The sequence below is a fragment of the Cavia porcellus genome, unplaced genomic scaffold (assembly GCF_034190915.1).
Source record: "Cavia porcellus strain 051 isolate PalLab524CR breed Dunkin Hartley unplaced genomic scaffold, mCavPor4.1 scaffold_23, whole genome shotgun sequence".
In the NCBI taxonomy this organism is placed as follows: domain Eukaryota; kingdom Metazoa; phylum Chordata; class Mammalia; order Rodentia; family Caviidae; genus Cavia; species Cavia porcellus.
Window position 1 is genome coordinate 28887323 of NW_026947506.1, and position 131425 is coordinate 29018747.

The window sequence follows — 131425 nt, forward strand, 5'->3', positions numbered from 1 at the left end:
CTTTGAATTGTTCACATGGAAAAGAGATCCTGAAGTTATTTTTCCTCGTTACGAACAACTCTAACGTTCTCCATCAGAGCCCTAATTTTGGCATCAAGGAGTTGGATCATTTGGGTTCAAACATCTGTTGTTTCTGGATGACTTTAAAATTCCATTGCAAGCTCAAATATGCTCAAATTGCAAAGCATGTCCTTATGCGGAGTATCTATTCTGTGTGCACTTGCCCTTCTCTCATGAATCTTTCTGGAACTCTCCATTTGGGCCTACAAATTCTGCTCTGTTTCTCTTTATGTAGAAATAACATAGCACATTTCTTCCACTCAGATCCCAGTTTCAAAGACACAATTTTGGGCATGGTATGCCTTTCTCCACGAAGTTTATTCTATATAAGTTTGGAATGCTCTGGAATGTATGTAAATACTTTTCAAAGTCAGGACTGGCTGTTTTAGCCCCTCTAGTACTTAACCATCGCTTGATTGCTCCATACAAATTCTGCTAAAACTCTGCAAGTTCTGGCAAGATATTTTGGAACAAGATCATTGCAGTCAGATAAACCATGAAAGGGAAAATATAGTACAAATGAACTTGTTTTTCTGAGAGCTATTTGCATTATAGCTGTTACTCATTTTACAGACAGCACCTCAGCGAAGAGACAAGGTTACATGTAGCAAATGAATTATCAGAACACATTCCTGACCGTAAACTGTGTTTGGTAGCCTATGTCTTTAATCCCAGCACTCTGGAGGGCTGAGGCAGGGGGATCAAAAGTTTGAGCTATGCCTAAGCAAATTAGCAAGACCTTGTGTCAAAATAAACTTTAAAAAACTAAAACAGGGCTAGGGATATAGATCAGTGTTATCCCAGTGTGAAAAAACTTATTTAGTTTGAAAAAAAATAGTCTTTGATGAGTAAACAGAGAGATCAAATCCTTACAACTCTTCCATCAAACTCTTGAATTTCTTAGCTCTGCATTCTTCCAAAGTTTTTGAATAGATTTAAAAGTAAAGACAAGTAGGCATTTTTGTAAAATAGAATTTGATGAAGGGCACCAGCGCATCGACAAGTCGACTGGAGTTTGGAGTCATTTAAAAGCCAATGGGATTTAGATAATGGTATAGTTATTTCCTCCTTTCAAAAATAAACCATGGATTTTTCTCACATAGGTATCTAAAGAAATTACTGGGGAGAGTTTTTGTTTTTTTTCAGAGCAGGAAAATTTATTGGAGAAATAGATTTGGGAACAGGAATAGCTTCTGAGAGATAGGAGGGATCCCAAATGAGGGACTTTTTGTATACCAAACTTTGTGTTTTCTCTCTCAATCCAGTAGCGATCATAGATTAATAGAGCATGTACTGTACTAAAAACTACAGCGTATTAAGTACATGCTTTTCAGCCAAGCAAAACAAACCACAGAAAGGTCTTGGCCTCTGAGGCCTGCAGCACGCATGGTTAATTCTTAGATTCCCAGTGTCTGCGCTGTTCAGATAGCAGCCGCCCTCTGGTCTCTGGGGCTCCAGCCCAAGGGTATCCAGGGCTGTGGGCCATGAGCGCTAATCTTCCCGCGGCCCTTCTGACCCCTTTATCTCCAGATGCTCCCACTGGCTTCTGGACACCCTCCTCCATCTCGGCTCTGCTTTTCCCCAGCAGTAATTGCCCTGTTTGGAAGGCTGCCCATCTTGGAATATGCTCTATAGTTTCCTCTTTTCTTCAAGTTATTTTAGAAAGCATCACTCACCAATTAGACGTTTGTTCTTTTAAATAAATCATTACCAGTCTTTCCTTATCTATTTAGCTGAGAGGGCCCTATTAGGTTGCACCCTGCCTTTTAGTATTACAATTGAGAAACTTTTTAAGAAAATTGTTACTGTTGAATTCCACGTCCCCTGGCAAAGCTGCATCTCATCATCATGCTGTCTCCTATGGGGATGGCCAAGTCTGTCACCAAACAAAGACCTCGAGCGTGATCTGTTCTGGGTAGCTGACTGTGCTGCTGACCAGGACGTGATAATTGGGCTGGTGCATGAACCCTGTAAACCTTGGTTAAATAAGATAATGTTTGTAAACCACTGAGCACATGTGTATTGTGGCGCCACTACTTAAAATGTTACTTAACTATGACAAATTTGTCTCTCTGTGTCATACTAAAAGCATGAGGGGTAATCGTGACCTGGGTAGTGTTCGTGTCTTCATCATTTCTGGAATATGAAATATTTTTCTACAAAAGAACCTAAGCAAATCTGTGATGCAAAATATTATATTGATAGCATGTGTTTATACAAACTACTGACCAAAAATTAAGTGGCAGCCCTTTCTAAACTTCTTTTTTAAAATTAATAATTGCTTGCTGAGTGTGATGGTACATAGCTATAATCCTGGTACTCTGGGAGGTTGAGACAAGAGAATTAATCTCACATTCAAGCCCAACCTGAGCAAATTAGGGAGACTCTGTCTCAAAATAAAAAAATATATATATAAATATGGTATACTGCAAAAATATATCCATTTTAAAAAGAGAAATCTAAATTTAAAAAGACTAGAGATATAGCTTAGTGTGAAAGTCCTAGTTTCAACCTGTGGCACCTAAAATAATAATAAGTAATCATAATAATGATAATTAATAATTGTCATTTTCCCATCCAAATGACAGTCCCAGATTAGGCAGAGTCTAAGAATTTGGGATGTGCACAACCACTGCATAGAGTGATCTGGTCGCTAGAACATCAGGCTTTGTGTTTGCTCTTCACGTGTAGAACCTGCAGATCTGTCTAGCAACAGAAATTTGCTGGATCATGGAAACCTTGGAGAATGTGAAGAAAGCTATGCTTCCATGAGAGAGAGAGAGAGAGAGAGAGAGAGAGAGAGAGAGAGAGAGAGAGAGAGAGCAGAATCCCTCCCTAAAGAAGTCCATAATTTGGGCAGGATAAGTTTCATCTGCTGTGCTGAGAGGGAAGGCTGGATTCATAAGTTGTTTTAGTCAAAGAAGGCTAAGGAGACCCAAAGGAAGTCCAGTAGATTCTGGGCAGTATTTATGCTCTTCTGTGCCAGCCTAACATCAACTTTGACTCTAAAACAGGCTGATACTGGGCTCATATCAAGAAAATGGGGCAGTAACAATTGTCCTTTCCCTTCCTTCAGCCATTGTTAAAACTTGCAAATATTACCAAGTTATACTGGGCAAGAATTCTAGCCTCATAAATGAGAAGCAGAGAAATGACTCAGTATAGTTTATGTATTTATTGCTTTTGACAGTTCTGTAATATTTTTTCAAAATGGTACAGATGTTTGCATTTTAATAATTCAACCCAACTTCATCTGAGCACTCCTTACCAAATAAATAAATAATAAAGGATAGAAGCATAAATAAGATTCGATCTGTGTCCCTCAGCTGTTAAGTTCAATTGCTTTGGCTTCTACTTGAGTACCTCCAGATGGACCCCAATAGAACATGTACATTAACATTTGTATTACTGGTGGATCCTGTGTTGGTTTAGATCTAGATGTCCCCCCAAAGCCTCATGTGGTCATAGTTGAGACTTTTGGGAGATGACAGGGTATAGTAGTTTATATATCACCTGCTGGTAGGTAGGATCTGATCAGAAGGGACGGGTCACTGTAAGTGTGGCCTGGGAGAGTTTTATCTCCCTCCTTAGCTCCTCCCTCAAAAGCCTTCTTCTGGGGCTGGGGATTTAGCTCAGCGGCATAAGCGCCTGCCTTGCAAGCAGGCAGTCGTGAGTTTGATCCCGGTACGGATAAGAAGGAAAAAGACAAAAAAAAAAAAAAAAAAAAAAAAAACCAGTCTGCTTCCCACTACAATGAAGCAAGTGGTCTTTTCTCTACTATGCCTCCCTGCTTTTCCTCTGTTAAGTTGTGTCCCAGCAACAAGAAAGTGAAGACAGATCCTTCCCTATTCTTGCATATATAGCCCACAGATACATCAGAAAGAAATTTGATTCTTTAGCATCTGACAGTTTTAATAAAGTTGAGATTTCTGTATACAAGTCCTATCAAACAAGGAGAAAAATGTTTATTCATCCTTTCTGCTAGTTTATAAATAGGCAAAATAGTAGAGGGAGGATATAGGGAGAGCTATCTATGGATGCTTAGAAACCTACTGTCATCAGTAGAAAGAACTCAGTCATTTCTAAGGTCCCTCTCCTCCTATAATGGCCCACTCGGGAGCTGGGATTTGAAACTTTTTCAAACACTTAAAATCAAGATGGGATATTTACTTTCAGCCTTAGTCTCTGTATTGGTCAGTTGTCTGTCACTATGATAAAATGCTTGAGACAAACAACTTAATTAGGAAAGATTTATCCTGGTGCATGATTTCAGAGGTCTCAGTCTATGTTCACTTGGCCCTGTTACTTGGCCTGTGACATGCTGGGGATTGCATAGCAGAGGAGGTATGTTTCACTCATGGTTGTGGGGAAACAAAGGGATAAGTGAGGAGAGGGCTGGTATTCCAATACTCAAAGGCAAGCTTCCCAGTGACCTGACTGCCTCCCAATGGCCCCACTCAATAATAGCTTTTCCACCTCTCAGTAGAGCGAAGTGAAGACTAAGCCATTAACATATGGGTTTTTAGGAGACATTCCTGTTGCAAACTATAGCAGTTTCTATTGGGGTTTAAACCATTGAACTTGTGAGAGTCTCCAATTTCCCAATTAGAGAAACCCTCTCAATGTTTCTCTAATATACGCCAGTTCTCCATAAGGGGTTACAGACCTGTTTTAGCTGGTTCCTGTTTTTCTAGGTCACATCAAGCTGAGATTGCAACATCAGAAGCTGTTCAACCAATCATTATACATAAGCCTCAGCCCATTTGTATAATGTAGTCGTTTGGTAATAAGGATATCAAAGATATCAACAGGGAGGATCCTTAGCCTGATGATATTCCAGGACATTTGGGACTTCAAGGGCAACAGGGCCACAGAAGATAATCACCCACATCATGCTGGGAACACACATACAAGCTGAGCACTTGTAGATCATGCAACAAACCTCAAGACATGCAGTAAGTGTCCAGGGCCTGGGATCCTTCATCCTGGTCATGAGATAGCACAGCCCACGTGTAGAAAGGACTGGCTAGTTTTCCGGCATACTATGGTGTTTTATTTCACCATAGTACACTACTGGGAAATCTCTGGAGGCCCTGGCAGCTGTGTCTTGTCTTTAGTATGAAGCCTGGGAGTGGGACGGGGAACTCATAATTCACAAGAGGCACAGCCCTGAGAGAGCCACTCTGAGTCTCTGAATCAGATGCTGAGGGGGAGCAGCTATTCCATTCCTAAGTCAAGAATGCTTTTTGTCTTTCCTTCCCTCCTTATCGGCTGTGTCCTCATGAAAAGATCGTTTATGGATGGTGGAATGACTGCATCCCAGCCAGCTTCTGTTTCTCTTTCTTCCCCAATGGCTGCTGTCCTATAAAAAGATCCTTTGTGAAACACTGAAATAGCAGATGCTGCTCAGATAATATCTTAAATAATTTTCAAGGAGGGAGTAATTTACCCTGAACTGGTAACACTATTTTTCGGTGGAAGTGGTTCTACTGTTATTTTAAATAATACAGAAATTTGAGAGACCCTTATGGCAAAGAGGTGTTTTGTTCAATCTCTTTAAATCAACAGAGGGAATGGGAGGAACTCGTAATGCCGATGGGGTGCAAGGGACACAGAGTCAGGGTTAACAAGGGAATAGATTTAATACAGGACACATAATGTATAGTGTTATTTTATAATAAAAGTCAAATTCAGAAGAGTACAGGAGATTGTCCACACACGAGAGATCCAAAGAATCCAGCTGAGGGCCTGGCAATGTTCTGCACGAGTCCAGTTGGAGGTCTAAAGCCCCCAACAATGTCTCCTGCAAGTCTGATCAAGAATCTGAACTGGGAAGGCCCGAAGGTCAGTGGTGGAAGCTAGGATGTCTGCTAAGAGGATGAAGGATCTGTGCCAGTAGGCTGAGGGATCTGCACTGGAGCCAGGAAGTGACACTCAAGATAAGAGGGCTCCTCCAAAGAGAACCGCAGCCATCCTCAATGACAGCGAGGACCCGAGCTCCTCTGACAGTGAGAATAGCTGAGTGCATATCAGGAAAGCCATCTTGATAAGTGTCTCCAGAAAATCAACAACACCAGCATCTTCCCCGCCAGTTCTGCCTTTCTGCTGTTGGCAACAGTCATCAGGGGGGCCTTCTCCCCTCAGAACCGCACTGATTTATTTCAGCTGGGTGTTACAAACTGACTATTAGTTAATCCACCATAGACACCAAGTGGCATCATGGACAGAGTGGGTCTGGGGAGCCTGGAAGAAAGGCAGAGGAACAGAAAGGGCTAGGATAGGTGTAAGTCATGGTAGGGATGGGCTTTGTGGGTGCAAAAGTGAGTTTTGCTTACTGGGCACATAGAGTTTGATTAGGGTTAGTAAAAAACACATTGCTATGAATCTCGCTCAAAATCCTCCTCCTCGCTTCAAAAACAATTCCGTCCTTCTTGCCACTTTCCGAAGCAGTTCTATAAGTCTTCTTCCGTGTGTTCCTCATCGATCCAAAACATTGACTTTTCATGGTCATTTTGACTTTGGAGAAAAGTCAGAAGTCACATGTTTCCAGATCCAGTGAATACAGTAGATGAGGCCATACCATAATGCATTCATTAGACAGAGATGGCTGTAAACATTTGATCAATGAAAGGTGATCAAAACATACAGTGAAGCCTGACATGGTAGCTCATGCCTGTAATCCCAGCACTAGGGAGGCTGAGACAGGAGGATTGCCATGAGTTCAAGGCCAACCTGGACTACATAGAGAGTTCAAGGCCAGCCTGAACTACATAGTGAGACCCCATCCCAAAAATCAAAACAAGAACCTACCAAATATATATATGTATAAAATTAATATTTAAATTAAAATTTAATATAGTAAAATACTTTCAATACTCTTCCTTACTTTGAAAACATTACCCCATCATTCTTGACAGTAAGTCTTTTACTGTAACATTTTAATTTAAACCCTCAACATATATCTTAATCACCCCCTTATACTTCCATGGTGAAAATGTTTTGAGCTCAGATAACAAAGAGGAAAACAGCTTAAATCCACCAGTCATAGAATGGTGATAGTGGACGTTCTGCTGCCGAGCCTCTCTCAAATTTTCTTTACGAATCCATTGTCCTGGTTTGGGTTCTCAGAGGCCCAATCTGAGCGGAGGATTCAAGAGTAAGTAGTTTACTCAGGAGGTAACTGCAGGAAGGATGGTAAGACAGGAAGAGAAAGGGGCACATTCTGGAGTGGAGGTGTCAGTTGGGGTAAGGTCAGTCTGGGTACTGTGCAAGAGCCTCCAGAAGTCTCTGAGGCACCCACTGTGGATGAGGAAGCTGGACTATTTCCTGACTCCTGAGAGTTAAGATCCACGGAACATTAACCTTCCACATGGCTCTCCCTATGCCAGAAAAAGACCCTAAGCAGGGAGTGATAGGTATTTGCAAGAAACAGACCTCAGTGTGTAGTGGGACGTGGCTGTTCTATGAATACACAGACTGTTTTTATTTATCAAATAACTTTCCGTGCATCACGCTTTGTACTATGCCTCTTATATGCATTTTTCATATAGTTTTTACACAAGCCCAGTGAGCTTGGTGAACTCACCCCCTAAGGGTTTGAGGTTGTGACAGTCAGACTCCTAGAGATTAAATTCCTGGAGGCACGGAGACATGATACATTCATCTGTGGAATTCTGATGACAAACTCTTCACTCAGTGCTTTTCTTCTGTGCCCTTTCTCTGCTTTCTGTCAGCAAGAAGTTTTTCCTTCGAGATGGTAAATGTACTCTCTGTTTTCTGAGACTCTTGTTGGAAACCTTGGGACAAAAAGGATCAGTAAGAGGCACCTGCCAGTTGCATCTGCTCAGCTCCCCTCCCTACCTCCTTCTGGTGCACTGAAGGACTTACTCCATTGAAGAGTGATCCATCCCTTGTCCTTGTGACTTTAGTGGGCTCTACACCAGTAGGTAGCCCAAGTTTCTGTTTCTTGCAACCACAACATCTTGACAAATTCAGGGCCGACTGGTTTCTGACCCTGAAGTGCATTTGTGGCCCATAAAATTTAATCTGGAGCAAGAGAATGGAATAGGGGAGAGACTCAAATTATGACAGGACCAGAGTGACCTTTTCCTATGCTCCACAACTCTATTTGCCTCCATAATTCCCCAGTCAATTCCAGCTCTCTGAGGCATGAAGAACCATAAAGGAGGCATCTGCCTTTGGGAAATACTGAATAGCAATAACAGCGTCAGACTGATTTCCTATCTACTTCTGCCTCCTGCCTGCAGCTAATGATGGCATTTGTCAATTGGAAGTGGACTAATTGGGACTATCAGGTTTTACACGCCTGTTATTGCAATCCAAGGACACGGAAAACTCTTGATTGTAGGGGCTGTGTACTGATGGTTCTGTGAATTCTAACTTCTAGCATAACCAACCAGACTTGTGTGAGCTTCCAAAAATTCAGTGGACCCAAGATATCACCATGATTGTATTAACTGGGAAGATATCTTTGAACTAATGGCTATCGCTTATTAAGTACTTCCTTCCTATTGTCTGGCACTATGTACTTGGACTTTGTGTTTGCTTTTGTCCTGTAATATAGAATCCTGCAAAGTGGGTGTTATCCATTTCTTTTAGGGATGAATAAACCAAATTGTAGAGAGGTTAACAGCCAATATCTTTCTCTCCACCTATGCCTATAAGACTGAAGTCCCCCCCTACGCCCCTCCTGCTTCTGCTGCCTAAGTCCTGAGGGAAAGCAGTAATATCCCCTCTTAGCTGCTGAGGTTTAGTGTTAACATGTTCACTCTTAAGAATATGCAACAAGGCTATAAATCTAACCCAGAACTCCCAAGCACAACTTTCAGAGAGGCTCCCTGGCCCTCTGCTATCCCGACAATCGGTGGGCCTTAAGCTGCATATGAAGGCCCTTTCTGGGTTGGTTTGGGTGCCAGTTCAGCAAAGCTATAGATAGAATATCAAGAATTCTCTGCATAGCTCTGGGCTGTGGGAGATTCAGGAAGCTGGTGTAAAGCGGAGGAATAGCACCTACAGCCTTTTCCCACTTGGAGGCCTGGGGCAGGACACATACTGTACTGTTGCAGCCCATGCCACTGTCATTCACCTCTGGCCCTCCTGAAACCCCAGCCAAACCTGCAGCCTCCCCATCATTTCCCACACTCTGCCAAGCAAGTCTTTTTCATATTTCCCCTAGTTTATCATCTCACTATGAAAATACTGCCCCCCATGTAGATATCTACATATTGTACATATATGTGTGCTTTGTACACAGAAAGAGTAGGATTTTTTTCATGGACAACAAATCACTTTTTGCTCCTTTAGGGACAATATCACCTCCAGTAGGAACGTATGTTCTAGATTAAAAAGGACGTAGGACATAAAAACCAAATGCAGTCGATAGCTCAGGATTGGATCTTGGCTTAGGAAAACCAGTCAAAAAGGGCATTTGGGGGACAGGAGAGATTTCATATGGACTGAATATTTTTGTTAGGTGTGACTGTGTTATTTTAGGAAAGGGCTTCTATTTTTTTTATAGATGCATATAAACGTAAAAAAACGGAAGACATTTTAGTTTGGGGAAGACATTTTTACTTACTATACATTGATCGCCTGGCACCTGTGGGCTTCCCTCATTTGTCTATGGAACATTTATTTCTGTGAAGGATGAAACTGAGCATTGCAGGTAGACAGTTGCTTTTGGGGGAAACTCTGGGCTCAGCACAGCTGAACTGTAAGTTAGCTGTAAGTTAGCCATGCTTTCTCTTAAAGTGTAGTACAGGGTCTTGGAGGACAGACAGTTTGGAGAAACACCGAATAAAACTGACTCATAAAATGGTAACATTTTTTTTCAAGTCTGGGATGTTTTATTCCCTAGGAAGTTAAAACCTGTTTTTAACCAAGAAGTACCATGAAATATTTATCCCAATTATAGTGTGTCATCATCTTATTTTATCTTATGATGAAAAATTTTAGATGTCAGCTTAAAATATGCAAGGAGTTACATGGCTTTAAAAATTCTTTTGGGAGTTATGTAAGCAAAATGTTTGAAGATCTGTGGGCTAAGATAATGTTTTTCAAGTAGAAGTCTTTCATCTGTCTCCTCTGTCTCTGTCTCCTCTTTCTTTCTTTCTGTGTGTGTGTGTGTGTCTGTCTTCTGTCTCTCCCTCCCCCATCTTTCTTCCTCTCTTTCTTCTCCTTCTTCCTCTCCCTCTATTTCCTATATGATTTCTGTCTCTCCAATCAAGAGGACTGAACTTAAGAGCCGTCTACCACTGATCTACATTTAAAGCTCTATTTATTTATTTTTTTCTTTATTTTCTTTCCTCTCCTGCAGCCAATAGCTAGCTGTAAGCACATAATGCACCTGGCTGGAATTCTAGGTAAAACAGCAGATTTTGCTTCTGTCAGTGAGAACTAAGTTCATTCCATGACATTTCTTTTTCTCTTTTCTCAGCGGTAGATTTCCACTGTCACACAGCCACAAGCACTTTAGTCGGGCTTGTGCATCTTATATAAAGATGCGACTGCTTCCTGTCTTTCCCCATCATCTCTCCCCATGTTTTACAAACCCCTGTCATTGGTTCTGCGCCACTCACAGTCCCCACCCCTCCTTTCAACTTGCTGGAGGGTAAATGAGAACTCATTCCAAATGTCAAAGGGAGAATTTTGTTCCTTGCCTGATCTTTCCAATCAGTGCTAGATTGAAAAGTCGAATGTGAGGGGCTGTATGTTTTTTGGACAGGATGAATTATTGGCATGCTGCTTGCTGAAGGATGTCTAAATCATTTCATGTAGTGCAGTTCTGAGCAAAACTCTCCCATAAGGTAGAAGCATCTGGCAGGACGCAGGCCCTTGCAGATTTTTCCTTGGTTGGAGCCCCCACAGGCACATTGTACCTCACTTTTCAGGGACCTTTTGCTACAAGGCCTGACTTTACCGCCTATCTCCCTGCCTCCCGGTCCTGCATATCATTCTCATTACTGCTGACTGTGGTTGTCTAGTCTTGGCGTAAGCTTGGAAAATTCCAAAGAGGAATGCTGTACCAGTTCTTAGGCCAGAAGTGAAATTCTAACAAGGTCTGTTTGTTGCTCGCAGAGTCTGCAGCTCTAGAAAGATGATTATATAACCGTCTGGATTTAGATGAGCTACACCCTCAAGTCATAAGCCCTGTTCTCTCTTAACTGTTTTTCCAGGCAAGTTCTGTTTGTTCACCGACCATGATATCAAACTCAAGATTTCTCACATGGAACTGCCGTCTTTTCCATTTCATGCTCCCCGACTGGGCCAACATTCTCTTATTCTCCTGGAGGAAGCTTCCTGTCACACCCACCTCCTCCCAAGCCTGCAGTGTTTTCCCACTATCACAAGGAGAAAGGCAGCTTCTCCCCCAGACCACCTAAGACCTGACCCTCCGGCTTCCTCTTCCACATAACACTGCCCTTGCCAGCCTTCCAAACTCCATCAGGATTTTGGTGACATGTTCCCACCTTCCAGAATGTTCTGCTTACTTTTTTTTGCATTCCTATTTCCCACAAATACTGAAATTGCTCTTCATATTTAACTTGGTTGTCTGTATGGTTTTCTCTTCGTTTCCTTGGAGTCTCTTCTCAAACATTACCACAGGAGCGAGGCTTTTAATCCAAATTACTTTTGCAACAAGTCACCCCTGGCTGCCCCTCACACTTCCCTATTTTATTTAGCACTTAATGTCATGCATTATATATTCATGCACGTCTTGTTCATTTTTTTCCCTAAAGGCAGAGGTTCTTTTTTTTCTTTTGCAGTGCTGGGGATGGAACTCGAGATTGTACATATTAAGCAGGTATGGGCCATGGGGTTACCTTCCCAATCCAAGGGCAGAGATCTTTGTTACTATTATTTATTTCCATACCTTCAGTGATCAGAAAGTCCTGGCTTGTGGCAGCACACGGTAAATATGTGTGGATTTAATCAGTGAATGAATGAATCTTGAAAATGTTTCAGGGCCCTTAAAATGTGTCAAGTATTCTCCTGAGGTCCCGAGAGGTGTATATAAACCAAACAGAGCCTTTTTCACTTCTTTTAAGGTTGCAATCTCTTGGGAGGAAAGTGTGAAAAAGAAGTGTTTACCAAGCTCAAGTGTTGGAGGGAGAGCAAGGCGACTGTGCCACTGAGGCCTTCCTGTGTGCCAGGAAGCTGGTGTCACTTCCTCCATAAGGACACAGCCTAATGGGTTCTGCTGTTCCCAATGGCTCAGGAAAGTTACTTTTTCTCCCAGAGTTTTATGCTAGGGAAATAACCCAGGTCCTTCAATACAAGTCCCTGAATGCTTTGTACTAAATTGTTTGGCTTAACCTGGAAGCCATGGAAGACACCATGAATGTTTGAGTCCTCTACGAGAATTTGTCACAGTAGAGAAAAGGACAAGAGAGTCATCTTGTCTAAACTTCCCAACCCATTACAACCCACAGGGTTCTTTCCCTTCTGACCTCTCCTCCACTTATATAATATGCCCACCCATTCAAGCTTCACCCATTAAGTAGCTCCTATATGCCGTGCAATTCTTTGTACTTTGGTGCCTCAGCAAGGCACCAAAACAAAGCTCTGTTTCCGTGCAGTTTTCATTCTACAAATTTTGTTTTGTCTTTCCAAGACAGAGTCTTGCTATGCAGTTCAGGCTGGCCTTGAACTCACTTTGTAGCCCAGGCTGGCCTTGAACTCAGGAAATCCGAGTGCTTCCCGAGTGCTGGGATTGCAGGTATGCACCACCACCCCTGGTCTTTTCTATACATGTTTTGTGTGATATTGGGAGAAAAGCAGTATATTTATATTAGAGTTATAGCCTCATCACATTCTAGTGAGGATTTTGGAGTGATATCACTTATCCTCCCTGAATTCCAATTTTTATATTTGGAACACGAATAATTACCCATATCACCAAAATACGATATTGTAAGGCTCAAATAAGATGCATAGACTTTGAACTGCAAAGTACTAGAAATTGTCTTTTAATATATCCAAGATGCCTGCCAACATGGCGACTCAAGATTTAATGCCAGCACTGGGGAGGCTGAAGCAGATGGGTGCGAGTTCAAGGCTAGGTTGGGGTACATAAAGAGCTCAAGTCCAGCCTGGACTGCAGTATAGTAGGGCCCTGTCTCAAACACACACGTGTGCGTGCACACCCGCGCACACACACACACACACACCTCATTAAGATCCCATCTTTTAATGTACCATTAAGAAAAAAATTTTTAACCAGTTATAACACGCCATGAATTATAATACCTATCCCAGTTTTGGAAATGTCAAAATGTGCAAAAAACATGCATCTTAGAATTGTTGAAAGATGGTATAAGAAAGCTATTATTATCATTCCCTTTGGTACCAAGCATATGGTACATATTCAGAGAAGACTGAATTTAGCAGGGTATCTCTAAGTAGATGAATGAGCTAAACTCTAGAATCTATTTCTAAGAGGTTTTCAAGCTTCTTTCTATCTTTGATGTAAGTTTTTTTCCCTGGCTAAAGCATTGCAGCCATTGTCTGTGTTGTAGAACTTTGGCTTCCCAATCACCTACTGTTCCTAGTTGCTCACTTGAACTGAGTGGCCACATCAGACCCAAAGCATTAGCTGTGGTCTATGATGTGTGGGAGAAAAATGAGCACCCTGCTTATTTAATAAGGAAAGGCTCTGTGCCGTGCCTGTGTCTTAAGACAACCTCCCTCCAGAAGTAGTGCTTTCCAAAACACACGCTGAATCTGGTCCCAGCTCCTCAGAAGGCTGAGACAGGAGGCTACTTGAGCCCAGGAGTTATAGGCCAGCCTAAGCAACATTGTGAGAGACTGCCCACCTCCAAAAGAGGATGCTTTTCTAGATTTATTTTTAATCACACAGGCATTACTAAACTTATAACTGAGATTCTCTCTCTCTCCCTCTCTCTCTCTCTCTCTCTCTCTCAGTCTCTCTCTCTCTCCCCTTTCATTTCTTTCTCCCTACTTCTTTCCCTCTATTTGTCCATATTCCCAGCCCCTTTTTGCTTTGACTCTTAAGAAACTCAAAAACAGATCTGTGATTCCTTATAATACTGTACTCTAACATTAGCTTCATTCTTTTTGTCTGACCTCTATTTTTTCTCCTAAATTACAACCTATTTTTCCAGCATTGCATTATAACAATTTTCAAATATCCAGACACCATGAAAAATTTTTTAGCTAACACTCATATACCTACCCTCTAGCTTCTAAAATTAACTTTTGCTTTACATACTTTACCACAAATCTGTGTAGTCATCCCCCTATTCATTCATCAATCCATCTTTTTCTCTTTTCTTTTTTGTTATATGTCAAAAGTCTATACACTTTTCCTCTAAAGATTTTATTCTGTGTATCATCACCAAACTCCAATATTCGGTTACACACAGTTTTTTTTATTACTGTTTCTTTTTTTTTTTTTTTTTTTTGCAGTACCGAGGATTGAACTCACAACCTCGTGCTTGCCAGGCAAGCGCTTATGCCGCTGAGCTAAATCCCTGGCTATTACTAGTTTTTAGTGAGATAAAACTTAAATACAATGAAGCATATATACCTTGTTACTTTTGACAAACAGAAACATTTACATAACACAAAGCCTGATCAGGATACAAAATACTAGCGTCATTCCAGAGAGTTCTTTCCTGTCCCTTCCTCAGCTCCAGAACCTCAGAGACAACTGCTGTTCCTAGTTTTTCTTATAGCACTTCACATAATTGCAATCACGCAGTGTTTTCTTTCTTTTTCTTTTTCTTTTTTTTTTTTTTTTGGTACTGAGGATTGAGCTACATTCTTGGCCCCTTTTAGTTTTTGAGACATGATCTTCCTGAGTTGCTAAGTTGCCCAGACTACACTCTAACTTGTGGTCCTCTGGCCTCAGACCCGCAGGCTGCCAAACCTAACAACCGTGCATCTCCACTTCGGGCTGACACACAGAATATTCTTTTCTATGTCTTTTTTTTTCCCTCAGCACGATGTTTTGCAGACTTACCCGCATGATCAGCCGTGTCAGAGTTTGTCTCTCCAGAATTCTGAGTAGTATTCCCTGGTGTGGATACCCATCAGTTGGTTCGGCAATTAAATCTGCTAGGAACATTTTGGTGTGAGCCTCTCTGCGGAACTATTTTCATAACTCTTGGCTAACTTAAAAGTGGATTTGCAGGGCCATAGCATAAGTGTTGATCTAGTTTCATAAGAAACTGTCAGATGTTTCCTGAGGCAGACATGCTACCCACAGTGTGTGGGAGGTCAGGCTGGCCTGTGTTTTGTGTGACCTGCCCCCTTCCCTAGCTGTTCACGTGGGTAGCAGTATTGTGTTGTGGATTTCATTTACATTTCCCTGATGATTAATGACACTGAGCATCTTTTAAAGTGCTTATTGGCCATTTATGTGTCTGCCTTTATGAAATGTCTGTTCAAGGCAGTCCAAGCTGGTTTTTCTTTTCCTTTTGACTTTTGATATGTAGAACACTTTACATAATCTAGATAATAATTCTTTGTCAGATGTATGAGTTAAAAGCATTTTGTCTCAGCTCATTAGTTGCTTTTGTGTTCAAGTCTGACCTGTGTTCTGGCCTGGGTTCTCTTAGCTCTTTGGTCCATGGTGCTCTTTGCTGCCACTCCAAAAACAGTGAGAGGCTGACATGTACCTGCCTTCCCTCTGGGATGACGAGTTTGTTCCTGCCTGGTCTTCTGGAGAAGGCAGAAAGACACTCAGGAGTGGCTGAGGTCTGGAGCCATCTCTGTGTGTATCACACGCCTCCAGCCCTGTGGAAGGACACTGGGGCCGGAGACCTTTCTGAAGGTGAAGAGGCTGCCCTGTGACTACAGCTGGAGAGATCAGGACAGCGATGTGCATCCTGCTGTTAACCTCACTCTGATTTCTTGCTTTGAAGGGAGCCAGGTGCTAAGAGATGTTTTTCTTTTATCCCCTTCTAAACCATTTCCCCTACCTTCCCCCTTGGCTCTGTAGAGAGTACAGGTTTTGGAATCAGCCTTTGTCCATGTGTACGGAGTATGTATTCATCTATTTAATCATAAAAAGTAGTTTTTCTGTTTATGTCAGCTCATCGTCACACAAATAAATACAGACAAAAGAACAGGTCAGCTGTAGTCTAACACTCAGACATAAACCACGTGCGACATCATTGTCAGTTGTGATTTTAACTCTCTGCACTGTAGCTCATCAGCAAGTTTCATCTCTAACTTTTCTTTCTTTCTTTTTTTGGGGTCTTTTTGAGACAGGGTTCCACTTTGCAATTCAGGCTGGCCTTGAATTCACTTTGTAGCCCAGGCTGGCTTTGAATTCACAGCAATCCTCCTGCCTCAGTCTCCCTGGTGTTACAGGTGCACGCCACCACGTCCAGCTTTTTTATTTCCTCTTATTTGAGAGATGGGGACAATATACCCTTCGTGGACAAACTGTAAAAGTGAACAGTATTATCTGAAAAATCTTCAGCAAATAATAGATCCTTAATACATGTAAATTCACTGAATGATGTTTTAGTAGGAATTAGGGGGGGGATCTTAGTCTCTTTCTCACTTTAAATTGTTCCTCAATTCTTTTTTTGTGTGTATGTGCCAGATAGATGCTTATGCCACTGAGCTATATTCCTGGCCCTGTTATTTATTCTTATTCTTAGTGTTGTTATTATTAGGTGCTGAGAATTGAACCCAGGGCCTCATGCATGCTATACAAGTGCCCACTATGGAGCTGCACCCTCAACCCCTTGAATCTCGTTAGAGCAGGCAGCCCTAGAGGGATGCAAGATAGATCAGGATGATTAGGAGCAAAGAGGGAGGGAGCAGAGGGGCAAGAGAGTTTTGCAATAATTAAAGGGTTTCATATCTTGGTAGTGATGGTAATGACCCATCTGCGTGTGATAATTACACTCTACACCAAAAGGGCAGTTTTATTGTATGTAAATGATACTACCATAAGCCTTACTATTAAAAAACTCCTTTAAAATGAAATCTTAAATTCTTTCATTGATTTTAAATTGATCCTTCCAGCTCCTCTTCATTTCCCCCTCCAGTTTATCTCTTCTACATTCTCGAGGCTTTTTACCTTCTTGATGCTATTTGGAGTGCTTATTTAGCTCTCCTGTAAAGTGTCATACTGGAGTCTTTGTTCCTGGTCTCCTCACTTGGTGCATATTCTATTTCCCCTTTGAATCGAAGCTCTGTTGAGCTGGACCCGGCTGGGCTTCACAAACAAAATGTATGGCTGTCTTTGTGCCCAAAGAGATCTGATGAAGGCAACTAATTCTAGTGAATAAGATAAGAGAAAAGCTGAGCCTGAGTCCTTGTGTGAGTGGGGAGACAGCCTTTTAATGTCTTCTAGCTTGTTCCTTTTCTGTGAACAGAAGATGCACAACTTTTATTTCCCCCTGTACTGGGAATTGAACCCAGAACCTTCACACTGAGTGATATTCCCAGCCCTTCTGTATGTTTCATTTTGAGACTGGGTCTCATTGGTTAAATTGCCCAGGCTGTGCTCAAACTTGTGATCCTCCCTACTCAGCCTCCCAGAGTGCCAGCATTCAGGCACATGGCATCACGCCTCGTGACTTGGAACAAGCTTTATGCTTTATGCACAAGAGTAAGTGTCACACGAGCCCACAGTGAAGCTTGTTGTAATTACTTGTGTTTCTCTTTGAAAGAAACCGAGCTATTTAAGAATATATGCGATGATCATATATCCTGAAAACTTCCAGCAAAGTCTGGCTTTCAAATACTCCATGTCAAATTCTCTTGAAGATACTCCTATTCTGTAGAAGAGACAATATATCTTGATATGATTTGTAAAATATAATTACTAGACTCCTAAGTTAAATGCACGCATTCATTTTTTATTTATTTTTCCATCCTGCAAGTATTTATTGAGCACCTAGCACCTAGTACCAGGCTATCCAGGAAGCTCTGGAGAGGAGAAGAAATAAAATTATTCTCAAGACGCTGATGTCATTTCATCTAGGGGATAACAAACAGGTAAATAAATGGGTTCAGTTTCTCCAGGGAACAACTACATACAGGAAAAAAGCCAATACAAGGCAACTCCCATAAATTTACTGAGAAAACTTTAAAAAAATTTTATTGTATGTCCATGTATATTTTAATCACAGCCGTAATATAAACCTGTTTTCCAATACCAGTATTAGGAAGAGCTCATTAGACAGGCATCTGTGGAAATATGTAGTGCTCACATGTACACTGCATATTAAAATTCTCTCTCTGCCTTGTTTGACAGCACCGCGATGGCTGCCAATCACAGCTGGTACTCGTGGAGTTCTGCCAAAGCCGAGTAATGGGCCCACACCCTTCCTATTGCTCACCAACTTGGTGGAGCAGGCATTGTTCTCCCCGTTTTATGAAGGGAGGGCTCAGGAGAGGACAAGTGACCTGTCCAGAGCCACCGGCCCTGAGAAGGGAGAGAGGACGGAGCTGCATCAAGCTGTGGGCTCTTCCTCGAGTCCCGCTGGCCCTCATTGCTGGCATACTGTCTGCTGTGTATCTGGCAAGCATTTGTTTAAATCTCTGAGGTCACCGGAAAGGAAAGCGAGAAAGAGGAAAGGAATTAGGATGCAGTTCCTGCCAAAGTAACCCTGTAATCCAATATTCACACGGCAGCTAGAGCGGTTCAGATGCCAGCTGGGCAAGTCTCTCCCTGGGGATTCAGGCCCATTCACCCATCCCAGGGGCACAGCCTCTCCTGCCCTCTTCCCTGGGCCTCTCTCAGGCGGCCACACTGCAGCCTTTCTGTCTTATTCTCCCTCTCGTGTGCTCCCTCCCGTCCTCGGGCCTTTGCTCCCAAGGTTCCTTTGATCTATAATGCCCCAAGAAACCTTCCTACCTCTGCTTCTTGGTGCATCTGGCTCATTCAGGAAGCCCATGGCAGCAGGTAGCCTAGCTGGTCCACCTCCACATCCGCATTGCCCTCTGAGAAGGCATGACTGGTTGCAACCCATAGACAGGTGCACCTGCCTTGGCCATCTGGAAGGGCAGCACTGAAGGTCTGCTCGACATCTGCCTGGCCCTTGGCCCCAGGCAGGCAGAGAGCAGATGCTCAATAGCTATTGTTGAGGACTGGGGATGCTGCTCAGTGGCGGAGCAACAGCTTGACTTGGGTTAGATCCCCAGGGCTCTCAGGCTTCCTTTCTCCCTTCTCAGGAGGAATCTGAACTTTTTCTCTCTCAGACTGTAACTGTAGACCCTGTCTCTGTGTCTCCTGACCTGTGGCCCCTTAAATAAAGGCTCTGCATGTGCTTTTCTCACTATGTGAGCTTAGCACAGCGCAAGGATCCTCAGTGAATGTTTGTTGAATGAATGAGTGTGGGATCTCTGATTTAAAAGGGAGTGATTCCAAAGTTGGAATGTAAAAGCTACCCAAAGTGGTGCATTCTCTGCTAATTCAAATTTATATTAATTTAATAAACCATCTAGTCATGCTAATAGCAGGTCTACATTGAGTGAAATATTATCACTATGAGCAATACTCAGAGAAATCCTCTGTGCTTGCCTGCTGTCCATCCTGCAGTAGAACGAACTTTCTGGAGTAGGTGACAGGAAGTTAACTTACAGGACTCCTCCCTGAGGACTCTGCCTGAAGCCCTTGTGCTGTGTGCATGGGGACAAATGTTTTTGTAAAAGTGGTAAATGGTACATATTTGAAATCACACTTAGTTAAGGCTGCTATCTCCCCCCATTCAGATTCTATTTCTTTGCCCTGTTTGGGAGACTTAGGGTGATCTTGGGTGTCTTGGAGTCTGGCTAAGGGGAAGCTGAGACAGGCAACACAAGTAGATTGATTTTATTTATGTGATTTGGAGACATTTTTTTCATGACTGGAGACTAAACCAGAACTTTGCACTGAGCCACATCTCCAACCCCTTTTTATTTTTTATTAGATAGCATCTTACTAAAGTGCCAGGCTGGACTTGAATTTGTAATCCTCATGGCTTACCCCAGAGTGCTGGGATCACAGGCTTGCATCACTGGGCCAGGTTTGGGGACCCTTCTATGTGCTGCTGAGTCATTGCTCATAGTCCCTGTGTCAAGATGGCTCCTAGGAACACCCCTGTCACCCACTGTGATGGCTCATCAGGTGTGTGACACCAGCGTGGTGGCTACAACCAGCCAGGACCCTTCTGAACCATATGCTTCAGTGCCCGCATTGTGCAGTGATGGGTGGCAGCCTCTCTACCTCTCTGGCATTTCCTGATTTCCTGAATGTGACCTTTGGCTCTTCTCTCTCCCTCATCCATACAAGGTGGCATCTGCCTTTGGCTTCCCACATGATCACCCTTCCGGGTTTCCCCTGAAATACAACCACATGCTGTATAACAATGTCTCAGTCATTGATGGACTAACTATATAATGAGCCGGAGCCTGAGAAGTTCCTGCCACCCAGTAATGTCATGGTTGTAGTGCAACACATTTTGCATGAGTTGGTGGAGATACTGACGTTAATGAAAAAGTCATATGAAAGCATTGCTCTTACGGCATAGTGCTTAATAACCATGATGAACAGCTATTTGGCCATTTACCTGATCACTGTATTTCTTCCTTCTTTTAGAGTATGCACTTATTTTTTTGAGAGGCATAAAAAAATACACACTCAGAGAGCAGCACAGAGCTTCAAGACAGAGAGGCTTGGGGCTGAGCAAAAGAAAATCAGAAACACAAACAAACAACCCAGTGTCTTTTTTTTTTTTTAAATTTTATTTAAGGAGAAAAGAAAAAAAAAAGCAGGGAAAGGGTACAAGTTATACAGATTTACAGAAAAAAAATGAACAGTAGGAAATCACTAGTTAATGGATTACATATTGTCATCTTAGAAATAATTGTTCAAGTCACAAAATTAAAGCTTGTAAAGTGGACATTCCATCAATGATACTGCAAACAGTTCTGTTCATTGATCCAATAAAACTCTGTGATATCATTTTCTATCTTATACACTTAAATATACATGCAGTTATATAGTTTAGAGTACTTTCTTTTCCTCTCTTTTGTACCATGACTATTACACATTTTGGGTTTCATTGCTCCCACGGTTCTTATTACTTTTTTGGAAGAGAGTAAAACCAAATGTGACATAACAGAACAGAATCGGTCAAGTCAAAAGGGTGGACATAATAGATAATGTAAAAACATAATACAGGTGATCAACAATGGTTACCATAATGTCTCCCGCTATCTCTAATAGAATTGCCTATATCATTAGTTATAATACAATTGAACAAAACAGTAAAGAATAAAACCGACAAAACCAAAACATTGGAGACATTGTAGGTCTTCAAAAGTAGCTAAAAGTCAACAAGAATGGGCGTCATAATGAATCTCATTATCTTCACAGCTGATGCCTAAACTTTCGAACCTGATACTATCCAGCAAAACAGAATAGGGGAACATCAGTTAAAAACCAGATGGTGAGAGTAATACAGGGCTTTAAATCAAGGTAATGAAAAGTCAAAATGGGTTACTATAATATATCCTGCTATTTTTTTCCTTTAATTAAAAGGATAAAGATAAAAAAGTAAATAATGGAGTGGAGATTGAGATAAAAGAGGGCATAACAACGAAACAGCGCAGATCAAAACATAACCATTTAAGCAGAATAGTGTTTCACCACCAGATAATCCTAACCTAAAAGTAGTTACCATATTGTTTCTTTCTTTGAAATCCTTGAGTACAACTTCGTATACTGTAGCATTAAGTATATCAAAACAATGTAAAACCATTCAAGAGAATGACAGCATTACAGAGTATTTAGAATCGACTAACAGAAAATGAACAATGGTTTCTGTACAATCTCCTTGTCTTTAAAAGGTTTTTGCTTATACTATCGTACATAATAAAATCCAATAAGATACAGCCTATTTAGACCATTGGAGACAGAAGGACAAAAGCTAGATGAAACTTCAAAACAAGATGATACTAAATCAGTATTACCTATTAAGATGTCATTTTCTCCAAAATAGCTGTTCCTATCATCCAATCTTCTCTGTCTCATTTCTGTTAAGCTCTTTTTCTGTCAGTAGCTGTCAGTTTGTCTTCTTCATTTTGTTCTCTGCTCCATTTGTTGTGGCCTCCCCGCCACTATTTCTGGGTTCTTTGTATTTTTCTTTTTTTAGAATATCCTGCAATACTTTCTGTAGAGTTGAATTGGTGGTTGCAAATTCCCCCAGTTCCTCTTTATCCTGGAAGCACCTTGTTTTTCCATCAATTTCCAGGGACAGTTGTGCAGGATATCTCAATCTTGGCTGGAGATTATTATCTTTCAATGCTTGAATTATTTCCCCCCACGCTCTTCGTGATTTGATGGTTTGTGCAGAGAAATCTGCTGTAATTCTGATGGGTGTTCCCTTGTAAGTGGTCTGTTTCTTGTCTCTTACAGCTTTTAATATTCTGTTCTTGTATTGAATTTCTGGAATTTTTATTATTATATGCCTGGGTGTTGCTCTGTTTGGGTTGTAGGTAGCTGGGGTCCTGTATGCCTCATACATCTGAGTATCTTTACCTTTTGCTAAATTAGGAAAATTCTCCTGGATTATTTCTGTGAGTAGCTTTTGTAGTTCACTTGTTTGCATCCCTACTTCTTCTTTTATGTTCTTAATCCTTAAGTTATGGATCCTCTTATCATCTTCTTGTCTTTGTATTATTGCTGTTTGTTTCTTTGTTATTTTTAAGAAGTTTTTCATTTCATTCTCCCATATTACAAGTCTGCCCTCCAGTTCAGATAGTCTGTCCTTAGTTTCTTTCAAGCTGTTATGCCAGTCTTCGATAGACTTCTTAGTATCTTGGTAGTCCCTTTGAACTTGCTTCATGTATTCTATGCTTTCTCTGTTTTCTCCATCAAACAATTCTCCCCTTTTTTTCTGTTCTTCCATTCCATCACCTGTTTTTTCTTGGGTGGTGCTTAGCATTTCTCTAACTATTCTGCATACTTCTAGCTTCAGGTCGTTGATAACTTCATTCCTGAATTGGTCTATGAGGCTCTCTATATGGTGCCTTATGTGTATTGGTGCGGTGTCTGCTATTGCCTGTTTCTCAGAATTGGGGGCCGAGGAGACTTTCTTGTTGCTGCCTCTTCCCATGCTGCCTCTTCTTCTCTGTTCCTTATATATGCAAGCTTATATAAGAGGCCCAGCTTCTCTCCCAGTCAGCCACAGCCTGATCGAATTGCGCCAGTTAGGTGTTCCCGCTCACCGCTGCGCACCAGGGAGTTACGGACCAGGCAGCCTACGAGTCTCCCCTCCTGGCCACCGTCAGGCTCTGGGATCTGACAACCCAGTGTCTTAGTTACTTTTCTCTTATTGCTAAGACAAAATACCCAACCCCAAAGTTAAAGGGGAAAAGGTTTATTTAGCTCACAGTTTGAACAGGTTTCTGTCTGTAATCAGCTGACTCTCAGGCAGGTGGCATGGCTGAGGGGCAACCATTCATAGCAGGAGACAGAAAAAGCAACAAGAGCAAAAGGGAGGAGCACAGGAGAAGATTCTTTCTGTCCCTTATATTATACGTAGGCCACATACCCTCAGATGGGTGTAACACTCACATGCATAATCCCAGCATTCGGCCATAAACCAATCACAAACCCTAGAAGCCTGCCCCCATGACTGTATGAGCCTTTGGTGAGACATCCAGCCACAAACCATAACAAATGCTGTCTGGTGGCCCTAGCAACCCAAGAAAAGAAGCTGCAGCAGGAGAGAATAAGGCCCTTGAGGAAATAGTCCACAACAGACACTGCCATCACAAAAGGTGACAATGCCATGGGTGTCATTACCCCCGAAGATCTTCCAGACACGGAGGTGGAGGACAGTGACATTGAGGGCCCTGACCTGGGGCTGGCCTGGCTACTATGTGTGTTGGATCTTAGGTTTGTGTTTTTGTGATGATGGTAATGAATGGAATCCAAGGCTTTGTGCTCAAGAAGCAAGCCTCATACCCATGAGCCATACCCCAGGCCCTCTGTCTTAGTTTGTAATAAAAAAAAAGTTTAAAAAGTAAAAATATAAAATTTAAACACACTCCTTACCACACAGGCTACTGTGTAGTATATGTACTTTGGAATGGAATCAGCTAGGGATGTGTCCCCTCTGTGCCCCAGAACCACTGCCTGGGAGGCCTTCTCCATCCTTCCTGGACTCTGGGGCAGTACCAGAGGCCCTCCATGGCATTGGCAGTGCCTTTGCTGTGCCAGTTCCTCCTCTGCTTCCTTGCCTTTCCTGTGGGCCCTGTGGAAAAGCAGTTGGAACCAACAGCCCCAGAGACTTGCTGCTTCCTCCTCAGGATTCAGAACAAGCCCCCAAGTCCTTCCCTGGAAAAACAGAATATTCCCAAGAGTATAAAAAAGCTAAAAGAGCCAAGCTTAGTGGCACACTCCTAAAATTTCAGGAGTTGGGAGGCTGAGGCAGGAGGAACAAAACTCTAGCCCAGCCTGGTCAACTTGATGAGATTGTCTCAAAGTAAAAAATAAAATGGGTTCAGAGAGGTAGCCTGGGCTCCTGGATGCCTCGCTCTAACAGGGACTTCATCTTGCTCCAAGCTACTGGGCTCAGCCTGGGGAAGTTGCTTCTCATACCTACCTTTGTTTGTGGTGACCCAGACTCCTGGGTCTTCCTGAGTTGCAAACTGTGTCCAGTGGCAGAGAGGGATAAAGAACAGAGTCCTAATGCGGGTACCATGTGGGGAAGCGAGAGAAAAGGTGGAAGTGTGTTTGGTTAAGAATGTGAGCATGAACTTGGGCCCAGCCTCAGCCAGGGCTTTGGTGGGTGAGGGGAAGGGTCTGCATCTTTGGTGCCTGACACCCATGGCAGGCTATGTATCTGTGGGGCACCTGTGAGGCAGGTCCCCCAGTACCCAGAAGGACATTTTAAGAGTAAGAGCTGGCTCTCTGATATTTCCTTTTTTTTTTTTTCTATCGGTATCAGGGATCGAACTCACGACCACCTGCTTACAAGGCAGGTGCTTATGCTGCTGAGCTAAATCCCCAGCCCCTCTCTGATATTTTTAAACATAACCTTCCTTCTTATTCCTGGAGTGGAAGGGTGGGTAATAGGGGGATGGATGTGAGCCAAATACTTTACACGCATTGAACCCTCCCAGTGCAAAACAGGACAAAAGGTAAGACCCAGGAGCAAACATGATCAATGCGTGTTATGTGCATGTGCCAATCTGCCTGAGGGAAACCTGTGAATCTGTGTGGCCAGCTTGAAAAACAGAGCAGAAAAAACATACAAAGCATCAGTGCAGGACAGATAAGAACTTTGCTGGGCTTCCTTACAGCCATTTGACTGATGGCATCGTCTAGTATTAAATCCTGGGCGGAGCCTCAAACATTCTCAGAAGCTCTGAAAGTCTCAGTCTGGCCCTGTCCACTCTGACCGATGAGGTGGTGGATTCAGCTTCTCCATCACAAATGGGGCATGTGCGCATGTGCGTGGGCGTGGGTGAGTGGGGTCTTCCGTTATGTAATGAAGGTTAGTGAGGGCGAGAATGACCTCTCTGCAAATCTTCAAGCAATAATAGTGATGATTGGGGGAAGACTGGTCTAATTGCATTATTTTAATATTGGACCTGGGAATCAAAAATGTTCCTATTCCTCTTGCAAGCCTTCTCTGATGTCACCTTTGGAAGTCTTCTCTGTCCACCTTCCTGTGCTTTCCTCCCCCAAACTCACTGTCTCTCTTGGGCTATGGATATTATTACTGTATCAATTTGCCCTGGAGGAATATGCTTTCATTTCCGATTTCCTGTAAGGCTCCTGGAGGGACATGGCCTATGCATTATTGTGACTGATTCCTCTGGGCATCTAGCACAGTACCTGGGACATATGGAAGCCTCCAAAGATGTTCACCAGCAGCAGGAGGTGAGGGCAGTATCTAAGGAGGAGAGGTGCATTCATAAGACGGGCTAGGCATCTGAGCAGAGCAGGACATTCTGGAACCATTGCTTCCAGACTGTCTCGTTCCTCACCACACCTTCTCTGCTTGGTGACTCACAGCAGGAAGAGGAAGGACTGTGCTAAACTGTCCCTGAACACCTCCCTTGCTTTGTCCTCAAAAAGGAGGAAAAAACCAAAACCACAGATAATGAAGTGGCTTAAGGTCTGTCTGGCTTCCTGGCCCTTTGCTTTGCTGGGTTTCAGTTCCTCATGATGTAGAAGTTCTGAGTCAGAATGGGAGCCTTGGTTCCCTAGGGCTCGGAAAGTTCTGAGTCTTTGGTCCCTGTGTTCCTTCCACTCTGCAGCAGGGCAGGATCTGCAGCCGTGGCCCCGGCTGCTGTGCTGCGATGAGTCTGTCCTTTTGTTGTGAGTGCATTTCTCCCACAAAATGCCTGCCTTCTGCTGCCCACCTGTGCCACCTGCTGTCCCTTGATTCTGTGGACAGGGCTGCACTCAAAGGACTGTTTAGACAGATTTCATCTCTATAAAAATGGCAGATGATAAATTTAGAGCCCTACGTATGCCACGGAGCTATTTATGTTTTATTTTAAACGACATAGGCTGTCCTTTGTCTGTATGCACTCATGTCTGTTCCAAAGCATCTTCTTCCTGGGTTTTGCACCACAAAAAAACCCCACATTATCCAGGCTCATTTGAAGACTTGGCCAAAGAAAGCCAGAGGTGTGGGAGAAGGTGGGGGAAGCCAGGTTAGTGCTCCCCTCTCCCCTGCTCGGTGGCTTTCAGCTGTTTGCTTTCAGCTGTAGTCTGGAGGGGGTTACGGGGATATGGATGCTTCCAGATGTCCCCAGCTCCTGGGTTCTAGTGACCTCCCACTATCCCTCCAGCCTCAAGGCTATTGTGGCTTATGTCATTCTCCGTTTGGCCTCTTAAATCTTCCATTACCTGTGTTCAGTTCCCTCTGCAGTATCTCACATGCTTCTGCCTTTACACTGAACCCAAATTAAAACATTCTGGATATAGCTATACACCACGTATGTGTTGGACAGCATAAATATGTGAATAGTTATCTAGATACACATGCACAAAGATCTTTCTACAGTCTGTCAGTCTACCTAATTATAAAACACACAGAAAAAGATCTGAAAGTTTACATCTGAAACTAAAGAGTGGTTTTGCACCTAGGAGAAAGAATGGGGGACTCAGTTGGGGTGGAGCCATGAAAGCAGATTGTAGATTTTTAAAAAATATTTTGGACCAGGGATATAGCTCAGTGGCACAGCACTTGCCTGGCAAATGCAAGGTCCTGAGTTCGATTCCTGATACAAAAAAATTGTCTTTACTGTGCCCGAATTTAAATATATAAGACCATAACTTTAATATGTGTACCTGGGTGTTTGACCTTTTTATTTTTACAATGAGTGTATATTCATGTATTGATTATCTAATATTGAAAATAGTTAAAAATACGAATAGTACGAGTGGGTAACAGATTGGTGCTTTAGCCTGAGTTTTGAGCCAAGTAGGGAAAATCTGCAGAGATGCTAATGTTCATTCATTCACCTACTGGGCAAATGTTATTGCATACGGTGTGCCAGGCCCTGTGTTAGGTCCTGAGGGGTCACGGGTGAAGAGCATGGATACGATCCTTGCCTGTATTATCTCAAGTAGTTAAAGCACAGTCAGGTCAATATTTATTATTTATGTGTAAATAAGTCACATACGAAGAGGACAAGGAAAGGCTTACACAAGTCAGAGAAGGGTTTACCACTGGTGGGAAATGGACAGACAGAAGGGGAAGACCAAAGGCCACTGGTCTCAGCTCTAACAGGGAAGTCCACAGGAGTGTTTTTAACTGTTTTCTATAGATTGGTGCCAGTGTGAGAGGCAGGTGCTGAGATTCTGTGGGACTGGTCTTCAGTGCTGTAGCCTTGTGGCCCACAGGGCTGGGCCCACTGTCTGTACCCTAAGCTTGTGAGCATTTGTGTGTGTGTGTATACATTTGTGTAAGTGTGTGTACATTTGTGTGTGTACACAGTGCTGGGGCCAAATCCCAGAGCTCTACCATTGAACTGTGTACTCAGTCCCAGTGCTGTATGTCTGATAGTAATTTACAAGGCTGGTTTGGAGGTGTCTCAAAATATCAGAATATCCTTGGATTAGGAGTACAATAGCAGTACCTAGGCTGGGCTGGAGCTTGGTGGCAGAGCGCTTGCCTACCATGCTTGAGGCCCTGGGTTTGAGACCCAGCACTGCAGAAAACCAAATCCTCAAACTCAGTCGGACCAAAGATGTTCATGTCCATCCACCCCCTCATCCTTTGATAAGGTCAATTCCTATTGTCTCAGTAATTAGTAAGGCAAGATCAAACATTTAAGACAAGTCTTTGGTCCTTCTTTCATCTATCTTTCCACTCTTGAAGTCTCCTTGAAAACAAATGACTTGTGATGAAAGATTCCCTACAGGCAAGTTCCAGTCTTTCCAAGCTTTGTCATTTTCTGTTTTCACATAATCTAATTCCAAAAAAAAATTGTTTTTGCCTCTCAATTCTTCCAATTCGTAAACATTTTGGCAGTGGCTCTCATCTCATTTTATTGTAAGCTACCAAATTTTTTCCTCTGAAATTAGGTTTGCATATAAAGTAGCCCATTAATTGCAATTATAATTTAGTGACTCTGTATCTAATTCTCTCCAAACATAGAGGCAAGTTTCATTTCCTTTTGATGTCCAAATTACAAAGGTAGACAGGCTCTTAGTTTGACCTCATGTCCTCCAGCTATTTCTAGGCGTCCCCAACTAGACATGTCATTCATTCTTACAAAACAGCTGCTGTAACTACACAGAGCCACTCAGTCCTTGCTCTCCTGCTTGGCTCCTCCAAGTCTGCATCCTGCAGGGCCTCCTTTGAAGCCCTTGGTGCCACCACTGCCTTCATAAAAGGACCTCAGCTTAAGCCAGGGACCTGGTTCCTGCCAGCATCACCAGGCCTGCCAGGCCTTGGGCAGTCAAAGCAGAATGAGGTGTGGTGTGGAAGCCATGGAAACCCCTCTTCCTTCCAGCTCTGAGCTCCTCCTTGTCACCTGTGATCTGCAGCAATGGTTCAGATGGAGCCTCAAAAAGGTTTCTTGTCAGCTGGCTATGGTGACTGTGATCCCAGCACTCTGAGAGGCTGGAAAGGTAGAGGGTCACAAGTTCTAACCCAGGATGGGCAACTTAGTAACTTAGTGTGTTGAGCTCCTGTCTCAGAAGGGTTGGGGAATGCAAATTCCATGCAAAGGCCTTGGGTTCTAGCCTCAGTTTTACAAAAATGCTTCTTGCCAGTTTTCCCCCACCTCTCTACCGTCTGGCTCACACTCATGCAGGCATTTGGGTTTAAACAAGTCCAAAGAACTGTACGGGAAGAGAATTCATACCCTTCTTCAAACCTCCTCTTCTTGGTTCTCAGCCATTCCAGCTGGTATCCCCAACTCTGTCCTTAGAGCCACAGAACTCCCCAGTCCTTTCAGCAGGGTACACAGACCGTGAGTGTGTGTGTGTGTGTGTGTGTGTTGGGATGGGGGTAAGTTGAATCTCTATGGCTCTGTCTAAATTCAAGCTTGTTTTCAAACTAGGCTCAGCCAGTCAAAATGTTTTCCATTGTTCTTAATAATCTACACTCATTCTAACAACAGAGACGCCCAATTTTAAACAGGTCGTGAAGAGAAAACCCCCACTTTGCAATGTCTTCCTGCACAAAGGGCCAGGCTGCACACAGGTGTGTTCACCGGAAGTCAGCGGCTGCAGGGCGCCACCGTGTTTGCTGTGAGGAGGAAGCGAGCACTGTAAGCGCCCCAGGTTGGGCCTTGTAGCAGTGGTTTAGGGGCAAAGCCTGCGGTTGACACCGATCCTGCTGTGCGAGGCCTCTTTTGCCTTCAGAGCTTTTGTTTCCTGTGCAACTGCAGCCCTGAGAATGGGTTGGGGTCTGGCCTGGACTCCAGGCTCACAATCCTGTTACCACAAGGGAGCTTCCCTGTGAGCTCAGCCTTTGGGGAGTGATCATAGTTTTTAAAAAGTATAATAAAACATTCTCTTTGAAGTCGAAAGAAAATTAGTGGGTGTTTCTGTAGAACCTATCTGATTTGCATGTAATATGGATTCTGCACTCAAGCTCACCTGAGGCAGAAATATCTTCTATCTGCATTTTGCTATGGAGGAGCTGGAGCAGGCTGAACAACTTGCTCAAAGACATGGCCTTGGAGAGCCAGATTCCAGAATCTGTGCACTCACCCATCTCAAAGTCCCTCTCATCTACTTCCATGAAAATCTTAGGGCTAGTAGGCTGTACCTGTAGCTCAGGTGCACTTGCCTAGCAGACAGGAGTCCTGAATTGGACCCCCAGTACCCTAAAAACAAAACCTTAGGACTGTTATCAGCCAGTCCATCAGCTCCTTCTTGGCCCATGTTTCATTCCAACATAGAGAAGTCTGTAAGTTGCTATAAAAAAATTTTTTTTCATTGGCTAGCAAGAGTTCCAGAGCCCCAGGTGGTGGCTCACACCTGTTATCCCAGGACTCAGGGGACTGAGGCTGAGGCAGGAGGATCACTGTAAGTTTGACACCAGCCTCGGTTACGTAGTGAGTTCCAGGCCAACTTGAACAGAATGGCGAGCCCTGGTCTCAAAAACTGAAAACAAAACATAATCTCACCAAATGATAGTGCTCCAGTGTTCCGAGTAGAAAGTTGAGTTACATTTTTAAAAATATTTCAACCAGTAATAGAACCTTCCAAAAAAATTGCCCACTGGTTATATTTTTAACCACAAGGGTTAAATATAGAAGCTTGTTTTGTAAGAAACCACCAAACTGTCTTTCAAGGTGCTTGTGCTGTTTGGCACTCCCACCAGCAGTGGCGTTCCCTACTGCGCTGTCTGCCGTAGCACTTGGTGATGGAGTGATGTAGGGATGGTGATGGAGTGTCCAGGATTTGTGCAGCCCTGATGGGTGCTAGGTATGCCGTGGTGTCTCGCTTCCGTTCTGATTGGCATTTCCCTGATGGCACATGGTAGGGGTATCTTTTCCTATGCTATTTGCACCCGTGCATCTTCTTTGGTGAATGTCTTCCATGGTCTTCGATCTACTTTTCAAATGGGTTGCTCACTTTTTCCCTCTTTATTTCCCCCTCCTTCTCCTCCTGCTTTACTTCCTACCCTTCCTCCGCCTCCATTTTCTTCTCTTCCGCTTCTTTCTCCTCCTCATCCTTCTTCTCCTCCTTCACTTTCGCCTCCTCCTTTTCCCCTTCTCGGTTTCCTCCTTCTCTTTCTCCCCTCCTACCTTCTTCTTCCTCTTCCTCTCTTTCCCCTTCCCTTCTCCATCTTTCTTTTCTTCTTCATTTGTTTGCAGTGCTGCTGATGCAGCCCAGGGTTTGGAATGTGCTAGACTAGTACAATTCCACTCAGTAACTAGAGTTACTGAGATGTAGAAACATATTAAAAGCTAGATTGAGCCAAAAATTAACCCACCCTCCAGAGGAGGAAGCTCAGGGCAAAAGCCCTGGTTTCAGTCCTTATTGCCAAAAACAAAGCTAGGTTTTAATAATTACAAATTGTTATTTCTAAATTTGACAATATAGAAATCTATTTGTAATAAAATAAAAATAGTGATTTTTTTCCTGTAGGGCAGAATTTTTTAAAAAGCAGACATATCTCTGAAAGTAGTGTGACATGGTTAAACCAGGGCCTGGAGATGTGGCTGGATGGTGCTGGTGGCTGCTGGGTGATGGGAGACAGCAGAGAGTGGTGGTTGAGAACACAGGCATTGAATTTCATACCTGGAATCACCATTTATCAGCTGGATGGCCTTGGGCAAATTACTCGGTCTGTCTGGGCTCAAATTACTCAATCAATCTCTTAATCTGAAAAACGGGAAGAATAACATTACTTACTGTGGAAGACTGAATGCTTGTGTCTCCCCCAAATTTATAACATTAAGCCCTAGCTCCCTACATGGCTGCATTTGGATGTGAGCCTGTGAGGGAGTAATTAGGGTTGGATACGACAGGAAGAGTGGGCCTGGGTCCTATCTTTCTGAGAAGAGGCACCAGTGTTTCTCTCTCTCTCTCTCTCTCTCTCTCTTTCTCTCTCTCTCTCTCTCTCTCTCTCTCTCTCTCTCTCTTTCTCTCTCTCTCGCACAGAGGACACGATTGTGACCACACAGTGAGAATATAGCTGTCTGCCATCCTGGAGAACCTCACCACTCACCCACCCCACCAAAACCTGGATCTTGGACTGCCAGGGTCTGGAACTAGGAGAAAAACAATGTCTGTGCCCTATGCTACCTCCTGAGCTGATTAAGACACCAACCTAGTAGAACTGTTGAAGGACTGAATGAAACCACAAGGGTATAATTTGGGTTTTTAATGTCCCATAAAGTTTCATGGGTCAAAGGAGGGAGGGTTAGTCCTCAGCCTGTGGTGAATGGGAGATGGTAGAACCTGTGCCAGATGGGACACGGTAAAGGGAAGGTAGTCACTGAGCATGTTCTTGCAGGGGACATTGGGATCTACCCCTTTACTTCCTGACTGCTTCCTCTACCACAGACCCCAAAGCAATAGAGCCAGCCAACCATGGACTGAATGCCCTGAAACCATAAGACAAAGAAGACTTTCCTCCTTGTAAGTCGATTTTCTCCAGTATGTTGTCACACCAATGGAAATTTAACACACACATATACATGCATGTGCACACACGTGGCTTCATGAAGTCCTAGGCATGTGGGAAATTATACCTGAATCACCTGGGACTGGTGACTCAGATCTACAAAGTCATACACACTGTCATAGGTATGTTTGTACAGGCACACTGAGTTTTGAAAATTGATTACTAGGAAGACATTCTTCATTTTGAAGTCACGCCAGACTTTACCCCACACAAGTGTGCCTATTTAGGTCGGGGCCAACATCTCATGACTTCCTGTTTCCTCCACCTTTCCCCAAACACTTGGGTTCACATTAGTTTTTTTTTTTTTTTTTTTTTTTTAAATAAGGTCTCCTGCTCCCTTTCCCCCTAATAAACATCAAGCCAACATCAAGTGCCTTGTAATGGGCCTCAGGGGAAAGAAAACACAGGACAGGAAAGGTCTGTGCAGATAAAGGAAGCCTGTAAGGCAGAGATGGCAGTTGTAATCTTAGGAATTCCCAGGGCAATGGCATCAAGTTGAACTAAAGTGGTAGAGCCCAGTGTGCAAAAATGTTAAGCCTTTAAATAATTGGTTTATTCCTCTTCATGCATTCATTGTACACTTATTTGGAGCCTTTCATCTTCATAAATTATTATGAACATCAATGTAGGATGGAAGAGTAATTTTCTAGGAAGGGTCAGAAAATCATGCAAAACTGGGTCTCAAATATTAAATTATATTTTTCTTAACAAAATATCAGTTTCATGGTAGAGGAAACTGAGGAGACAGGAGAAAAAGAAGCATAAAAAAATAAAGAAGGGAAAAAGAAAAAGAATAAAGAAAAAAAAAGCGGGGACTGTGATCCCTGCACTCATGAGACTAAGGCAGGAGCATTGCCATGAGGTCAAGGCCAAACTGAACCACAGAATGAGACCTTGTCTCAAGATATTGACAGTTAACCAATTGACAAAACAAACAAATAAACACAATAATAATAGCAGCAACAGTAACAGCAGCAAAACATAACAAAGGTTGGTAGTGAAATTGCTCTAGGGGAAAGGAATAATTTTCTCCATGTTTTAAAATTTGTGATGGGCTCCATAGTGTGTGTTTATGCTCCTCCCACTGGCCCAGGCCTGGGAGGAACCTTTGGCCTGCATCACAGCTGCACTGGCCCTCCAGGTCTGCAGCGAGACAGAGTGGGGATCCCAGCCCCACTGCCTCCTGCCTCCTCTGCTGGGTGATGGCGAGGCCCTGCCTCTTGCTCAGCATTTGCTACCCTGATTGGGACAGCAGGTTCCTGTCTCCAGGGCTTAGGTCCCTGCAGAGGTCACCTGGGAAACCTGACATTCAGGACCCAAATGAGTGGGAGTATGTGACATCAGAATGACACAGAGAGACCTCCAGCTCCTCCTTTCTTCTTAAAACTGTCTGCCAGGAATACTATAGCCAGGTTTTTATTGTTTGGTAGTAGAGAAGGGAAGTTTTAATGAATTCAACAGGTATTTATTGAGCATCGACTCTGTGACAGGCAATGGGAATACAGAAAGAGATTGGGGATCTGCTCCTGGTGTCTGTAGTCAGGGAGGTAGTAAATACCCCTCACCTTCACATATTCTGCATCCTTCCACTCTCACTGAATGTGGCTACATCTTCTAATGCACAGACTGACTCTTGTCCCACGAGACCCTCCAGTGGGCATTACATTTATATGTCACAAAGTTGGAGTAATTAAAAAAAAGAAATCTTTGGAATGTCAAAAAGAAATAATTTTAAAAGGAGGTATTATATTTCTTCATTTTTTATTTTTAAAAAGCCCTTAAGCATTGTTTTTTCAGCACTAAGGATTGAACCCAGGGCATTTCACTGAGCTACATTCCCAATGCATTTTTCTTCTTATTATTATTATTTTTTATTTTGAGACAGGGTCTTGCTAAGTCACTAACGTGCCCAGGCTGGGCTTGAACTTGTGATTCTCTGGTCTCAGTCTCCCAGAGTGCTGAGATTACAGGCATGTGCCACCATACTCACTTCTTAAGCATTATTTCACCTTAATTGGATGCAATGCAAGCAAAGAAAAATGACATAAAAAACTTTTCTCATCTTTAAACCCAAGCCAGGATCCTTTATAACAAGTGCAACTGTGACAGACCTGCAGCCTCCTTTTCGGAAGTTCATTCTCTGGGTTCCAGTGATGGTGACCGCTCTTTCTTACATCCCACTCACTTTTGCATTTCCCAGGCCTACTTGGCAAGCTGGACCATTGTCTTCCATGGCGTGGAATCAGAACAGGCTATCAAAGAGCTTTTCTCCCGGTTCCCACTGCCTTTCCATCTCCTTCTTCATGGCCTAAAGCCATGCTTGGTGGTGATGAGTTGCTGCCCATCCCCAGTCCTTGCTCTGACTCATCCGTAAAGCATGATTTTTTTCCCACCAGGTTTAATGATCACCCCTTTCAAGATATGTTAGTTTTCTCATCATTGGGACACAATATCTGACACTCACAATCTAAGGAAGTGACGTTTAATTTGGCTCATGGTTTCCAATGATTTGGTCCATGGTTGGCTGGAGACAGGGCAGAGACATCATGGTGGAAGAGTGCGGTGTGGTACCAGATGCTTAGTTCATGGTGACTGGAAAGTAGAGCAGAGGAACAGTGTCAGAGAGGAAGGGGCCAAAGACCAAATATAGTCCCCCATTCACCTCTCCATGACCCACTCAGACTCACCTAGAAATATGTGCTCCACCACTTCCCTAGGTGGAACCCAAGCCAATTAATCTGACATTTAACCTTCACAGCCATACAAGGATCCATCCACATAGGGACAATGGCAATCCCCCCTCTCTTAAAATGAAGTTTATGAAAAGAGATTATGTTCACAGCTGCACGTGGAATGCAGTGTGACAGCATCCATCTGGTACCCACACCTGAGCCAGCTTGAGGACTAAGCTGCCGTGGAGAAGAGAACAGGGTAGAAGCTGATAGAACTGTGGTCCCCAACTATGAACAGTGAAGTACTGTGCTAACTGATCCTGGGAATACCCTACTCGAGACTCGTCACTGTATGATGACTCACATTTTCCTGGTTGCTTATATCAGGGGAGTCAGTTTCCTCTGTCACATTTGCAGGTCTCCTGGTCTACCTGCCTGGGTCCATGAATACGCAAGCCACAGAACCTCACTGGTGGCCACTGATAGATTTTTATTTAGCTATACTGCAATTTTAAGAGGAGGAGAATGATAGGCTGTCTTAGTTACTTTTCTCTTATTGCTGAGACAAAAATACCCAACATCTGAGGTTAAAGGGGAAAAGGTTTATTTTTGCTCACTGTTTGTAGAGATTTCAATCCATAATCAACTGGCTCCAAGGCAGATGGGGAACAGTTCAGAGCAGCAGAAGACAGCAAAAGCAACAAGGGAGAGAGAAGACAAACTTCTTTCTGTCCCTTATATTGCATGCAAGTTACCTGTCTTAAGGTGGGTACAGCATCCACATACTTAATCCCAGCTCACAAACTCTAGATTCATCCATCTCTAAAAAGCCTGTACCCCATGACTGTGATGCTTTGGGGGGACATCTAGACACAAATCATAACACAAGCTAAGTAATTTGTGCTCTGGATTCATTTGTTTATTCGTTTTTGAGTTAAACTTTTTATAAGGGATAATTACAGATTCACACACAGGTGTGATAAATAAGACACAGTGATTTTGTTACCCGTCAGCCAGGGTCCTCCCATGGTAACATCTTGCAAGGCTGAAGTACAATATCCTTCATGCTCATCCCGTCACATAACAAGATTGGTGATTTGAGGATGGATTTTGTGAAGTCTGGAGGCCTGCATGGTGAGTGGGGGGCATCCCACAAAGGACCGTGGCCCCTGTTTCTTTATCTCTTATCAGGCATGAATGAGAGCTACCCAGAATGAAAGAAAATCAGAGCTTTTAAACAGCATCTGGTCTGGGACAAGACACTAGACTCTTAGAGGAGCTGGCTGGGGAAGCCAGCTGTGTAGAACCTAAAGCCCATGGGACCTATGGAGTAGAGAAACTGTCCCAGGAGCAGTCTGGGTGCAATCTTTTCAGTGGGGAGAAGGTTGGGGATCTGAGTCCCAGCTGGATGTCAGGGTAACTCAGATGAGCAACCTGATCAGTTGTTAATATCCAGGAGTCTTACTTGTCTTTCTGTTCCCAGCCTTGGCCCAGAGTCTGGGATGTGAGAGATATATGACCAATGTTGGACAATTTAAGGAACAAATATACCTCTGTAGGGCTTGAAAAACAAGTGATTTTGTTATTGCTGCCCGGACAGAGAGAGGCTCATCATAAACACAGCTGTGCACATTGGTTGAGTTTGTGGAGTCCATGCACCTTTTGCCTTTATTTTGATAAAACCTTGCTGAAGAATCCACATCTCTAGGAGAAGTTTGCTGGACTCAAGCCAGATCCTCTTCTAGTGAATTCCAGCCACTTCCTCCCAGTTCTAGGGAGTCAGGCCAGTGTTAGGGACCCCATAAACCACACTCACCACACACTCAGCGGAGGAAGCCTGAAATTTCCCACAGCCTCACCTAGGACAGTATTTATAAGCTTTCAGGATTTCAAATTAGATACGAAATCTAATGGAAAGTTAGCCACTGTTTGTAAATTTTTTAACGAATGTTTTCAAAAATGACATCCTTTCTTTACTTAGTTTTCTTAGGCCAGTCTATGTAACTCAGGCTTGAGCTCACTATGTAGCCTAGGCTGGCTCAAGCTTGCAGTGGTCTTTCTGCCTCAGCCTCCCAAGTGTGGGATTACAAATGTACATCACACTCGCCTAAAAAGCTTCTGTTAAAATAATTTGCTCCATGAAATTCCTGTTTTGAGGGATGTTGTTTATAAACAAATATCTTTATTAAACAAAAATGAGTTTATCTTCCCAGGAGGAAACCAAGGGGTTTAGATTTCTTTTTCCCAACTAAAAGTCAACCTTGAGGTTGTATTTTGAATCAGCAAACAACTATTTTGAAGCTTTCTGAAAAATTGAAATTAGTGGGAGAATTTTTGTCTCTCAGCAGGTGCTTGTTGGAACTTTCCTCAAATGCTAGGATTTTGGGGACTCTGGGTTTGAAACTAGAGTTCCAGGAAGCACCAGATAGAGAACATAGAATTAACAACTTCTGTTCTGTCTTTTGCTGTCAACTCATTCCCCTTGCTGGTAAGGGTTTCTCCACGTGGGTCATTATTCCTGCTACACCTAGGGACACTGGCCCTGTTACCACACCAATGAAAGATATGAGAGCAAGCTGATGCAGCCAGAACCCCTCAGTGAAGGACTGTCCCTTGAGATGTGAAATACTTTACTTATTTTTTTTTTATTTTAAAGACAGTAAAATACAACAAAACAGGACAGAACAAGGCCAATCAAGACAATAGAGTGAAATTGGTATAGACCTTCAGGGCAGGATACTGGGATAACAGTAATAGGTACCATAGTATATCTTGTTATCTTCACAATAGTTGTCCATTCAATCAGATATAGCAAAATCAAACCAGAAACAGAATACTATAGAACCAATCAAACCAAAATATTGAACAGAGCAAAATCAATCACAACAAAGCAAAACAGTGAAAACAATATTGGCCTTCAAAGACAAGATAGAAGGAAGTCTCCCATGTTTGCTATATTGCATACTGTCATTCTCCCTGGAGACACTCCGACCTCTGACCCCAGGTCAGCATAATCAACCCCAAAATAGAAACATTTAGTTGCTTTATGTACCTTAGTTGCTATCAACTCCAGCTGCCCTTGAAACCATCCAGTTGCTAATGGAGAGGAGGGGTGGTAAGTTTGATTCTCAGCCCGTGCACTGTTAGACTCAAGGGAGACACTGAATTGTTCTCTCCTGGGTGCACCCACAGTTCATGCCACTTACCCGGAAGGCTGGCTCACTTTTCTTATTTCTTTTACTTTTAATTAGCATGTGTTTGTGATACATAACAATGGCATTCATCTTGGAGAACTGGTGTACAATATATCGTTTTTATTTGTCTCCTTTAAATGAATCTCACCATCATAATTCTGTTTGATTTGGGGTACCAAGCTGTCACTATAGAGTGGCAAAAAAAAAAAATACTCTTAAGCAGGAGCATAACAAAACAATAAGTAAATTAACATTTTCTAAAAGAAAAGGGAGTATTTTTATTGTCCTTCTGCATTGCCAGGCACTTTTTAGGGAGAAGCTCTGAATAAATAGAGTCTTGGAAATCTGACCTCCGCTGGTCTAAGAATAGAGTGAATCTGGTCCTTGTGAATTTCCCATTCAGGTTCTTGATGTTCCAGGAAGCGGTTCGCTCAAGTTTCTCGTCTCCATTTAGCTCTCCTGAATGCCCGGCTTCAGTGCCCGGGCCTCGCTGCCAAGGGCCTGCTGGTGCATTCAGCTGCCATTCAAGGAAGCAGCCCCCACCCAGCCCGCTCTTGGAAGCCGTCTCAGAGCGCAGAACAGGTGGAGGGACATTCTGCCTCCGAGCTCTGCTGGCAGGTCTCACTGCTGCTATTGCCCAATGCCAAGAATGACAAAAATCTTTTGTGTATGTTTGGGGGTGGGAAAGAGCAGATCTGACTGTGAACAGCAGTCAGCTTGCTGTTCAGACAAGATTCCCAGGGTAGCTGTTATAACTCAGACAGCAGGAACTGTAACATAGGGGTGGGTCGCTGGGATGGATTGACGGACACTTTGGACAAAAGCATTTAAAGGTTGTGTATTCCTAACACCATTGGATGGACTATGGATCAATTTATAGATCATTAAACATGTGCTAGTCATACTAAGGAAGTAAATAAACACACAACATTTGTGTTCACACTTCCTCTCTAAACACCCGCCTTCGGAAAAGTCATTAATTACCTGCTGGCAAAAATCTGAATGGACGCAAGATTTGCAATCTCTAGCTACAATCCAATCTTATCCTTTTATAGGCTGACTCTTCCTTAAATTAACAAAGGCATCAACTTCACACTGCGATTATAAATTCTAACTTGTGAGCTTGCCAATTGTTTGTCAGCCAAAAGCTAGCCGGGCTTAATTTTCAGTCTTGACATGTCACTGTAAATACAAATAATACTTTTTAATTTTTTGAGAGAAGAAAATAATTATGCTAGTATTCAGATGTTTTCAGAACTGCTTCGGAAAATGGCCAGAATGATGGGACAAGTATGTTCAAAGTGAGGGGGAGAAAATACAAGGGATTTAAAGGCAATATATTTTTTATTATAATAATTTTTTTAAATGTAACTCACAGTACAGTAATTTTTATAACCTCACTTCTAGATATCTACATTACCGTTTCAATTTAGAGAAAGATTAAAATGTGGCTAATTGAAATAAATTATCCCTGGAGAGTGAATTCTCACCATAAAGTTGTATGACTCTCAACACTGTCAAATCTCTTCAAGACACCCTAGGTCTTATTAAATGTGTGTTAGTTTTAAAAACATACTTTGTGGTTTTGCCCTGAACGTAGCCAGACCACGATGAAGGGATCTACTTCATCCTGCTCCCAGCCGAATGAGCTCAGGACACTGTGCTTAATGATCCTGTACCACCAGCAAAGTCTGGGATGAAACGGACTTCCGCTTGTGTTTATTTACATTTTCATTTGAGCACCTCATTGCCATCCCAGGTGGATACTAACACGGCCATCTGGCTTATCCTGTCCCTGCACGGTGCCTGTCACCTTGACTCATTGTAGGGCATCTTCTTCTTCGCTCTCTGTGACCTCCACCTTCCTGAGCCAAAGCCCAGCATGGCTCTCTGTGGTCCCGGATGATCTGGTCTGTCCTGCCCAGCAGCTGTGACAAACCTGCGCCACCCTCTCTATCATCCCTGTACCCAAACAGGCACAGTGCCTGCACCAGTTGTACTGGAAGCAATCCTACTTCTTCCTTGTTCCTGGATGCCATCTTCTGCCCCCCACCTTTCACTCCCTTTGGAGCCCTGATCCCCAGCCTCCCTGCTCACTTCCTGGCACTCCCTGTGTTACGCATGATGAAACCAAACCACAAGGTGGACTCTTGTCCTCTTGGTACCGAGTCCTATCTTTCCCTGACCCTTTGGACAAGGCACTCTCCTTGGTCCCCAGAGACCCCGATCCCTGAGTTCTCCTCTGCACTCCTTAGAGAAGCCTTTCTTCCTTGTTGCCTCCCCATTCCTGCTCTCAGAGCCAGGCTGACTCAGCAGGCTCCTGGCCCGGCTCAGAGCCGCAGAGATGCTCATCCGCCCTCCACAATCGCAGCAGTGCTTGGACAGGTTGGCAGCCTTGCCTCGGCTCACACTGCCAGGGCTGAAGGCAGAAACACCTGCAGACTCAAGCAGACCGACGCCTGGAAGCAGGGAAAGAGTCATGGGAAAGGAGATGGGACGACAGAATCAGTGGAGCTTTTCATAGGAGTGAAAATGCACAAGAGTGAAGAGAATGATGTGGGTGTGATGTGTAAGAAAGAGATTGTGAGCCAGGCATGGTGGTACGTAACTGTGATCCCAGCATTCTGGAAGGCCGAGTCAGGAGGATCACAAGTTTGAGCCCAGCATGGGCAACTTAGTGAGATACTGTCTCAAAATTTTAAAAAATAACTAAATAAAAAGGAGCTGGGAGTATAGCTCAGTACAAAGGTTCTGGATTCAGTCTGCAGTACTGTAACAGGAGAGAGAGACAGAGACCAAGAAAGTGGACACCTACCACTGAGAAAAGTGAAAACAAAATGCCATTGAAGTGAATTTCGTTCTTCCTAAGAAAGGGCAGCTGTTTTACCTAGAATTTCCAATCAGGTGTATCGTGTGTCTGTAGTTAGCTATTGGCTGTGAGGGGAGGAAAGAGATCAGGGAAATATAAAAGATAGACACTGGGGGAAAAATAGACACCAGGCAAAAAAATAAATAGAGCTAGACATGTGGCTGTGGTAGATCAATCCTGGGTTCAAGCCAGAGATGAAAATGGGGTCTGATCTGATACACCCAACCACGAAATCCAGCCGAGGCGGAGCCTTGATATTGGACTTAGTGCAATCCTGTCTCAAAATTAACATCTGCTATTCCACACAATTAACAGACTGTAATGACCCCATACTATTTCATGAATAAATGTTCTAGAAGAATTAATGAGAAAGAATAAAAGAGAAAACATTCTCTAGTTCCTTAAATATAAACCATGAACTCCATGAGGGGAGAGGATGCTAATACTTAGAGCAGCAAAGGAAACCTTTCTCTCTAATGTGATTTTCAATGTAATCTTATTACATTCCCAGCACATGATGTGAGTAGTTTCTGTGAGTGCAAAAACTGGGGAGCGCGTGGGAGGAGAGGTCATGTGATAAGGACAGCGTTCTGCAATGTTTCTTTTGAAATAAAACCAACTAGAGCAACCCAGTCATAGTTTCACAGGTTGGTCTTCTATGCAAAAGAAGGGTGGGGCAAATCTTTTTCATACAAATTTATATTCATAATCTATTTTTCATATAAATTTATGCTTTTCATACATGCATTGGTGAACAAGAGACCAGATGCTTGGGCAATCACCAGGATTTCTTTTCCCAGTGTTAGCACTGTACTGTCTCTAGACCTGATCATACTTTTACATTTACTTCCAGGCAAGTGACAATTTAAGGAAGAATCCCAGTCAGTCGTTGCTTTCGCAGTGGTGGACAGCAGCGGGGGCTGCTGTGTGGGAGGATGGGGAATGTTGGGGAGGCGACTCTGGAATTGTTACAAAGAACACTGTAGTTTTAATCGTGCTCAATTGTTTTCTAGACTAAAGTGCAGTTTATGTCTTGGAAATCTGACAGCCTTCAAAAATTGAACTGCTTTTCCATCAGAAAGGACTGAGGAAGGACGCCAAGGGTTGCGACTTTGATAACAGAGCCCTATCTTTGCTACTAATGACCCGAGACTAGTAAGGACACAGTGGATTCCCACGCAGAGGATTCCCACACAGGGTGCCCCAGGGGCCTCCTTGTGATTCACCTCCAGGAGTCCCTGCACTTGTGGAAATCACTGCCTGATTTCCCCACAAGGGTAGTGGCATAATCAGGGCAGGGTCTCTTGCCAAGGACTCGGAATTGAGTAGATTACAGATAGGAGCAAAATGTGTGGCAAAGGTAAAACCACAACCAGACCCTGCACGATCATGCAAATGCTTAAATGTCCTCTGTCCTAAACAATGAGCAGTCGAACATCACATGCTTCCCCTGTGTGAATGGTTGCAACCTAAATTCTCCCCCAAATCTCGGTGTTCAGAGGTGGGGCTCCCAGGAGGCGGAGGAGGTGACTGGCTTGCAGGCTCCGTATGGTTTAGATCTAGATGTTTCCCCAAAGCTTCATGCACTCCTAGGTCTGGCTTTGGGGAGATGAGTAGATCATGGGTTTTGATGTTCATCAGTGGCTTAGCGCATGGAGGAGGTTCTAGCTAAGTGCAGTGTTGCGGGGTGAAGCCTGGTCTGTGAAAGAGCTGGGTCACTAGGGCCACAGCCTAGCAGGACCTATCTCCCTCCTTCCTCCCTTGATCATTCTCTGCTTCCTGCTGCCAGGCTGAGAGCAAGTCTCCTGGGCCACGCCCTCAGCCTACAGACCATGGACTGAAACCTCTACAAACTGTGAGCCAAAATAAACTCTCCTTCCTACCCTGTGGGTGTCGGGCCTTTGTCCCAGGAATGAGGAAGTAACCAAGACAGGCTCTAACTTTAGCAGTGGCTGCACCCATCGAGGAGCCCGCAGTTCGGATTGTTGGGAGGTAATGGAAACTCAGGAGGGGCATAACTGAAGAAGTGGGTCCTGGCGAATGATCTTGGGCCCTGTGGTTTATTTCTGGCCCCTTTCTCTCTAGCTCTTTCCCTTTCTCTCCACCATCAGCTGAGCGGCTTTCCTTCAACTGTGATGTTTTTGTCTTGAGACAGGCCTAAATGCAACGGGGCCAGCCAACCATGGACTGAAACCTCTGAATCCCAGACAGAAGAAGCCTTTCCCCCTTTGTATGGTGGATGTCAGGTATTGGTTACAATGATGCACAGCTGAGGAATGCATCGTATCACTGTATTCTAATAATAATACTCTACTTCACATAGAAAATAAAATTTTGCCTCTAAATACGACTTAAATTTTTAGTCGTCATATTTTTATTTCATAGATCATTGAAGACTACTGTCAAGAGTGTCTAGTCCAAACTGATTGATTTTAGAGAGAGGAAAATGGAGAGATTAGTTAAATAAATTTCCAAGGATAGTAGAGGCAGAATGAAATTATAGGATCACTGAATCCTACTATGCAATCTCTTCCCCCTTATAGCCTTAGAGCAGCTCAGCAGTACATTCCATTGTTCTCCATACCATGGGAGAATTACTTAAGTATCTCATATAATCTTTAAAAACTATATAATCAGTGTATAGTCACTACACCCCTGTAATTCGAAGCAGGAGGATCTTGGGTTCAAGGTCAGCCTGGGCTACATAGAAAGACCCTGTCTCAAAAAATTCCAACCCACCAAATAACATTGGCAATAGCAACAACATAATAAAATCTAAATATATGCTGTTTTTCTTCATCCGTTTCTTCATGGTAATCAGATGAGATGAATTCATAGCTGCCTCCAAAAATTGTCTGCAATTCTTCATTTTCTCCACCAGATGGTAAATTTTGTGTGTGTGTATGATCAAACTGTCCGGTGAATAAGCAAAATATGGGAAGACCAGGTTTCAGGTCTAAATGAAAATCGACAGTGAATGGGGTGAAATGAATTAACTTTGGAAGTAAGGTGCTAAGAAGCAGATTGAAGCACACTGCGTAGAGCATAGTGCTATTTTTGTAAAAAGCTGAAACGGTGGTTTGGGGAAGTGGCTCCAGGGTAGGGCCCTGCTCAGCACACAGGAGGGCCTGGGTTCAGGCCCCACCCCCTGCTTCTCCCCGCAGGTTAAAGCCTTCACAGTCTGTGTTCTGTGGGGACACAGAGATGAGGTCACACTGCAAAGCTCACGCATGTTGAAATGAACACTAAGTTCATGTAGTTAACTTCTTCTAGAGGAGTTAGAGAGAGGGCGAGGCAAGAAGACACAAGCGATTTCGCCTGAGTCTAACCTATTTTCAAAGGTTTTAAAAATAGCCTAAGTGAAGAGCTTTGGAAAATAATGGAAAATATTGACTTGGTCTGGCTGAATAACCAATAGTAGCACGAAGGTCATTATGTTATTCCTTCTGCTTTTTCGATAATTCTGGGAGCATCTCACGATTAAAATAAAAAGAAGCAAAAAGAATAGTGAGATCAAATTGCAATAGGAGAGAACTGGATGTTTGCAAAAATAGATTAGATATCCTGGAACACTTAAATACATGTTTCGGCCAAAATATTTGTTAACATAATTCTATTTATAGATGAAGAATATTATAAATTTAGCCCCATTCAAGGATTATGGAACCTAACTGCAAACTGAGGTCCCTTGAAGGCCAATCACTGCACAGAATCTCATTCAAAAAAAGAGAAAAAAAAAAAAAACGCCAAAAACTGAAGTCTGATCTCAGAAGCCTTTGGGGTTCCATACTGAAAATACCTTGTTCGGACCAGACAGACAGTACTATCCACACGAGTAACAGCCTTAAAGAGAATCTGATCCTCCCTAAGGCTGGTGACACACGGTAGCTTTGAGGGCTCTGTGGGTTTATGTTGGTGGGCAGGGTGGTAGTTGAGATTCACTCTTTCTCTGGATTCCTTATCTCTCCCCTTCTGCAGAAAACTGTGAATTACATGGTATTGAATTATTCTTGACCAAATATCCAAGATTCTGCATCACTTCTTCCTCTCCTTTCTTTAAATAGATTTAAAATTCTGCATTCCCCAGCTTATGACTACGGCTCTTCCCAAGAAGGTGAATTTGATATTTAAATTCCAGTTTCTCACTCTGAGTTCGTCATCACCACCAAATTCTGTGTTCCATTACTCTATTTATAGTTTGTACCCTCAAAACTATGTTCTTGCTCTAATTTCACTGCTATTTAAATTCAAATTCTTTTCATCTGGTTCCACCATTCATTTAGTTTCCGGAGCAGATAAATAATCAGTTCTATTGCCAACATTCAATTAGAGTGAAAGCTAGCTCAAGGATCCAATTGTATTCATATGTAGGGATCCTTCAAACTCTGGGTCACTTAAGTAATTTTAAAATTCCTTTTCTATGATGGAATGATCCAGGGCTGACAGAGAATATTTTAAAAAAAAAAAGTGGCTTTCATTCAGAAATTGTCCACTAAGCCTAGTCAATGAAAGAGGGCAGCAAAAAAAAAAAAAAAAAAAGATTTTTTAAAAAAACAGGGGTGGGAGATTGCAAAAGAAAACAAAAACAAGAAGTAATAGATTTGGAGTACAAATATCAAACTAAAAACAGGATGGAGAAACATTTATTCCAATAAATTGCAAATTTAGCAGCATCCAGAAATATAAATTAAAGCTAAATTTTTAAATTACGGTGTTTCAAGGTTTATCTCCGGCCTGGAGGCGAGTTAGCTTTAGAAACCCCTCACCTAGTCAGGCGTGATGGCGCAGGCCTATAATCCCAGCACTCGAGAGGCTGAGGCAGGAGGGTCACTACAGATTCGAGGCCAGCCCTGTCTTAAAATAAAATAAAGTACAATAAAATAACTAACGACAAGGTTATGTAGGTCAGCCTGGCTTGAATTCACTATGTAGTGCAAAGTGGCCTTGAACTCACAAGGATTTTCCTGCCTCAGCCTTCTCAGCGCTGGAATTACAGCTCTGCACCAGCACTCCAGGCTACATGACATTCCTTACCAAAAGCAACGTAATTTTATACTTTTCCAAAAAGACAGCATGCTATCTTCGTGTCCAGTGGTAACTATTCTTGATATCAGTGGAGTACGTCCTACAATTTGAAAATGATAGCTATGAAAACAGCCAAGCAAGTTGTGCCTGATTAAAAATCTGGGATAGGTAGGAAATTATGGGAGGGTAAGAAATCAACAAGGTTTCCCCTCCTCTCCACGGCGAAACCAATTCACAGCTGTCAAAGGGCGCCAGAGAATGCTGCACACGAGGGCAGAACGGTTTCTAAATAAAATGTCCGGCATGCACACGCTGCATCCGCTCCAGCCCAGGGCCACCGATGACTCGTCCCCCTGCAGGTCTGCGCAGCAGGCTTCCATCAGCGACCGCGCGCGACGCGGAGCAGTCGCGCCACCTGGCGGTTATTCGCAAAACTGCAGCACGGCGCGGTAGACCGGCTTCCTGCTTCCCATGGGCACGTTTCCTCCCAAGCATGCGCGCTATAGAAATTGATGGTGTAAAATTAATACCTATTCAAAACGCCTGTATCATTCACCAACTTGGGCTCAGTCTAAAAAATGCAGGAATTTGTGAATAATCAACATTTAAAAACAAGTATAAGAAGAATATCATTCGATATGCCTAATTTGTTTTACAAATTATCATTTTTTTAAAAAGCCTAAAGTTAGTGTCCTTTTTAAAAGTACTAATTTAGGCTAAGGAAAGAATTCTTATGCGGAGATAAACACTTGAAAGTAAAACTTAAATCTTGAAAATGTCTCAGCTCCATTGAAATTGTCGTAAACAAACTACATTGATATCTCAAAAGGCAAGGACTATGAAGAAAACAGATTGTTCTTGTAATAGATGTACATTTTATTTTAAAAATAAAAATGAGCTGGGCATGTGGTGCACGCCTGTAATTCCAGCATCTAGAGGCTGAGGCAGGGGGATCACAAATTCGAGGGCAGCCTGGACTACATAAAAAGTTGAAGTTTAACCTGACCTACATAGTAAGATCCTGTCGCAAAACAAGACTTGCTCCTGCGAGAAGGAATAAATGGGATTTAAAATTTTTGGTTTTATTTATTTATTTATTTTTTGTTTTGTTTTTTGAAACAGAGTTTCACTATGTAGTTCAGGCTGACCCAAACTCACTGTGTAGACTAGCCTGGCCTCGAACTCACAGCGATCTCCCTTTCTCAGCCTCCTGAGGGCTAGGATTACAGGCATGTGTCACCACGCCTGGCTGAGATTTAAAACTTTTTAAATAGCTTTACTTCTTATCAAAGTGGTAAAACAAGTTCATTTTAAAAAATTGGGAACTATAGTTAAAAAGAAAATGCCAATATTTCCAGAAAATTTTTCTTATATATGCATAATTTTTTTAAGTAAAAAAGGATTTTACTGAATGAGGGTTATCATCTGAATCATGGGTCTCCAAAACACCCACCTTGCTGCTATAGGGAGGTGGTGGGGTCTTTAAGAGGTGGGGCCAGCGGGAGGATGAGGTCACTGGGGGCGTGGCCTTGGAGGAGGCAGGTTTCCCTGCTTCCCAGCCCAGGAGGTCAAGGGGTTTGTCCTGAACCGCGCACCTGACTCCTGCTGTTTGTCTCAGTCCCAAGCCATGGGGCCAGTCAGTGTTAGCTGAAAACCTCCAAATTCATGAGCTGAAATAAACTCTTCCTCTTTTTAAGTTAATTATCTCAGGTATTTTGTTACAATAATTCAGAGCTGCTTATTGCACCACAGTTTTGGCAACTCATTTTTGTTCCCTTATGTTGTAAGTAACTTCTGAGTTTAGCTTTATCTACATAAAATTTTTATTTATTTATTGGTACCGGGGATCAAACTCACAACCTCGCGCTTAGGCAGGCACTTACCCTGCTGAGCTAAATCTCCAACCCCTACATATAATTTTTAAAAAGATTTATAGTATTCCACTGCATGAATGTGCTATGTTTCCGTCTCTTTTTCTCTTTCTCCTTCCTCTTCCCCCTTCTCCCTCCCTCCCTCCCCTCCCCTCCCCTCCCCTCCCCTCCTCACAGGAGGTTGAACCCAGGGCCTTCACACTGAACTATATCTGCAGCACTTTATTTTTTTAAACTTTGAGATAGAGCTTTGCTAAATTGTTCAGGCCGGGTCTGAAATTGTGATCCTTTTGCCTCAGCCTCCCATGTGCTGGGGTTACAGGTATAGGCCATTATACCCAGATGAATGTTGCTTATTTAAACCAAATCCTCTCTTTCAGATTTTGTTTTCAAGTTTTGCTGTTAAAATAAATGCTCTGAAATCCTTTCTTGCACTTTTTTTTTTTGTCTTTTTCCTTTTTATCGGTACCGGGGATCAAACTCACGACTGCCTGCTTCCAAGGCAGGTGCTTATGCCGCTGAGCTAAACTTCCAGCCCCTTCTTGCACTTCTTTAAAAAAAAGTTTGAAAAAATTATTTTAAATGAGTAACGGTATGCACATTTAAAAATAATTTTAAAATTATGAAATATAACATGAAGAGTACACACTCTGGACTTTGATGTGGACTTAAGAGAAAATATGCAGTAGAGTCAGAGAGCAGGTGTTTCATTCGTATGGGATGTGGATCTCCAGACCGCATGCAAGTCTATAGGACCACAGTGCATGTGTGTGAGTGTCTGTGAGCAGATACTTATGGATGTGCACATGTAGGAATGTGATGTGTGTTACACACTTATAATTCACTTCCCTTCATCAACTTATCCATGCAATTAAAAAGGAATTCATTTTCTTACAGAAAATAAAATCTGATTTCTCTGCCTGTTTTGATAAGCAAGGACACCCATTCTCCTTCAAGGGGATCTGATGCGTGTCATGCAAAAATCTTAAAGATGTACCTTAAGGTCACCAGTTGCCATCAGTCCTACAATGCTGAAGGCCACCAAAGAACTATGCCAGTGTCTCATTGATATAGAGAGGAAGATATGGAAAGAAAACTCCTGGACCCAGTCAGGCCTTCTGAAATAAGTCGACTTTTATCTCTTGCAACAAGATGAACTGAATAGGGTTCAGCAAATCTGAAAGTTTGGGATGACCGTGTGTTATATATTAACAGCTTGACTAAAACAAGTTAAAATGAATTATATCAGAATTTTACTTTTAAAACAAATTTTTACTTTCATTTCAAGTTCATTTTGAATTGGCTTAACAATGTAATGACCAATATTTCAGAGGTTTTACTGAGTAATCTCTTTGTGCCAACACACTTCAACAAGAATTAGGGCTGAACCTATTAAGACATTTATAGGAACATTATTTTTAATTATGAACAGCTGTGGCCCTACATCTCTAATATGTCAGAAATGAATAAAAAATTATGACTTATTGGTATATTTTGAAGCTCCATCACTGATAAATATGATCATTGTTGTGTATTGAAAACTGATGATCAGTTTAAACATCAGCTCCACTGAATCAGCATGGTGTTGAGTGTGGATGATCCACCTGAGAACTATTACCAGCATTAAAAGGAGACCTGCAGAGGAAGAGCAGTGTTGTGGGTTTGCCTAAGTGTTGTTTGGAGCTGTTGGTTCTCTTGAGGGAGCTTGTCATACTGGCTTCCCTGATATGAATTCAGCCATTATCACCAGAGGAGCTTGGGACCTTTTCACTGAGAATGGCTGTGGTTTACTTTGGGGGAGCTCTGATCTTTACTTTGACATCCTGGCTCTGGAAGGAAAGATGTGTGCTGTTCAATCTCCAGGAGAAGCTTGTCACACTGGTTTCCTGATATGTACTCATCTGTTCTCATTGTCAGAGGAGCTTGGGACCTCACTGTCGTTGAGGGTGGCTGTGGTACTTTTCAGGGGAGCCCTGATCCTCATTTTGAATGTCACATCTTGTTTCCAGTGTACAATCTTCAACCTAGTAACACAGCTCCTTCACCCTGCTGGCACAGACTTTCTAGCTTCCTCTGCTGATCTTTGGGCCTTCCCAGTGCAGATCCATGCAACAGACTCACATGAGATGTTGTTGCGGGCTCCTGGCCTGCAGTTAAACTCCTGGGAGGCACTGTCATGGGCTCTAGTCTTCAGCTGAACTCACATCGCACATTGCTGTGGGATCCAGGCCCTTGGATCTTCAGTGTGTGGACAGATTCCTTGCACTTCTTGTATTTGACTTCTTGGCTGCCCAGTATAAATAATACCATAAATTGTGTGTCCTGTATTGTCTTGTTCTCTTTGCAAATCACTGACTACAAGAACTATATAGAAATAAAATAAAAATAAAAAAGAACAAACAAATAAATTTTAAGTGGCAAAAGGAATTTCTAAAATTGTGTGTATATACCATTATAACTTTATAAAAGTCTTTACATGTGAAGTTCCTATAGTTATATACACATATATATCTGGTTTATTTCACTTGATATTATGGTCTCAGTGTGTGTCCATTTTCCTAAAAATGGATCCAGTTTGTCCTTCTTTATGGCAGAGTAGCACTGTTGTGTATAAATATCATATTTTCTCTATTCGTTTTCCGTTGATGGTCATACAGGCTGCTAATAAGAACCAGAAGACAGGAGGAAATACTATTTGTTACCTTAGCACAATAAAATTATACAACTATACTAAATTTGTTAATTGAAGTTAAGAGTGCTTTGGTTGCTGGTTTCCTTTAGTACTATATATGTTTGTGATACACAGTGGTTACTTTCATCTTGCAGCACTGGATCATTTTTACTTCTCTTTCTCCTCCCTTTCCTCCCACATCCTTGTCCCCAGAGAGAAGTTTTTAAGTAAAAGAAAATCATAATGGGTACAGAAGTCCTATGAAATAATTTAATCTAAATATGGTTTCTGTTGATCAGTCAAAATAAGACCAGGTGTCCGAAATGGAGGTTTCTAAACGAATTTTGGAAACAAACCAGAGAAACAATACATAAATGGTGAGAATCAAAGAATATCATTTCCCTCATGAATCTGAGAAAAATGTCAATTTATTTATATAGTTTGCTTTTTGAGTCAGGATCTCACTTTGGAGCTCAGGGTAGTCTTGAGTTTATTGTGTAGTACAGGCTGGCCATGAATCTGGGCTGATCCTCCTGCTTTAGTTTCTTGAGTGATACAATTATAGGTGTATGCACCACACCTGACTAAAACAGTCAACTTAAACTGAGCTTTCTGGGGCCGGGAGTGGTGATGCATTGCCTGCAATCCCAGCGCTCAGAAGGCTGAGGCAGGAGGATTGTTGGGAATTTGAGGCCAACCTGGGCTATGTAGTGGGTTCAAGTCCAGCCTGAACTGCATAGTGAAACCTTGTCTCAAAAAACAAATTTTTGGAAAGAAACTAAGGATAGATTATCTGAACTGGAGGACAGATTTGTAAGGTGGGAGCATGAAATGAAAAACTTCTTAAAAATAACAAGGAAACAAACAACAATAATACAAAAGCTAGAAGATGATAAGAGGATCTATAAAGTTAAGAATTAAAAATGTAAAAGAAGAAGTAGGGACACAAACAAATGAACTACAAAAGCTACTCACAGAAATAACCCAGGAGAATTTCCCTAATTTAGCAGAAGGTAAAGATACTCAGATGTATGAGGCATACAGGACCCCAGCCACCTACAACCCAAACAGAGCTATACCCAGGCATATAGTAATCAAAATTCCAGAAATCCAATATAAGAACAGAATATTAAAAGCCGTCAGAGACAAGAAACAGATCACTTATAAGGGAACACCCATCAGAATTACAGCAGACTTCTTGGCACAAACTATCAAATCACAAAGAGCGTGGGGGGAAATAATTCAAGCTTTGAAAGATAATAACCTCCAGCCAAGATTGATATATCCTGCACAACTGTCCCTAGAAATTGATGGAAAAACAAGATGCTTCCAGGATAAAGAGGAACTACGGGAATTTGCAACCACCAATTCAACTCTACAGAGAATACTGCAGGATATTCTAAAAAAGAAAAATACCAAGATTCCAGAAACAGTGGCAGAGAGGCCACAATGAATGGAGCAGAAAGTGAAATGAAGAAGACAAACTGACAACTAATGACAGAAAAAGAGCTCAACAGAAATGAGGCAGAGAAGGTTGGATGGTAGGAACAGCTATTTTGGAGAAAACAAGACATCATAATAGCTAGTGCTGATTTAGTATCATCTTGCTTTGAAGTCCCATCAAGCTTTTGTTCTTCTGTCTCCATCGGTCTTAACATGTTGTATCTTATTAGATTTTATTATATGTGATAATATAAACAAAAACTTTTATAGAAAGAGATTATACAGAAACCATTGTTCATTTTCTGTTAAGTGATTCTAAATACCTTCTGCCTGTTGCCGGCATGTGCCATCAGACTGCAGACTGTCTCTGGCATGCACTGGTGGCCAGCTGGCCTGTCGCCTGTAATATTGTCATTCTCTTGAATGGTTTTACATTGTCTTGATATGTTTGATGCTACAGTATACAAAATTATACTCAAAGATTTCAAGGAAAGAGACACTTGGGTCCACTTTCCTGGTAACCCCTTTTATGTCAGGATATCTTGTGGTGAAACACTATTTTGCTTAAATGGTTATGTTTTGGCCTGTGCTGTTTTGTTGTTATGTCCTCTTTTATCTCAATCTCCTTTTTTTATTATTTACTTTTCTATTTTTATATTTTTAATTAAGGGCAAAAATAAATAAAAAATAGCAGGATATATTATAGTAACCCACTTTGATTTCCTATTAACTTGATTTGAAGACCTGTATTGCTCTCACCATCTTGTTTTGACTGATTTTCTTCTATTCTGTTTTGCTTGATAGTACCAAGTTTGAGAGTATAGGCAACAACTGTGAAGACAATAAGATTCATTATGACGCCCATTCTGGTTTGACTATTATCTTCTTTTGAAGTCCTGTAATGTCTCCAATGTTTTGGTTTTATTGGTTTTTTTCTTTACTGTTTTGTTCAATTTTATTATAACTGATTATATAGGCAATTCTTTTTAAGATAGCAAGAGGCATTACGGTAACCATTGTTGATCACCTTGTATTTTGTTTTTACATCATGTACTATGTCCATCCTTTTGATTTGACTGACTCTGTTTTGTTATATCACATTTGGTTTTATTATCTTCAAAAAAAGTAATAAGAACTGCGGGAGTAATAAAACCCAAAATGTGTAATTGTCATTGTACAAAAGAGAGGAAAAGAAAGTGCTCTAAAGGATATAACTGCACGTATATTTAAGCGTAGAAGATAGATAACCATATTACTGAATTTTTGTTGGATCATTGAACAGAACTGTTTGCAGTCTCACTGTTTGAATGTCCACTTTATATGCTTTAATTTTGTAACTTGAAAAACTATTTCTAAGATGACAATATGTAATCTATTAACTAGTGATTTCCTACTGTTTATTTTTTCTAGGATTCTGTATAACTTGTACCCTTTTTCTGTTTTTCTTTTTCTCCTTAAATAAAATTTTAAAAAAACCAAAAAAAACTAAGTTTTGTGGGGTTTTTTTGGTACCAGAGATCGAACTCACGACTGTGGGCTTGCAAGGTAGGCTCTTATGCTGCTGAGCTAAATCCCAGGCTTAAAAAGCAAATAACTAACTAAATAAATAATTAAATAAATAAAAAGACTGGGGATGTAGCTCAACGCAAAGGCCCAGTGTTCAATCCCAGTACTGCCAATAAATAAATAAACATACACACTGAGCTTTTTTTTTTTGTCTTTCTGTAAGCTTGTTTACAGCTAGAGATTTGTGGGCATCCTCATAAAGAAATGGCTTTACATTTAGGGATAATGCTATGGGCTGTCACTTGGGATAAAAGTGGACAAAAGATAGTTATGTTACACAAACAATTAGTTCCATGAACACAAAAGAAGAATTAGAAGCATATAATAACTACAGAAGAGTCCAGTCACATGTGCAGTAACAATTTCTAGATTGAAATGCAGGGTTTGGCTGAGAAGGCGCCAACAGGAGAATGGAATCTTAATGAGTGTTTTTGTTTACTTTGCCGTGTGGGTAATAAGAAGGCCTGTAGTCAACAAAGAATGCACGGGATTCCTAGCAGATGTCTGGTGAATGGCGTCCCCCATTGCTTCTGAACTTTGTCCTTGTGGCAGTTCTGTGGACTTTGCTGAGTCTCCTCCGTGTGATACAGAATCTCCGGCATTCTTATTATTTTTTGTTGTTGTTGTTTTTAAGACAAGGTTTGCTGTGCAGTTCAGACTGGCCTTGTACTCACTTATGTAGCCCAGACTGGCCTCAAACTCTGGCAATCCTCCTCCTGCCTCAGCCTCCAGAGAGCTGGGATCACAGGTGTGCACTGCCAGGTCCAGCTCACACTCTATTGTTCATGATCACACACAAGGTAAAGGACAGGAAATGGTTACACAGGAAAACCCTGCAGAGTTGCAGTTAGCAGCAGTGTTCAGTAGGAGTGAACAGGAAAATTACCATGAAATCATAAGGCTTTTGTATCAACAGCTCCATGAATCACTAACTGGGTGGGCAAATCAGTTAAGTTATCTACAGCTCATTTTCCTCTCTGCAAGGAGTACAGCACTATCACCTAGGCATGATATTTATTGTTTTAAGCAAAATGTGGCATGGGGCAATAACACTATCCAAATGGGTGAAGGATCCTGTGTAAGCCGGGGGTTCAGTTGGCGAGCAGCATTTATTATCCGGCCTGTGCGATACCCATGAAATGATTCAAATGCACCCCTAAAGGACCTCAGATAGTTTGAAAGTGGGCACACCATTTAACCTGCAGGAATCCGGGGGATCATCACATAAGGACCCCTAGCAGGATGAATCCAGGTTTGTAACTGGCTCAAATGGCCGGCTTCATTCGTCTTACGATCACATATTCTTACAATCAGGGACCACGTTTTTGCACAGGGCCACATCGAGGTTTGAAATTTGAATCCCTCCAGGGAGACGGACTCCTTGATCCTTGAGAATGAGTGTGACGAGGAGACTCTGCTCCACTCCAAAGCCTGGAGCTCCGTGGATGTTTTCGGTCAAAGCTGGCTTTCTGCGTCAGAGACTGAGTCCACACAACCCCGATGTGAAGAGGACAGGCAGAGACGGCAGCCATTAAGAGGGGGAAATGCAAAAAATGTAAACTCAGCCAGGAACTTTCTCTGAGAACGTTGACCTTTGGACCAGTTTATGGAAATGCTTTAAAATAGCTATGCATGCTTTTGGAAACTGTTTTCAAGATAAAATAGCAAGTATAAAAATTTGTTATGTTTGCACTTTTTTTTCCTCTTTTTTTGGGAGGTCCTGGGGATTGAACCCAGGGTGTCTGTGCTGAGCTACATCTGCAGCCCTTTCAATTTTACTTTATTTATTTAAATTCTGAGACACAGACACAGACACACGCAAACACACAGGCTGGGTGAGGTGGTGCACACATACAGTCCGGCACTCTGGGAGGTTGAGGCAGGAGCACTGCAAAGTCAGGCCTGGCCTGGGTACCTCAGCAGTTTAGTAAAACCCTGCCCCCCACTTCCTGATCCCCCAAAACAAAGCAATCCAAAAAAACAGGACTGGAGATATAGCTCAGTGGGAAGGCCTTGGGTTCAACTTCCAGTCCTACAAACAAAACAAAACAAAACACATACAGTTATGGCTTGTATCTTGATGTCCCCCAAGACATGCGTGTGATCATTTCAAGGATGTGATGCTGGTATCGCTTCCTGGGGAGATGCTGGGATTAAGGCTGCCCCACCCTGGGTGTGAGTGCTGCCCCCGCTAAGAACAGGTCGCCTGGAGAGGATAGAAGGGACAGAAAGGGCTGCTGTGCTTGCTGCTAGCAGCTCACTAAGCTGCTTGCTCCCTTCTGCCTACTGACCTGTCCCCCCACCCCCCCGCAGCCCCCTGTGCCACACCACCCTGCCAGCCAGCTATGGACTGAATCCACTGCAGACTGTGAGGCAAATAAACCCTTCCTTTTAAACTTTGGGTGTTGGGTATTTTGTCTCAGTGATGAGAAAAGTAACTAATACATGCACATAAAATAAAAATTTGCACCTGATTTTCTTTCCTTTATTTCTGTTTCTTATCTTTTTATTATTTTTCTATTTAAATTAATTTTATTGGTACATTTTTGATATAGATAATGATCACATTCATCGTAGGGAATTTGTACCTGTATACGACATATCTTTTCTTTCTTTCTCTTTCTTTTTCTTTTTCTTTCTTTCTTTCTTTCTTTCTTTCTTTCTTTCTTTCTTTCTTTCTCATATTTTTGGTACAGGGGATTGAACTCAACCTCATGCTTGCTAGGCAGTTGCTTATGCTTCTGAGCTAAATCCCCTAAGTTCCCAGCCATGTATGTGATATATCTTGATGTTTCTTTTTCTCCATTCCTCTCTCCTTTCTTCAGTCTTTCTCTCCATCTTTATTTAAAAAAGCTGTTTCTATCTTCCATTTTTTTCCCCTTTCTGTCTTTCTCTGCTCCCCCCTTTGTCCCATTCTCATTTGAACATTTTCTTCCTATTTTACAATATGTAAACATACATTGTGGTCCTTTCTTCCTGAAAGAATTAAAAGGATCATACTATAGTGATATATGCACATCCCTGTTTATAGAGCCCACTTTGTAATAGCTAAATCGTGGAAACAGCCCAAATGATCATCAACTGATGAAAGGATAAAAAAGTGTTTTTATACAATGGAGTACTACTCTGCCCTAAATAAGGATTCAGTGGAGGCATTCCTAGGTAAATGGATGCACCCTGATACCACACTCTTAAGTGAAATAAATTGAACACACAGGTTCAAATATCACTTTGTTTCTCTACTTTGAGAAACTGAAAGAGTAAATAAGGACCAAAATGCTCAGTAGATAATGGGAAATAGGAACAAAATGTGCTTGGTTTTCAATCACATCATCCTTATGTCTTCAAGCACAGAACGATTCTTTTATGGTTATCATAGAAGGCCTCTGGCCTTTGGCTGTGACTGGAGCTGAGATAGGAGACTGTTGTTTTCCTTCTAACTGCTCAGAAGCAGTGCAAAAGCTCTGTCCCACCACAGTCCTGCCAGCCACCCCAGCTGTCACGACTGCCGTGTTTGCACCACGGAGCCACATGAGTGGGTACCAGAGACCGTTCAGAGAAGTTTCTCACCAGGTTACCAAAGAAGGCTGTGTGAGTGGGCGAGGGCTGCATCTGCCCTGAGAGATACAGAGGCGTGGTCCTGGGGACATCTGGAAGGCAGGACTAGATGATGTCTACGAGGTTGTTCCCAGAAGGGTTTTCCTGTTGTGTGTGTCTTGTTATCCGTGAATACCTTATGAGGAGAAAGTTCATTGTGACGGGAAGAATGTACATTCCAGTGGAATCAGAACTCTATCTGGAACTTAATAGCTGTGTGATTTGGATAAGATATCGTCTGAGCCTCAGCTTTAGTGCCTCGAAGGGTTTTCCTGAGAATTCATTAGACGATGCATCACTCAGACCGTATATTTGGTATTTAATGTATGTGTGAACTTCTTGCTTTTTTTTTTTCCCCCGAGACAGGGTCTTGCGGGCCTCCAACTCCCGGCCTCAAGTGATCTGACTGTCTCAGCCTCTTACGCAGCTGGGACCAAAGACACTTCTCACACACCCAGCTAGTTCTTCCTTTTTCTACAAGATACAGGGCTTATAATTCAACATCTGGGGCCAATTAAGATTTTTTAAGTACTGTGTTGAGATGAACTAATTTTCACAGGCTTCTAGTGTGGGATTCTCATTTTTGTAAACAAGACACTTGATTGAGATTTGATTAGATGCTTTGTAGCACAACATGGTAAAAAATGACAAGTATGGAGAAAGCAGAAATGGGAGCCAGGTGGCCAATGTAACCTTTGAAATTTGCAACTGCAAGATCATCACTCGCTAGAAGTCACTCCTTCCAAGAGAGCAATCAATCAAACAGCCAATCAACTGCAAAGACAGAAAAATCAACAAACATCGTGAAAGCAAATTTGCTTCTGGGAAGGCACTCCAAATGTCACTGGAAAAGCTCAATGACAAACAAGCACTAGATTTCCTTTGAATTTTTAAAGAAGTGGGAATTTCACAGAATGAATCCATACAAGTTCTTGTAGCCGTCCTCTCTATCTGGATGATGAAAAGAATCAGAAGCCAACGTTCTAGATACTGAAAATCGTTTTATTATTTACAAATAATTTTTCTCTAAGGTTCTCTTTTACTTTATGAACAAAGAGAGCTGCCCCATGGGCCAAAATCACCTGAATTTCTAAACTAGTTAGAGGTTACTAATTAATTAATATTGTTCAAGTTAACATTTAACAACAATCACAAATCTTGTATTACCTATTACTATTGTGCTGGTTAAGAATTCTCTGAGGGGTGACCTTTAGTAAAAGATGGTAACTACAATGTGGAATTTCTCCTCTGCCTTTCCAGTTTTTTCTCTAACATCTTGAATTTACATTTGTCAGGAGCAAGTACAGAGGTTTAAACAGACATGTTGATGCTCAATGTGACTTCTCACCACTGCTTCTATTTTTGTGCCTCTTAATGATTATTTTTTCTACTCCAAATTCCAAGTCAAACACCATCTATTCTGAGGACCACCCTGTCATAAGTTGTCCAACAATACATATGTTTTAACAAAAATGGAATATTCATATACTAGCTTAATTGTGGTTTAGCTCAACAGCATCAAAAACATTTGTAGGAGTGGGGCATGGTGACACATATCTGTAATTCCAGCACTCTGGGAGGCTGAGACACAAGGATCTCACATTTGAACTCAGCCTGGGCAACTTTGTGAAACCCTGTCTCACAATAAAAGCTAAAAAATGCGCTGGCAATGGAGTTACATATGAAGGCTCTGTAGGTTCAAATGCTAGTACCACAAAAACAAGTGTTTTTAGGTATGTACTTAATTCAAGAATCTGTAAAGTTAAAACCATTATTGTCTGAAACAATATATCTATATGTTTCAATTTCTTGCAAGTTATGATTTTCATACTTTGTCCACATGAGGGAACCTTTGGTGCACTCTGCTTTAAACAATGTTTCACCCAGCTGTTCATCTACATTTATTTTAATAATGCATATGTGATAGTGCTCACTGAGATGTGCATACCATCTCTGAAGGATTTCTGAAGTTCGAGTCACAAGTGTTAAAATGACAGAATTTGCAGGGTGGGGTGGTAATTGTGGAGACTGTCTGGCTTAAACAGAAATTTGATGTAAAACAAGTCTTAGGAAAGACAATCATGGCTACTAAAATGCCATCAAAGACTCAGCCTCTTTTCTGCTCTGCCATCCTTGGCGTACAGGTGTTTATTCTCTGGTTTGTTGCTTTCTGAGTGAACTATGGTTGCCACACAACAGCCTGACATCCCCCAAACAGGAAGCTAGTGTAGGGCAAGGATGAATTCTGGCCACCAAACTTGTCCTGGGAACCCCAGGAGCAACTTCAGATGTCACCTCACTGGCTGAACCTGTGCTACCTATGATTCCCACAAACTAAAGACCTTGCTGGAAAATATTCAGCTTTGAAAACTAGAGATCAAAAAATGTCAGCCCCTAGGTGGGCACGGAGGGGTATTCTTGTAATTTCAGCATTTGGGAGGCTGAGGCAAAAAGGTAAGTGTAAGTTCAAGGCCAGCCTGGACTACATAACAAGACCCTGTCTCAATACCACCCCTCCACCAAGCCGGCTCCAAGCATCCTATCCTTAAAAATTACTTATTTTTTAAAAAAAAGCTATAATTATGTTAACGTTCCACTAGGGTGACTAAGCAAACGGCCATGCCTTCTGCAGAAAACCAGTCTCAGTGAGCTGGGGCTCATCTATGACTGGAAACAAACGGGATGCCACCCTTATTTCAGAACACTTCAAATGGCACAGCTGAAACCTGTAAGGCATCCTGTCACAAAGACAAGGTGGTGTGAAGTGAGGATTTAAGGGATCCCACTGCACTAGCTGCTGAGTGAAGACTGTCACTTGGTCACCAGTACAGGAGTGGCTTGAAAGCCTTCTAAAGCCCAAAGGGAAAGAGACCAGCTCCCCAACGCCCCTCGAGTAATTATCAGCTTGTATTCTCCTGTAAGTACAAGCCAGATACAGATGTGGTGATGCACATCTCACAGATTTACTGTATTGATTCCTACACTCATGTAAAACATGGAGAATAAGCCAGCATTGGGCCCTGAGCCAACCTTGCATTCCTGTGTCCAAGCTATACAACAGAACAATTAACGGTCAACCCTGTTTGTGTAAGATGGCTTACCGAGGGCTGGTGATGCAGCCTGATAACAGAATTCACCAATACATAAGGAATGCAGAAAGATGAGTTTATTTAGATCTGGATACTCTGCCAGAATAGATAGCAGGGCAGAGTTTCAAGAAAGGAAAAATGCAGTTAGGGTGAGAAATTGGATGTTTTAAAGTTTTTTTTTTTTTTTTTTTTTTTTTTTTTAACGAGACAGATTCTTGCTATGTACTTTAGGCCAGCCTTGAACTGTGTAGCCTACACTGACCTAGAATTCAGTGATCCTCCCGCCTCGGCCTCCTGAGTGCTGAGACTAGAGTGGTATGCCTTGCAAGAGCAGAATTTCCATGAGGACCTGAGGATATGGAAAATGTGAGGCTCTAAAGAAAGTCTTTCTCTTGGATCATTGCAGATCTTCCCGAAGCACCTGTGCTGTGTTAAAATCATGTTTACAGTTGCATTTCCGACCGGGTCACTCGCCTCCGGCCCACACACTTCACGCCTCGGACAATGAGGTATAAAGAGGTCTGCGTAGGTGTTTATAGAGACCTGGGTCCAGGCTGGGCTCATCCACGGGCCTGACATCAAAGACAAAGTTGCCTGCCCAGCCAGGCCATCCCTGAGCCGAGCTCTAACGGAGTCTGGCTGTTCCGGAGATTGCTTCTTCTCGTCGCCAGCGGGCACCGTGTCCTGGGTGGGGAACCCGCAGGGCCGCTGTCCCCTCCTGTGACCAGGGTGTGGGCCAGGCCTTGCCTGCACTGCGCTTGGCAGACCGCCTATCCTCAGCAAAGTGTTAACACGATCCCAGGAAGGGCATTAACTTAGTCGGGGTCAACTCACAGGATGGAAAATGCACATCCCACCGCATGGAGCGACCCTGGGCACCCCACCATCGCCCCCACCGAGGCGGGACACCCCGGCCCTCAAAGCACGCAGGCGCTGTGGCAAGTCGGAACCGCGCCGCGGAGCCCTGCGCGTGACGCACTTCCGCCCGGCGTTTCCGGTTTTGGGGGGAACCCCCCCCCCCAAGCCCACTCTACAGCGATCGTAGATCGGCGCGCTGGGCGCCGCCACCCGTATCCCCACTCTCCCGCCACCTGCAGCCGCCGCCGCGGTCGCGCCCGAGGGGTCCTGGGGAGCTGGGCCGCGCCCCTGCCAGTTCCTCGCGTCGCCCCGCGCCGCCTCGCGAGACTGGGCACAAGAAGGGCGCGGCCGCGGCGGAGGACGCCCTCCCGGTCGTCCCGGCACAGTGGCGGCGCGCGGCCCTCCTGGACCGGGAGTCACGGCGGGCCAGTGGGCGGGCGGGGCGTCGCGTCGGGGCCTTGTTGCGTGTCCGCCCGGACCCTCCTGTCCCGCCCTCGGCCCCTCCTCCGGGCGCCCTGTGCAGTCCGGAACCAGGCGGAGTCCAGACCTGGCGGGGACATCTGCACCCTCGGCCCGGCACCCGGACCCTGCCGCCGCCGCCTCTGCCCACCTTTGGTCCTGGCGATGGCCTTCGTGTCGCCCGATGCACTCGTGACTGAGCTGGACACTGAGTATTAAGCGCTCACTTCCGTCCCCACCACAGCCGCGACGGCGGGGACACCTCGGCTCCATAGGGCGGATCCGCTGCTTCGGTGGACTCTCTGGCTTGGGGTGCGCCATGGACCAAAGTGGGATGGAGATTCCCGTGACCCTCATCATCAAAGCGCCGAACCAGAAATACAGTGACCAGACTATTAGCTGCTTCTTGAACTGGACCGTGGGGAAACTAAAAACGCATCTGTCTAACGTGTACCCTAGCAAACCTGTAAGTGTGCAAGGCTGGGCACAACTGCTCCGACCTGCAGCTTTTTGTGCCACGTACCTCCCTCCTCCCTGCTCACGCCTGCCTTTAGTGTGTCAAGTAGGTCTTTCTGTAGACCGCGAAGTGTATTGAGTTCTTAGGCTGTGGGTGTCTCCGGAGTTTCGGAACCATCATTAATACTTTCCTGATGGGGTTCAGTTAATTAGTAAGAGTATGCCGAAGTATCAAGAGACATAAGAACTGGCAGGTATGAAATAGGAACCATTTCCCTTGGGTTTCATGTTAACCTAATTTGAGGATGAAATGCATTCTTTTTATTTTATTTTTTTAAGGAAAACACTGCAACCCCTGTTGAAACTTTTTATAGATTTCTAGACTAAAGGGCCATACTGTGAAGAGAATTTTTTTCTTGGAAATTAGTATGTGGCTCCTATAGAAATAATGCTTTCAAAACTACTATGTGTGTTTTGGGGAGCAGAGTTACAAGTTGCAGGTTAGCTGTTCTACACCACCCCTTTTTTGTTTTCTCTTGAAGACACAGACCTTTAACTTACAACAATCCTTTCACCCTACTCACTGTTTGGTGCTTTTCATTCTTTTCATATTGCCATATGTAAAGGCCTTTACACTGCCTTTTTCACCCAAATCAGCATGATTCTCTTTTCTTTTAAGTCCTGTCTAGATATGGCAACGATAAATAAAATCAGACAGATGGTATAGCTCCAAAGTTGATAATTAAATTTTAGAATAGTTTAGAAAAGAAATAGCATGTCACGTCACCACTGTATAAAATTTTCATTCTTGAATACTTAGTGTGCAGTTTAAAGAAGAGGTGTGGATAAGAAAGAGAAAGGTTTTTTTTTTTGTTTTTTTTTTTTTGGCAACAGGGAGACTTAAACATATGGGTCTTTTGGAGAGGAATCTGTGCTTTTTATTTTTCTTTCCCCTTTGGTATTTTGAGACAGGGTCTTGCTGTATATTCTAGGCTGGCCTTGAACTCATTATGTAGTCCAGGCTAGCCTAGAACTTACAGTCTTCCTGCCTCAGTCTCCTGAGGTGTGTGCCATCATGCCTGGTACTGTGGTTTACAAAAAAAATTTTAAAAATTTTATTATTACATGGTTGCAGTTCATGATGATTACATTCATCGTGGGGAACAGATGAACATAACACATTCAATTCTTTTTTCCCTTACTCTGCAACTGTGTTTACTAGGAATTTTATGCACTTAAGTGAGGAAGACCTTGATCTGTATCAGGATACTTATGAGTAGAGTGGTTTCGGAGTTGCCATTTGTTTTTGTTTTGTTTTACTTTGAGTTTTTTGAGACTGGGTCTCACAGTGTAGGCCAGGCTGGCCTCAAACTTGGGATCCTACTTCCCCAGTGCCAGGATTACAGGTGGGTGCCAGCACACGTAGCTTATTTTTACAGTATTGTTTGGTTAAGCTTTTAGGCTTCCATTTTGACCACAGAATTAGGACACATATTGCAAAAATAGGTTTAGAAAAACCCCAGTTGGCAATAGCTACTTACCATACTTTGTGATAATGTATTTTTAATAGGAGGAAAACGGAGCTAATTACTTGGAATATACATCTTTTATTTGAAAGTTTTACCCAATAAGTAACAATTTGTTAAAGAATTTCTGTTTACCTGGATGATGATGCATGCCTGTAATCCTAACTACGCAGAAGACTGAGGCAGGAGGATTGAAAATTTGAGAACAGCCTAAGCAACTTATTGAGACCTTGTCTCAAAATAAAATTTCAAAAGGGCTGTTGGAAGTAGCTCAGTGGTATAGTGCTTGCCTAGTGTGCACCAACAAAAAACCTCACCAAAACCAAACCAAAACAAAAAAATCCCCAAAGCAAACAACCAACCACCAGAAGCACTTTACAAAAGATTTTCTTATATTGCATGTTACTAATTTTATGCATTTTTGAAGTGGAAAGTAACTTTTCAGAATGGTCAGAACTGAAAGTCATAGACTTGGGTAGATAGTAATATTTGCCATATGGTCCATATACCATTTGAAACTACATTCTTAAATATCTAAAAATATACTCAAGTATGAGATCTTAATATCACTCTATTACGACAACTGAGACTTGATCTGCAGTTACACTGTTCTAAAACTTTTCTTTTTGGAAACCTATCTGAGCTGGGAGTGTGAAACCTCTTTGCCTTATGTGTCCTGGGGTGAGCCTGTCTTGCATCAGGAGAGGGACAGTCAGTGCCCTAGGGATTAGGCAGCTGCTTGCAAAACTTCTCTTCTTTTTAGCCCACTGGCCTCTTGGAGATTGGTGGTGAGATCACATAATCCGTATCTTATTAATGGCTTAATCTTGTGGCAAGCCTAAATTTTTTCTGCTTAAACTTTCTCCACCTGGGTTGTGCAACTTATTTCTAGGTTAATGAGACTAGGATAGGGCTACCTGTGTTTCTGTCTTAGAATTTCACTGAAGTTTTTGTACAGTTACTAGATTGTTGAGCAACTGTTTAATGGCATGCCAGTAGCCGTAGTAATTCTTAACATAGGGGTTAGAGTCCTAACAGTTTACTCTCAGAACTTACTGCATTTAAACAGTATTGTAACAGAAGTTTAGGTTATGACCATCCACCAGTGCCTACTTAGTATTGTTTGTTTCAAGTATCGTGTGATGTTTTGTTTGGTTTTGTTTTGGAATAAGGTCTTGGTTTTTTTGCCCAGGCTGGTCTTGAACTAATGGATTTAAGTCACCCTCGTGTCTCAGCCTTTTAAGTAGCTGGGTTGCCACTACTCTTTCTTGGTTGGTAGGTTGTTTTGTTTTGCAGCTAGAGATTGAACCTGCTGAGTGCTGGACTACATCCCTAAGCTTCAGATCCTCCTGCTCCAGCCTCTGTAATCCCAGGGGTTACAGGTGTGCCACCTGTCCACCTGCTGTTTGGTTTTTAAGAGATCATTTGTGTGCCTCTTCCTTGCACCTCTGCCTCGTGGAGGCAGGTGAATCTGGGAGCAGAGTAGGGCTCTAGTGCCTTGTAGAAGAAGGAGTTTCCTGCAGCAGGAAGGAGGGATGTTGATGGCTTTGGCTGATACTAACTGGCTTTGAGGGGTCAAGAGAGGTAGAGGGCCTTGGTTCCTGTAGGCAGTGGCTAAGGAAAGTCAGTGATAGTTCTTGGAGGGTGAAGAATAGTGATTTATTTTTATTTTTTAAAAGCAGTGGCAATTATTTGAAGAAGTGAAAATTGAGGGAGAAACTAACTCTGCAGAGTGAGATTGGGCAGAATGAAAGATGAAGAAGTAAGATAAAAGTATACCCAAAAGGAAGCAGGGCAAGCCAAAGTGAAGAAAGCCACGGATCTTGGCAAGTGACCTTTTATATTGTCCAAATCTCAAAGAAAGCCACGAGAATTTCTGCATGTTACTCCTGAAGAGGCAGTGCTAGGAACCCATGTCTTAGGTGGACATCAGGTCTAGGCCATCCTGTTGAAGACCTGCTTGACTTCTCATGAGAAATCCAGGTGCAGGGTTTGGAACGGTTCTGCATGTGTCCGGATCTTGTAATTAATTAACAGGTCACACCTACTTCCCCAGCCAGTTCTGCCATGCCCTGGTCTGATTCAGTTCCCCCCGAAAGACATAAATCCCCATAGTTCACACTTTGTGGAGTGCTGAGGGAGCGAGGTCTTTGTCTTCTACAGCCTCTTTAAGCTGGAAGGGGCTGTAGACCCTACCTACTGGGGATTTTGTACTCTCCCAACTACCTTGGAGTGCTATGGCTCACTGACTGGGTTAAAGAAAGAAAAACCTGTCAGAAAACAACAAGTACAGTTAGTGACTATTGAGCTTCACTATTAGCCCAAATACGAGGAGCAGGTCAGATTTCCATGCTTCCTATAGTGACACTAGAGTCTTGTTTTTTGATGAGAAGTCTCAAGTGTTTGAGAGGTGCACAGCTTTCTCTTTTTTGGGTGATTTTGGGTCTTCTTACTGTTTAGATAGTACTGGCTTTATTCTAGAAAAATGAATCCAGTTATCTGTCTCTGCCACCATTATTGCAGTGTGTGTGACAAGGATTGCTGAGAGGGCCTCTCTCATTTTGGCTTTAATTGGTCAGCCAAGTTTTTACAAGCACTTGGTCCCTCACGCAGACACTAGGTGGTCCTCCTGGGCCAGGCAGTAGCAGGACTCTGTTCCCATACCTTTGGATAGCCTGTTGTACTGGGCCCAGATGAATGAGATATTGTCAGAACCTTGTGGTCTCTGGATCTACAGTTACATTAGAGAATAGAAATGGCCTCCCATGTAGCATCTCAAATGGGCCCAAACTTAGCACAGTTTTGGGCATGTTGCAAACCCTCAGGAGCCCTATTGGAAGCAGGCAGAGCTGGGACTCAGTAATCTCTTAGTAAAGCTTTGCCAGACCTCACTTTAGGGTCTGGTTGGCTCTCTCTACCTTTCCAGCACAATGTCCCTTGAGGAAGGATCAGAACGGTTCCTCGGGAATGAGGAATAGGGCTAGGAACTTGAGAGGCTGTTGGGACTCCTTGTGTCCTGTCAGACTTTGAATTCCCAGAGAGACTTCAGGAATGTCTCTTTGGTGTCCTTCACAGTGCATGACTGACCTGCTTGAAAATGTGGACTGTCCCTAAGAGTTGTAGACCTTGCTGCCTGTGCTTTATATACAAAGCTACTGCCATCAGTGACCGATACTTCCTCAGGGCTTTGAAGGAGAAGGTCATTGATGTCTTGCCTGCTTGCATAGGTCTGGGAGATCCACTTGTTGACAAGAGGGGCTAACTTAGAGGCCTGCAGGCATCAGAGAAGTGGAGTTAATAGTAGTGTAGGTTTTTATAATAACCTCAGGGGTGTCTAAGAGCATGGCCTGATACTTGGTAAGCTGTTTCCCTTTTAATCACAAGTTAACTTTGATCTCCACAATAGCTCTGACCTGATAGGGAGTCAGGATTTCTAGTGTCTGTCTCAGAGTTAACTTTCCAGCATCTTCTGTTAATACAGCGGCAAAGAATCTCTGATTTTAACCCTAACCCAAACCCTAACCCTCAGCTCCTTCTATAGCTATAGATCTAGAGGAGGGTTTTCTAGAGAAGTAACTCAGAACAGAATGAAGCAGTAGAATCAGCTCACCCATGACGTCTAAGATTACCCAGGGCTCCTCAGAGGAGATGGTGCTGTCCAAGGACAGGGGCTTTGCAGGTTCCCCTGGGCGTCTTTACTACATGAGGGTTCTGATCAGCCTAGCCCCTCTCTGGGAGCAGGATAGTCAACCCTCCAGTGCCATGAGTCAGGCATGCTGGCTGCCTCATGCGTAGAGCTGGGCTCAGACAGTGGCTAGGTGAAGTTGCATGCCCAGTTTGCAGTCTTTTTACGCTTGAAAGAAGAACCTCCGTTGTCTCTGGGTTTTCCTTTAGATGATTTGAATGAATTTAAAGCATTTCTGGTTGTGACAGTTGTAATCTCAGCCTTTCTCTTTTGTCCCCTTCTGGATCCTGATTGTTGGACACAGAAAAGGCCATGTCCAGGAGTTGGGCCCTGGGTGTCTTTGGGCCGATGTGAAGTTTTTATAATGTATGCCAGATATCTAGGGCTGATTGATAGGTGAAATGGTGCCCTACTGGTGCTTCTCCCTCCCTGGAAGATGGCTCTATATTATTATGTTTATGAAAGACTCGGCAAGCTTCTGTATCTCACTGGTAAGAGCAGCTAGCATATGAGACATCACTTTTAGTTCATGACTAGTATTATAGTCCCACTTTGGTTCCACTGAATGGAGAGTAGCCATCCCAGGGCAGTTCTTTCCCTTTTAAAGCACATTGTTCATTTGCATAGTTCCTAGCTCCTTGTACTTCTGTAACTAAAAAGGGGCCTCAATTATTCCTCCTAAGGAGGAGGTAGAGGAGACTGCCCAGTATCATCAAGCAGATCTGAGAGACGCACATTCTCCTGAGAGACAAATGGGGCTTCCAGGACTGGGCTGTCCTCTTAGTTTTGACTGTTTCCTATGATAGTCACAGAACCTAGACATAAGGGGTGTTGTTCCACCTTTTATATTTTAAACAGTAGCACTGTCACTGGGGAATAGTTTCATAGTTAAAAGCATCATCTCATACCCATCTTTTGCTGCCTTCCAGTTCATATTGAACCCAATCACATTGCGATAGTAGATAAGCTGTTTCTGTGTTAGATGGTCGGGATCAAACCGTTCCCATTCATCAAAATATGGCCTGCAGTGAAGTTAGTAGTGGGCAGGAGGGATGTGCTTGTGCAGTGGGAGCCCTAAGGGAGCGCTCAGCACTGGAGCGGGGTTAGCAGAGTGTGTAGCTGTCTGAAGAAAAGGTACACAGGGATGTTTGCATTTCTGAAGTGTTAGTAACCGACAAGAAGAGGCAGAATCAGAGCTGCTTCTTTCCTAAAAATGATTCTATCAGAGTTAATGTTGCATTGATGACTAAATGCTTTGTTTTATGGTACTACTAGTAATAGAGTTTTAAGTAGAAATTGTAGATCATTAATGGGCTGTGGAGGAGGAGATATTTTGTAGTTAAGAATTTAGGCAGTTGCTGTATTTTTGAAAATGTTTTACAAAATTTTAAACACTTCATTAGAGGAGTTGAACTCTTTTGGGGTTAACTTTGAATAGTATTTATAATTGGTTTAGGGACCAAAGTATGCCATGTCAGTTAATTATGGATAGAGATGACTGTGGTCTTTTTGTTTAATTTACAGAAAAAAAAATGTAACACAAAAGTAGAAATGATACAGAATTTCAGGAAAGAATATGAACACTAAGAAATCACTAATTGATAAATTACATATTGTCATTTTAGGAATAGTTGTTCAAGTTACAGAATCAAAGCATAAAAAGTGGACAGACCCTCAAACAATGACAGTACAAATCATTCTGTTCAATGATTCAATAAAAAACTTAGTAATATGATTATCTAACATACTTAAACATACATAGTTATATCTTTTAAAGCACTTTCTTTCCCTTTCATTATTACAATATCTATTATACATTTTAGATCTTATTACTCCAGTTTTTATTATTTTTTACACCGGAGAGACAATGTGATATTTACAAATATGAGTCTTATTTATTTGACTTATGAGGATTGTCTCAAGTTGTCTCCATTAATCTATAAAACCCTTAAGATCATCCTTTTTTATAGCTGAGTGATATTCCATTGTTTAAAAATACCACATCTTTTTCATCCACTCTCCTGTTGATGGGCATTTTGGTTGCTTCCAAGATTTAGCTGTTACAAATTGTGTTCCTATAAACATGGGTGCACATGTATCACTGTGTCACGAGACTGTGGCTCTTACTGTAATATTCACTGGGTCATTATGTATTTAGTACTGTAGTTTTTTAGGTTCTGAAATTGGCCTGTAGTGTGAAATACTGAAATTTAGGTTATTGCTGTTGAATGACTAAGATGCCTTTAAGGCAGCCAGTTTTACTTGGGTTTTCAACTTTGATCTGGGTTTATATTTTGTTTTCAGACATACAAATACTAATATGGTTGATCTTAATGTTCTTCAGTAGAATGGATTATCCATGGGGGAGCTTAGCACAGATCTCCAAGCCAGTTTCCTCATTGGCCCTTCTTGCTGCTGTTATGCCCACACGGTGAGAAATGGGCCTGGCCCACCCGGAAGTCAGCACCGAAGATCTACCTTTCAGGGGTCAAAATGTCTCTAAGCAGCCTTCTAACTGACTTGAACATGTAGGCCTTAAGTGCTGCTGTTCCTGTGTCAGGTGATAGCTGTGCATCAGATGAAGGAATGCATGTAGGGACTTGGCCCTCCGGGTAGTGAACCTTTAAGTGAAAAAGGACCTGGAAGTGCAAAATTGCACAGATGGGAACGGACCTTGCATCATGAACATTCGTAAATGTGAACAAATCGTAGGAGTAGCTCATGTGACGGTAGCTGCCGCCACAGTTGTGCCGCTGTGTGCTTCCCATACCATGCAATACCACACACTAGCGCAGCGCTCAGTCAGAGCCCTGGGTGTCCGGAAGCAGCGGGGTTGGGGAGGGGACTACTGGGAAGCGCAAAGCCATATACTGTGTATGTTTGGGTGGTTTGTTGTCTAAACGCTACATAGGTAACAAGTAACATGGCCTTTCTATTGTGCTAACACTTTCCAGCTAGTGTGTGGTTATTTCCTCTATCCTGGTAAATTATTGGGAAGATTCAGGAAAATAAAAAATAAAGGAATGGTGATGTAGCTTAGTGCAAAGATCTGAGTTCAATTTCTAGTACCAAAGAGGGGAAAAAAAAAATCTGTAAGCAGCTAGTTATGGGGATGTAAGGGTTAGAGGCCATTGATTAACCAGGCTTCCATTTACTGTTTCTGAATTTCCTGGGCTTGATATAGTTGAATGTAGTTGGAAATGGAAGAGAGATGCATACCAGTACAAATTACCAAAATTCATTTTTTCTAGAAATGATGTTTTGTGTACCTCCTGATACGTCTTTTGAGCTGTTTGATACTTGTGACTAAACTATGTAAATACTGAAATAGTAATGGTTACAACTTTCAAAGGATTTGGATTATAGGTCTTTGAACTGATTTATTGCTTGAAATTTCTTTTAGTGAGCAATTAACATGATAGATATCTTAAATTTTGAAAATTAACATATGGAATTTGATTACCCTGAAGTTGGGTATAGAATGAACATGATTTTGTTCTTCCTGTGGTACGGGATTGGATCCAGGGTGCTGACACTTGAGTTATACCCCTAGCCCTTTTCATTTTAAAACCTGTCTACGTAAGTTGATGAGTTTGCCCAGGTAGGGCTCAAACTCCAATTTCCTACTGCTTCAGCCTTCCAGGGTGCAAGGATTACATGTGCCACCACACCTGGCAGAAACATGATTTTTGATTTATTTATTTTTTAGAAACATGGTTTTAAAATCCATAAATAATTATGAGAGACCTACTTAGTCCTTGATATAAAATTTTGAATCTTTTAACACTAACTGGGTGAATTTTTTGAAATATATAAATATTACTGGTTTTTAAAACTGATCTATCAGACTTGAGAATATTTTAAGTGTATTAGAGATGCATAGTATTTTATCTGTTTTTGATATCTGTTTTGATAATGGTTAAAATATTACCATTTTAGATTATGGTGTGCATGTAAACTTTCATGAGCCACTGTGCCTGGCTATCTGTAAGCTTTTTACAAAGAAAAAAGTTTCTATAATCTCAGCACTCAGGAGACTGAGGCAGGAGATTTGCTGTAAGTTCAAGGCCAGCCTGGACTACATAGTGAGTTTGAGGCCAGCCTGAACTGCACAGTGAGATGCTGTCTCAAAAAGACCAGACAACCAAACAAACAAACAAATGAAAAAAAAGAAAGAAATCTTTCATCAGATTAGGATTTAGTTTGGAATGTCACTTCAGCAGGTGAAGCTTTCTTTGCCTTGCAGCACCCATTAGGAGAGTAGCAGAGCTTTTTGGGCCTCTGGTTCAGCAGCTGTTACTTTTGAGGAGAACTGTCTCTGGGTTGTGCTGTACGGTCAGCATGTTCCACCTTGCTGTTCCACCTTCTTCCTGTAGTTTGGCTGAGTTTGCTCAGCCCCAGGTGACCAGCTTCATCCTGGGTGGAGCAGCGGACTGGAAAAGGAGCATGGCCTCAGGGTCCCTTTCACTGCAGACAGGGAGCAGGGAGAGCAGTGGGGGTGCTGAAAAAGGACTTCTATTTCCATTACTTTGTGCAGTCTGCATCTTGTCAGGAGAATCCTCAGACTGACAGTTCAGTTAGTACTTTTCAATTTGTTAATCCTGAGTCTTCAGGAGTCAGATTCAAAAGGTAGCATGTAATTTTTTTTATGTTCAGAGAAAAATGATCTTTATTTTGTAAAGCTACTGAGATGTTGGGGTTTGTTCTAGTAGCTAGCATCACTTATCTTAACTGACCAAAAAATGGATTTATTTTATTTTTTTATTTTGGTCTTTTTGAGTTAGGGTTTCACTATGTAGTTCAGGCTGGCCTTGAACTTACTTTGTAGCCCCAGGCTGTCCTCAAACTCTGTAATCCTTTTGCCTCAAACTCCTCAGAGCTGGGATTACAGGCATGTGTCACCATGCCTGGCAAGAAATGGATTTTTCAGTTGTGGGAAAAGTGTTATTAGCAGGTCCAAAGAGAATATTGCAGTGCTTTCCAATTTAAATTGAATTTTGATTGTTTGCAAAGTCTGTAGTTTTCCTAGTGCTGCAGCTTAAAATACCAAAATAACTAAGTAGAAAGTTTAGTTGGTTATTGTGATTTTGTTATATCTGTTAACTAGTTTTCCTGATCTTTAACTTATATTAATTGACATTTAAACAGCAGAGCCAATATTTTTAGTGAAATAAAAACTGTTAAGTCTCATGTCTTACCTACTTTAGGCACATGAGAAACTTTTGTCTTTTTTCAAGTTTCACTAAAGTTAAAGAATTTCTTTCCCTTTTAAAATTTTGAATTATCTGAAGGTATTTGTATATTAAGTTGAGAGTAACATTTTATTCTGGAGTTACTGTTATAGTTTATATCTAAAATGTCCTCCAGAGCCTCATGGACGCCCAGGTGGGGGGCGTGATGGGATGATGGGTGTGTGATGACTGGGTCAGCCCACTGATTGTTCTGGGTGTCATGTGCTGAAGACCGGAAGGTCTGCCCTGGGTGTGGGTGGCACCAACCAATAGGCTTGTAGCCCAAATGAGATAAAAGAGAACGGGAGGCTTACTGCGTGCTTCCTGGCTGCCTGGCCATGGACTGCTTCTCCTCTGCAGTGCCCTTGTGCCTTGCCGCCCTGCTTGGAGCCAGAAACCTGTACGAACTGTGAGTCAGAGTAAACCTTCCCTCCTTTAACTTGTGGATATTGCGTATTTTTTGTCCCAGCAATGAGACTGGAACCAAGATAGTTATAATTCACATGCTGTAACATTTGCTCTTCTGAAGTATACAATTCTTTGCTTTTTAGTGTTTTCACACTGGTGTAGTCATCATCATTTACTAATTTGATAGCGTTTTAATCACCTACCCAAATACACCTCTTACCCATGTTTTATTTCTCCAACACCTTGTAACCACTAATTCACTTTGTCTCTGTGCATCTGCTTTTTCTGGTCGTTTTTTATAAATGGAAACAGTTCTATGGCCTTTTGTGTCTGGGGTGCTTCATTTAGAATGATGTTTGCAAGACTCATCAATGGTATAAACATTCATTTCCTTTTATGACTAATTACGTTTCATTACATGTATATATCATAGTTTGCTTATCCATGTATCAGTTGATAACATTTGTGTCATTTCCACTTTTTGGTTAATATCAGTAACGATGTAAAACATTCGATACATGTTTTTGACAGGCATGTTTTTGGTTCTCTTTGGTATGTACCTGTGGGTAGACTTGGGGAGGAATGTACTGTATTGTAGGGTGACACTGCTGAACTATCTGCCACAGTGGTTTAATCCTTTTATATGCTGGCAGTAATCTTTGAGGGCTTCAGTTTAACTACATCTTTATCCATACTTACTTTTTCTTCTTTGGAGGGGTTACTATGTAATTAAGTTTTTGTGTTCAGCTTTTCTTACTGTACAAAGATGAAACAGTTTATTGTCAACTGTTAAATTAGAGAAAAAATAAAATACTAATGTAATTGTTTCTTAATAACCATCTGCTAATATCAGAAAGGAGGTGAATGAATCACACCAGTGTTTCAGAGTAGTGTTGTGATTCATAGGCTATTTCATTTCCAGTCTTAATGATTGCGTGTAAAATAATTGAAATGAACTTCAAATGAATGAATTCAAATGAGTTTTGAACTCATAATACCTCTTTCTATGGGGATACTGGAGATTGAACCCATCCCTTTGTTAATTTTTTGAGACATGATCTTGCTAAGTCAGTCAGTTGCCCTGGCTGGGATAGAATTTGTGATCTTTTTGCCTCAGCCTCCAGAGCACTGAGATTACAGGTGTGCTCCCTCATAACATAACTCCCTCATAACATATCTCCCTCATAACACCACATTTGCATTTGGCTTCTGTTTTGTCAGGCCACAATGCATGGCTCTGGGTAATGAACAAGAGGTACTTGGGCCCCTTTGTTCTTTGTAGTTCCATTCCATGTAGGGACACAGATTTGAACATAATTATAGTTTGTGGTTATGTTACGAAGGGCATAAACAGAATATGTGAAAGGGAATAATGTACTAAATTTGTAAGTCAGGGAAAACCTGGTTGAGGAGATCAATTTTAAACTGAAGATCTAAAGGATGATTAAGAGCCAGCCATGGAAGAGCTGGAAGAGAGTGCTGCAAATGGGGCATCTGAGTTTGGAAAGTACTTGGGGTCTCAGTGAACCCTAGTTTGGCTAGAGGGTGAGGAGGCAAGAATTCTATGAGTGGAGGTTGGGGAAAGGCAGAATAGAGGTCTGCTATGGTTAAGAAATCAGAATGAAATCCAGTATAATAGGAACCCATAAGAGAGTGGTAAAATTGATTTTGTGTTTTTAAAAAAGTTTCTGGTTACTGACTTTAGAATGGAAACAAGGAAAGAAGTTAAGAGGCTGTTGCAGAAACCTAGACAAGAAGTGCTCTGGGCAGTGGAGATGGAAAAAAGATGCTAGATTCAGAGAGACTTAGGAAATGTCCCTGCTAATTAGACCCGGGAGGCAAGAGGACAGCAAGAACTGAAGATTGTGCCCAGGTTACCCACTTACACAACCGATGGCATATCGTTTTAGGGTAGGGGAGACATGGGAGGAGAACTTTGAGGAATTGGGATTAAGACCCATTGTAGATGCTTTGGCTTTGAGTACATACATATGACGTGTGTGTGTGTGTGTGTCTATTATTTTTGAGCAGGCTCTCACCGTATAGTCCAGGTTGCCCTTGAACTTGCCATCTTCTTGCCCAGCATCTAAGGTGCCTTAGTATGCGCCATCCCCGGGTGAGTAGTCCATTAAGATGTCTGAAGGTATTGTGTTATAGTATCTGGATACATGGATCTGGGTCTGGGTCTGAGAAGGCTTGGACAGAGATACACATTTGTAGTTCATATGAAGAAGAGTAGTTTTTAGAATTGGATAGAAAGTTAGCAAAAGGCCCTGCAGTGATATGAATGACATGCACAGGGGCCACCTATTTTGTTTGTTTTTAATTTTTCAGTACTGAGAATTGGACCCAGCGCCTTCACAGCCCTTTTTATTTTTTTGAGGTAGGTTCTTGCTGAGTAGCCCAGAATGTGCTTAAACTTGTGATCCTCCTGCCTCCATCCTCCAAAGTGCTGGGACTATAGGCAGGTGCCGCTGTGCCTGGCTTCCGGAAGCTCATCCTGTACTTCAGCCTCTGTGCAGAGGTGCACATGGGAGGGCCATGGTGCCATCCTCTCCTTGCAGATGGCACAGCCTTTGCTGGGTACCGTTAGGTTTGTCCCTGCTCTGCTGAGGACTAAGTCATTGCTCACCCTTTCTATTCTGTAGATGTAAGCTTTAAGAGGATCTGGGGATTCGGATATGTGCTAGCTCTTAAATTTGTTTTCAAACTGGGCCCACAGTTTTGGCACTAGCAATTCTCACAATCTTCAATTTTTAGTTCTAAATCTTTTTTTTTTTTTTTTTTTTGGTGGTACCGGGGATCGAACTCACGACCTTGCGCTTGCCAGGCAGGCGCCTGTGCCGCTGAGCTAAATCCCCAGCCCATAGTTCTAAATCTTGATATAAAAATTGATAATTTGGATGGTTACCTTATAGCTACTAGCATATGATTTCAGTATCTTTGTTTTAAAATAATTTTCCTTGGTGTACTTGTAAATTTTTCAGGGTTGGGTTTCTAAAGTCTATAAAGTCTTAATGTGACAATTAACTATTGCTGCTGAAAAAATTAAACCTACATACTAATGAATTAGGAGAGTAAGCTTTTAAAATTGGATTGCCAGTGTACTTTATTTGTATTTATTAGTGGTCTCCAATTACGGAGTTTTCTAGCACATTCTTTATCTTGTTTGGAGGTTATTACTTAAAAAATATCTGATTAATTTCATTACTGTTACAGCTTAATAGGAAAATAGAGATTATCTGCATAGGAAGCATATAATTTGTAGATTTCTTACACTTAGAAGTAGTTGTTACCAACACTGCATTCTGCCAGTATGTTTTGGACATGTGCTTTTTTTCAAAAACCAACAAAGTATTTTTCTCTCTGTATAGAGAAGGTAAAGTTAATTAAAAGCTTTCTTTTTGTTTTTTAAATGTCATTTAAAGTGACATCTTGAGAGTTGCTCTAATATGGATTGAGATTTTCTTTTTTGGCCACTGAAGAGTGATAGCCATTGTAGCTTTCACAAAAGTTGATTTCCACAGTTTGTAACCGTGTTCACAGGCACAGTGAACAAACCCAGTCTGTGGTCAGACATATAACATAGCGGTACTTTCACACAGTCTCATTAGATGATCCTGAAACCATGGGGTGTGGACTCCAGAAATTGGTACTGTGTGCTCACTAGCACTGTGCGCTCTTTGAAAGGTTAGTGTGCATTTGTGTTACTGTGAGATAGATACTATCATTGCTGTGATTTCACAGACAAGAAAACGGAGTTAGTGTTGTGGTTTTGGGGTCTCATACAGGGTCTTCGTAAACCTGTCTCTTGCTTGAGACTTGAGGTTGCTCTTGAAATTCTCCTCCTCTCTCTCCTGCCTCATCAGTTTTTTCCTTTCTCTACTAGGTTATTCCTATTGGCACGGAAACATGTTATTTCTTCTTAAGAAACCCCAAACCACAGGAAAATGAAGCAATACCAGGTCCTCTGTTGGTCTCAGTTCCCTTCTAGCTATTGTCCTGCTTCTTTCCTGTTAGTGCAAAACTCTTTTTAAGAGTTTTAACTATTCTCTCTCTCTCTTTCCTTTTTCGAGGCAGGGTCTCACTATGTAGTGCAGGCTGGCCTTGAACTCACATATGTACCCCAGTCTGGCCTCACATTCATGGTGCTGCTCCTGCCTCAGCTCCTGAGTGCTGGGATTACAGGCATGCACTGCCATGCCTAGCTGTTTTTAAGTTTTTTCAGACAAAATCTTACTAGGCTAACCAGAAGTCGAGATCCTTGTGCATCAGCCTCCTAGGTGCTTGGATATCAGGCCTGTACCACCAGGCCCAGCTTCTCCTTTTCTCTTGAGTCTATCCCATTTAGGTTTTACTGCCACTCCGAGATTGCTTTCACCAGCATCACTAATGATCTTGTTGAACAGTTTGGTGGGGATGTGGAGATGAATAGGAAAGTGTAATACACTTGTAATAACAAAAGCCAGGAAACACAGGAATACCCGCTAATCGGTTGTACTTCTGTATAATGGATCATTATGCATCCATCAAAAAGAACGAGAAACCCATCTCTGTACTGCTAAGGTGTGGCCTCCAGGGAAAACAAGGGGCTAAAAGTGGGCAGAGAGCACTATCTTTTACGTCAAAGGAAGAAGCGATGAGAACGCATGTCTGAATGTTGTGTTATGAAGATGAAATAATGGAGGGTGACCCAGAACTACCAGGCAGAGGGACAGGGGCAGACACTGGAGCTCTTTGCTCTAAAGCTTTTACCATTCCATGCATATTGCATATACCTTTAGGAGTCCAAGATAAACAGGAAAAATACCCTAAATGGAAACATAAGAATTTAGCAATATCAGGATGTGATATAACTATAAGAAGAATTCTTTCAAGTTACTTGGAAACACAGTATTTTGATGAGTATCCTCAGTAGCTTATATCCTACGGACAGAAAAGAGCTATAAGAAATCTTACATTTCATTTAGTGTTGTTAATAACAGCCGTATTATTCTGAGATTATGTAGGGTAGGCTGAAATTAGTAAGCGCATTTGCAAATGGAAAGTTCATTAATGTCATTGACAAGAATGTGTTCAGAATGAGAGAAGATACAAAGTAAAAATGATATAAAGGGAAATATTAATCTGAACTTGAAATTTAACTTCTTTGTTTAAAAAAATATTTTTTAGCTTTGTTCCTTGAAGAACCCTAGAAGTAATGAATGACAAGTGAAAAATAAGCACTCCTGAGTCTCAGGTTTTGGCCTGCAGCTCCCATGGGCCCTTAGAAAGAACCCAGGCTCCTGGAGCAGTGGCTGATGCTGGGTCTGGGTCACGAAGTGTGGAGGGGAGCCTGGGGCAGGTTGTGTCTGAAAGCAAGCAGGCGGTGAGAGTAGGCACAGGTTCTGTCAAAATGTACTGGAGCCAACTGGAAGATGTTCCTACTGGCCAAAGATGGCACACGTTAGTACACTGAAAAACAGGAGTTTACAAGCGGATATTGATGCTTCAGAAACCAAAACAAAATCTCCAAACCCTCAGTGGGTACTTGTAGAGGTTGCCTGTGCTATCAGTCTGAACACTGATAAAGGGAAGGAAGGAGTGGTGTGTCTTTGCTGCTTTTCTTCCCCAGGCTGGGTAACCAAATGGTTGGTAAGGTAAGTTCTTTTAGAAGAATTATTTCTAATAAATATAGAAGGAATTGTAGAATTAGAAAATAACCGTCTTTTACCCCAGTGAAATAATAGACCCAGGTAGTTGAATGTAGGTAATTCATAAAATCAGTGGGAGCTTTTTAAGGAGTAAGTCAGGCTGACGGTGTGTGGGCCTCCTGATCACTCTGAGCATTCCTAAAAGTTGATCATGCATCCTGCGTGTACCGGTGATGGTACACAGAGTACATAGCACCGCTACAAGATTCCCTTGGCACAGAAAAAGGAACCAGCCTAATCCGCCCTCTCCATGTAACTCCTGCAGTGTGGAGTACCAGCAGGGCACAGCCAGCTCTCACCTGGAAATTCTGTAAGGCAAACAACATGGCTTGTTTCATCATTATCAGGAAAAGTTCAAAGAAAGTAGAGATAATAAACCAATTTTGTATGTGAACCTTGTTTGAATTGTGATTCAGACAAATAGTCTCTATAGTTTTTTTGAGCAGGTGGAGAAAGGTGACCTGTACCGAATGTTTTATAGCAAGGAATTACTCTTTTGTTGTATGCCGTAACATTGTGGCTATTAAAAAAAACTATTCCAGATACATACTCAGTCTTTTCAGGTAAGAAAAGGGGATGCGTGGTATTCGCTTTAAAATATTCTGGACTCAGAGAGGAGGGAACAAGTGGAGGGAGAGAGGGGAGAGAGAAGGAAAGGAAAGAGGAAAGAAGAAACAAGAGTAGCAGAATGCTGGCAGTTGTTGAAGCCGGGTCCTTGGCAGCCCTTGAAGATGGCCCCTGGGAATTCATTTTATTTCCTCCACTGTGTGTTATGTGTGAGACTTTCTGTAGTAAAATTAAAAAAATTTTAAAAGGCTTATGTCGTTTTACAGAGTGGTGATATGACATAGAATGTCTGTGAATTAAATGTTTAGTCTGCTGGAAACTGATGGTTTATAACACTCAAGATACTTCTTTAGGTTCTAGTGGAAGTAATACATTATAGGAATTAGTAAAACATTAATAGTTCATTTTGGCCAGAAGTTAAGTAATTCATTATTGTCTTAATAGTTAACTTACATTTATATAGTTTACATTCAGTGACTATAAAGATACAGGGAAGGGAAACCCTCAATTTCTCCTACTGTAACACTACAGAATACTTCTCTGACTGCTGGTCACCAGTCTGAGGGACTTCTCTGCCACCAGCAAGCAAGAAACTGCAGATGGTTTTCCTGTAGACAGAAGCTGGTGTCCTCTATTCAGCTCAGTTCTGACTGTATCTGGAGATCCCACAGGTTGAGGCACATTCTAAGAGATGCCTCCACCTCAGAAGCTGGTCAGGCACCGGCTGTGGCCCTCCCTCTGACCAGCCACTACAAATCGGGTTCCAGAACCTGCCTCCTCGCATTTGATTAATTTGCTAGAACAGCGCCCAAAACTAAGGAGGACACTTACATTTGCCCTTTGGCTGCAAAGGATATTACAGAGGATTCAGATGGACCACCAGATGGAAGAAGTAAGGAATGGGAGCAGGGGTGGCACAGAGCTTTGACATCCTCTCTGGGTGTGCTACCCTCTAGGACCTCTTCGCTGAGATTCCAAAGACTTAGGGGCCACGCGGCAGGAAATGGAGTGAAGACCAAATCTGTAATTTATAGCCTCACAGGGCCTCTCAGTGGTCCTATGTATTGATTGAAGTTTTAAGACTTGTGGTACCTATTTTAAACTCCTGTGTTGTTTTGGGTTGCTTATAGTAAGAATTTGTACTTACACATTTTAAGAATGGTACACTCAATTTGCTTCCAGGGGAAGCTAGATTGTTCCTAACAGTTAAGTATTGTGGAAGGATAACCTTTCTCTTGGTCTCTTTGGGTGTAAGGATGCCCAAACCACAGATCTTACTCAGTATGACAATTTGTATTGTGGCTGTTTTTAATATGTGGCCATTTTGTTGTAGCCATGTTGTATGTATTGTCTATTTGAAAATTTTTATAGTTGTGACTTGGGACTTGGATTTGGGTTTTCATTTTAACGCTTAATACAGCTAATATTGAATTATTTTAGTAGAAATCAAGGAATAGTTGTGTTATGAGCAAGCTATGTCACTAACAGACCAGGGACGTTTGTGTCTTTTTCACAGTGTTATCCATAAATTCATGACCTATATCAGTTTCTTCAGCCTTATCAGGCCGGGGACTGAAGATTCATTCTTTCACTTGATGGCCAGTGAGCCAGGCGATTGCAGGTTCTTTCCTTCCAGTCTTAATTGCTAATGTCTGTAACACTCAAGTCACACATCCTACTCCATTGAGTAATACACAGATTACAGAACAGCGAGGAGAGGGTTAACGGTGGCTGGAGGACTTGAAGAGAAGAAACTGCTGCCAAGGCGGGGGTCTGCAGGGATGCGGGATGTTACTAGATGGCCAGATCAGACTGCTGACGGGCCGAGCTGCTTGGAGGAGGCTCCAGGCTGCTGGGGCGCAGTTGGTCAGAGCCTGAGTCTGGACAGCAGGCAGTTGGCATGGGCTGCGTGGAGCAGGGAGATGGAGCTGAGCTGAAGCCGAGGCACACAGCTGGAGTTCATTGTCAACTTCATGACATGCTCCCCAGGTGGGCTGATGTGATGACAGGTCAGTGTGACACTGCCAGTCCCCAGTGCTGGGTCTTGTCCTCTGATAAGATCTAGCAAGAGGGTGTGCGGTTGGTTGTTCTGATGTGTTTGACAAGCTCCCTGGCTTGGTTTTGTCTGCTGTAACTTAGGTATTAGATGCCTCATGCAGCTGTGTGACCTTGGTTTAATTTGGTAAGTTTACAGGTGGCAATTTTATATTACTGACATAAATTTATCAGTTTGTGCTTGACTGCTGTCTACTGGAAGTTGTTCTTTTTTTTTCCGTAAGTTTGATGTGTCCAACTTGCTGGCCGTGGTTTGTTTGCACAGGTGAGTTACTAGGTTATCCTGTGAACACTTTTGCACTCAAAATGAAGCAAACTGCTGTTGTATAAAATGGAGTCACTCAGAGCAGGGCACAGCCTAAAAACTACTCTTTGGTAGAGCATGGAGTAACTCACAGAGGTGTGCAGCCCGCTTGCTACTGTGTGCACCGAGCTAATGGTAGTGCTAACAGTGGACAGGGGCAGATTTTATTAAATATGAAATATGACAAGTAACCAGAACATACATTTGTTTTGAGTTGCATATAGAGATGACAACTGCGTATTTATGCATTCATGTTGATTTTTCATTTGTTTTGTTTTTTTGAGATAGGGTCTTGCTGTGTAGTTCAAGCTGGGCTTTAGCTCACAATGATCCTCATGCCTCAGCCTCCTGAGTGCTGGCCCACCATCCCAGGCTTACTTTTTCTTTAGTCTCACATTTTTGAAAATGTGTAAAGGTATTTGTGAGAGTGGCAGGAACAATAAAAGCTAGAATAGTTACCTAAAGTTAGAACTGAATTCAAATGGCCCCAGAACTAAAACCAATACATTGTTCTGAATTGTTCATAAGAAGAAAATAAGTCTTATGTGTATATTTCAGATTAAAAGTACTGACAATACAAACTAACTGATGATCTTAAAATTTTACACTGTGATTAGAAATCAAAGGCCAACTATGTTCATTTGTTTAATGTTGAGTTTTAATGATAGTCATACTTGCATTGCATTACAACTGAAAAGACAAATTTGTAATTTACTATTTTGCTAACTTTTAAAAATATGGTAATTACCTGTGTTTTATTATAAATATGCTGCCATTTTCTGAGCTCTTAAATATCTTAAGTGGGACTTTGAAAAACAAATATTCTTAAACTTTGTCAGTTTTCTGCTTCTTTGTCCCTAAAAGGAATTGTGTTTTTTCCAAGTTTAAATTTGTGTAATTAGAGAAATTGAATTCTTTTCTTTATCCCATTTCTCAGTTGACGAAGGATCAGAGATTGGTGTATTCGGGCAGACTGCTTCCCGATCATCTGCAGCTGAAAGACATTCTCAGAAAAGTAAGCTTTTCTTCCACTTGAAACCAATACACAGTTAGAATGTGAGAGATGTGTCCTGTTCTTATTTAAGGTCAACTCTTTCGGGTAGCATTACAGGTAAAAATTAAGTTAGAAAGTGAACGGCCTGATAAATTTCTGATTAGTTCAAGTAGCTATTGCAATTTATCTGATAGGTGAATTTGAAATAGGATTATATATTTGCATCCAGATATTTGTTATCTTTGTAGGAAAAGAACACTATTGCCTTTTAGTAGTGTAAGAGTAGAATGTCCAGGTAGTGGTGAAAGATTGACTGAACAATCTTTCCTGTAAATCTTTTGTCCAAACTTGTGCTTGCTTCGGCAGCACGTATACTAAAATTGGAACAATACAGAAAAGATTAGCATGGCCCCTGAGCAAGGATGACATGCAAATCTTTTGTCCCAACTTGTTGGTGTTTTAGTACAGATTGCTCGCACTGGGAGTTAACTGCAGGACAGGAAATAGAATGAAGTTGAATTGGTGTACTCATTAGCAAGCTTTCTGATGTCCAGAGTTAAAATATATTTCAACATGGAATTTTGACAATATACTTGATGTTAATTATTTTAATGGCAGCTTTTAGCTTGTATTTGTAAAGTTTATATTTTTCAGGACTTTTTAGCACTTGGAATGCTGTATTTTGCTTTTGAATATAGAAGACTTGAGTAGCTTTGTATTTTGCATATAATTTTTGGCTTAACTATTAATATTGTTCTTGATATTCTGATATAATTTAGAAGATCTATTTTTAATCTGTATATTTATGATCATCTGTGGAAAGCTGAAAAAAAAATCTTGTTCTAACATACTCCTTCTGTGTAGGTGGTTGACATTTTGGCTTTGCCAGTATGACTTCTGTCATTTTTATTATGTGGTTTCATATAGTTTGAAGTGTTTAATCTGTACCTCCTCAAAAATGGTACAGTTTCTCTCTTTTTACAGTAGACTTTATTTTATTTTTTAATTTTTTTTGTCTTTTTTTGAGATAGGGCTCACTATACAGTTCAGGCTGGCCTTGAACTCACTTTGTAGCCCAGGCTGGTCTCGAACTTGCAACAATCCTCCCACTTCAGCCTCCCAAGTGCTGGGATTACAGGCATGAGCCACCACGCCTGGCTAGTAGACTTTATTTTTTAGAGCAGTTTAAATTTTGAGCCAAATTGAATGAGAAGCCCAGAGATTCTTCCTGCGTTCCTTGACCCCATCCATGCATGGCTTGTGCTACTATTGATGTCTGCACCAGAGCAGTACAGGTGCTATGATCATGAACCCGCATCGCCACGTTATCCTTCCATGTCTGCAGTTTATGTCATGGCTCGCTCGTGGTGGTGGTCATCCCGTGGGTCTGACAAATGTGTAATGACAAGTCCCCACCATTATAGCCTGCTTGGAAGTTTCAAAGGCCTTAAATAGTCCTAAAGACCCCTGTGTTCTGCGTGTTTTTTCTCCTATTGTTATATTTTGCTTTCTGTTCTTTGAAAATACAGATGCATTTATTATTTTATCTCAAGGGCAGCTTGAACAACCTGCATGTGAATACTTTTTCAAAGGCTTTCGGTGTTAGAAATTAGTTCAGATAAGATGACAAAATAAAAACTGCTGAGGGCTGGGGATTTAGCTCAGCGACATAAGGTACCTGCCTGGTGAGTGCGAGGTCATGAGTTCGATCCCCGGTACCAACAAATAAGATAAAAACATACAAATAAAAACTGCTGAAAGAACTGTTGGGCCCCTATGTCATACATTTCGGGCAGCATGTTTACATTCTGAATAGAACTTTGAGCTGTTTTTGTAGCTTCAAAGAAATTAAATACTGCCATTAACTTTATCTGCTTCAGTATAAAATGTTTTATAGAGTCAATAAACGCTGTGAGTTACCTGTGATTAGTGTGACCGTTTGGAACTATGTACGTGTGTGAGTGTGAACATCTTACACTTGGATGCTTTTTACTCTTCTGTACTCAGGAGCTAAGAAATGAGCAAGTTCAGCCTGCCCTGCTCAGCTTCTCTCCTACTGCGCTGTCTCGGTGCAGCCTTTCCTCAGCATTCTTACCCGTTAACTTCTTTCTCAGAATGCCTAAAGCAGTGGTAGTTGGTACCGCTCAGCTTTCTGTAAAAGACTGCTTTGTGTATTTCTCTTGTGCTCTAATCCACTAGTCTAATCTCTTCATACCGCGAACCTCTAAGGACAGTGCTGACCTTAGCTTTCTTGGATTCACCTGAGAATTCAAGCATAATTCTGGGTTCATGGTAGGCCGCTGCTAATCAAGTCTTAGTTTTTAGTAGGTTTGCTTCCTTTTTCACCACTGGGCATCTTTTCTTCCTGCCCTCTTTATCATTCATTTGTTATTCTTTTTGTTCTCTCTCTTTCTCTTTTTTTTTTTAAAGCACTGATTCATCGTTTTTCTCAATTTTCCTTTATTTGCTTTTATTTCTCCATCCTCTTTGTTTTGCATTTAAGTATAAATATATGCATGATCTCACTGAGCTTAAAATGCTAACCTTCATCATAATTTACATTGTTTTCCTTCAACCATGGTTGTAGGATTGTGGAAACACGGAATATTTACAGAATGCAGAACACATGTATCTTTATATTTGTGTATGAATGTTACAGATAAAAATATTTGACTTAAAACAGTAAAAGGCTGTACTTCACCTTGATAAAATTGAGGAAATGAGAGCCCTATGAAATGACTTGGATTTCTTTTATCAGTACTGATGCTCACTATTCACTGTTTGTGGGCCTAAGCTTCAAGGTGACTTTCATAGGTGAAAGTTAGGTGCTCAAGGGAACTGTGCAGCATTGTTTGCTTCAAGACTGCTTGATATGCAAAGAAATTTTTTTTAATGTTAGTTACTGAGTAGTTACTCAATATTTAGACCTTTTTTCAAGCATGAAGAAAAGACATTCAATTCAAAAGGCAAATAATAAAATGGTAAACTCAGCTTCAAATATGACAGTTTATTACTAATAAAATGGCTAGTCTAAAAAGGAACTTAATTTTTGAGTTGAGTATTTCAACTTAGCTACTGACTTGTACATTTCCTAATGTAACCTTTTAAATGTAATCTTCTTTAATTTTAGCAAGATGAATATCATATGGTGCATCTAGTATGTACTTCTCGGACTCCTCCCAGTTCTCCAAAAGCCAGCACCAATAAAGAAAATCATGAAACGTTGGCATCCAGCAGCAGTTCTGTGAGTTGTCTTGGGTGAAGAAAATATTAAAGTTGTCTGATTCTCCTTTTTACCTCTAAAAACTAAAGGGAAAACTGAAGAACTGGAACTTGGAAATTTTGAAGTTGTTTTGAATAGCTAGGAGAAGGATTTGAATTTGTTTTAGAGCTGTAATATACAATGCTATCTTGAAGCTTGTTTACCGTGAGTTATAATATTTGGAAAGGCAGGTCAATAGGATAGCCAGTCTCCATATGTTTAATCACTGAAATAATTAGAAAACAGTATTGTGATGTGGATCAATAGTGTAGATACTCAGGTCAGTGAAGTTTCAGAAATATTAAGACACTTTGTGTAGTGTACTGTGTTTTGTCCAAGATAGATTTCATTGTTTAAATTCCAAGTTACCTTAAATGTTCTTGACATAGATTACTTGATCAAAGGTTTTGTGTTTTTTTTTTTTTTTTTTTTTTAAAAACCACTGGGTTGAGTGCATATGTTCAACAGCAGAGGAAGAGTTATTTAATGTACTTGTCTCTTTTGGACTTGGATGTTAATCTCACCTTTTTTAGTTTTCCTACTGCCTAACGTTGGTTTAGAAAGTTTTTATAAGTTGCACTCTTCAATTTAGACATTTTCTATAAGTTTGGAAGACATTGGTCCAGATTATTTTATGTTAAATTATGTTCGACTCCATGAAAGTTTTGTATTACATGTGTCGGGGTGAGGGGATGTTGACTGAGAGGCAGCTTATTCTAACTGCTTGGGAAACTAGAGAATTTATATTCTGCACATTCTGCTTTTCTTGAAAAGAATGTAGTTAAGTCTTGAGGGGATGAGTGGCAGGAGTGACACCTAGTTGAAATTATTTCCTAGTAGATATTAGTTAACTGCTTCTTTGCTATATTTAGTCAATTTGGTCTCCATGGTAAGTATTCTCTAGCACTGGCCATAGAAATGTAGCTTACATTAAACTGAAATATGCCTTGTACAATACCCAAGGATCTTCATAGGCTTTCTGCATTGGCATAAGAAGAAACAAATATTGGCATTGGCTTGCAATTTTGTGTGTAGCCTTTGTATACAGTAGCAATTCTTCTATTTTTATTAGGCAAGAACCCCGTGACTGATGTCTGTAGTGATTTTTCAGTGATAATTTTGTGTCATTAGTATGCATACATTTTTTGTGTTATAAAAATCTAAAAAGGATCAAAGGAAAGTTAAGTTGAATTTTCCTAAATTTTTCATGGCTTAGAAATTTCAGAGGGATTACAAAATGTGTTTAAGAAAATCTAACCATGTGTTTTAAAAAGTCTCATAAACGTTCTAAGACTAAGGTTGGAAATCATTAATTCCAGAGAAATTGGGCTGAGCGGAAGAGCTAGCAATTTTTTGTCTACTAATTATGTTAATGAACACCATGTTATGATGTTCCTTTTAATGAGAAAGCTTGCCCTAAAAGGCCTTCCCCAGTTTATGTCCTGAAGAATGAGAATATTTAGTCTGTTCTTTGTGCAAAATAACATCTTAAAGCTGTTGTTAAGAAACTTGTGTGCCTAGGACCTTTTCTAGGCCAGAGTTTAGGAAAGTAGATATAAAAAAGGAGATCCTTTCAATTGGTAGGCAATACAGGTAAACTATTATTTTGTAAAACTGGAGAGGATGTTAAAATAATATTGTATGCAGCTTTTTAAAGTGAGAGAACTGAAATTATATAAAATATAATTATGGTTTAAGTTTATACAAAACTCTTGATAAACTGTTTTCTAGCAGCAACAAATTGAGGTGGTCTTCCAGGAATTACATTATTTAAGATTATTGGATCCATGAATTATTGACTTCATTTGAACATGAGAATTAAGAAGTCCTGATGGATATCTTGTTTATTTTATAAAAATAACAGTATTTGAAATAGTACCTGCAAACTATTAAAATTTTAGAACTGAAAGGAATTTTGAAGATCTAGTTCAATTTCATTTTCTCTAAGAAAGCAGAGACTCTTGAGAGGTTAAGTGAATCATTATGGTCTTTGTCAATGCCAAAGACAGTATCAGAGTCTAGATCTTTTGATTCCCAGTATGTTTAGTATGTTAAACAAGTATGTTAGCAATAGTATGGTATGTAGTACCTGGTGCATAAGAACTGTTTAAATAACTCAGTAAGCAGTAATATTTATTGAGCACTTCTGTTAGGCATGGTGAAAGGAGCTTTGCATACATTGATTGAATCTATACAATTTAGTGTGCAGTTTATATATATTATTATCCTGTTATTCAGCTTTGTCTCATTGATAAATGCGATAGTATTGTTTGAGCAGTTTTGACTTTCTAATCTTTTAAATCCTATTAAAGTTAAAATAGCTGTTATATTGAATATAAGGTTCATATCAGTAAATTTGCAAAATTCAGTTATTTTACAGAGGGATTTCATGAATATATTTTTAGCATGTCTGTAATCTCATGACTGCAGTGAATTAAATCTCCTTGAAAAAGTAATTACATTTTGTTTGTAGAGTTCAGATCATTCAGGATCGACTACACCATCGTCCAGCCAAGAAATGTTATCCTTGGCCGCTGGTTCTTCATCAGAAGGATTGAGGCAGCGTGCCCTCCCACAAGCACACACCAACCCAGCACAGAGTCATCAGTTTCCATATGTAATGCAAGGGTAGGTGTTATTATCTTACCTGTGGGTCATGACCGAGGTCCTTAAAAAAATACTTTTGGTTTTTATTGTACCTCTTTGCAGTAATTAACATAGACTTGAAATTTATCATGTATCTGCTTTATGGTTTGAGAACTAGAGGGCTAAGGAGAGCAGCGCTTTAGAAAGCTGGTTGTGCATGAGGATCATCTTGAGAGCATGCTTCCCAGTCTTTAACGTTCCTGCTAATCACTGGGGATCTTGTTAAGATGAAGGTTCTGCTTCAGTAGGTCTGATGAGGCCTGAGATTCCCATTTCTAGCAAATGTGCAGCTGATGCTGATGCTTCTGATGCGTGGAGCACACTGAATAGCAAGCACCTGTGTAACTGAAGTCACTTCTTTCTTCCTGTCTCAGTATCACTAGAGAGCTCCTTAGGCAGCAGATGAGTGAGGGGGCATATACTCGCAGTCTGTTTTTAAAAAGCTCTGCAGACCAGCTGACTTGGAGGGACCATATTATTTAATTGACTTTGCAAGCCTCAAGCCAAGCAACTTTTTGAGGACAACAATGTGCAATATAGTAACTATTACAGATTTCCTACTGTTTTATCTTGTTTTGATTGTATAGTTTTATTTTCTTTAAAATTGAAATTTAAAAAAAAAGCTCTGCAGGTGGTTCTGATCAAGCAGGTTTAAGCAGGTGTATTAGTTGTACCTGACAGCAGCGTCTTAAGAGATGAGAGGCTTATTGTGGCTCACAGTTTCAGAGGTCTCTGTGCATGCGTGGTCATTTGCTCCAAGGCGGAAATAGCAAGGTGGAGGACCTAGCAGAGGGAAGCTCTTCAACTCACGGAACACGGAAGCAGAGAGAGAAGGGAGGAGTCCTGCACATCCCTGCTCCCAGTGACCACATTCAAGCAGGCCCCATCTCCAAACAGGAGACTTTGGGGGACATTTTAATTTCAGCCTTAACACCAAGTGACAGGTAGGTTAGAGTAAAGCCATGTTGGCGTACAAGGATGTGGCACCATTGCGGTGTATCCGGAATCTCTGCTGTGCTGAGAGTTTCTGTGGAAGAGGTTCCTTAGGAAGCTTGCCGTGGTTGCCTTCTGCTCTGCTGTCACCTCAGGCCTCTTGAGTTAGGCAGGTGTCTGGGAAGTGCAGCCAACAGCTGTGCTCCACCGTTCAGACAGTCTGCAGAATATGGACTTGGTGAATGTGGTTTGGGCCTCGACTGTGTCTGAAAGCACAGCACGTTGTGGAGTATTTTTTTCTCAGTTTTTGAAGTAAATAGAAGTAACAGGCAGTGGTACTTTTTTTGCACTGTAACCTCCAGCTGGGTGGCTGCGTGGGTCGAGGTCCAGGTCTGAGATGGCAGCCTGGAGAGGAGGGAAGGGCAAGGACCCAGAGTGGTGATGTCCTGCAGGGGGAGGGGAGCAGCTACCCACTGCTGTGCCAACGAGTGTAAGCATTCAGGTACTTTCATCTGAATTCATGCCTTAGGATAGAAACCCAAAGCTGAATATATAGAAAAATATCTTAAATGTGAAGTCTTTCCTGCCAAAACGAGTGTTTAGATGGTGCTGGATCTAGGTTGCAGGTTAAAAAGTCATGTTCTCAGAGTTTATGTGATAGAGCAATAACTTAAAATAGTGTTTTATAATGTTGATTTTTTTTTTTCCCCCCTTGGGCAGCAGACAGTCCAGTTTCTCTTTGTTGGTACAGAGTGATTTCACTTACATGGGTCATGATGGAAGGTGGGAGTATTACAGATAAGCCTAGGAAGATGTACATGGTGGATGTCTCTGGATGAGAAGATTTGCAGATGTGTCTCGTATTTATAGTGATTGCATTTGTAATAAGAAACACTCAAAAGATTTCAGGTCTTTAGAATAAGACTATAAATATTGTGAAAATTTAAGTTGCTAAGGAAATCAGTAAAACATGGGAGACATTCAGCTCTTAGAGGTGCACTGAATGGATTAGAAAAACCTGAAACAGTATTTTTGGCAATAGCAAGTGTTAAAATGATGAGCAACAAAACTCGTCAAAGACGTTCAAGGTTCATGTAGGGGCTCTTTTACGGTATGGATAATACTTAGTGTCTGATGAGTGTTGCTTAGTGATCGCACAGATTCTGGGGTCAGCCTGCCTGGCTCACTCGCTTGGGCAAGTCTCTTACTGTACTTCGGTTTGCTCAGTATAGTAGTAGTTGTCTTGCAGGATTTCAGTGTGAGAGGAAAGAATATATGTGAAGTGCCACATAGTGATGTGTTAGTGATTACTTATGCATTCGTTCTTCTAAGTGAATGTTGTGTCGTCATTCAGCAAACCATGTGAAGGCATTTGGGAGCTTTGTATCCTGAGTCTTTCGAAGGAATGAGTGCCTGTATGAGGTGCTGAAAAATAAAAATAGTTTTGGAGAGTGTGCTTTTTGTGATTGACAAAGCAGTTGGGGAGAAACTTTAATAAATACGCTGTTTAGTTTAAGAGTGAATATGTTCTAACTTAGTACTCTCAGTGGCCATTTTTATTACTGAAGCCTTTGTATATCTGTCTTTAGGTAAATTTTGCTTAACATAGTCTTGGTCATAAAGGTGCCTGAGCAATAATTTAATGACCTTGAAACACTCTCCATCAAGATAAAAGCTCTGCTCCCCGTTTCCAAACTTTAGAACAGCTCGTGCTGAACTAATCTCCGTGGGAAACATGAGCAGAGCAAGCAAAGCAGGGTGTGCATGGCACCACACTGCTGTCCATTCGCAGAGTCACCCTGATGCAATTCCAACGCATGGACTCATTCTGTTGGTCAGCACATCTATTTATGTACTCTGACAGTTACTGCCTAATTTGTAAAATACCCAGTTTTTGTTTGTTTGTGTGTGTGGCAGGAATCAAGCCCAGGGCCGGGTGCTTGCCGGCGGCACTGTGCTGCTGCGCTGCACTCCCAGCTCCTCCAGTTTTATTTACTCAGTCTTTCTCCTGCAAAGTGTCAGCCTTGTTTTATAATAAATCTGAAAACTGCATGTTGCACCCTCCTCTCATATCTGATTTTTTAAAGTAAATAATATGTATAGCCCACCAATTTAGAAACAGCTTTTTATTTTCCTTTGACAGTACTGGGATTAAACCCAGGACCTAGCTACTCACACATGCTGGACAAGTGTTCCACCCTCAGCTATATCTCTTTATTTACTTTTACTTATTTTTATAATGAGACAGAGTCTTGCTAAATTTCCTGGGCTGTCCTCAGTCTCAGAATCCTCCCTCCTCACCTTCTCACCTTACCCTGAGTAGCCGCCTTTATAGGCATGGCTACTGCATCCAGCCTTACTAACATTTTCGTAAGTGTCCAGGACTCAGGCAGCTTGTAGTGTCAGCTGCAGGGAGGAGGACATGAAACCTGACAAATCTGTGTCTGACCCATTAAATCCCCGCCCAGAACTGGCAAACTTGGTTTTTTGCTCCTTTTCACCAGAGCCAGTTGGCCTGGAAAGTGTCGTCACCAGCCGCCCGGACCCTCGTCAAGCTGATCCTTGTTGCAGGGAGATGTGGGCCTTCTGTGGGCAAAGAGAGGCAGTGAGGAGCAGACAGGCAGTGTCTCTTCATCGGAGCTGTCCCAGACACTTGGCTGTGTATGCTTTTTCAATAGAAACATTCTTTTAACTCTGTTTTATTAACCTTTTTTGAAAAGCAAAACATAGGTTGGACATACTTTCACATCAAATACAAACCCACAGCATTTAAAATTTGTACAGTTTTCTTTATCCACTCTTCTGTTGGTACTGTGTTTGTAGGTTTTACTGTGTAGTGACTTCAGTGACATGTGACAGCACGTGCTACTTTTCTTGCTCACCATTCTGTCACCCAGGACACCCACAGCCACCAGGACAGCTCTATGTCAGACTGTAAGTCAGGTCAGGGCGGTTTCCCATTTCTCTTTCTCTGAGGATCAGAGAAAGGCTGAGTTCTCCTTGTGGAAAAGGCAGAAACACAAGGGGACAGGCTAAAGCCTTGTGCTGTTGTCACATTCACTGGAATTCTTTGGCCAAAGCTGTGTCCTGCAGTTACAACTGCATTGGGGTGAGATGCACTGCAGAAGTACATGCAGGCCTGTGCTGGAAAATGCTCAACAGCTGGCTTTTCCAGGATGAGATAAAGTTGTTGCTTTCTGTGGTATAAATGTACCCACCGTGGCCAATTTCAACTTGCTACGGTTGGCTCCCACAGTTCTTGAGCTTGTAGCAGTTAGCTCCCATGAGCCAGTGTGAGCCAGTGCCTGCCGGCTGGGCCACCAGATGGCAAGGGGTATGTGGTGTGTGAGCCCATGGCAGAGAAGGACTGAGATGGTCTTCCAGCCTAAATCTTAGGCTGAGTTTTTTCCCTACCCAACCTCACTGTAATCAACATTGCCACATGTTTCCCTAATGACAATTATTATCTTAGGACAGAGGATGAAAAAGCAATTCCTATTTTTGGAGGTACTTAAGACTTGTAAAATTATAGTAGTAACAGTTTACTCTGCCAGTAGTTATTGCTGAAGGATTTGTATTTATACACTTGCTTTACTTACCAGTGTGATACATTACACTGATACATTACCAGTGTCCTTGTTCCATTGAAAGTATGATCAAGGGGCATTTCTCTCTTCGTTTTATGAATTACTTGTTATGTTAGACTATTTAAAGGTTTGTGAATACTTTATATAAAAGCACAGAGTCTGGTCAGAGACAGAATAAGTGGCCGTTTTTTGTGTTAGTTGTTTGCTAAGAGAAAACATACAGGCATGGTGCCTCTTTATAACACAAGCAGAAGACTACACAAGGGTTTCTTCACTGTGTCTCCAAGCTGTCCAGCTGCCGTCCTCAGAGGCAGCATTTGTAGGGTTTCCCCTGTAGTATCCCAAGGACAAAATGTGCCTGCACAGGTGAGTGGGAGTGTTTGTGTGTGTGTATTTTAACTAAGTAACAACAGTTTCAGCCACAGTAGATTATATCTCATGTTTTCAGTAGCCATACAGATTGTCTTATATTTTTTCTGATACTAGGAATGGAACCCAGGGTTTTGTGCAAGCTAGGAAAATGGTCCACTACAGAGTTACTTCGTTAGTCCTTTGTAAAGAAGAAAAAAATTTTTTTGTGATAGATTCCTACTGTGTGGCCTAGACAGGTCTCAAACTTGTGATCCGGTTGCCTCAGCCATATCAGCAGCTGGGACTGTAGGTGTGTATCACTATGTTTATTATTTTTTTTTATTGAGGTTTTTTTCTTAATTGCATAACACATTGTTATGCTACCAATGCCAAAACGTGTTCAGATGCCCATTTTCATTTTATTCCTTCCCCAATTCTCTCACTGCCTAGAATACTTTGTCATTATTATTATGTTCATTATTTTTTAGTTTTATCTTTTTATTGCTTCATTGCGGAAAATTTAAGAAAGTGTATCTTTGTATACATACAGATACTCACATATATATGCACACAAATATGTAAATATATTCTCATTATCACACAAAGGGCAGCATATTATTCCTGTTCTTCTGCATCTTGCTTTTTAACAAATATCACTTAAATATTCAGTAAGATACTCCAAAAAAGTACAGAGGATCACTTTTTACAGCTGCATGCTAATTCGCTGGGTGCATAAACTATAACATCTGATCTCCTGTTGACAAATATTTGGGTTATTTCCTGTCCTTGTCATAATTAGTGCTAGGATGGATAGCTTTGTGTGTATATCCTTTCATGTTTTTGTCACATTTTTATTATTTTATATTCAGGATAGATTGCTGGAGGAAGGAATGGGTCAAAGTAGGTAGCTTAGAGAGTATATTCCCTCAGAGAGGAATTAAAATCAGGCATGTTCATCGTGGGGTAAGTGCAGTGATAAGGTTCTCAGAGTTTTAATTAATAATCTGTTGTATCTGTCTCCAGTTCCCCCCTCTAATAGGAGGAAGAGGAGGGGGAGCAGGTTTTCTGAGTGATTCTGTAGAGGGATAATTGTGTACAAAGGGCAGAGATATGAAGGCTTTTCCTTATTTCATATTTCTGTAAGCTAATTTTCAGAAGCAAAATTACTTGGACAGTTAACTGGGCATAAGAGAATGTTTTTTACAGGTCTTTATTTTGTAAAACTGTTTATTAAAGGCTTGTCCCAGTTTTTACTGCCAATTTTACTTGAATTTTACTTATACCCTTTGTCAATACTATATTTTCATTTAGTTTTTTTCTAACTTGGCAAATGATAAAAAGCTGTCTTTGCTTTAATTTGCATTTGGTGACCTAATTATTGTTTCTGTTTTATGAGGGTTTTTTTTGACAGGCAAGTGCTATACCGCTGAGCTATATCCCCGGCCCATGAGCTCTTTATGTAGAAAAGGTATTAATGAGTGTTGCAATTTTTTTCTAAGCACTGCGTCTAAATTTTGCAACTTTACTTCCTGTTTTTTTTTTTAATGTTGGGGATAGAACCCCGGGGCCTTTCCATGGTAGCCAGGTGTTCTACCACTGAGCTACACCCACCGGCTCTTGTCTCCAGATTTTGATATCAAACATGTTGGTTGCATTTTTCTTTCTTCTGTTGCTTATAAATTGGGAAAATCCTTTTCCCTCTAGAGTCTCTTGATGAGCTCTCACTTCATAAGCACTTTTAAATTACCACCGTGTGCATATGTGAACAATTTTCAGGGTATAAAATTGCAATTCATGAATTCATTCATTCTGAATCCACCAAACTAGCATCATCCCAAGATAAAATTCAAATAGTAGAAAGAGAAGGAGAGTTACTGCAAATGCATAAATTCATGTGTGTAACCTATAATTGGGTTGATGTCCATGAGTCCTCCAAATCTTGCCCTGGTACACTTTGAAGTTGTGTTCTGGGAGAAAAAAAATCAAAACAACCAACAATCCTGAACACAGTAACAACCCCCTGAGGAAGAGTCTATCATTAGTACCGTTTTAGAGAAGGGGAAAAAGAGGCGTTAGGAATACCGTGGGCTCTTCCAAAAGTTTTACTGAATAGAATTTCAGCCTACTTTATATATGCATAAAAATGTTTCGCTATTTATGTAGTTTTTTGTAATTTTTTATTTTATAACTAGTGCCTGTATTTTTAATGGTATTTTATTACTACTACTGTATAAAATATCATTGGCTAGTTCTCTTGTTAAAATAATTTGCTCATGAAGTTTACATTGAAGCTTTGGTTCATAAAAATTCTTTAAAATGAAAGTAGTTTTGGCTTTCTGTGCTGAAGCGAGAAGGTGACAAATGTTGGAGCTTGCCAGACATTTTGTAGGTGACTTGGAGTCAGGGTCAGCTTAAGTAAGACGTTCTGTTTTGTTTGAAGAAAACTGAGTATTTTTTTTCTCTCCTGTAAGATTTCAAAACATTTTGTGAATGACTGAGTTGTACTTCAGAAATAAAAAGCGGGGTACCAGATTCCAGCTTGTGAAGCCTTAACAGACTTCTTTTCCTTCCCCCTTTCCTCAGGAACGTGGAGCACCAGTTTCCCGGGCAGGCCGCCGCTCCCGTGCCCGCGTACCCGGCGCTCAGCCCGCTGCAGATGCTGTGGTGGCAGCAGGTGTACGCCCACCAGTATTACCTGCAGTAGTGAGTTCGCCAGCCCGCGGCCTTCGCCTCCTCCTTCTGGGATTAGTTTATTTCCAGTTTCAGCTCAGATATCTTGATTTGGGATTTCATTTGCTGATATATTTAATTAGTTACTGAAAATTATTACGAGAAAGAATTTGCAAACAACTCAGCAGCTACCAGAATTCTAAATTATTTGGCTGAAGGAAAAAGGCTTCACCTCCATTTCATGTCGGTTAAACCTGTTCCTTGCCCCTCTCTCTGATCCCTGGTGATGTGTAGCAGTGTCTGGATTGATACTGATTCGTAGATAGAGCTCACAAAAAATCAGGATTGGGGTTGAGGAGTTGTTGTCTAAAATGTGTTTATTATCTTCAAATGGTAGCACGAGTCATTTTTCACAAACAGTAGATACAGGGGATAATTACTCATTTTTTATATAAGCCTTTGAAAACATTTGGGGCTGGGGAGAGTCAGGGGACGAAGATGTCTATCCCGTGTAGAATAACAGAAGGGTGGTGAGCAGCGGAGCTCTGGACACTCATCACGTGCTTGCGAGGAGTGGGGTAGACAGGGCCGAGAGGCGCCCCACTGCCCGCGTCTCCGCCAGCACCCTCGCTGCCTGTGGAGAGGGCGCCCTCGCAGCTCTGCAGCCGCCACCCCACGCTGGGCACTGCTCCTCGCTGGGCACTGCTCCTCCCGGAGTTTGAGTGTGCCTAAGAAGGCGCAAGAGCTGTGGCTTTTCCCGTTAGGTTCCTAAGAAGGACCTGGGTCTCCTGGGAGGCGGTCACCCCACAGTGTGGTGAGCTGCTTCTTTCTCCGGTGCCAATTTCAGCCAAGCCGCGGTCTCGGCGCAGGCCACGCTGGGTGCCGGCGCAGCCCTGCCTCCCAGTGCGCAGCCTTTAAACCTGGCCCGCGCTCCCGGAGAGGAGCCCGCGCCGGCCCCAAACCTGGACAACCAGGCGGCGAACGAGAACGTTCCCGTGAACGCGCAGGGCGGCCCCGCGCTCAACGAGGATGACTTCAACCGCGACTGGCTGGACTGGGTGTACACCTTCTCCCGCGCCGCCATCCTCCTCAGCATCGTGTACTTCTACTCCTCCTTCAGCCGCTTCGTCATGGTGATGGGCGCCATGCTGCTGGTGTATCTGTGAGTGATGCTTGCTTGCTTCCTGGCCCTCCCTCGGTGGCCGTGAGCCGGTCCAGCACAGCCCCTGGCGTGCTGTGAGCGCAGGCGGGAGGGTGGTGAGCGCTGCCGGGGCTGTGCTGAAGAAGAGTGTTGGTCAGAATTATTTAGAAGCAGGATTTTTGTTCAGTGTGTTTTATAGGGAGCATTAGTTCAAGGAGACGTGTTTTTCAGTTACTTAGAACTCGGAATAGTCAATGTACTTCTGCATAAGAATGTTCTTTTTAATGATAATTATCATTAATAATTAGGTTATACAGATAGCAAGTTGTACTTATAAGACTGATTCTTCTCTTGTGTTACCTTCTTTTTGGGACAAAAGTGGTCCAGTTGTGTTTTAGTTTGAAAAATACAAAAGAAAAAGATTTTGTGATGCCTAATATGTTTTTGTATCTAACATGGGGCTAGTTAAGTCCCTGATAGACTTTTAGATTTGAATTGGCTTTTGTTTTCCTGTCATTGCTTTGAGGAAGGCAGTTTGTTTTTCTTTTGTAGGATACTAATGTTTTATACTATTAGGATGAAAAAATGGCAATTTGTCTTCTTTTCCTGAACAGACATCAAGCTGGATGGTTTCCCTTTAGGCAAGAAGGTCAGCAGCGGGCTCCCAACAACAATATAGAAATTAACCATGACGGGCAGCATGCCAACAATGTAGAACTTGAAGAAATGGTATGTTATTGAAGGTGTCAAATAAAGATTTCTCCTTAGCACTGTGTGGGACCAGCATGATGAAAAGAGCATGGCTGTTCTTAAGCGTTTATGAAATGGTGTGTGAAGAAAAGCTAACATCGACTGTGGTAGTTTCAACTGGGAGAGTGTAGACTATAATACTGAGTATTATAGAATAAAATGGGAAAGGATTAACATTCTTTCTTAAAACAGCCCGGGAAGAAAGTTATACACATAGGGAGAGTTTATTATATTATGTTGTATTGATTTCACATTTAAACTTGAATGTCCAGAGACCAGTTTTGGGCTTCACACAGGTTTGCAGTGACAGTGTGTCCTTCACTCACTAGGTGCCCTTAGCCCTGCCCTTTTACAAAGAGGAGCTGCGCCTGTCTCTTCCCACTGTGAGTTGATGCTGGCGGTGCAGCTCGCTCAGGAGAGTGTTTCTTGTTTTGTTTGAAAGGAGCGCATTATGGACGATGGGCTGGAAGATGAGAGTGGAGAAGACACAGGGGAAGACACCAGCACAGCTCAGAGGCCTGGACTGATGGCTTCGGCGTGGTCTTTTGTCACCACCTTCTTTACTTCTCTAATACCAGAGGGACCTCCCCCGGTTGCCAATTAGACCTAAAAACTGTGCCAGCTGTAAAGAGGCTCTGATTTTAGGAAAGTGGTTTAATAACAGTGCAATTTCAAAAAAGTTTATAACTTTCTTTTGATCATGATGTACAGAGGTGTCCTATTCTTTAAGCTTCTCATGCGTATGAGTGTTTTAAGCACAAATGGACTACTAAGTGTGTGATTTTTTTTTAAGATCCTAACAGAACATAGCATAACAGCATTGATCTTCTAGGTTTTATTCATTTCAATTATGTAAAAGATACTGGGACAGACCAATCCGTGCGTGTCTTATTTCTTTAAAGAGCTGCTTCCCCTATAATGTCCATAGCTAGTAATCCAGCCCTTTAATGTGTAATTTGAATAAATATATCTATTTTCTGTGAATTATCCTGTAAGTTTTAAACAGAATGACCTCATAGTTTTTAATAAAGAATATTATTTACCTAAAATGTGCTAGTAGCATCTTGCCCAGCCATAAAGCAATAAACTTCTCAGTAATCTTAATTTTGACAATTGAATAAATGGTGAATACTTTCCATTTTAAGGGTGTGCATCCCATCATTTGGAATTAACACCTTAACAGGAAAAAAGGCAGCTCTTCAGTGGAATTAACAGTGACACAAAATGTTTGATACAGGCAGTACTTTTATAAAAGGAAATTGTTCCCTGTAATTTTTTTAAATAAAAAAATCAGTTATGAATGATGGTAAACAGTCTTGTTGGTATTTGCTCAAATTCTTCAATAATCTATGTAAAAAAGACCTATGTAAAAAAAAATCTATGTAAGTTTCAGTCTTTTTTTTTTTTTTTTTGGTTTGTTTTGTTTTTTGAGACAGTGTCTCAGCAGTGTAGTTCATGCAGTGTAGTTAATCTTGGACTCACTGTGTAGCCCAGAGTGCCCTTCAACTTTTGGTGATCCACCTGCCTCAGCCACTGAGTGCTGGGATTGCAGGCATGTACCACCATGGCTGGCCTCAGTCAGCATTTAGAAGGTTGCTGGTCTTCGAGGTCATTTTTGCCTCCCTCCCTTCCTGGTGGTATCCCTTAGTTCACAGGACTCTGCACACCAGAGTTTTAGGGTGAAAGCTCTGGGTCCTAGTAGGCTGGGGTGATCGTGGTGGTGGTGGTGTTCAAAGACCAGGCTGGGCCACTGCTCCAAAACTCCAGTCAGGACTGAAGGGCAGGAAGGGAGCTTTAATCACTGTGGCCACACTAGGAAGCATAGTTAAAGACATTTGAGGCCTGTCTGAAGGAGCTGCAGAAAGTTTGGTTTTATAAGAAAGCAGAAGAGAAGCAAAGGCTGGGGTTTGCATAGCTGTTCAAGCTGGAGAACTCAGGACTGGTTCTGTGACAGCCATCATTGCTTGATGGGACAGTTTGTTTCCTATCCTGGGGCAGTTTCCCATGTAAGGGAGGTTTTGCTTCTGTGGAGGTCCTCTATTCTGGGGCTCACCATTGCCTAAGTAGTTTTAGTCCCTGTGTCTCTGAGCACCTTGCCATTCCTGGAACTAAAGGGGCCTAGGAGAGTTGCTCAGAAGGGAACGTTAGAGACACCAGGAATCCAGGAAGTGTTAACATTGCAGATGGTGAGGGCGGTAATGGGCCTCCTTCAGTCTGCAGCCTCGATAGTCTATTGGAAAATCCCGGGAAAAGCCAATCTCGTATTTCAAAAGCAGCAAGATTCTTACGGGGTAACTAACTAACTGAACAAAGGTAGATGGTGGGGGACTGTACATGATATGAGGTATGTTACAAAAGTATTACTGGACCGGCACAGGGACGTGTGATTAGATAGCAGAACAGAGCAGAGGATGAAGAACACATTCATGAATTTTTCTGTTAGTCCTGTGCTTAGAATGATAAAGGTGACATTTTGGCATCACTGGTTGACCCTTAGAAGAGAAAAATTAAGTTTCCATCTTTAAGTGCCCATCAAGACGCCATGTCTGAGTAAGCAAACCATGGTAACACAAATAAGCAGCATAGAGGAGAACTTACATCATGTGAGAATCTATCTTTTTGGCCCAATCCTTAAAAGAAGAGTCTGACATTCAATCCAGTGGAAACAAAGTGGGGGCCAGGAAAAAAAGAAAGCGGTTTAATAAGAATCAGGTAATAAAATGGAGAGAGAGGAAGTTCAGCATGTAGAAGTTAAAACTAGGAAACTGGTAAACTTTGGAGGCTGCAGAGGGGTGTAAAATAGTGTAGTCTTTGCAGCAAGTGCCGGTGGATACAGACTCACCCGTGTCACCTGTGGCCCTTAGACTGAAGTCCGGTAAGGTCTGGCCCTGCCTCCAGGAGCCCTGAGCTCCCTCTGTCACCTCCATTTAGCGAGGTGGGTCTTGCACCTCCAGCAGAGTTTCCGGCACGAGGACTATTTACTTACTCATTTTCTTCACTGCTGCTCAGAACATAGTCCCGTTTGTCTCAATGCTAATCACTCAGCAGATCTCAGCATAATTACCAGGTTGTTTTTGTCTTCGGGAAGTTTTTTGCTAAAAGCTTCATTTACTTCTTTGCATTTAATACCACTGCATTTTCCATTTGTTTCTTGATTTGTTCACCCATGATATATCAGCGCATGGAGTTTGAGGAATGTATTTCTGCTCATTGCTCCATTTTCAGTTCTAGACAAGTATTTGGAATTTAGGTCAGTACTGGATGAGCGCGTACACTGAACCAGCTGAGGTTCCAAACCAAGTCAAGCGTGTGTGGGAATTAGCTTGTGGGGTGTTCATTGCTGGCTATAATTGGGAGAAACGGGAACTGGCAGGTGTTCAACAGAACGAGGACCTCTGAACTCGGTAGGGTCCATGGTGAGGGACAGATTTTCTCAGGGCTGATGTAGTCATCGTGTCCAGGGAGAATCTGGGTTTTGAACTTTGCGGTAAATAACCTATCAAGCTGACAGAGATGATCCATGGGTCAGTTCCTACCTAAGGCAGGGACGGGGTGGGAAGAAGGTGCAGAGAAAATCAGGAATTGATCAGAGATAATGATGAACTAGAGGAGAAGGGGAGCTGCACTTCACACGGTGGGGTGGGGTTTTGAAGGACAGCACTCCAGAGGACATGAGCAGACCCTGCTTCCCGCCCACCGGCATTACACTCCTGGCCCTTCTCAACTTTGAAAACAGGGTGTCATTAAGTCTCGTAAGCTGATGAGGCTGGGCTGGACTCAGCAGTCCTCCTGCTTCAGTTCCCACAGTGCTGGGATTAGAGACCAATGCCACATCTCCAACTTGAAGTTAGATTCTTAGTGAGAGAAAAGCCTGTGTTTGGAGCCTCTGTTGTGTAGTCCCGCGGCAGTTTCTGATTCACACATCAACTCTCTGTAGTCCATTCTACAACCCCATGGCCTGCTACATCTGGAATGGTGGCATTGGGTCTGCAAAGCTGGGCCAGGCTCCTGCATGTCCTCTTCTCAACTGTCACATTTGGGAGGCCCCGTGTGGCCAGCAGCCTCTTCTCCACTGGTGGCAGTGCCAGCACTGTATGCGTGCACTGCAGCCTGGGTACAGGACAGAAGCCTGCTACATGGTGGGCACAGAGTGTTATGCATCCATCTCCTGTCTCATGAAGGAGGTCTCCCCACATACACATGTCAGGTATTTAAACCAAACCTTTAACGCTGGCGAAAAGCCAATGAGAATGCTGGTTGAATGCAGGTGCTATGGAGCACTGCGAACCTTTTAGTAAAAGGTGCTGTGGAGTCTGCAAAAGCTTTTCTTATGAAAAGGGGGACCAGTTTCAGAGTGTGGTGCTACTTTGCTGGCCAGGACTCTTGGTGAGGGGGGCGCTTTGCCAGGCACAGTGAGACCTCGGCCTGCAGACAGCAGATCTGTCTATCCAGAGCTCGCTCTGGAGGTCACAGCTAGCCCACTGTGTGCTTGGGGGCACAGCCAGGAGGTCCCAGTCCTGCGGACCAGTTTCATGGGTCACCTTGTCCACACTCACTTCCTGAATGTAGTGCTAAGTTTTGACTTCAGCTGGGGAAATGAACTCTTGTTCTGCTTTCCAAAACGAACACATACTGCTCAATGGGGCACTGATTCCCCTTTCTCCCCAGTGTCTCAAAGCCACAGGAAGAGCTGACAGCCTGCATAGGACCTTTACGTAAGTCCCCCACCCCTCACAGAGGGTGCAGGAGAACCATCCTATCCAGTTACATGGCCGTGCAAATGATCAATGCAGGTGATTCAAACTCTTGCCGCTGTTGGAGCATTGTTCTGTGCAAAGGGCTGCCCTGCATTTGAAAAAGTTTTGAAAGACAACTCATGGGAGGCACCACTGTGACTTCCAGTTTCCAGATGACACCAACATTAAATAGAGGCCCTAAAGTGACACAGCTGGGTCCTAACAACTGGATTTGACTAACAACTGGTTCTACTCCAGACCTTGAACTCTATCTGATTACACAGCTCAAAAGACTCTGGCTTTGAGCAAAGGATGGTGAGCTTATTTTGTACCAACCTTGCTGCTGAGAAAACTGGAAAGCCAGAAGTAAGGCCTCTATGCCTAGTCGGGCATCCGAGGGCTGTGAGAAAGCAGGGGTCTGTATTTCATCGGGCAGAAGTCTACATCTGTTACTGATTTTTCTCCTCTAGCCACTTTGCCATTTCAAGTGCAGTGGCTGAGAATCTAAGCAGAAGCTTTAGAAGACTGGAAACATACAGAATTCAAAATCCAGTTCTGAGAACGTTGCACTCTTTTGAAAATTGTGAAGGCGGTAATTTATATGAAAAATTAATGAAGTAGGGGTGCAGTTTCTATGGCATTTTGTAGCAATGTAAAACTAAAGAGTTAATAAGCAGGGAATGTGAAAAAATCCAAAAGAAGAAAAGAAAGGAGAAAAAATATAGAGCAGAAGGGAGCAAACAGGAAATAAACAAGGCTGATTTAACCCAAAAGCATCAGTATCCCCACTGAGTGTATGCAGATGTATGGTTTAAATTCAGGTTAAAGACTGGATAGTCGGGCTGGAGTCTGAACACTCAGAAACTCTGAGGCTTGAAAACAGCACGTCTTAAACATAAGGATACAGAGAACTTCTGAGAAGACCTACCATGCACTACGAGCCCAAAGGAAGCTGGTGTGTTGAGTGTGCAGAGCAGACTCCGAGGCAAGAAGCACTGACCGGATGAAGCGCAATCATTTGTGATGACAGATGGCCCCCTTGGCAGGCATACATCGCCCGAGCTGCTTACGTTATCCTGCGTCATCTTAGAGGTGGTCAAAGAGGAGCCAGACTCAAAGTTCTCAGGGAGGCAGAGGCACTTAACCATGAAGTGTCTCCAAAGACTTGTGGATTTAGGTGCTAACCTCGTCAGCTGATCGGCTTGTTAGGAGGAGTGGGCCGGTTGGGGAAAGTCAGGGGTGCCACTGAAGGTGTATCTGCTCTGCTCTTCCTTTCTCCGTCCACTTCCTGGCTGCCATGAGGTGAGCAGTTCTGTGCTCACTGTGCCACTTCTGCCATAACGGTTCTGCCTTGGAGCAGGCCAGCCATTGACTGGATCCATGAGCAGTAAACCTTCCCTCCTGTAAGTGGTTGATATCAGGTGTTTAAAAGTCCCAGCATCAGAAAGAGAGAAAGAGACAGAGACAGAGACAGGACAGAGAGAGACATAGAGACACAGAAGGAACAAGAGTACACTATCCAATAGGATAAGAAATGTATTTTCTTTTTTCATTATTTGAAGAATATTAGTTTCTGTAATCAAACCTACATAGATAAGACCCTACATATTTAATGTAGTGCATTACATCTGAACAAATGGAAAATAAGTTTCTAGACCAATATGGCTGTTAACTGGTGAATTGGGATGCTTTTTCAAAGTTGACAACATAGCTAGTTTCCAAAAATTCAAGAATATCTATATATATCTCAATAATAGCAGTAATAGGATTTCCAGCTTCTACAATCATCTGAACAAAATTATAGAGATGTTTGGCGCCCTGTAGTAAAAGAAAAGGAAAGAAACAAGAAAAGACACCCCTTCCTCATAAATTCTGTTATGGTTGTGATACCTGGCACCATTTTTTAAATTAGTTTGTCAATCAGCATCTGGAAGGAAAACACTCTACAGCCGTGTCATTAAAAGCAGCTCAGATAAAGCACGATCAGCACTGCGTGTCATAAGTCAGGTACAGTTTATTTCACGCTCACAGAGGTATGGTAGAGTGCTTTCCTGCATCTATCTGTAATACTAGCCAGCAAATAAATGCTGACTTTCAGGAAGGGGCTATGGATGTCTACTAAATGTCATTAATGATAGCTCACACTTATCAAACGCGGGTATTTGTTTAATCATAGCAACCCTGTGAGGTGGGCATCATTATGACCATTTCGTTTCACAGAGGAAAACCCAGCAGCTGTCAGAGGAATGTCCATCACAAGCCATTCGGGTACAGGGCCCCTGCACCTGATTATGCAGCAGCACCCAGGTTTTCTAGTTTGTCCCACGTTTTGGTTAAACACCAGACCCATGCTGAACTCTCCTTCCATTTTGATGACTCTGGGTTGTCGTGGAAGTCTCAGTATACAAGAGAGCAGAGCGTGCACTTATTGGGATCTACTACAAACACGCCTTCCTCTAGTGCACCCTAACTACCCTCAGCATGCGTATTATTGGCCATATTTTAAATCCGAGAAAAGTGTCAGAAAGAGTCCGGGGCTGAACCAGACACGATAAGAGCAGAGAAGAGAGGACTCTGGTGCTGCTTCCCCATTAACCACACAGTCCCAGCACACCGGAAGCTGGACTGCAATTTGGCCTGTCCTCGGGTATCAAATGACAGTGTCGCAGCTGGCTGCACTTCGAGACTTCTCACGCTGGGTGGCGCTGGAACCCCGCATAGCTCTACGGCTGCGGCAGCGTTGTGGGCCGCGGTGGAGTTTGTCGCCTGACTATTTCTGACCCTGGTAATTTGGTCTCTGAGGCTAAACTTTGGGAAGACAAGAGTCCAAAGGATTGCAGGGCGTTGCTGGCGCTGAGCTCCTGGCCGCTTCCCGGGCAGTGGACTTGGGTACACTCTCACCTACCTCAAGGGAGGGAGGATCCCAGTAGCTAAGTAGGGGCTTGGTGCTATGCTAGCCGCTCAAGGAGCTGTAGATTAAACGCAGTGTGTCGGGTTTTCCCGCGGGGCACACTCTGGAGCTTGTTGGAGGTCACAGTGTCTGATGCGGGGACCCCTCTCAGGCTCTTCCCGGACACTGGCCACCAGCTGCAGAGATGTCTGTAGAAAACTTTTGGAGACATTGACAGACTGACAGGGTTAGACAATGGATGCGCTCTTGCGCCCTCTGTCAGAGGAATCAGAAACACCTTAGCACAGGAACAAGGCTTTTTATTCTTACACTTCAGCACAAGAAGGAAAGCCACGGGAGACAGAAACCCCAGGCCGACTTCAGCAAGGATTAGTACAGCTCTGACAACTTTACAGGGCAGAACTGACATTGTAGCTCAGGCTAGCCTCGAACTCACAGAGATCCTCTTGCTTCAGCCTCCCAAGTGCTGGAACTACAAACATTTGCCACCACGCTGGGCGGAGACCTGATCTCTTAATGTCATCAGAAGCAGGCAAGGAGATTTAGTTCTTCATCAAGGCTCTTCGTGCCACGCATCTCATTATGTTGATTTTACTCTGCTAATAAGGCAAAGGTAACTGTGGGTTATGTTAGTGACTATTCTGGGCTTGCATTTGTCCCTGACTGCCTAGAATTTGAGCCTTAGTATCTGGGTACAGTGGATTTTGAAGCAGAGCAAATTATGCCCCTGCTTCAGTTGTTCTGGCTTTTAATGATCTTGATTTTCAGCTGTGGCTTTTTGAGAACTTTGCAGGCCACGTAGTCTTTGAAGGCTGAGCTGATTTCCCACCCTTCCATTTTCTGGTTTGCTGTCTTCATGTTACAGCCGTGAGAAGCGGTCCACTCTGTAACCCTCAGCTCCCTCCTACCTTTGTTGATCTCATAGGACTGGGGGCTCACCTGGGTGTCTCCTGTGGGTTCCCGTGATTAACCTCGAGTCTTCCCAAGGATCAAGTTTGTGCAGGAAAATATAAGAGCTACTCCAGTCAAGGAGAGATCGAAGGCGACAGGGACACAAGGCAGCTAAACACAACCAGGGCTTAAGGCCTTCATGAGACAGCTGGTGACCGTTGGATGGAGTCTGAAGCTTAGTTAGTGGAATTACTTCAGTCTTCATCTCTTGGTTTTGATTATTGTTCTGTGGGTGAAAAATGTACAAGAAATTTTTTTGTATTACTTTTTGCAACTTTTGAGGGGATCAGTTCTGAAATAATTTCAAACTTAAATGTGAAAGAATTTCTAAAATGTTACTTGACCGTGATTATGGAATATTTCAAACACATGGAAAAATTTAGAGCATACGGATGACCCCTGGTTGGGTGATTCAGAGGTGCTGGTGGGAGCATCAGACAATAATGAAGTGGTTTCTCATCACATCAGACACTGTCACTGTGCAAGCTTTCAGTCTCCAGAGACGGCTCACGCGGTTAAATCAGACCATTGTCTTTTAGACAAGGGTCATTTAAAGTTCTGACAGCCTCCACATTAGGACAAACCTAGCGAGAGGCTTAAGTACAGTATTAGCCTAGTAAGACCGAGAGGGTAGCTTATACCTAGTGCCTCACTTAGCTAGTTTTTTGGGAGAAGTATTTCCCCTGGTCCTCATTTTTTTTATACAGTCATTATTGTCTAAAACCACACAATTATGTCAAAGTAGTCTTAATTTGCAAATGTTTTGGGTTTTATTTTTTTTTTCATTTAGTAAATGAACTTTTACCTTTAGAACAGTTTTAGAGTTACAGAGAAATTATAAAAGCAGCATAAAGGCCCTCTACCCCACTTCGTGCATTACCGTGTTGTCAGCACGGGACAGCTGCAGCAGTTAATGAACCAGTATTGATACACGAGTGTTAACTAAATCTACACTTTACTCAGATTTCCATACTCTTTATGTACTGTCCCCTTTCTTTTCTGGAATTCTGTCAACTTAACATTAAATTTAGTCATCTTGTCTACTTGGCTACTCGACTGGGACAGTGTCTCATGTCTTTTTGGTTTTTGATTTTGACTACCTGGACCATTTGGACAGAATTGGCAGATGTTTTATAGAATGTCCCTCCCTTTGGATTTTGGCTGGTGTTTATCATGATCAAACTGGGGAGATGTATTTTCTTTAGGAAGAAAACAGTGGCCAAGGGCTAGTCTCATCACCTTGGGTCAAGAGTGCGTCCTGTCCACCTGACTTCTACTCCTTGTGTTTATGTTGGCATTCTTTGGGAGATGGGATTTCCCTGTGTGGTCTAGGCTGGCCTTGAACTCCTTGTATAGCCCAGGCTGGCCCCATAATCTCAATGCTCCTTCTTAGCTACTCAGTGCTGGGAGCACTGGGCTTGCAGGCGCGCACCTGACTTTCACTGGTGATGCTGATCTTCGTCTCCTGTCTGACCTCTCCGCTGTAAAGCTACGCCCACCTCACATTCCACTCTGCTCTTTGGTGGGAGTCACTGGGTGCGCTACTCCATGGAAGGAATAGGAGTTACATTACACTGCTTTGAGGACAGGGTGTCTACATAAATTATTTGGAATTCTGCATGGGAGATTATACTTAGGATCTTTTGAAAATTCTCCTGCATGCCTTGATTATAGTTAGGATCTTTTAAAAGGGAAGTTTGCTGATGCCCTGATAACAAAGAGTCAATTGTTTTGCCGTATCATGACAATTAATTGTACCATTCCCTCTGGAATAAGAAGCTGTCATTTTTTACAAATGGTAAGGGAAGGAACATACCTGAAAATTCAAACAATAAATTGATTTTATAATGAATATGTTTCTTTTTTTGGTCTTTTTCCATTTTTATTGGTACCGGGGATTGAACTCACAACTGCCTGCTTGCAAGGCAGGTGCTTATGCTGCTGAGCTAAATCCCCAGCCCCATGAATATGATTTTTATGTGCTCAAAGGCATTCTCTTTGGCTTTTTTTGACAGACTTTTTTTTGGTAGGAAAAGATAAAATAAGAGAGGAAGTGGGAAGGGACTGGTGTGTGATCAGGACACAGTGAATTCTGGTGCCGAGTGCCACCCAATAGAAAAACAGTCTCCTAAAAACATGACAGCGTGTCGTCATCCACCTTATTCACCAGATCTGGCCCTGTGTGACATCTGGTTCCACCACAAAGTCAAAATGACCATGAAAGAGAACCATTTTGAATCAGTTTAGGACATCAAGACAGCTAGAATGGTGCAACTAAAGACATTTATAAAACAGGAATTCCAGAACTACTGCAGAAAGTGACAAGAATGATGAGTTAAGTCTGTTGTGTTTTTATGGGGATTGATAACAATGTGTCTTTGCGGTAGTAAACCTCATTTCACTTAAGCATCCACTGCATTTTTAGATCACACCAGGGATTATACTGTATTGTAATGGCTTCTTTTCTTGGGCCCCTTCACAGGTAGGCTACAGGCAACCTGAAAATAGGGGGGATTCCTCTGCTGGGAATATCCTTAGTACCAGCCCTAGGTCTGATACTTCAGGAATATTTGCTACATGTAAGAATTCATTGACACCCTATCTTTGAAGTAGACAGCTGTTACTACTGTTTTTCAACTGAAACTGAGCCCCAATTGAGCGACACCAAGTCAGCGGGCTAAAGACTGCCTTCTGTGTGTCCAGGCCTTTCACAGAGCTGTGGTCAGAGCGACCCTCTCCCTTCTCATCATATCACACCTCTCCCCATCATTCCTGTAGCAGAAATAGGGAGTCAGAGGTTGCTCCTGTAGCTCTGGGCCATTGAGGGCATCTGAGCCCCTCTCAGATGGCCAGGATACCCCTTTAGCCTACTCCTAAAGGCTGTGGGTGGAAATCCCTTAATATTATAGCACTGTGGTCATTTTCATGGATCCTCTCATGAGAAAACACCTGTGAATGTCTTCACCTCACTATATCAGCTGCTACCTGGCAGTTTTATAACAGGAATATTATCTCTGAGCTCCTGCATGGGATAGGGTTGGGGCAGGCTTGATGCAGAATGGGGCTGTTAAGTCTAGTTCTGATGTGTTGAGTCGGGGAACTAGGGAGGACAGTCAGATGGTCTTCCAGGAGGAAGGATGCTGTGCTTTGGATGTGATCTGAGAGTGTCCTCAGGAGCCTGGGTGTTGGGATCTTGGTTCCTGGTATGCTGGTGCTGAGGTGTCATGGTTTATGTTTGTGGCCCCCAGGCCTCATGAGTTTGCATTGTGTATTTGTGATTGGTTTATTGCCTAGTGCTTGGATTGATGGTGTTAGTGCTCCACCCACATAGGGGTGGAGCCAGGATATGATGTAATGGCAGGAAAAAGGTATGTCTTTCTCTTTGCTGGTTCGAGCTTGCTGTCAGCGGCTGCCATGAACTGTGGTCCAGCCATGCCTGCCTGTCTTGGAGCCAACTGAGTGTGGACTGAAACCTCCAAGAACTGTAAGAAATAAACCTTTCCTTTCCCAACTTTGGGCTCCAGGTATTTTGTCTCAGCCACAAACATAAAGTAACTAAGACAGAAATTTGGTACCAGGAGTGGGATCGTTTGCTGTGACTATACCTGACCATGTTTCTTGAGAGGCTTTGGAAATATTTTGTGGCCAGAATTTGGAAAGTTTGGACATGTCCCCTGTATGCATAGAGCTGGAGCAGCTTAGGCTGTTCTGTAGAGGAGATTCTGGTCAGAGCTCAGGAGACCATAAGGCTGATGATAGAAAGCCTGATGGTAAAGACCAGGCTTATGAGGTTTCTGCTGGGAAGAAGGACTGTTGGGAAGAAGGTTGTTGGGCTCCACATGATGTGTGTTATGGCTTGGCAGAAAGTTTGTCTGCATTTTGCCCCTGCCCAGAGACTTTGCCTGAGACTGAGACAAAGGGTAATGGACTGATTACTCTTGAAAAGGAAATTAAAAAGCAATCGAACATTGAGGCTGTGGCATGGCTATTGTTGGGGGCTTTTAGCCAGCTTTATGTTTCAAATCAGGCGCAAAGAGCCCAGCAGGATAATGTACAATGCTGTGAGTTTGGCCGGAAGGAAAATTTCAGGAAGGCTGTGGATTGTAAAGACAGAGTTGAGATTTTGATTCCTGAGGAGAAACAGAGAGATAAGGAAGATGGCCCCAGGGCATCCCAGGAATCGGGTCCCCACCCTGTGCAGCCTCATAGCAAAAATGAAAAAATTTACTCAGAGGGAAAAGCTGCAGAGCGCCATGTTCCGGAATGGCGACAGCGGCCACGTGAGGTTCCAGAATGGTGGCAACATAGAGAAGGTTTTTCTCACAATCAAGTAAACAGAGCCCTGCGATCCAGGCAACTGACCCCTACAGCCAAGAGAGAAAAAAGCCTGGCTACTGCTTCAGCTGGCAGCAGACCTTGGCGGCATCCACAAGGTGCTGATTTTAGATGCAAGGAAAATGCACAAATTCTGAGGGTAAGAAGGCTTGCACCTCGATTGCAAAGGGCCTGGCTAGCCAAGCAGTGTGCCCCTGAGAGGGCAATTTGTAAAGATGTAAGGATGAAGCCAAAGGTGCAGTGGAGACCCCAAAAGTTTGAAAAAGCCAGAAACGTGGATGATCCAAGGAAAGCTGCAAAAAGCAAGCAGAGAGGATTTAAGAAAAAAGCTGCAGGAATTAAAATCGATGGAAGTGCCCTGGGGGTGGAATCACCCAAGGCTTTTGGAGCTTGCAACCAGATTGCTTCAGATGGTGAGCTTAAAACTCTAAGACTTAATGTTCGTCCTGCTAGATGTTGAACTTGCTTTGTTTCCAATGCTTTATATTCCCCTATTTGTAACTTTTAGAATGGTAATGTTTATCTTGTGCCTTTGCATTTCAGAAATGTTTAACCTTGTTTCGTTTGTACAGGGGCTTACAGTTAAGAGTTTGCCATAGATCTATCTTGGAGGAGACTTGAGACTTGGACTGTTCAGCAATGCTAAAACTTAGGACTTTGGCAACTCTTGGAGGTGGACTAAATGTCTTTTGTATAAAGAATGTATGTGAGTCCTGGGGGCCAGGGGTGGAATGTCATGGTTTATGTTTGTGTCCCCCAGGCCTCATGAGTTTGCGTTGTGTATTTGTGATGGTTCATTGTCTAGTGCTTGGATTGATGGTGTCAGTGCTCCACCCACATAGGGGTGGAGCCAGGATGTGATGTAATGGCAGGAAAAAGGTGTGTCTTTCTCTTTGATGGTTCAAGCTTGCTGTCGGCAGCTGCCATGAACTGTGGTCCAGCCATGCCTGCCTGTATTGGAGCCAACTGAGTGTGGACTGAAACCTCCAAAAACTGTAAGAAATAAACCTTTCCTTTCCCAACTTTGGGCTCCAGGTATTTTGTCTCAGCAACAAACATAAAGTAACTAAGACATGAGGGTATGATGTCTTTATAAGTGGGCCCTAGGGAAGGTCCTTATGTACCTGGGAAGGGGCCATGGGACCTCAGACTCTCCTTCATAAGCTCCTGCCTTTGTGACTCGGACCATCACAAGGTCCTCACCAGCACTAAGCCAGTGGTGGCACTAGGCCCTTGACTCTCCACAAATGTGATCTAGGTGAACCTCTTTTCTTTAAAAGCTAGCCTGCTTGAATTATTTCATTACAGTGATGCAAAAAAGACTAATACAGGGGGTGTAGATGAGTTTTGTTTTTTTCTTTGTCCCAGGGATCAAACTCAATCTTGCGATTGCCAGGCAGGTGCTTACACTGCTGATCTAAATCCTCAGCCCTGATACGAGGGTTTAGATTGAAGACCAGAAGGATAGATTGTGGTATTTAAAAAAGAGCCAACTGGAATTGGGGCCACAGATGAGATAACTAGTGTGATGGTTCAAAGACTGTGTCAATTTGAGTAAAAACACCCTACTCAATTGGATCAGCATACTTCTGGCTGTGGCTGAGGGGATTTACTGAAGACAGAAGACCCGCCCTGGGTAGGCTCGCTGCCTGACTGATATAAAAGGGAAACAAAGAAGTAAATCTTGCATCTGTTTCTTAGGAGGAGCTGCAGTCTTCTCCTTCACCTTGGGCAATGTCCTGGCTTTCAGTGCAGACTGCTCAGCCTTCCATCCTAGACCTTTTGGCCTCCTGATACGGACACACAGGGCCCTGCAGTGATCACCAGGCCTTCAACCTCCCGTACGCAGACAGACCTTTTGCATTCTTAAATACTTGACTCTGTGGGCAGGCACTGAAGTCAATTTTGCAAATTTTTTAATATTTGTATATCTTGCATTAAATCTCTTTCTCTATTTGACTGATACAACTAGTAAGTGATTTAACAAACCTCATACATAATTGTGGATAAAACTGTAAAATTTGCACATGTAATCAAGTTAGATAAAAAGCTCAGAGAAATCTCACTTTTGCAACTAGGCCATCTGGTAGCTCAGTGTCTTAGTAAAATATGCCACTTGTTTCTCAGGCAGGCAGACATTGTGTGTGTGTGTGTGTGTGTGTGTGTGTATGTATGTATGCACATATCCCTGCTAGAGTGTGTCTGCCTATAGTGCCCACCAGGGTCCTTGGTCCCTAGTGGGCAGTCATTTGTTGAAAGATGTTTATTTCAGCATTAATAATGGTGAAAAATGAAAAACAATAAACCATGGTAAACCATGGTAGATTCACTTGATGAAATACCATGTAGCCTTTCTATGAGGACTGTAAGAACAATTTTGGAAACTCAAGAAGCACATATGTATTTTCTCAAAAAATTTACCTCTCATGGACCCTGGACCTTTTCTTAAGAAGCTATTGGATGATGTGATTTCCACGAAGAAAAATGTAAACAATAATTTGAAGTTGTGATCCTTTCTTTTTCTATATTAAGTTTTTACAATTCAGACACAGTTGAAAAAACTGGATTAAACTTGACAGAGCATTGGAACTCTTGACCGTGAGTCAAGTGTGTGTGGGTGGAGCAGGGAAGAAGGAAGAGGAGGGATGGGGAAGGGCAGAGGGACAAGTCCATTACCGTCCACTTGCTAGAACGTTAGTAGGTGGCAGTGCCCAGCTCTCTGTCAGATGGTAGGAAATGACCTTTAAAATTTCTTCTATGGTGTCTGTGACCTTCTGTCTCATCATTTGCAAAGGAAAAAGAAAGAAAGAAAGAAAGAAAGAAAGAAAGAAAGAAAGAAAGAAAGAAAGAAAAATTTCTCAAAGTTCTGTTGCTCTAATGTCCCTTCATCTTAGGGTTTTCTGGTCCTCAGAGGACATGAAGACACAGTGTGTTGGGTGATGAGGTCAGTGTCTCAGAAGGCAGTCAGGTTTATCTTCCCTTGCCTTTTCCTTTCCCCATGGAAGACTGGACAGCCCACCCCATCATCTGCTCCCTTCAGTCTAGCCGCCATGTTTTGAAGCAGGACGATATCTCACCATACACGAAACTCTTTAATTACCTTGCAATTATTTCTCTCTAGATGGCTGTCAGGGTGATGGAATCCCAGATCCCAGACACAGATAAGAAGGACAAAGAAAGAAAGATACAAGAAAGATGTTAAAATGTCCATAATGAACTCATGTATCTTGAGGAGACCTCTAATCTAATGAGAATGGATTTTGTTGAGAAGATTGTGCATGAACAATTAATTATTCATGGCAGAGACATCATTAAGATTTCATTTTGTTTAAAGGCCTCTAAGTGACTTAGGAAATTGGGTTAAGCTAGAGAAGAATTTAAGAAGGAGACAAGGGAAAGCTTTTCATTATATTGACTTTTTCTAATATTTTCAAGATAAATATTATGATTTGGCACATAAATTATGCTCCAGCTGGAAACGTCCAGTGATTTGCCTGGGCAACAGTCTCCACATGGGTGGATGGTGATCTAGTATGGTCAGATGGACGTAAGTTGACAGAGATTTGTGAAAGGCTTATGAGGTTTGTTCCAGAATTCTATAATAATTCAATTGGGAATTTGGTTCCTTCAGGAGTGTCAGGAGTCTCTTTGAAATGATAGCAGTATTTGTGCCCCCTGTGGCATTTTGAATCCAATGATTCCTTTTCCCAGTGTCCCATGGGAGATATGCCCCTGGTCACTTAGAGGAAAAGGCAGGACATCGCTAAAAAACCCTTGAGATCCAGACTATCATAGGTCCTCCAACCTACTAATCTTAAGGACAAACATCAGAAATTGATGTCAGATTGAGGTTTCAATAAGGGATTGATTCCAAACCCAGAGATCTAGGGTGAACTTATAGGCATTGTATACAGGATCAATTTCCATAAGCAATTACGAAGTATCTGTTGAATTCATTCAGGGCTCTCATCTTGTTTGTATTCTGAACACCCAGGACCATGCCTGGCTCATAGGAAGTATTTGTTGCTCAGGAAGTATTTGTTGTTGAGAAATGTTAAGTTTGAATTAGTAAAAGAGGGCACATCAGTGTGAAGAACATCATCATACCCACCAGCAACCTAGAGAAATAGGGGAAGGAGGTCTCTTTCTTTCTTGGGGACTTTCCTGTTTGAGGCACCATTATATCTTATAGCTAAAATACTAGGATTGATACACTAAAGCTTTAGGGTGAAGTGGTATAGAAAACAGAGGTTCAGCTGAGGGATCACAAGTTGTGTTTTAAGCTGTGTCCTGGGCCAAGAAGCACGGGGATGCCATAGCATCCGCCATATGCAATGCCCTGCGTCATGAAGCCCTCACACTGGAGGAAGAGGGAAGGAGCCAGGAAACAGTTAATACAATGGAAAGTCAATTATCAGGCTATAAAAATCAGAGCTGTGCCTAATATGATTTTATTTTATCAAATTCTGCTTTAATGGTTTTAGAAACTGTCACACGGAGAAACAAAGATTGTTCTTTATTGTTACAGATTCCCAAGGCAGACTTTTATAACCACTGCTTCACTGATTGTGTTATGAAATCAAATTTAATGTGGTTTTTATGCAGTGATAGCTCTTATTTTCAACAGTAGAGAAATCCAGCCAGGGGCTCCCTGATTTTAACAGAGTATCAAACAACGTATTTGTATTTCTTGCTCTCAGCTTCTCTGTGTCACCCAGACAGGCAAGATGGTGTTGCTGTCTAAGCTTGACACGTACCACAGCCCGCATTCCAAGACACAGTTTACACATTTACAGCTAATGTTTAGGCCTGGAGTGCTGGTCTCCCTCTCTTGAGATCAAATACTTGGCATTCAATACTGCTTCCTTCATGCTGGGGTGAGGAGGGGTGGCCTTCTCCTTGAGGTGTCTCCAGGCCCTGTCCCTGTGTGAAACCCAAGCTCTGGGACCAGGCAGAAGGACAGGCTGCTCTGGGAGCTCCGTGTGGGACCACACAGCGAGAATTTGTTCTCACAGCAGACATGCGTTTGGAGGCGCTGGTGTTGGTGGTGCGACTTGGGATGTTTCTACCCTGACCTGGTTTCTTTCAGCTGATTAGTACATCGTGGTTTCTGCCCCCTTAAATCCTAAGAATTTTAGGATTCTGGCACCCAGTGATGGTTTACAATGAAGGCCTGGCTTCTTGTTTTCTTGTTCGTTCACTGGAAGCAATAGAATTTTCCAAGGAGCCTCTATTCTGTGGTCTTATACCATACGTTCATCCCCACTCTTTTCCCATTCTCACAGAGGGTGCTGGCTTCTTGCTGGTCACATAGCAGAGACTGTTATTAGTGCTCCAATGGAGACTCTGGCTCTCAGCTCTGCTCTTTGCTGGCCTTTCCTCTCCAGGCACTCTAGACTTCATGGTGTCTTCTGAACACCTCGGCAGCTTCTGCCTCCTGATCAGAACCCTCTCTGATCCCTCCAGCTCCCCTCTCCTGGCTTCCTCTCTGCATTCCCGCTCTCCCCCAGGTGCCAGCAGGCCTGCTGGCCTTGTTCCTGTTCCCCCACAGTCCCTCCAGCATTTATGATTGGCTGGTTTCTTGATCCTGGCCATTCCTTCTGGGGTGAGATGGAATCTCAATGTTGTATTAATTTGCATTTCTTGAATGACCAATGATGTGGGACATTTTTTTCATATATTTATTTGCCATTAGTATTTCTTCATCTGAGAATTGTGTATTCATCTCAGATGCCCATTTTTGTATTAGGTCTTTGAATCTGAGGGGACTGATTTTTTTCAGTTCTTCATATGTTCTAGACATAAGTCCTTTGTCTGAGGGATAGTTGGCTAAGATATCTTTCCTAATCTGTGGGCTTTCTTTTAATTCTGTTGGTGATTTCTTTCGATGTGCAAAGACTTTTTAATAAGATGAGATCCCAGTTGTGGGTTCATTTTATTAAAAATAAAAGACAGAATGAAACAAAAATGAATTGAAGAAAGTAATAAAGATCAGAAAACAATCCCTTATGAAACTGTTGACATTATTTTTCATATAGATTAACATTTTGATTCTTACATTTCTGTAAAAATAAAAAAGACTCAGAGCAGTCTAAACAACTTTGGTAGAGGAACAAAATGAGAGCTCCAACCCTCCCCAGTCCCACGATTTATCACAGTGTGACACCAATCATGACAAAAGGGCACTGATATCAAAATAGACAAACCACCAAGGTACCAATATGATTCGCCCCAAAATAGATACCCACAATTGATTTCTGGCAAAGATGCAAAAGCAATTGAGTGGAGAAAGGATTGTACCCTCAATAAATATACTGGAACAACTGGATATCCACATGCAAAACACCCAAACCTTATAGCACATCAAAAATTTCTAGACATCCAAAAGTCAAGTCAGTATGGCTCCCAGTGGGTCAAAGTGAAGGGAGATGTAGCCTGAGTCATTGCCTGGCTGAAGTCATTCTCTGTGAGACAAAGTACATGTTTTTTTCCTTATCATACTAATGAAACAATGCAATGATTATACATGTGTGACATATTTATTTCACTAATAAGTATGTTTTCAAGGCATATAAAAATGTCCAGTTTATCTTTCTTTATGGCTGAATAGTATTCCACAACATAGAAATACCACATCTTTTTTTTATCCGTTCCTTAATCAATGGGTATTTAGGCTGTTTCCAAGATCTTTCTATTATAAACTGTGCTGTTATAAACATGGGTGTACAAATATCACTGTGGTATGATGCTTTTAACTCTTTTGGGAAGATACCCAGAAGAGGAATAGCTGGGTTGAATAGGAACTCCAATCCTAGTTTTTTGAGGAATAATTAATTCTTTGAAGTACTTCCTGTGCAGTTTGGGTTTTGTTCATGAACTCTGCCTACCCCTATGTCTTTGAGATTTCTACCTACTTTCTCTTCCAGTAGATTTAGTATTCATGTTTTAATATTTCTGATCCATTCTGACTTTAGTTTAGTGCATGGCGATAGACATGGGTCTAGTTTTAGTCTTCAGCATGTGACCAGCATCATTTACTAATGAGGCTGTCTTTCTTCCAATGCACATGATTAGCCCCTTTGTCAAAGAGTAGTCAGCTGAGTTTGTAGTTGTGTCTGCATCTTCTAATTTGTTTCATTGATCCTCAGATATGTTTTTTTGGCAGTACCATGCTGATTTTTATCACTGTAGCTTTGTAGTATAATTTCAAGTCAAGAATTTGTCTCCTGCCTTGCCTTTGTTGCCCAGGATTGCTTTTGCTATTCTAGATCTCTTCTGTTTCCAAATGAATTTTAGGAATGTTTTCTCTAGATGGTATTTTGATCAGGGTTTTGCATTAAATCTGTATAACAGTTTTGGGAATATGGTCATTTTCACAATGTTGTTTCTTCCTATCCCTGAGCAAGGGATATCTTTCCATTTTCTGATATCCTCTCCGATCTCCTTTTTCATAGTAATATAATTTTCAATGTATAGATGTTTTACTTCCTTTGTTAGATGATTCCTAAGTGTTTCATTTTTTGGATGCTATTGTGAAAGTGTGGTTTCCCTAATTTCTTTTTCAATGAGTTTGTTGTTTGTGTACAGGAATGCTATTGATTTTTGAGTGTTGACTTTGTATCCAACTATGCTACTGAATTTGGTTATTAACTTTAGAAGTCTTTTGGTGGGGATTTTGAAGTCTTCTATTTACAGTATCATGTCATTTGTGAATAATGATAATTTAAATTCTTTCTTTCCTGTTTTTATTCCTTTTATTTCTCTCTCTTGCCTAATCACTATGGCTAGAACTATATTGAATAGGAGTGGTGGTAATGGACCTTCTTGTCTTGTTCCAGATATTAGAGTGAAAGCCTTCTGGTCTTGTCCATTTAGTATGATGTGGGTTGTTGGTTTGTTATAGATGGCTTTTATCAGATTGAGGTGAAGACCATCTATTCTGATTTTCTGTAGAGTTTTTAACATGAATAAGTGTTGGACTTTATTAAAAGCTTTTTCTGCATCTATTGAGATGATGTCTTTGGTTCTGCTGATATGTGGTATTATGTTTATTGATTTGCATATTTGAATCATTCTTGCATTGCTGGGATGAAACCCACTTTGTTGCGTTATATAATCTTCTCGATGATTTGCTGCATTCTGTTTGCTAGTATCTTGTGGAGGACTTTTACATCTATATCATTAAGTAGACTGGCATGTAGCTCTCTTTTTTGATTGTGCCTTTCTGGTGTTAGTATCAGGGTAATACTTGCCTCCAAGAATGAGTTAGGGAGAATTTCTTCCCCTTCAATTTAATTAAAGAATTTGAGGAGTATTCACATTAAATATTCCCTAAATTTCTTATAGAATTCAGCTGTGAATCTATCAGAACCGTGGCTTTTCTCTGTTGGTAAGTTTTTAATTACATTTTCAATTTCATTAGCTGATATTAGGTTATTCAGAATTTTTATATCTTCTTAATTCAGTTTTGGTGATTCATATGTTTCTAGGAAACTGTCCATTTCTTTTGCATTTTCCATCCTATGAGAACAAAGATTTTCTTTTTTTTTTTTTTTTTGTCTTTTTTATCGGTACCGGGGATCGAACTCACAACTGCCTGCTTCCAAGGCAGGCGCTTATGCCGCTGAGCTAAATCCCCAGCCCCTGAGAACAAAGATTTTCAAAGTAGATATTGATGATCTTCTGAATTTCCACAGGATCTGTACTGATTTCAACCTTTTCATTCCTTATTGCATGAATTTGTGTTTTCTTTCTTTTTTTTATAAGGTTGGCTAGGGGTTTATCAATTTTATTTATTCTTTCAAAGAACCAACTCTCTGATTCACTAATTCTTTGTATAGTTTCCTTAGTCTCCAGTGCATTAACTTCTGCTCTTTATCATCTCTTCCCTTGTATGGGCTTTGGGATTTGACTTGCTCTTCTTTTTTTCTAGAAGCTTGAGGTAGAGCACTCAGCAGTTTATCTGTGTTTGTTCTATTTTCCCGATGGGAGAGTTCCCCACTTTCCCCCTTAGGTCTGCTTTGCATCCCACAGGCTCCAGTAAGTTGTGTTTGCATAAAATGGCAATTTAATCTCATGTGTTTGTGGAAGACCCTTATCTGTCTTTCTTCTTTTTTCTCTTCCTCCTTCTTCCCATATCTGCAGTACACAGTGTTTACCCTCCTCGTGTGTGCATATACCCAGCACATCTTCATTCCTTTATTCCTCTCTCTTGCCTCTGTTCCCTCCTTGCTCCCTCCATCCTTTGATCCTCTTCCTATTTAAGAATGATCTCTTTCCCTACTTATTTCTTTTTGTTTGTTATCCTTCTATTCTAACTCCCTATTTATGCATCTCTAGAAATTACAGTAAACACTAGAGATCTTTGTGGACTTTATTTAAAGAAACTTAGGTAACACGCAGTCTGAAGTCAGCTGTAGTTTCTGTTCTTCCTTTATGCATTCAAATACAGGAAGTCCTTCTGTCACAAAGTTGAACTCTGAAGCTCGCTTCTCTGAGCCTTGGTGGAATAAACCAGATCTTCCCATGCAGCGCTCTTGCCAGTGTCCGGCTTCCTTCACCAAAGTAATCCCGTTACCGCAGGAAACAAATGGTGCGATAATACCTGGGTGCCAGGGAAGTCTGCGGGGCACAAGCTGCCTGGAAAGCTGTGCGGTTGCTAGGACACCAGAAGCATCACATCTCTCAGCCTTGTAGGCATCCAGTGAGTCGCCTGCCAAGAGGGGGGAGGGGGCCCCTCGCCAGCAGCTCTGAATGCCTCTGCCACATTAGGATCCTAATGGGCACAGGGCCAACGTCTCCCCTTCTACCACTGAGATTCCTCAGTTTGTGAGAGAACACAAAAACAAATCAAAATGACGTAGTTTTTAAAAAATTAATTTTATTGGTACATTTTAGGTCTACATTCATCATAGAGAATTTATACCTGTACACGATGTATCTTGATTGTTCTTTTTTCCCATTCCTTGCCTTCCCTTCAACTTCTTCTCTTCTCCTTATTTACAAAAGTTTTGTTTCCATTTTCCCTTTTATTCTTTTCTCTTCCTCTCTCCCCCCTCACCTTGTTCCCTTCAACATTTTCTTCCTATTTCACAGTACCTATTCTACATTTTGGTCCTTATTTATACTTTAAGTTTCTCACATCAGAGAAACCATGTGACATTTGAACATGTCTGTCTGATTTATTTCACTTAAAGAGTATGGTCTCAAGATACATTCATTTAGCTAGAAATGTCTCGGGCCTTTCCTTCTTCATGGCAGAGTAATACTCTGTATTAAAAACATATCTTCCTTATCTTTTCGTCAGTTGGTAGGCATTTGGGCTGTTTTCAAGACTTAGCTATTGCAAACCATGCCTATATAAACATGGGTGTGCACATGTCACTGTGGTATGATGCTTTTAATTCTTTTGAGAAGATATCAAGAAGGGGAACAGCTGGGTCAAATAGCTGGGGAATAGTTGGGTCTATTCCTAGTGGTTTTTTGTTTGTTTGTCTTTTTGAGACAGGGTTCTACTATGTAGCTCAGGCTGGCTTTGAATTCACTTTGTAGCCCAGGCTAGCCTGGAACTTGCAATAATTCTCTTGGGTCAGCCTCCCAAGTGCTAGGATTGCTGGCCTACACCACCATGTCCAGTCTGGTCCTAATTTTTTGAAGAAAATCCACACTGAATTCCACAGCTATTGTACCAGTCTACACCCCCACCAACAGTGTTTGAAAAGGGTTCCTTTTTCCCCACAGCCCAGCCAGCATTTGTTATTGGTTGACATCTTGATAATAGTTATTCTTTCTGGAGTGAAATGGAATCTCAAAATGACCAGTGATGCTGAACATTTTTTCATATATGGGTTTGTCAAAACGATATAGTTTTGATCTCACTTCTGAGGAAGACCGATGTCTGCTGGATCTTGTCCCTTTCCTCAAGTTTACCTGCCCAAACACCAGGAGGGTGGCCAGTAAGTTAGGGCACAGTGGTGCCTTAGCTCAGGGGGATGGATCTTTAGATACGAAGTTCCAGTTCACTTCAGTCACTAGTAGCTTCTGCAGTGGACTTGGCGTCACAGTGTCAGCCCTGCTTTTGCTGTATGAATTTGAACTTTGTTTCCCCACCTTTGACTTCAGTTGCTGAAGGACTTAAGGTCTGGCTTTTAACTCCTGGTTACTTCATATAGACTCAGGTCGATATACCTACAGGACTCTGATCATGTCACCTTAGCCATCTGCATATTTCAAACAGCCAAGGGACATGCTGCACTCCAGCCACCCTATTTGCGGCCACAGGAAGCTGTTCCAGGCAGACTGGGAGGTTCTTCTGGTCCCAGCCCAGCCCCACAGGAAGCCCGGTGACCCATCAGACACAGGAGAGGCCACCGTGTGCTTAGCGGCGAGACCAACATTTCGCATACCCCATACTCCTGTGGCAGGTGGAAAAATCATCTCCAAGATGGTCTATGTCCTGACCCCCAGAACTGGTGAACATTTTCTTCTAGACTATGGCAGAGGGAATTAAGGCTGCAGAAGGAACCAATGGTCCTTAAAACTGCTGGCCTTAAACTGGGGAATTATTTTATCAGAATAAGTCTGTAATTATAAGGGGTCCTTTAAGGTGTAAGTGAATGATGTAAAGGAGATCAGAGCCAAAGAGAGATCCAAAGATGTTCACCCTGATTTGAAGATGCAGGAAGAGACCAGGAAGGAGAATGCAGGAAGGCAGGCACCCTCTGTGGTGGGTCTGGGAGCTCCAGATGCAAAGGAACAGGTCCTCCCTGCAGCCTCCAGGAAGAACACAACCCTGGCCACTCTTGGTGTTAGCCGAATTGACTCACTTTCGATTCTGGCCTCCAGAGTTGTAGGTAGGGCAATATATTTGTACATTTTATACCACTAAATTTGTGATAATTTATTAATACAACAAGAGGAAATGAATGTGCCCCCTTGCAAGATAAAGCCCTTTCTGTTTTTTTCTATGATGAATTTTTATAATCAGTAAAACAAAGAAGGTTAAATAGCCATTTAAAATGACTGGATTAGCTGGGTGTGATAATCCCTGCACTTGGGAAGGCTGAAACAGGAGGGCTGCAGGTTAAAGTCCAACTTGGGCAATTTAGAGATACCCTGTATCAAAATAAAAAGATAAAAAGGGCGGAGGAAGGGCTCAGTGGCAGAACACCCTGGGTTCTGCACACACACACACACACACACACACACACACACACACACACACACACGAAGAGCAAGACAGGTACACTTGGACAGGAGGAATAACCTTTAATGATCTAAACACAGACAGATACCAGTGGGGTCATGACAACTAATTATTTCCAAATTGCTAGGAGAGGATTTTGAGTATTCACAACACAAAGAAACAATAAATGTTTGAGGTAATGGATATACCAACTACTGTGATCTGATCATTTCATTTGTACACATATACTGAGATATCACCCTGCGCCCCATAAATATGCAATTACGTGTCAACTAGAATATTAAAATTCAACAAAAATATTTTAAATTAAATTTAAAAATATTAAAATATTTTCAAATTCAAATTAAAATCAATTAAAATATTTAATTATTAAAATATTTAAAATATAAGATTAGAATATCAATTAAAATATTTTAATAAATCCTTCCTGGGACCCACCGCAGACCAATGGCGCAAAGGAACCTTGGGAAGACTCACTGGAACTTCTGGTGGCACACAACACATCTTTCTTCTGCATCTCTGACTCAACCTAGGGTTGCAGGTGGTCTTGGTTACTTTTCTCTCCTTGCTGAGATAAAATACCTGATGTCCAAATTAGGGAAGAAAAGGTTTATTTAGCTCACTGTTTGTGGAGGTTTTAGTCCATAATCAGCTGGCTCCAAGGCAGGGTGGCATGACACTGGGGCAGCACTTCAAGGCAGCAGCCAGAACAAAAAGGGAAAAATCAAGCCTCTTCTCCTCTCTTATATTGTACCCAGGCCACCATACCCCCTTCAGTGCAGGTGTAGCACTCACAAAATCTCCTTGCCCTCCTTTGCATAGGATGAGGATATTTACAAAGAGCCTTGGCTCCCTGCTGAGTCTCTCAATTAAACTAAACTTATCAAGATGACACAATGTATCAACAGTAACAGGAAGAACAGAAGAACAAACTAGACAGCAACTTGTTTCTGAAGATCTCCTCTGGTTGCATCAAAGATCAGAAGCTACAACTCTGTGCACATCCTTAGTAAAATCCTTTGATTAAAAATTTAGGGCCTAGGGATTCAGCTCAGTGATGCAGTGTCTACCTGACAAGCATGAGGTTCTGAGTTTGATTCCTAGTAATCCCCCCCCCCTCTCAATTTAAACATGAATGTGCATCTTCAAGGTACATTCAGTGTATGGGCATTTCTGAATCCTTTTCTTCCTTCCTTTTTGTGGTATTGGGGAGTGAACTCAGTGTTTTCTCCCTCCTTTTTCTTCTTTCTTTCCTTTTTTTTTTTTTGTGGAACTGGGGAATGAACTCAGGGCTTTCACACTGAGCCATATCTCCAGCTCTTCTGTTAAATTTTGAGAAAGGATTTTGCTAAGTTGCTAACTTGTCCAGGCTCAAACTTGCAATTGTTTTGCCTCATCCTCCTGGAACACTGGAATTATAGTATGCATCATTACATCTGCCTCATTTCTGATATTTCTGACACAAATTTCTTGATAACATACCCGGGTGTCCACACAAGTATACAGCGTGCTGATTTCCCAAGCCCCGGCCAATACCATGAATTCATACTGAAACATTTTTATTAATTGATAGATGAAAAATAGTTTTTCATGTGTGCAATAAGTATTCACTGGGTAGTTATTTTGTGCCAAGCATTATGTTGGGCAATATGTTATTTTAATTTGAGAATGCCTAGTGGCTTGTTGAGATTGAACATCTTTTCAGAAACTATTTCACATATACATGTTTATCTCCTTTTCTTGGTGAATTTTTATATATTTGCAAAGCTCAGGGCGGCTGTGACAAGATGAACAGGGTGAGGAAGGGCCGGGGAGCCAGACATCAGGGTGGGAGATGCATCCAGAGCTAATCGAGGGTGCAGCTGGTCAGCTGAGAGGCTGAGAGGGGTGGGCTGGGTGTGAGAAGTGAAGCTGACGGGGCCATACTTGAGGGTGCTGTGGAGTTGGAGTGAACAGAACTTGCTAATGGGTTGCAGATAGGCTGTGAGGAAAGAGGCATCCAGGATAACCCAGGGCTTTGCGAGCTGAGCCACTGAGGAGTGGGCTGGGTGTCATTTCCTTAGTGGGAGAAGACAGGATAGAACAAGTTAGAGAATGATGGGCCAGGGTGACTTTGAGGTAGAAGACTAGGTTACACAAAGCCAGAGTCAGAAGCTGGATGGACAAGAGTGAAGGTGTGAGGGAGAAGGCTCCAGTGGAGATGCAGATTTGGGAGTCAGAGTAGAAAAAGTCTCTCCTACAGCAAGAGTGGATGAGATCACCCAGGGAGAGAGAACAGGCGGAGAAGGGAAGCCTGAAGACTGCGAATTAGAGCCTTGATGGTTAAGGCTCGGGAGAGGAGGAGGAGGATCGGCCATTGGAGAGAAAATAGTGCCTGGTGGAGAGAAGGGTGCAGGGAGCTGGCCGTCAGAGCAGCCTGAAGATGACACATTTCAAGAAGGATCAGTGTTGACTGAGTGTGGTGGTGACAAGAAATTGATCATGGCTTTGACCATGGGCTTGAGGACAGGTGGTTTCTTGATACCCTGGAGACAGGCTCATAATGGTGATGGCTAAAGAGGAAGTGGAGAGGGGAATAATTTTACTTTGAAGGAAACAGATAAATGGAATAAAATCTGTACAGTGGACCCTCAAGTTATGACTAGCCCCATAGCTGAACAACTTGGGTCACCACCAGAATTTTAGGTTCAACTTACAACCCAAATATTGAGTTACAACCCAAATGCTTGTGTGGCTATAAACAAAGATTGACGATGCCAGAAAAGCAAATGAAAGCATACATAGGCGTCAGTCTGAGCCCAGATACACGTTTGTAGACACGATCTAGGTCAGGACTTTAATGGCCCCCTAAAAAGCTAGAAAGAAAGTAAAGAAGGAGGGGAAGATAAAGAAAGTCATCACCATAGAAAAGAGCAGTGTTAAAGAAAAGACAGAAATAGACAACCTTAGCCCTGTTTTTAGTTCTAAAAAGGTCTAGAGAGCCAAAAGCAGGTCTTAGCCAAAAGTGGGCTACAGACTCTCACAAGGAGAGAAAGGACACCAGAGAGCTGGATTCCTGATGTTCTTAGGGAAGGGGCTCTCCTTCCAAACAGTAACCACCTTCCATTTCATCTTCTGTTCCTGCAAGCCAAAGGTGTTAACCCGGATGGCAAATGCAGTGTGAAACTGTTTCTGGTACACTAGACACATTTTATGACTTTTTGGTGAATACACTAGGAAAACTATTGATGTTTCTGTAAATTATGCACACTATACAACCCTTTTTTTCTTATGAAAAGGTTAGTTAAAGAGTGCTTTGGAGCCGGGCATGGTGGCTCATGCCTGTAATCCCAGCACTCAGGAGGCTGAGGCAGAAGGATCGTTACGAGTTCGAGAACAGCCTGGGCTCAAGGTCAGCCTGAACTGCATAGCGAGACCCTGTCTCAAAAAAAAAAAAAAGAGTGCTTTGGGAAGTTCAGGATATATTTATGGGTATTTGCATTATTTCTTATAGGAAAAACAGCCTTGATTTACAGTCAACTTGAGTTTCAACCAGCACTCATGAATGAATTGAGTTCAAAGTCAAGGGTCCATTGTGTCTAATCTGGTGTCTAGGAAAGACAGCACATTGGCAGGCTCGTGGGAATGCACTTCCTGTGGGGCTAACGGACCAGGCTGGAAGGAAAGGGGATAATTTCAGGGCCTGCCTTTCATGAACCAACAAGTCAAAGAAGAAGCGTCCCAATCGCATTCAGAAGTAAACTTCACCAGTTTGGGCCTTCAGAGAAGACAGCTGGTGTACATAAGCCGTGGTGATTTAGGTCTAAAATGTCCCTCAGGAGTCTTGTGTATAGGAGATGAGTGATGGTGGGGCTCTGGGCTCTGGATTCATCTGACAATTGGTTCTTGCCAAATGTGCTGTTAGGAGGTGGGGCTTGGTTGGAGGTGGCCTTGGGGCGTGGCCTGGAAGGCCGCGTTCTTGTCCCTGGGTCCTCCCTTCTCTGTCTGCTTCCTCTGCCCAGGTGCTTCCACCACTGCTTCTGCCTTGGATCCAGCCATCCATGGATTGCAACCATGAGCCAAAGTAAACCCCTCTCCTTCAAGCTGTGGGTGTCAGGCATGTGTCCCAGGAGGGGGCAAATGACTAAGATGTAAGGAAACAATGTAAGGGGCACAGCGCTTGCTAACACTTTTTCTGGAAGAGTATCTCCACTTCTCACTATACTAATTTAATACTCACAGCAGTGGGCAGTGAACAAGTTAATAGCCCTTCGTGGCTGTACTTAGATATACACAGACAGATAAATAAACGTAAATAAGTGTACAAATTATAGTAATTTAAAAATGTAATTTATTTCCATATATTACACTGGAATTATCATCTTGCTATACTCCATAATGATTTTAATAAGCAAACCATCTTATTGTCTAAATTATATTGTATACCTATTCTTTTTCATTTTTGTGGTACTGGGGATTGAACCCAGGGAATGTTGAGCTACATTCCCGCCCTTTTTATTTTATTTTATTGAGACATAATGTCCCGAAGTTGCAAACTTCCCATCCTCCTGCTTTGGCCTTCTAAATAGCTGGGATTACAGGCACACACCAACACTTGTGGCCATACCTGTTATTTTCTCTGTGGTCATTACAGCTAGTCTAGCCAAACATAATATTATTATATTTATCCAAATTGTCATAATTTCCCCCCCAAACATAAGAGAAAACTAAGGAACTGTCTAGTTTTTAGAAAACTGTAGCAGCTTTAAGGTAGCAAAATAATCACAGAGGTTATTGACATGCCCTGTTAATTTATAGCCATGTTAAGAAATAAGAGTAAGTTGAAACTATTGTGAGTAGTCTTTAGAATTTTGTTCTTGGGAATTGTTTAGATAGCCCTAGATATGTATTTAGTATTTGTCTGAGGACTTGAAGCTTCCAAAAGCTACTGTTTTAGTGGAGGTATTAGTTACTTATGTTTTGTTTGTAATAGTAGCAGAAATCTTGTAAGATTGTTGTTACAATTCCATGTGGTTGTTTTAGTGTGAAACTGTGAGAGGTTCCTGTGTTTATCTCCTTACCAGGTGAGGTGTCTATGAAATGCCCAGAATGGTGAGGACCATTCTGGAAATTTCACCACTTAATCAAATTCATTTTGCTCCCATGCTTTATAAATCTTGGGAATTTGGTCTGGGTCAGGACAAATATTCTTCTGTGTAATTTCATTGTTGGATACATTTTGCTGTATGCACTAATAATGTGTGTGAACTGCTTTAGGTCTAGCAATATGTGTTAACTGATTTAGGTGTCCAGGAAAGATATGTTTGTAATAAAGAATTCAGACTTGGTTCCCAAGTACTCCTGGGAACCGGGGGGTGGGGTGGGGTGGGGTGGCCCCGCGGGAGGTCCTAGCAGTGGATTGTGGGACCTGCTCTCTTCCTCTCCCTTTCTGTACTCTATCTTGTGAGTTATGTTTTCTCCACCACATTCTCCTGCAGTTATTTGCTTCCTGGCTACAAATTCAAAATGGAAGGGCTAGTAGATTGTAGACGGGAATCTCCACAACTTCAAGGCAAAATAAAAAAAAAATTTCTTTGTAAGTTGATGATTTCAAGTATTTCATGACAGTGATGAAAAGCTGATTTACACAGGTACTTAGCTATTACTTAAACCAATCAATATTTTCATGGATCCAATTTTTACATTTGCCTTTTAACTACAATATAATATTTGGGTAAATGAAGAAAATATTTAAAGTGAAAAAAATCTTCCACTGCTGATGCTCATAAATTAGCATTACTGTTGATAATATAATATATTGGGAATCAAAATAAAGATGCTATTTTTATACTCTCTAATATTCAAACAAAAACTATGTAAAGGAATCACTTTATAAGTGATATTTACAATACTCTGAAAAAAGTGATAGTTCTGTCTTGCAAAAATATAGCAGCAATGGTTGTTGCATAAACTTTCAGTAAGGAAAGAAGAGTGTCAACTTGATTGGCTCAGAAAACCTCTAACCGATTAGTAAAGCACACTTCTGGGTGTGTCTGTGGGAGTTTCTAGAGATGACTGGCATGCAGGTCAGCAAATGAAATAGAAGATCTTCCTTGAAGGAGGTGACACTATCCAATAGGTTTGTACCCCAGATAGAATAAGAAGGGAAGGAGAGGAGGAAGTCCAGCAGTGTCTGAAGAGCTCCATTTTGCAGAGTAGATGTGTTTTTCGCTGCTGTTGCCTGTGGACATCAGAATTCAGTTTCTTCACTTTTTAAACCCTGACTCACTCCAGCAACTCTCTACAGAGCTGCTAGGCCTTCAGTCTCAGACTGGTTCTACATCCTTGGTCCCTGTTGTACTGCATCTTCTAGCTTCTTAGACCAAGCAGCTAGTGGATCTGCGAGCTCTCCAGCACAACAAATGATCATTGTGGACTCTTCCCTCTGATCCTGTGAGCCTACCTAATAAATCCCTGTGCATAACTCGCTCCCCCTCCCTCTCTTTCTCTGTCTCTTATCTCTCCCTCTTTCTTCTCACTTCCTCTCCCCTCCTCATTGATTCTGTTCCTCTAGAGAACTCTAATCAATACAAGGAGCAATTACATGTTTTTCTAAGCAAGACAAAATAAAGCTCCATGTGTTTTGGTACTCTTTGGAAGTCCATTAGTTGATTTGTTTGAGGACAGAGTTAGTTTTGAAGGCACTCATTTCTGTTTTCAGGCTGAGAAGGTGGAAATCTTGATGGTGCTGGCAGCAATGGATCCATGCTTGGCTTCTGCAAGAAGATGACGGAGGAGAGGAGAATGAGGGGAGAGGGAAAGAGAGGAGGAACAAGAGAGGAAGAGGAAAGGAAAGAAGAGAGGGAGGAGGTGAAGGAGAGGTGGGGCCTGAGGACCATGCAGAGCTCTTAGGGCTCTGCGCTTTGTTCCTGAGATAAAGGAGGCATGCAGTGTTAGTGATGCATGTGCAGGGCAGCCCTGACCAGGTGTCCATGGGGAAAGCTACGGCGGTGGCCTGTTCATCTGGGTATCAGGCTCTTCCTCGCTGCCACCATCCCTTCCTCTTGCTGAGATTCCTCCCTGGGAATCCATAGTCTCTTCTCAAGGTCCTTTGCAGGTCAAGAATCCTGCTGATGACCTCAGAGGACAGCACCCTCACTGGAAGATGCCAGCCTCTCATGCATGTGGTCATCAGACCTGGGACAGCCCGGGTCTGTGTTCCTCCCGAGTCACGGGGACTGCTCTTGTGCTACGCGTGTCTCTCTGTTAACATGAAGCTGGCTCTGAGTTGATTAACATGTGTAGGAAGCAAAAGGATGTAGGACAGCACAACCACTAGAGGTCTGGAAGTCAAAGTCAGGTCTCACCGTGTGTGGGGACACGTAGTGCCCCTGGTCCTATGCTGGGAGACCTCCGTGGTCCCCAGGCCCTGCAGCCCAGCCCAGTGCACCATTCCCATGGCCACACCTGCAGCACCCCTTTGGGCCACTTGAGTCAGAACTGGGTACATGCCAGCCCTTGAGAGGCACAAGGAGAGTCCTTGGCCAGGGAGAGCATAGGATGGTGGGTGAGGATGTCCCGTTCCCCCAGGACTGGCCAGCACCCCTCCTCTCTGTCTCTCCCATAATTCACTTTTCATTATGAAACACAGCACATGAGAACATAAGGAAGAGGTCAAAGGTCACCAAAATGAACAGGCATGTCTGTATCCAGTAGACCGAACATTAACATTTTCCTATTGCTACTTCTACCTCTGTCTCTTTCTCTCTGTTGTGCCCTGAAACATTTCAAAATAACAGATGTCTTGACATTTCAGCATGCGTTTGGAAAGAATTGCGCATTAGCTCCCATCTCCATTTGTCATTATGGTGGTTTGTTAACCTCATTTTCCAGATATGGAAAGAAACGGAAAGAAATGAAGCACAGAGAGATAAGGTAACTTGTTCAGTGTCACACAGACATTTGCAAATCTGAATGGGGAGATGGCTCCGAAGCCTGGGCGGGTTCTGCAGTGATTTTCCCACTAGCATTAGGGAGAAGCGCTTAGGTCAGTGTCCTGTGTC

The 131425-nt window shown here is 42.2% G+C and overlaps 1 protein-coding gene, 4 long non-coding RNA genes and 1 other non-coding gene across 8 annotated transcripts; 2 read left to right on the forward strand and 4 right to left on the reverse strand.

Annotated features, from left to right (window-relative positions):
* Nucleotides 1-5585: 5585 nt before the first annotated feature.
* Nucleotides 5586-15312, reverse strand: LOC134472468 (uncharacterized). Of its 2 annotated transcripts, XR_010042287.1 has the most exons (3): nucleotides 15065-15312; nucleotides 7948-8106; nucleotides 5586-7856 (listed from the first exon to the last, which is right to left on the reverse strand). It is a non-coding gene; the product is annotated as an uncharacterized LOC134472468 (long non-coding RNA). The 2 variants fall into 2 exon arrangements; XR_010042286.1 differs by lacking the exon at nucleotides 7948-8106.
* Nucleotides 15313-18149: 2837 nt separating this feature from the next.
* Nucleotides 18150-19149, reverse strand: LOC134472356 (uncharacterized). The gene is made up of 2 exons (XR_010042165.1): nucleotides 18926-19149; nucleotides 18150-18609 (listed from the first exon to the last, which is right to left on the reverse strand). It is a non-coding gene; the product is annotated as an uncharacterized LOC134472356 (long non-coding RNA).
* A 12478-nt stretch (nucleotides 19150-31627) lies between these two features.
* On the reverse strand, nucleotides 31628-39795 carry LOC134472357 (uncharacterized). The gene is made up of 3 exons (XR_010042166.1): nucleotides 38397-39795; nucleotides 35137-35264; nucleotides 31628-31867 (listed from the first exon to the last, which is right to left on the reverse strand). It is a non-coding gene; the product is annotated as an uncharacterized LOC134472357 (long non-coding RNA).
* Nucleotides 39796-55746: 15951 nt separating this feature from the next.
* LOC134472470 (uncharacterized) lies at nucleotides 55747-58525 on the reverse strand. The gene is made up of 2 exons (XR_010042288.1): nucleotides 57554-58525; nucleotides 55747-56015 (listed from the first exon to the last, which is right to left on the reverse strand). It is a non-coding gene; the product is annotated as an uncharacterized LOC134472470 (long non-coding RNA).
* Nucleotides 58526-62266: 3741 nt separating this feature from the next.
* Herpud2 (HERPUD family member 2) lies at nucleotides 62267-99556 on the forward strand. 2 transcript variants are annotated; one of them, XM_063233969.1, is made up of 8 exons: nucleotides 62267-62452; nucleotides 82849-82926; nucleotides 86036-86149; nucleotides 88641-88795; nucleotides 96268-96387; nucleotides 97202-97516; nucleotides 98110-98224; nucleotides 98688-99556. In XM_063233969.1, the coding sequence occupies exons 1-8, from the start codon at nucleotides 62306-62308 to the stop codon at nucleotides 98847-98849; spliced, it is 1206 nt and encodes a 401-aa protein (XP_063090039.1). In that variant the 5' UTR covers nucleotides 62267-62305; the 3' UTR covers nucleotides 98850-99556. The 2 variants fall into 2 exon arrangements, with proteins under 2 accessions (XP_063090039.1, XP_063090040.1); XM_063233970.1 differs by having other exon boundaries at nucleotides 98575-98752.
* Nucleotides 83256-83358, forward strand: LOC111756942 (U6 spliceosomal RNA). Its single transcript, XR_002791336.1, has one exon. It is a non-coding gene; the product is annotated as a U6 spliceosomal RNA (small nuclear RNA).
* Nucleotides 99557-131425: the final 31869 nt, after the last annotated feature.

Coding starts and splice junctions, on each gene's coding strand:
- Herpud2 (XM_063233969.1), top strand. CDS start 62,306: ATGGACCAAAGTGGGATGGAGATTCCCGTGACCCTCATCATCAAAGCG. Junction 86,150..88,640: donor TGGCATCCAGCAGCAGTTCT/GTGAGTTGTCTT, acceptor TTTTGTTTGTAG/AGTTCAGATCATTCAGGATC. Junction 98,225..98,687: donor ATGTAGAACTTGAAGAAATG/GTATGTTATTGA, acceptor TTTGTTTGAAAG/GAGCGCATTATGGACGATGG.